Here is a 140,584-nt window from a genome sequence, read left to right on the forward strand (position 1 = left end):
AACCCCTGCTCTTGCCTACGCTGAGAAGAAGCCCTTAAAGCACCAGTACTTTTCTTAAGTGGTTGGTGAAAATCAGAGACAGGCAAGAAATCAGGAGGTGGGTTTTGCGGGCTGGAGAAGGAGGGACAGCACCATGTCCTTCATGAGGCATCTGCATTGGAGCCTGACCCCTTCCCCCGGGTGAGCTGGAATTGCTCCTGGGGAGCAGAAAAGCCTGGGTGCGGAGCAAGCGGACAGTTTTCCCTCTGTGGTAGGATGCCTTTCTAGGCTAGCAGCAAGCGCTGCCCAGGTGCTGCCAGTAATCTTTAAATTGAGATCTTGCACTAACTGGAGGTTTGTTTCCTCATCAGGGCTTGGCCGCGGTGTGAAAGCTGCAATTGCGGTCCCAAGGTAGTCAGCTGGGAGGTGTAACATATATATGTGTGCTATATGTTATACATACACATATACATTTATATAAACATAAATAAGCATGCATGCTTGTTTATGTATTTTATATATTATGGGCATTTTATATATTTTTATATATATTATTTATAGTCACACATATATATAGTTATACACACACACGCACAAAACACAGAGGGGAAAAAAGCAGCTTGGAGTGGGATCCATATCTGTAACGCGTAGGAGCGCATAACAAGCCAGAGTAGCTCAGAGAGGAGCAGCGCTGGTAAAGCCCATTTCTAAATAACTTTGTATAGCGCGGTACGAGTTGCCACTGTCTAACACAGTCAGGTTTGCGTAAAGGTTTTCTTGCAGGAGGAACATCTCTTACAGACCCCAGTGAGTTCTCACCAGTCCTTTCTTTCCCACTGTGCTCTAACAGTCTCTCCTCTTTATCCACTTCTATATTCCTGGAAATCTCCTGAATCTCAACATCTTTGAGAGTTCTGGGTATCTGCAAGATGCTGCTGTAAGGGAGACAGACAGACAGACACACATGCATGCACATACTCGGTTTTTTAAGTTTTTTGGCCCAGCCTCCAGATGAGACTGAAGTGCAGGAATCTGCAGATTCATTCTGACTGCTTGGATGCTGTTGGATTGGCAGAAAGGGACAGCTCTTACCTTTGGGGAGCTCCAAGCGGCTACTGAGGACCAGAGGTACCTCTGGACGGTTTCCTTTTGCCGACGCAGACCACTGTCGGTGCCGTAGGGGAAGCGCCGGCTGCCCTTTGGCAGCTTCATCCACGTCTGTGCTGGCTCCCGCGTTGACAAGGCTCTCCTGAAGAAGGGCTGTGACTTGTCCCTTCAGCAACTGCCACGGCGGGGCTACATGCTGGCCAAGGTGATTCCTGACACTGGCGAGCAACTTTGCAATGAAGATAAAGTGGCCCTGACTGGGGGAAATGAAATGACGTTGGGTCTTCCCCAGTTCCCATCAGTTACGCGTTGCTTTTGCCCTGGAGCAGGAAGATGTTAATCCTTGCTAAGCTCTGGGATTTATTGCCACATTAGGCTCTCAAGCGGGCTGAGAGTCTAATGGAGCAAAATCATATTAGGAACATAATAAATACATCACAGAAGATATGTGCGTTTATGAAAAAATGAACTGTGTTATAGGAAACCCTCTTGCTCATCATTCAGGCACTCTTTGACCTGCTTGTTTTGTATCCCACAGAAGGTATATTTAGACAGAACCCACAAATATTTTTTTTCCTTTAATTAGCTCTTGTTTTGCACATTCACTGCTTTCCCCCATCCACCCAGCCCGTCATTCAGTCACAGAAGGCACAGAGAGGGCTCGGGGACCCTGTCAGCCTCTCCAGCGTCTCTGCCATGGTGCGTTGCCACATGCAGTGTAGGAACCTGGATTGTGCTGAGGTGTCCAAATCATCCAAGAGGACTGAAACCTATTGGTAAGATCACAGGCTCATAGGTTCATTGGATAATTCAGGTTGGAGAGACTTCAGAAGATCTCTAGTCCAATGTCCTGCCCAAAGCAGGCTATGAGTTCAGACGAGGCCACTTGTGGTTTTATTCAGTTGGGTCTTGAAAATTTCCAAGGATGGAGATTGCACAACCTCTCTGGGCAACCTGCTCTGATGCTTGACACTCCTCATGGGGAAACATTTCTTATTATACTCAGTCCAAACCTCTCTTGTTTCAAGTTATACAGGTTGTCTCTCATTCTCCCATCACACACTGCTGTGAAGAGCCTGGCTCAGGCTTCTAGGTAGCCTCCCTTTAGGTAGGGGAAAGCTGCTGTTGGGTCCCTGCAAAGCCCTCTCTTCTCCAGGCTGAACAAGCCTCTTCCCTTGGTCTCTTATCCTGGGGCATTGCTCCAACCCCCATCCAGCTCAGTGGCCTTCTGCTGAACTCTCTAGTGTAGATATTTGCTAGATTTCTGTAAAGGCCTCACTCACCTCACACTCTTGATCCTTGTGTAGAAACCACACCATATCCCCTGTGTTCCTCACCTCTGATTTGGACACAGAGACTTTCCATGGACGCCTCCCCAGTGCTTCTTGTGCTTTGGCTTGCGTTTGCCTGTTATTAATGAAAGTCACGGGCAGCACACAGGTGGGGTTTTGCTCATTTATTTCCCTCCACCTGATAGTAAGGTAGATTATGAAATGAGCAACGACTTGGATGTGAGAACCACTGAAAATCCACCTTACCCTGATGGCCATCTCCTGAGCTGAGAGCAGTAGCGTCTACGTGCCTGATGCTCTCTTATATTTTGCATTTGTTTCGAATGTCGATTTCTTAACTGAGAAGTCAGAGTTAAACTTTCAGTGGTTAAACTGCTCACCGTTGATCTCCAGTTAGCATCAAAAAGAAACCAGCTGCTTAGCAGCTTAGTCTTGGTTAGGGTGAACGTAGAAAAAGCACTTGCTCACTTAGAACATCTCTACCTGTGGAATTTGGGGACAACTGCAAAATAGTAGCACTCACCAGGAAGGTTTTCGCTTTCATTTTAAGAAAAAAATGTTTTTCTTATTTTTTTTCTTTTTTTAAGAAAAAATGTTCATCCTTTTCATTCATTTTATACTTTAATGGATAAACAAGACTGTAGTCATATATGACATTATGGTATTTATAACCGTGTCCTAAACAGCATGGGGGCATTTGCACAGGTTGGTGGGGAGGTGGAGGGAGGTGGCACTTGTCATTACCTGGTTCCATATTCAGAGGAGAGTCCAACTACGTGGAGTTTCTGTTGTTGATTTGTTTTAGGTATAGGTTATGTGAGAGCTGAGCTGGGATGGAGCATGACTCACATACCACCTGGGAATTCAATGGCTCCTTCTATCAGCCTTCAGCTTTCCTCATGATGGGCATCCCGGGCCTGGAAGCCCTTCACCACTGGATCTCCATCCCTTTCTGTGCACTGTATCTTATTGCTCTCTTGGGAAACTGCATGATCTTATTCATCATAAAGAAGACCCAAAGTCTTCACGAACCAATGTACTACTTCCTCTCCATGCTGGCATTCACTGACCTGGGCTTGGTTTTATGTACACTGCCTACTACTCTGGGCATTTTTTGGTTTAATATGCAAAGGATTGGGTTTGATGCTTGCCTTACTCAGATGTACTTCATCCACATACTGTCCTTCATCGAATCTTCTGTGCTCCTGGCAATGGCATTTGACCGCTTCATTGCAATCTCCTGTCCATTGAGACACTCATCCATACTGACCAAGACGACTGTCATGAAAATAGGTCTGGTAATTATATTGAGAGGTATGGTCTCCCTCCTTCCCATACCCTTCTTGCTCAAGAGACTAAGCTATTGCAGGAAGACCGAGCTTTCTCATTCTTTTTGCTTCCATCCTGATATCATGAACCTAGCATGTGCAGATATAAAAGTCAATGTCTTCTACGGTATGATTATTCTTTTATCAACAGTGGGGATGGACTTCATCTTCATTGTGCTGTCCTACATCCTGATCATTAAAACTGTCATCGGCCTTGCAACCAAGGAGGAGTGTCTCAAGGCTTTGAATACATGTGTCTCCCACATCTGTGCTGTTCTAGTGTTCTTCATCCCAATGATCGGACTATCCATGATCCATCGCTTTGGAAAGAACGTTCCACCTCTGGTTAACACTTTGGTGGCCTACACCTACCTTATAATTCCCCCTGCTCTCAACCCCATTATCTACAGCATAAAATCCAGCCACATCCGTGAGGCTTTGTTCAGGGCACTGCGGAGGAAGACTGAATCTGACTGGTAGCTTCCTCCACCAGTTCTGCCAGAAAGCGCTAGTGGACTGGTTTCTTGGTCAGAGCTAGTGGACCGGTTTCTTGATACTCCATCCATGCGGGTCACTGCCAGATGAAAGAACTGCAGATCCACTCAGATGCTGTCCCTCAACCAAGAGCTGTGATCTTCCAAGTTTTATCCTAACACGATGCTTTCGTCCCTGCCAGCAGCCTGCGAACACCCCAAGCAGTAGTGCCAGTGATATATACAGATGGAAGCTCCAATTAGAGGGAGACAATTACAGAAAAATGGGTTGCGTGACTTTCTCTTTTCAAGTCACGCATTGGGGTGGATCAAGGAACCTCTGCACCGCATGTTGTGCAAACTCTAATAGCCAGATAATAGTGTGTAAGCTTCACTCAGACTCCTTTGCATGGGGTCATTGCTCCCTCACTGCCTGTTACAGCATAGCTAACCCCGGCAGCAAGCTCGACAGGACAGGGCTTGGACCAAGAGTTTGGAGTGACTCTGAATATCTCAGTCCTTAGTTGTTCAGATAGAAACACCCCACAAGATGGAGCTCAGCTCCAGAGGCTGAGCACAGACCATTTTCTGAAGATCAGGTCCTGTTAAGTGGGCCCACAGCACTCAGTCCTAAAAAAATGGTTCCGCTTTCGTCCTCATCTGTTTCTAAAGTGCCATACACATCTGCAGTAATGGAAACAGTGCTGCTTTTGCATCTATTTTTGCTGTCATCAAGACTTACCATCTTGCCAAGTCTAATGTTTTGCATTGAATGTAATGCACGTGTGCAATATCTTCAATAAAAGACATCTATTTGTTGTAAAAGGTCAAAAGATTTGATTAAGCCATTTTTATTTTGTTTATATGATGCAGAGATATTAGGTTGATGTTGCTAAAAATCTTCAGAATGTGTTATAGATGAGCATACAATTGTATGACGTAGGTATGCATCAGGATGGTGCTTGGGGTTCTGGTGCGGCTAGCTCGCTTGCTGAAAAAAAAAGGCATTCAAAAATATAATAAGAATGGCTAAACTTTCTGACATGATGGACCACATACGATAATCTTTCAGCTGAGATCTGCCTGGTACTGACGGCACCGCTCAGAGGGATGGGAGGAGGATATCTCCAGGGGCAGTTCACAGATGGGAGATGACAGTGTCTCCCAATGTCTTACTGCTCTGCCGTAGGTCTCAGTCAGGCATGCAGAGAGGTTTCATGATCCTCCTGGCTTGCTTCCTCCCACGGACAGAATAAAATGACCCAAAATCTTTCATGCCTCCAAATTGTGGAACTGTGTTTTCATTGGTTTTAAGCCATATTTTGGTCAGTTTGGACCATGGTGGAGAATAAGAAGAAATGATCAGTGTTGACCTTGGAAGGGTGAAGCAGCAGGAGGTATCGGGACAGGATTACGCAGCAGAACTGGCCAGTTTCTGCCTGCTGCCACTTCACCCTTCAGACTAACCCAGAATTAGTGTCTTTTTCTACACATAACAGTACCTGGAATAGAGAGAAAAGAATCATGAGGGGAGATCTCCATAAAAAAATGGAAAGGCAGAAGGGAAGATTCCCAAGGGGAGGATTCCCACACCACTGTTTGTTTTGTGTTGTGCTAGTTATTCTGCTGAGGATCCCGGTGGGCACAGGGTGAAATACCACTCAGCAGAGCACCCCCAGAACCTCTGCCTGAACGCTGGCACAACAGCGCTTGGGTTGGAGGTCCCGTATGCACTGATATAGCACCCAATGGGAGCACTCTTTGCTCAAAATATCTAAGATCTGTTGCTTGTAGCCAGCTATTATCAGAAGAAAGGTTAACATAAGGGAACAAACACAACTTCCAGCAGGAAAGCATAGAAAAGAGTTTTGCTGGAGAGATGCCGAGCTTGCAGGGTCCTCGCACTGCACTGCTCCCATTCTGAATAGTTCCAGAGTTTCTCCCTGGACGTCTGTGCTTCCTGACTACAGCCATTCCGCAAAACAGCAAAAGCCTGAGGAGCCTCTGCCACAGCAAGCAAACGTTTGGGGAGGACAGCCAGGGAGGAAATGTGTGGGGGAGGTTTATCAGCACAGCTGGAGACCACGGTGGAGTGAGGCTTGCAGTGCATTAGGTGCGTCTCCATCACCCCGTTCAGCAGAGCTTCATCTGCCACCGCGTTTGCTTCCCAACCTGTGTAGCTGGAGGGTAACAAGCAGACACTCGCGATTTGAGAATCTATATAAGGTACTGTCTTTTAGGAACACATGTTCAAAAACCTTTGTGGCTGCCTCTGGGAATGGAAAACTTAATTGTGGTTTAACATCTGTGTGTGAGAAAAAAGAGATAGATGAACCACTTAAAGCTGCTAATTCCTATTCTGTAATGCCCTGAGCTCTCCACTTTGCACGATGAGATCACTTACAGTACTTGCCAATGGGTTTATTCCTTATGAGGCACAGGAAGAGCAGTGTGAGACATATCAGAGGCATTTCTTAGAGGAGAGGAGAGGAGAGGAGAGGAGAGGAGAGGAGAGGAGAGGAGAGGAGAGGAGAGGAGAGGAGAGGAGAGGAGAGGAGAGGAGAGGAGAGGAGAGGAGAGGAGAGGAGAGGAGAGGAGAGGAGAGGAGAGGAGAGGAGAGGAGAGGAGAGGAGAGGAGAGGGAGAAGTGGGACAAGGAACAGGAGAAGGAGTGGGAGAGGAGCAGGAGAATGAGAATGAGAAAGAAGGAGGAGGAGGAGGAGGAGGAGGAGGAGGAGGAGGAGAAGGAGAAGGAGGAGGAGGAGGAGAAGGAGAAGGAGAAGGAGAAGGAGAAGGAGAAGGAGAAGGAGAAGGAGAAGGAGGAAAGGAGGAAGAGGAGAAGGGGAAGGGGAAGAAGACAGAAGGCCATTCCTGTCATCTCCATTTTGTTCCCCCTGCCAGTTCTTCCCATCCCAAGCCCTCTCTGAACCCTGCGCTGCGCATCCCCCCTGCCCTAGGAAAGTGTCCCGTTACCTCATTCATGCGGAGCCAGGCTGCAGTCCCTGCTGTGCTCTGTGGCTTTGTCCGCACTATAATTAAAAGAGGTATAAGGACAGTTCTCTGTCCTGCAAACACCTGGTGCTTCTTGGCCACATCTCCTTCTATCCTTTCCTTCTTCCCTAACTGGGCTGGCTTTACTCCACAGCCCAGTGGACATTATTCCCCGGCTGGTCCTACCCCTCACTCGTGCCTGGGTGCTGCCTGGGGCAGGAGTAGCTGGCAGCGGCCAGGGATGTCCTGGGAGGCGAGGAATGGGTTAACGGAGTGGGTGATGGTGGGATGAGGCTCCAGCCATGTCCTGCTCACTTTAGTACCAGCGTAGCTTGTACGACTCCAAACACAGCGAGTGCCTGCCCAGAACGACTGACTTAGGCAGGATCTGGGCATATTTATAAAATAGCAGCAGAGCGACAAGCAGGTACAGCTTTTCTGTTTACAACAGGTAGGGGGGGAAAAAAAGCAAACCACATTTGACCAAACCATCAAGATTAATTTTAATTTTGGCTATAAAATGCTTTGAATTTGAGTGATGCCTTATGTTTTTAATTTTTCTTTTCTCTTTTCCCTCTGAAGCAATATTTTGGCTTGATGGATACTTTTCTTTCTGGTGAGATGTTATGGAAAATGGCTACATATTCAAAATGGCTCAGAGGGCTTTTAGGGGGTATACATATATTCCCCTCTCACTGCCACATCACAGGAAGGAGCAGCGGAGAGAAGGATTCAGATGGCGAAGACAGCCCCATTGCCTGCTCCACCCTGTGCAGTTGATCTCAGATCAATTTTGGCTCTGCAGGACGAGTCTGGTCAATGTTAATGAGCATTTACTGAGATCGGCTGCTGTGGCTGCTGCTAGTGGTCCTCTGGCTTGGAAGTTTTTACTGTCTGAGAGTGCTTACCTCTTGTTAAATGCAGTTACTGGGGATTGCTGGTGGGAGGATCACCCTAAGAAAATAAATCTGCGTTTACTGGTGTTTTTAAAGACACAGATCCAGTTTTCATATCTGCAGAAAGTAAGCTCCTTACAGTACCTGGTCTTCATCCCACTAGCAATCCGAAATCATTAGTCACTTCTGAAAACGTTGGTGCGTTCATCCATGCCAAAGAACTCAAGATGAACTGAAACATCCAGGGATTATTTACTTTCTGTGTTTGTCTCACAGTCACATTCTCTCAAAAGAAATGGATAGGATGGCAGATATTTTACAATGAGGCTCACACTGTAATTACACCTCAGTGGCTGGCAGGTAAGTGGGCTCAGACACTTGTTGGCAATTACTGAAAGGCTTTGTTCATTCAGCTTGCATCTTAATGTAAGTGGTTTGCTGAAAATTCGATCACTAGAATAGCTTTTAGGCAACTTGACAGTAATAGTCCACCTACGCTGTTTGTAAATTGTGTATAAAAAGCTAGAATATGAGTCTTATTTGTTATAGATTGGAGATGGAAAACCCCCACATCAGGGAAATAAATCATGATTTCTATTTTAGGATAATGGCTTCACCACAGATGTGCATTAAAACCCCCACATTTTCACAACCAAATGTTACTTTTAAAACAGTTGTATTAATAGCCTGCACAGCTTGCCATAAAAAAATTTTGCATCCTTGTTTGACATGCATAGGGCTTGAAAGAAATAATCCATAATCAGAAATCTCAGCAATGTTGCGGATGGCAGTTATGTGCTTGACCTCATGCTGTCCACACAGCGCAGGGGAGATGGTGGGTTTGGTTCAGCGCCGGTACAGCCGGCCACTGACTTGCTGCCTGCTCCGTCGGGGAGGACGGATGAAGTCCCATATCCCCAGGGGGTCAGATACAGACACAGAATAAGGTGAACAACCATCAGAGTTTCTTTCTCTACAGATATTCTGGTATTTCCATAAGCCTTTTCAGGCAGAAAGGATGAAAATCCAATTTCTGTGTGCAAACAAATAAATATGCCTGTCTCAGAGTGCACGTCTGCAGTACTTGGGAGTGGCGGACCATGGGAGGCAGCACAGACAGTTTCACAGAGTGCGTTTCTGACAGAGCAGCACAGCACATATGGAAAAACTCAAGCAGAACTGAAGTTTAACAGGAAGCACTAAAAATCTGTTTTGTTTTGTTTTAATTTTGCCTTTAAAAAAATGAAAACAAGTTCAGCTGTTGGGTTTATAATTTAAAGTGTTGATTTTACAGTGGTCTGCATTTGAAAGGATTCAGGCAATTCCTGTTCAAATTCAAATGCCACCATTTTGTGGCTGTATATGTTGTTGTGTATATCCATGACGAGCTAAAGAAACAAGAGAGGAGCTCTCTGTATCGGTACGGCAACTATAAGATTCCCTTGCATTTCACAGGCACAGCCCCATGGGATTCACAGTCATGGGAAAGGATTTATAAAGCTCCTGTTTCTCTTTCCCTTGCAGCAGAGGATGTGCCATGGCATAGCATGACTGCTCTTTGCCCCACGTGCCATGCCCTCCCCCAACAGCTCTGACCTCAGCCCATCCTCCTTCATCTTGGCCAGCATCCCGGGGCTGGAGGCTGCCCATTTCTGGATGGCCATCCTTCTGTGCTCCATGTACATTGTGGCAGTCACAGGCAACTGTGTGGTGCTGTTCATCGTAAAGACAGAGCCCAGCCTCCATGCTCCCATGTACTTCTTCCTCTGCATGCTGGCTGCCATCGACCTGGCCTTGTCCACATCCACGGTGCCACGCATCCTCTCCTTCTACTGGTTCAACACCAGGGAGATCAGCTTCGGTGCCTGCCTTGTCCAGATGTTCCTCATCCACACTCTCTCAGCCATTGAGTCCACTGTCCTCCTGGCCATGGCTGTGGACCGGTATGTAGCCATCTGCCACCCACTGAGACATGCTGCTATCCTCACCAATGCTGCAACGGTGAAAATAGGGCTGGTAGCCATGGCCAGGGGAGTCCTCTTCTTCCTGCCTTTGCCTTTGCTCCTCCTGCCCCTTCCCTTCTGCAACTCCCGGCTGCTGTCACATGCCTTCTGCCTGCACCAGGATGTGATGAACCTGGCCTGCGCCAACACCACCCCCAGTGTGGTGTATGGCCTCACCGCCATCCTGCTGGTCATGGGGCTGGATGCCATCCTCATCTGCCTCTCCTACATCCTGATCCTCAAGGCTGTCTTGCGGCTGGCATCATGGAAGGAGAGGCTTAAGGTGTTCAGCACCTGCGTTGCCCATATCTGCGTAGTCCTGGCCTTCTACGTGCCCCTGATTGGGCTGTCTGTGGTGCACAGGTTTGGGAAGGGCCTGGCTCCACTGGTCCATATCATCATGGGGAACATCTACATCCTGGTGCCTTCTGTGCTCAACCCCATCATCTATGGGGTGAGGACCAAACAGATACAAAGGAGGATCCTGAATTTAATTCACATATACAACAACAGAACTGTCCAGTGACCTGAGCTGGGCTGTTGTCTCCAGTATCCTCACACCAGCTCATCTTGTTTTACACTTAGAGTCTTTGGTGTAGGACTGTCGTCTGCGTGGCACCTAGCACATGGTAGGAGACTCTGAGGTGCTATCACAAGGCAAAAAGCAAATAGCAATTATTAACTTCTTCCAATAGTGTTTATCCTCACCAAACTCGGAGTGAATCTACTACAATGATCCAAATCCAACCCTGATCCAGCAGGTAGCACAGTCGAAAGGAAAAGTGGCTCAGCAAACAAATAGAAATGCCTTGACATTGCAGTGTGTTCCCATCTCACCTGTAACAATGGCAGAGCTGAGTGAATGCTACAGTGGTTTTTCAAACAGTTTAATTAATTAATGGTTTCCACTTGTGGCACATTTTCTTTCCAGAAACATTTTAGCAAAAGTTTTGTCAGAAACCTTCGCTGTAGCAACAATCTCTAAGTAAAGTAATTACAGCAAGTGAGATTATAGATGCAGAAATGCACTTCACAAGACGCCCTCCACCTCTGTGGCCTTGTTCTGACCTATTGGGTCTTCAGTCAAGACAGCTCAGCCTCCTTGTAGCGTATGCTCTGGAAAAAGTTCAGACCCAGAGTTAGTGGTAGCAATTGTAACAATAATTTCAATTAATGATTATACTCAATAATATTCCTGAGAATATTATATATTGGAATTCCTGAGAAGTTATGAATTACGTTCAACATCTTCAGCTTTCAAGCTTTTTTTATAATTCCTAGGTATTCCCCATGAAACAGAGTACCTGACAGGCTTTCCTCTCTTTATTCTCGTTACTATTCTACCAGTGAGACACTGCTCAAAACTCTTTTAGTATGTTGGAAGACAACAAACCTTAGGGCCAATGAAGAAGTTCTGAAAGCAAAGTGCCTTTATTTTCACAACATCACAGAATCACAGAATAGTTGAGGTTGGAGGTACCTCTGAAGGTCATCTTGTCCAACCCTCCAGCTCCAGCGGGGCCACCTAGAGCCAGTTGCCCAGGACTGTGGCTAAACAGCTTTTGAATATCTCTAAGGATGGAGACACCACTTCATATTTTGGAAAAAGGTTAAAGATCCCAGGAAAGGATGTTGTATAGTAGGATTTTACAAAGAAACATACAGGTTTGAAGAGTGTCCGCTTCTAGGTTTTTTTCCTAATGTTTTTTCTCTTTTCAAAAACTAATCTGTTTCTTTAAAAATAGTAAGAAACAAGCAATCTCTTCTTTTTACTCTCAGTTTAAACTCTTACCTTGTTGTTGGTTATCATGAATTGTGGTCTTCATCCTTGAGGTGGCTGCATTGCCATGCACAGGGATGTGTTTCCTATTCCCACTGCAACAGTCCCTGGGATTCCTCCAGTGAGAGGTGCCAGGGGTATGAGATCTCTAATTTGAACACGCTGCCTTTCAGTACACAAGGGAGTAACAGAAGGTAAATTACTAGTGCACAAAACCTTGCACATCAGGAGCCTTCATAGATGACTAGAGCAGCACCAAGTACTATTAAGAAATCTGATCTACACTCCATCAGAAGGCCCAGGTGCTCTTGAACACTGATGTCTCCATCAGTAGATTATTATCACAGAATCACGGGGTAATTCAGGTTGGAAGTGACCTCAGTACATCCCCCATCCAACCTCCTGCTCAAAGCAGGGGCAGCTCCAGGGTCAGACAAGGTTGCTCAGGGCTTTATCCAGTTGGATGTTGAAAGCTTCCAAGGATGGATGTTGCACAACCTCTCTGGGTCACTATTACAGTGCTTGATTGTCCTTACTGTGAAAAAGCTTCTCTTTATATCCAATTTGAACCTCTCTTATTTCAACTTATGCTTGTTTTCTCTCGTCCTCCTGCATGCCACATTGTGAGGAGCTTGGCTCCATCTTCTTGATAAGGGTAGAGGAAGGCTGCTCTTCTGCTGTTGGGTCTTCCTGAAATCTTTTCTTTTCCTGGCTGAACAAGACCATTTTCCTAAGCCTCTCCTCATGGAGCATTGCCCCAACCCCAGCCACCCTGGGAGCCATCAGCTGAACTCACTCCACTTTGTTGATGCTTTTTTTGCACTGGGGCCCAAAACCAGACACAGGGTCTCGATGTGGTTTACCAAGTGTGATCAGACTGTGGAATAATCCTCTGGGGGCATGGCAGATCACTCTCTGGAAAGGTCAGCCCATAGCCCAAACCAACAAATATCAGGAGGAACTGCTAGAGATGGAGGAAAGAGAAAAACAAAAATTATAGAGCATGTGAATCGGCACTGATTCATACCATGCAAGTGGAAGCATGCTTGATGGTCTAAGATTTGCAGGGAGAAGATTCATTTAGTGTTAGGCCAGTTTGCTCAGGGTTTTATCCAGTTGGGTCCTAAAAACCTTCAAGGATGGAGGCAGCAGAACCCCTATGGGCAACCTTCCTCTGCTTGGTGGTGCTCCTGTTGCCTCCGTACACACCGGGGTAATATAATCAAGTTTAGCTGTGAGAAAGAAATAAATTATTTGAGAAAAACAGGGAAACATATGGAAAGCAGACAATGAACAATGAGTTCCATCAGAGAGGACAGAAGATAGGTCTAAGAGCTGCATTCAGGGGCTCTCACACATTGTCCATACCATCTAGTTGTGTTAAAAGAGGTATCTTACCAAAGACACCTGCTGTCTTGCACAAGGGCCTTCAAACGGCACCCATATTTGGTGAAGTTTGGTGCAGTTTCTTCCAATTGCCAGTTAACATTGAGAGTAAAATGGGTGTCCTTTTTGTAGTCTATATAGCTTCAGTCTCCATGAAACACATCTTGTTATAACCTTTTCTGCTAAACTGAAGCACATTTTATTTCAAAATATATACTTTCATTTAAGTGAGTTACAAATAGTCACCATATGGGACTTAAAAGCAATTTTGCCCCCTGTCATTTTTGTCATATTCTGTTTTATTAGAGTTTAGAAGGGTAAAAATTTTCATAAAAATGAAAACAATCTGTACCTGCCTAATGTGATTTGGGAAGTGTGAATGAATTTTTCAGAAGTGTGCTGTGGATCTAAACCCTTTTCAGATGGCATTGAGAAACAGCTCCTGCTCTTTCTCCATATGTTCCTTTTTTTTTTTTTCCTTTTGTGCTGAGACAAAAATTAATAAAGAAAAATGAATGAATCATACTGAAAAATGCTGTATTATATTTCTTAGCTATCTATTTATCAGAAAGGCAGTTAATAGAGCTTCAGAGCAGGGAGGCATGATGAATTTCTCCTGGGTACGAATGAAAACTGCATAGGATTCTCGCTTTCCATCTTGTTTTCCAAACTTTAGTTACAGAGTGTTGCTTTGCTGGGGAAGAGAGGGAACATGCCTTCTTCCTCAGTGTGTGTCTGTGCTGATGACTACGACAACCTCTTTCCATCTGAAACATCCATTGCTGAGGTCCCAGGTCACCCCTGCCCTGCAGCAGAAGGAAAACCCCAACCAGAGCATGGGGCATCTGAACCCACGTCTCTTCCATGAGCAGGGCCAAGATCCACAGATGGGGATGGATCGGCTTAGCTGGGGCCCAGCTGGCTCCGGGAAGGTGAGGAAAGAGCCGGGTTCACTTGCAAAAGGGACTGAAAAGGGCAGGGGTAGGAAAAGGAGAGGGAGGGAGGGGAGGACGGGATGGAAGTGTGGTTTGCCCCCAACCAGAGGTGGGGAGACGACAGGGAGTCACATGAGCCTGGAAGTGGCAATGGAGACAATGAGGAGTCACATTGGGCTGGAGCAGTTTTTTAAGAACTCCTGGAGGATCTTCAAGTGTTGTTCTCCTCTCCTCTCCTCTCCGCTCCTCTCCTCTCCTCTCCTCTCCTCAAATATTCCCAGGACTGGACCCGGGGACACAGCGTCTTTGCACACTCTGGTATTTCTGCTGTCCCAGACTCTTTCAGTAGGCTGTCTTGGGGTTTGACACGGTTCCCCAGTAATGGAAGAGGTTTTTATATGCACAGCTTGTTTTTTTAATTTAAATTGGCATTGCCAAAGGTTTGGCATACTGATGCCGTATTGCATGAACTCCACAAAAACAGCACAGGGAGGTGCAGTGTGCCACACAGCACTGACAGTTACTTGAGAAACATACAGAGGAGTCTGAGATCTGCCTCTTGTTATTTCACCATTCTCCATCTGTGTAGTGGGGATGATGTTACTGACTTCCTTCTGTAAGCCTGTATTAGAGCTATGGATGAAATGTAGCAGAGAAAGGATAGATTGCTGTTGTTTCGAAAGTACTTCATAATTTATGCTGCTGCAGTTTTAGTTACAAACCCAGTCATAGAATCATAAAATCATAGAATCACAGAATGCTTTGGGTGGGAAGACACCTTTAAAGGCCATCTAGTCCAACCCGCTGCTATGGGCAGGGGCATCTTCAACTAGAGCAGGTTGCTCAGAGCCATGTCCAACCTGGCCCAGAATGTTTCCAGGGATGGGGCATCCACCGCCTCTCTGGGCAGCCTGGGCCAGGGGCTCACTGCCCTCAGCGTAAAACATTTCTTCCTTAGATCTATTCTGAAATCGGTTCTGTGATTTAATGTTGAACTACCTCATTGCTCTTAAGTCTCCTCCAAACAAACACATTGCAAGAAAACAGATACAAAACTGGGCAAAATGCAGCTGTGTCTACGAGATTGTCAGCTTTGAGGGGGTTAAAAACTGTCTATTTGTCTCTCTCTAATTACATGTTAAGTAGCAGGGGAAGTGCAGAGCTCCCTGCTGGGATTTATCTGTCGGACAGATAAATATCTCCTGGTCTCTGCAGTGCATCGTCCCTGCCTGGAAACCTGCAGGAGGCAGGTGAGTATTTGGGGTTCGGGCAGCAATTTCTTGCTCTACAACAAGGCCTTTTATGCCACCGCTCCTCCTGGGCGGCAGCAGCAGCAAGCGTTGAACAGCCCCCAGTTGGTGGAGCTTGCAGGCACGCTCCTGTGTCTCCCACTGCCTTGGTCTGGGAATTTCATTCCCCGTCCTGGTGTTCTCCATGGAAGAATGAAGTTTTAGGCAAAGCAGCACCAACGGAGGCAGCTGGGAGGAAGGAGATGGCATGAAGAAAGGAAAATACCAGGAATTCCCATTCCTAGGATGTTACAGCCACATGGAAAGAAAAAAAAAACACAGGAAGCCTCTCCCAGAGTGCAGGTGACCCCGAGCCGTACGTCTTTGTAAGGTTTCAAGCAGATCCTCGACAGCCCGGCTCCAGCTGGTGACTGGTGGCTGTGCTGGACTGGGATGTGGTGCTCACGGTGAGAAATCTCACTGGGGATGCAGCAGGGGCAGCTGCAGGATGCAGCAGGGGCACCTCCCACCAGACCAGGTTGCTCCAAGCCCAGTCCAACCTGGCCTTGAACACCTCCAGGGATGGGGCAGCCACAGCTTCTTGGGGCAACCTGCGCCGGGGGCCCACCACCCTCACAGTCAAGAATTTCTTCCTAATATCTTACCTAAATCTCCCCTCTTACAGTGTAAAACCATTCCCCTGTCCTATAGCTCCCCTCCCTGATCAAGAGTCCCTCCCCAGCTTTCCTGTGGACCCCCCTGATAATGCTCATAAATTTAACAGGAGTTAATGCTGTGACTATTTGTTCAGGTAGGAACCCTTCCTCAATGCTTGGAGTTTAAGCAATGCATTCTTGCAGAAATCACTAGAGTGTCTCTTCTGGTATCACTGTCCAGGAGGTTTCATCCATTGTATGGTGAAACTTGGCATAAAGACATTCAGTCTGGCTTCTACACCAGGGGGAGATGGAGAGGTTAGATTCCTCACTGTTAAAATACTTTCACTATTAAAAAAATATCCTCTAATGATTAAAATATTTACACTGCAAGGCTGAGTATCTCCAAAAGACCTTCCTGCAGAGATTCTCATTATATGAAGAGTGGTCCCTGGACTGTGTGATGGAAAGGTGCTTGGATGGGAATGGTGACTATTCTTGTAGAAGGAAGTAGGTAGAATTCCATTTCAAGCATTATCCTTTTTTTTTTTTTGTAAAGAAGGCAAAACCTACAATAATCCTATGCTAGCAATTCCAAAAGTCCTGGATAAACATAAACCCTTTCAAAAATATCAGAAATCCTCACTGATGCAATTATTTGGGGTGATCTATCACAGGGAGATCATTGCTAACAGGATTGCACTATACTAATATAAGTCAACTATCCCAATTAATGGGCAGACATGTTTTACAAAATCACTGCTCTATATCTGAAAAAGGCAGGAAGCAGAATGGGGTGAAGGTCAGACGACCCAAATTCAAGTTACAAAACTCAAACACGTTACAGACCTTTGCTCTATTTTTAGCGCAAACTGAAGAGCACTGATGGATGGAGAGGAGATCTCTAACCTGGCCTGGCGTTTCGTGGAGCTCTCTATCTTCCTGAGCAGCCCTGGCTATCACAGCCGCCCACGAGGAGGCTCCGGGCTCTGCTGTCTCTCCGTGAGCTGGATACCAGTGGGGAAGCAGGAGGCGGGGGCCAGGAAGAAGAACGTGCACTTCTGCTGAAGCGAGGCAGATGTTAGGCTGCAGACAAAATGGGAAATGAATATTTTTGGCACCGTTTCAGTAGACTATTTAAATTTAAACTCAATTCATCTTTTTTCTTCAGATAAAACAGAAGTAGCATTTCACAGACCCCAGGCGAGAGGCAGGGGAAACCAAAGGAGGAGAGATACGATTGCAGTTTATCTAAGAGCCGGTCTCAGAGCACCCACTTCATAAAGCAGGGCTGCACCATATCTTGTGGACTGATGCTCACCCGCCACCACTCTGGTGAGGTAGAACCCCCAGTTTTCTGCAGGGTCCACAAAAAATGTTGTTTTCATTTTCGTTAAGAACATGGAGCTGCCCTCGTGACCAATGTCTACCCACTCCACCACACTGCCTTCTGCAGTGGCAATGAGAGAGGTCTTCTAAGAGAGGTCTTAAGTAAGAAATGACAGCAGGGGATCATTGCTGGTCAGATATGTGCACAGGTGACCGGCTGACTCATACAGCTCCTTGTGACCTGTGAGATGTGTGCATACAAGCCATCACCACCACGTAAGATCTGATATTCAGCACCAACAGCTTAGGATCTTCCTCTAGGTTTCCCTTCTCTGTGATGTCTGGATCACTCCACAGTATGGATGGGGGGGTTGCTGGGGTGTGGAGGGGGTCAGCAGTGCCCTCCAGTCAATGCTAACACTGCATGTGAGCTGCCTGCAGAAAGTGGTGGGAGAGCCGAGGGGGTCTGTGCCCAAACCAGAGACACAAGCACACTTTCATGGGGCGGGTGTACAACTTTAGGGTGGTGCTTTGAAATCCAAAGGCAAAAAATGGTCCCACTGCTGAAAAAGGCCAAACCTGAACATTTTGATGGGGAGCCCAGTAATTTCAGGGGTGTCATCTCCTGACAGTGGTGCCTGAGGCCACAGCTTCCAGGAAAGGGAGATCTTGCCACTTTCGCTCTCTCCTCTCGTTAGGTTCACATCTCTCCTTCTGACCCCTGCAGAGGGAAAGTTTCCTCCTCTCTGATGTCTCCTCATTGAAGCCAGAAGCCAACACCACATTCAAGTCCTGCTTTGACTTCACAGAGTTTCTAGTCCTACTTAGCTCCTGGTGCTGACCAAAGGCAGTTCCACAGTAGCCCCCCACTTGACACTGGCATTCACGGTTAGCAGTACGTTTTCATCCTTTCCTTTGAAACAGCGGATCAACCGAAAAAAGAAAAATTAAAAGGAGAAGTTGCCAGTGAGCCTGGGTGTCTTGGGGGATTCTGTGGAGTGGCGATACAAAGATGTGTTCACTGGCAGCCTGGAGACAAGATGCTCAGGCAGCTTATATTTGGGTATTGCTCTGTATTTAAGGCAAAGTGATTTGCTTTTTCTGGGCTGCTTTTCACGTGTCAGCTGTTCCATAATTTCCGATAACTTTGTCAGTAGTACTGTTGCATTAGTGTTAAAGTGTTTATTAGTTTTAAAGGGAGGATGTGTATGGATTTGTTGAAGCAGATCCAGAGGAGGCCATGAAGATGCTGGGAGGGCTGGAGCCCCTCTGCTGGGAGGACAGGCTGGGAGAGGTGGGGGGGTCAGCCTGGAGAAGAGAAGGCTCCGGGGAGACCTTATTGCGACCTTCCAGTACCTAAAGGGGCTACAGGAGAGCTGTGGAGGAACTTTTTCCAAGGGCATGTAGCAATAGGATGAGGGGCAATGTACCTAAAGGGGCTGCAGGAGAGCTGTGGAGGAACTTTTTCCAAGGGCATGTAGCAATAGGATGAGGGGGAATGGCTTCAAACTGGAAGAGAGTAGATTTAGATTAGATTTCAGGAAGAAATTTTTCCCCATGAGGGTGGTGAGCCCCTGGCGCAGGTTGCCCCGGGAAGCTGTGGCTGCCCCATCCCTGGAGGTGTTCAAGGCCGGGTTGGTCGGGGCTTGGAGCAACCTGGGCTGGGGGGAGGTGTCCCTGCCTGTGGGGACTGAGGCAAAAGAAGGGTTAAGTGTGGCAGAACTAATAGGGACGAATAAGCAGCTGCAGCACTGTTCTGGCAGATGATGAAGTTGTGTGAAGCTACTCCCTAGATAAGGAGGTGCTGCTCACACAGAAGAGAGATTCCCTTTTCGGTGGGAACATGATCTTTTAGAGCACATGATGGTGTAAACAAGTAAAGTAGAAAATTACTGGCCTTGGTAGAAAAGTATATAAAACACACGCTTGCTTAATAAAGCTGATTTCGATCCTGCATATCGGAGTCCGTGCCCCTTCATCTCCGACACCTGCCCAGGGCAGGGGGTTGGAACTAGATGGTCTTCAAGGTCCCTTCCAACCCAAACCATTCTATGACTCTATGTAATGAAAAGCTCATTATCCTCAGACCCTGTTCTTGTCAATGAGGGCTGTACACACCCTTTATCTGACCGGGGCAGACATCAGGGTGAGACAACCTGCCTTCTGCCAGTGTCTGTTCCCCAGAGTGACTGGTGGGGTCCACACAACCAGTTGAGATGCTGATACCTACGCAGCAGGTACCTGCACCCAGGTGAGGGGACAGTCACTCTGTGTTATTGCCTGGCAAAGTGCGTAAATAGGACTGAAATCTCTCCTCAGCACACAGAAGTGGTTCCTGTAAACCACAGCAAGTTGCCAGAGCTCTCCTTCCTGCGAGAAGGTGATTTGGTTATTGTTTGCTTCATTTATACTGGAAAACAGCACTTGCACTTGTACATATGAGACTATCCGAGTCCAAAATCTTTCACTCTTGGGCTAGCAGATGTTCACAATGCTGCTTTTTGGCAGCACGGTGGTGAATGCTTGTTGGCTGGATCCCGCAAGATGTTGCTGCACTCTGCAGGTCCTCAGCTGTGCACAGCTCTTGAAGATGCAGAAAGCACTCAGTGCAAAGGCACTTACACCGGGTCTTTGCTGCCAAGGTTATTTTTAGGGAAAAGAAAGATCACCAAGTCTGATACTCAGTCACAGAAAGAAAGAAAATGAAGATACAAAGAATTAAAAAAAAAAATAATCTAAAATGAGGATGAAGCTGACAGCCAGCAGAGAAGAGGTGCTCTGTGGCATCCACACAGCCGCGATACGGGAATCTCATTCATAAAGCACTAGAAACCACACTCAGATATCGGGTGGGGGAGTCACCTGGCAATGTCAGAGCACATCTAGATATCTGCAGGGTGCTCCTTCTCTTGCTTTTCTGCAGAAGGACAAGGAAAAGCCAGAGCAAGGACCGGTGAACTCCCTCCATGACTCCCACGTCCCATGGTAGGCTTTCTGCATGAGATACAAGCCTGCATTCACCCTTCATCCAGGGTGCCACCCCTCAAGCCTTTTTGCACTCTGGTGTCAATACAGTACCACATCTGTCAATCTAGTAAACAGCTCTCTGTCTCCTGGCGTAGAGAAGCCCATAATTCAACCATCAACTAGGTACTGCGTCCCTCCATCTCCATAAGCTTTCTGACTTCTGGGAGCTGTGGTTCTCCGTGCCAAGAACTGATCACAAAGGTAAATCGTCCTCTTGCTGTCAGAGCAAACGCAGAATTCTGGATCCCCATCACTGCAGTGAGAGAGACATGAAGAAAACTTTGCCTTATGGCGTGATTACTCTTTTATGATTTCTGTGAATTCTTTTGTAGCATGAGTGGGATCTGATGCTTGATCTTTGACAAGGATGATGTTGCAGTAGGAAAATGACCAGCAGCAGCTTCCTTGGACGTTCTGCCTTCCTTCTAACAGGAATCCCAGGAATGGAAAGTGGGAACATGTGGCTTGCTGTCCCTTTCTGCTGCACGTATGTTATTTCCGTCCTGGGAAACAGTGCAATCCTCTTTGTCATAAAGGCAGAGTGGAGCCTACATGAGCCCATGTGCCTCTGCCTGTGCCTGCTGGCTATCACAGACCTTGGCTTGTCTCTGCCTACGCTCCCCACAGTGCTGAATGTGCTGCTCTTTGATTCACGGGAGGTCAGGTTTGATGCCTGCCTCGCCCAGATGTTCTTCATTCACTGCTTCTCCATCCTGGACTCTGGGGTGCTGTGGGCCATGGCCTTTGACTGCTTCGTGGCCATCTACAGCTCCTCGCAGTACGCATCTGTCCTAACCAACCCCAGGTATGTGTCACTGGGCTGGGGCTCATGGTGAGGAGCATTAGCCTCTTGCTCCCCTTGCCGATACTTCTGAAGAAGTCATCGTTCTGCAGGTCCCACGTGGTGGCTCACTCCTTCTGTGTCCATCCCAACTTACCCCAGCTGCCCCGTGCAGATGTCAAGGTGAATATCATGTGTGGCTTATTTGTCGTCCTGGCCACCTTTGAGCAAGACTCGCTGCCTATCATCCCATCCTACGTCCTGATCATTAGGACTGTGCTGAGTATGGCATCCAAGGAAGAGTGTCTCAAGGCCCCGAACACCTGCGTCTCTCATATCTGTGCTATTTTGGTTTATTATGTCCCAATGATTGGCTTGTCCATGGTGTACAGGTTTGGCAAACATGCTTCTCCTCTGATTCATGTTCTCATGACCAATATCTATCTCCTTGTCCCCCCTGTGCTAAACCCCATTATTTACAGTATAAAAACCAAATGGATCTGCAAAGGTATACACAAACTTCTCAATGCAAGAAGGTGCTGATGTAGGATGCGGAAGACCCAAAAGGTTATGCATGTTAGAACAGGTGGTAAATAAAAAATTAGATACTCTCTGCTCCATCCTGTCATCCATTTGACTGCTGAGGATCCTGAACCCTTTAAGCTCTTTTAGTGCAGCAGATGAAGTATACCATGTTTCTATGCCCACAGCATTTTCTTTGCTGTATAAAGGAGTGTTGCGGTATCTACAGTCTTCTATACATGCCTGGTCAATACTGCAGGAGCTGTAACTGCCTGAGCTTCCTAAGCTAATAGTTCTTCTTTTTAGATGAGGAGAGCACATCAATGAAGGTGTGGGGGTAAGTGTTCCCACCTTCACCATGGCACTGGGTCAGCTGGACCCAGAGCTCCTGTCAGAACGAGGGAGTTGGTCCTCCTGTCCAGCGCTGCCTGGGCATATGCCAGCTGGTGTCCTGAAGCACACACAGGGAAAAGCTAATGCTCCCCAGACATGCTCAGCCATCTAGCCTCTAGTGCATCAGCGTAGATCTACATATGTGCGACAGCGGTTTGTTCAAGCTTTTCACTCCTGCAGTCAGACTTGCTAAGACTGCAAAGTGCCTAAGGACCTGGGCGTATGGCAAAGCCCTCTCCTTCCAGCCAGGTGACATTTCCAGCAGGAACCAGGCATGTCCAAAAGCTGTGATTCGTGCTGCTGGAGCTGAAAGTCACCATATGTTTCCCTTCCCGGGGACTGTAACCAGCCCACTCCGGGGTGCTGCGGACTCACAGCGGCTGGGAGGGTTCATCTGCTCTGCCTGGACCGACCACGTAATGCCTCAGTGCAGACCCCCGATGGAAACGGAGCCTGTGCGGTATCACTGCAGCAGCACTGGTCTCACGGCACCATCAGGTTGTAGTGGGAGCAGAATTACACCCAAAAGGGGTTCAGGTCAGACCCCTGTCTGGTGCGAGTGGGTCCAGCTCAGGCACTGCACTGCAGCTGCGTCCTCCTGTGTGTATTACATCAACAGGAGATCCAACTCCCACCAGGCACTCCTGAAACGAGGTGCCTCCATGCGCACTGGGCGCTTAACTCCTACTACACAGGAAGACATTGAGACGGAGCCTGGAGAAGAGTGACTCAGATCACCCTACAGCAGATGGTTGGGATGGGGTTGGAATATCCTGCCTGCTTCCCATACCTCCTTCTGCTTTGATTTCCATTAATTTGAATAGGATCGCTTTGGCGTAAGGTTAGAAAGCAGAGAGGCAAAGCAGTGCTATGAACTTAAGCCAAAATCATCGGTGGCAGTGCCGATCGCAGCCCTGCTGTGCACAAGGTCTGCCTCCACATGGAAGGCCAGCTCCTTCTTCGCAGGAGCAGCAGCATCCACCACCCCAGGAGGGGCTAAGAAGGCCGAAATAAATCCTGTCTTCTTTTTTCCCTTACATAAAGCTGTGATTACTGAGAACAACCAAGGAAGCCTAAATGGACATATGAATACCCAAGGGGAATTACAGAAAAATAACAAAAATACCCTATGTATTCCAAGTCAGACTGAGAACTGAATGGTCATCAGTGCTTTACAGGTTACCAGCTGAGATTTTGGTGATGTGACCCAAACAACATGAAGCGCCCTTTCTCAGGCTGAACCCCCTTCTTAGGGTAGTCAGGGTTGAGCACTGGGTTTGACAAACCTTCATGGGGCTTCCTTTTCTCTCATGGCAGCCCAGAAGAAACATCAACAGATCTATGATGTATACCTACCAGCATGCAACAAAGAGTTTAGTCAAAATCCTTGCTTTGAGACCCACTTCAGTCAGATTTGTGACCCAAATAATAGTTTATAACATTCAGGTGTTACCAAGTCTCGTGGTGTTTCTGTGTGTTGGGGCTGTGGTACACTCTTGCTTGTAACAGCAAAAGGAAGCACACCTTCTATGTGGAACCAAGAATTTATTGTTATTGTAATTAAAGTTTTAACAACCTTGTAAAACCACAGAAAACAGTTGCTATCAGTCCAGCGGCTGATCTACTGTCACCTGCAAGCTCTGAGAGTACACTGTGCACTCCCTCATCCAGTCACTGATGAAAATGCAGAATAACATGAGTCCCAGCAGAGATCCCTTGGGAAGGCCACTGCTAACTTCTCTGGACTGAAAATGATCTACCCTTGCTTTAACCAACTGCCCATCCCTAGAAGAGGGTTTCTTCCGATCCTCTTACAAAGTAATTTCATTAAAAGCTTTTGGGCCTCCATGTGTATTATGTCCACGGGATCCCTCCGTCCAGAGCCACCCTCACAGAAGTCCAGCAGACCACCGTGGCAGGATTCCCTCTTGCAGTAGCTTGGCTGACTCTGCAAGAGATTTACCCTTATGTGTTTACCCATATGCTTACTGACCGTATTCTTTATCACCACCTTGACCGTCCCACCAGGGATGGAAATCAAGCCCACTGGTCAGTAGGTCTCAGGAACCCCATGGAATCCCTTTTGCAGGTGGAATTCTGCTATGGCCTTGTCACCCATGAGCATGCCTCTCACCCTCGGTCACCAAGTGGTCCGCTTGTTTCCTGCCTTTGATGCATTTAAAGAGCATTTGCCTGTCAGTTAGAGAGATTTTTTAGCTCTCAAACTCCTGCTTATGTTCAACCAACTTTTTGTGGGCATTTCATGAGGGCAAGCTTCCCACTTCTCAATGACTCTTGGGCTACTGGCCATGGCCAGGCCAGGTCACTCTTTGACACAGGACCCTGAGGAGCCCTTTGCAAATGGGCTTGTTTTTCATGCTGTAGATGATGGGGTTCAACACAGGCAGGACAAAAAGGTAGATGTTGGGCGTGAGAACATTGCTGAAGGGTGCAGCATTCTTCCCATACCAGTGTATAATGGATAGGCCAACCATGGGGATGTAGAAGATGGGGACAGTGCAGAAGCAAGAGACATGAGTGTTCAGGACTTTGGTCTGCTCCTCTCTGGAGGTAATGCCCACCACGGCCTTCATGATCATGGTGTAGGACAAGGTGATGAGCACTGAGTCTAGGATCACAAACTGCACCAGGGTTAGGCTGTACAGGCTGTTCAGGGTGGAGTCTGTGCATGCCAGCCATATCATGTCCTGGTGCAGGCAATAGGGGTGGGACAGCACGCGGGACCTGCAGAATGGCAGTCACATGAGCAGGCAGATGAGTGGGACCAGCATCAGAGAGCGGCAGAGATCCCCAGCCCAATCTTTGCAATCCTGGCACTGGTGAGGATGGAGGAGTACCTCAGCGGGTAGCAGATAGCCATGTAGCAATCAAAGGCCATGGCCAGAGGCACCAAGGACTCCGTTAAGGAGAAGGCATGGATGAAGAACATCTGGGTGAGGCAGACCTGGAAGGTGATCTCTCCGGTGCAGAACCAAAAGACACGTGGCACCATGGGCAGGGTGGACAAAGTCAGGCCCAGGTCCATGGTAGCCAGCATGGAAAGGAAGTAGTACGTGGCCTGGTGGAGCCTTCGATTCGCTCTCACGATGAGCAGGATGGTGCCATTTCCCAGCATTGTGATGAGATACATCAGACAGCAAGGGATGAAAACCTAGCGGTGGGAACGAGCCATCCTGGGAATGCCCATCAGCAGGAAAGCCAGGGCATGGCTGCTGTTCCCCGGGGACATGTTTGCTCCAAGCTGGCACCCTGCCTGAGTTAGGCGCCCCTTTTTCATAAACAATTCAAAGGTAATGCAGAATTAGATTTCACAGGGCAATGAAAACGAACAGTCTGGTGTCTTGGTGTGAAGATTTAATTTCTTTTCTCCTCCTTGAAGATGCGCCAGAGCAGAGACGAGCACTTTGCAGTGCTGGTTCGATCCTCTTTACTGCTTTATTTCCCCCAGACTCTTCCCCTGGCAAGTCAGTAATAACATCATTTATCGCACCAGGGCTACATCCCTCCCGTGACATTGCTGCAGCCTCCTCTCTCAGCTGCTGTAAGCAACATCTCCATCCTGCCCTGGCGCTCAAGCCCTGGTCTCTACTTCCATGTGGGTCCTTCTCCATCTCTCTACATCAGCTTTGCAGACTGCCTGCAGCCTTTCCCCGTGGTGCCCAGCCTTCTCCACATCTCTGCGCTCAGTCCCTGGTGCACACAGCCTCACCCCATGCTCTTCCATGCAGGACATTGCAGAAGGACAGTGGTCCCTCTCACCATCCTCGCTACTCTGGGCAGCCCTCCCCTTGCCCATGGGCTGCTGCAGCAGATGACAGATGTCGGTTTCCCCTCCCAGGCTGTGCCTACAGCCCGTTGTCTGCCCTTGCTTGCAGGTACCATCTTACCCAGCCAGCTCCCACAGTTTTCTTGCTGGATTTTCAGATTTTTGTCTTTCACCCCATGCAGGATGCCCTGTCTGGAGCTCCGCAAACCACCAGCACTGCCCCCTGCCTGGCTGCTGAGCTTGGACCACGACTTGGCTTTGGCAGATATGGTCCTGATCGTCCTCCTGTCCTCCACCTGCACCCCTTGCTGTCGCTAAACCGACCCTTCAGGGGAAGGGAAAGGGTGAAAGGCTGCAGTTTTCTCTCTGTTTTGTGTCTGTGCAGCAGCCGGCACCGTGGAATTGTGCTCCTTGACAAGGGTGCTCAGGAGCTGCAGAAACCAGTAATTACTGACATTTATCTGTCACCCACTCTGACCCCTGTGAGGACACAGTCATGCCTGTGGCTGTAAATTTGGTAAGGCATTGGCAAATTTAGAACATTATCGTTTCCCTTCACTTCAGAGATTATTTACTATTCTAATTGTTGTTGCCATTACTATAGTCCTTACTGACAGCCCATCAAGCTATTCAAAGTGACAAGTATTTCAGTTGATATGTGTGTTATACACAGAAACTATCATTCTTAAGCAGGAATGTTGTTATTACAGCTAACAGTTACGGGTAAAATTAAGCAATGTGTACACAAACCCAGCTCTCATTTCTTCTACAGAACTGTCAACCACGGGCTTCCAATCCACAGCCCACAGATACCTCAGGGAAATACAGTGCTATGTGAAATACAAATCATAAAAGAAAAGCTGTGCTTAAAGGGCTTAAACTTTGAATTCAGGGAGGGTACCTTTTGGGGTTGTAAGTAAAAAAAAAAAAAAAGTTATAAAAGTTATAAAACTCTCCTCTAGCCTATGCTAATTATTTGCCTGGCTTGTCTGCTGCTCTTTTCAGGGGCTGCAGTGGCTGATGGGGAAGAAATTAAACTTTTCCAGCCCTCAGCACTTAAGGAATTCACACTCCATCTGTCTATGTAAACAGGGAACATGGTATTGTTTAATTGGAGGGCATGTGGCTAAACTCATTAGTGTGCCACGAAAAATGGAATTAGTCTATTTCCAACTGCCCCACTTCTCAGACAAAGCTCCAGACATCTGTGCCTCAACTCTTTACTTGGCCAGCTAAATAATTAGCTTGATAAGTTAAATTAGCAGACAGCTTTCCTGAGTGCTCCAATTATCTTCAACATGAAAATATAGATTTAAGTATTTGAATCTGAGTGTACGGACTTGAACGTGTACCTCATCCTCATCATCTGTAAGTGTGCTTTGGTTGTCCCGCAAAAATAGAAAGATTGCTTTGTTCGTTCTGTGCATCATTGACTGTTCTGGACTGGTTAACTATTCATTGAAGTGGGAAAAGTCCCGTCCTCCACCCGTGGGGCTGCCCCAGAGGCGGGGCGTCCTGCAACCCCGGTGCCCCGCCATGGAGCTGTTCACCTTGATTGCCCCACAGTGGGGCTGAAGAAGGAACGTTCCTCACCTGCTCCTTCCATCCTCTTATTTTCATCCTTGTTGAAACACATAAGCGATGTGTCTGCACACAGGGAAAGGATGGATTTCCACAGCCCCGCTGGGTGCTGTGCCATGGGGGAGGAGTGGGCGCTCTGGCTCCAGTGGATGCTCAGCTTCTGCCCGAGAGGACGAACATGGAGCCCGTAGAAAGAGCGTAATCCTTGCTGGGTCGTGCTTCATAGCACCATCTGTCAGGCTCTCAGTGAGTAAGGACCAGAGGAACCGGTTCAACATCTCCAAGTGTGCTCAGCACCAGCCACTTCAGAGACAGAAGAAAAACATTGTCCCATCAGCAGATGGGGCATAATCTGTGTTTCGTGAAAGATCCCATGAAAAAAAACATTTTTTAAAGCTTGCCTTCAAGGCTTTTAAATCCTGTCTGAAATATGCTGTTGTAACACTGAATGTTGCTCTCTATAGAAATGTCCGCTCCCCCCTCCGAATATCAGCAGTCGCATCCCTGCAGTGTCCCTGTGTTGCAGCAAGAGGCACCCGGGCTGTGGAAAACACTGAGAAAAGACTGAGCAGTGGGGAAGAAACAGGGATAGATGATGCAGATGTATGAACATGTACGATAGACGATGAAGACCTATGTGGATAGATGGACAGATAAACAGGCAGCCAAGGGGTGTGCTGGCAATAGCTGCCTGCCTGGTGAGGTGATGGGTTTGGAGGGTGTACTGATTTTGGCTGGGATAGAGTTAATTTTCTTCATAGTAGCTCATACAGTGCTGTTTTGGATTTGCGACAAAAACAGTGCTGACAATACACTGATGGTTTATTCCTTTCTCAGCGGTGCTTACACAGCATCAAGGCCTTTTCTATTTCTCACCCTGAGCCACCAGTGAGCAGGCTGGGGGTGCACAAGGACTTGGGAAGGGACACAACCAGGACCCCAGCTGACCAAAGGGATACTCCATACCATATGACATCAGGCTCAGCAATAAAAACTGGGGGAAGGAGGAAGGGGGGAGCATTCACTGAACATCTGTGGGGTTGAACCACAGCAGAGGGAGATGGATGGATGGATGGATGGGGGGATGGATGGGGGGATGGATGGGGGGATGGATGGATGGAGGGATGGATGGATGGAGGGATGGATGGATGGAGGGATGGATGGATGGGGGGATGGATGGGTGGGTGGGGGGATGGATGGATGGGGGGATGGGTGGATGGATGGTGGATGGATGGGTGGGTGGGGGGATGGATGGATGGGGGGATGGGGGGATGGATGGTGGATGGATGGGTGGATGGATGGGTGGATAGATGGGTGGATAGATGGGTGGATGGATGGGTGGATGGATGGGTGGATGGATGGGTGGATGGATGGGTGGGTGGATGGATGGGTGGGTGGAGAGTGTGAAACAGCTGCAGGAATGCACAATGATAGGTAAGCAAGCTGGTTGTGAACCAAAGTTACCTTTTATCACAAAATCTGAATGGAAAACCACCCACCCAAAATTAAAACATCAATAATGAAGCAAGGCTGACATGGAAATGCATTGACCCTTCAGATGCCCTTACCTCTGTTCTGCTGAAGTCCTTAGGCAAAAGATGCAGAGGGACAGGGAACTGCCTGAGTGCTCCACATGCAGAGGAAGCTGTTTTTATAATGCCTGTGTGAAATCTCAGCAGCAATGACAGTCACCTGGGACCTGCTGTGGGGGCTGAGGCCATGAAATGCAAACCAGCTAGACAGCCCAGGGAGGTGACAGTACCCCCTTCTGTACCTTGAGCTGCTGCCACCCTGGCAGCAGCACAAGGGTAAGTGCTGCAAGAGCAAACACAAGGACCGTAAATGTTTAGGAAATGCTGGTCAGAGCAGCAGTGAAAAAAAATGTTTTCACTAGATTTTTCTTCCTTTTAAAAATAGAACTGTGAATTTTTAAAATGGTAAACATTGAATAAAGTCAATTACTTGCTCCTAGTGTAGGTGTTGGCTCCAGGGTGAAACTGCACTTGCCAGCTAGATCTAAAGGTAAGACAGAGATGCAGCTCCCTGGAAACACTGCTTAGATTTCATCACTGAATTTTGGGTAAAATAGAGTGCGTCTTTAGGTCCTTGCACCCCTAGAAAAATGCACACATCCCCACCAAACCTTTTAGTGCAAAAGCGGTGCCTCACTCTTCTTTCTCTGTATGCTCGGGAAGATGTAAGTTCTTCCACGGAAAAACTTCGGGGAGAGAGGGTTGGGAAAGGGACGGAGGGAGGGAGGCGCAGGGCCTATGGGCTCAGCATGTGCCAGCACAGGAGGAGGTTGAGCTGCTTTTTGGCCATGGAAAAGCACTCATTCATGGTGACACAGACATCGTTTTTCAAACATCAGCAGTCGAATCCAAATAAACCCTTTTAAAGATACATGCATTTTATTCTCCCCATGTTATGGGTAGGGCAACTAAAAGAGGCAAAACAGAAAAAGCTAAGGCCAGGGCTAGTGTTTATGGAGTACTTTGCTGGAATATTGTCCCAAGGTGCCAAGAGAAAATGATCCAGCGGCGATTCAAGTACAGACCGTGCCTGACAGTACCTGTGTTTCAGCTCGTTATCTGGGACAGACTCAAACATGCAGAAAGAGCCAAGACAAACTCTCTTGCCTTTCTTTCCCACTGACAGGGGTTCCTTCTCTCCAGTGTTGCCAAACACTGAAAAGTTCATGTACGTAAAATAAAAATTATTAATTAAGCAAACAGAAACTTCCCAAACAAATGTGTCCCAAAGTGAAGAACTCCCCTTCATGGAAAGGGGTTTTTCCCTGGAAGATGTGGGACAGAGGGAGGACAAAGCAGGAACAAAGCTGTTTGCCTGATCGTTTGAGACATGACCAGGCATGGAGAAACTGGCAGGAGCGCCAAGTAGGACAGGGTGAGCATATTTGCAGAATGTCTCCATCCGAGCAGCTCCGAGCACTGCTGCAGAAGCAGTGGGACAGCTCTGAAGCGTGTCTCAGTGATTTGCTCCACGTCTGTCCTGGAGGACCACCAGAGCCACCTGCTGCCAAAAGGCTGCTGTGGCCACAGTGACATGTGGCTGAGCACCAAACCGTGGCAGGCTTTGGGCAATCTGCATCATCTCTCTGCAGCCCTGCAGTGAAGCTGGGCAGTCTCCATGAGGTGGCTCTGCCACTTGTGGCCTCTTAGGTCAGGACGGACTATGCCCTGTGGTGAGATGGTGCTCCACTTTCCGGGGACCGGCATGTCCTCCCTGTCATTCTCACATCTCTGCTGTATGGACAAGGGTGGTGCTTCTCCAGCCCCCGTCAGCTGCTGGAGTTTGACAGTGTGGATTTATCTAAATCACATTTTCTACCTTTGTGTTTGTTACTGCACAGTGAATATGTGGGTCTCTAGTGCAGGAATTCTTAATTTCTGTGGGGTGGAGCATGGGGACCTGTCTGCACAGCAGCAGCCATTTAGCTGGGACAAAGAAAGATTGAGGGAGAGACACGATAAAAGGTTGCCCACAAAAACAACAAAAAAGAATAATTTGGTTTCTGAGTTCACCTTGTGCCAGACAGTGAGAACTCCTGCAGTTCTGTCCAGATGAGTCTTTTGGATATGAAAAATAAACTCATCATCATATCAGAAACATTACCCTTGCCACTTCTGGTTTGGGATGGAAAATGAGCATGTGACTGGTTCTCTTATTGGAGAGAATTTGGGCTGGAAGGGCACTAAACAGAGGTGGGAGGAGGTGAGGGGGCAGGAAAAAGGAAAGATGAGGCAGATCAGCTATGATATGTCATTCTGGGGTTTCAAACCTTCATTTCTCCGAAGTTACCAAGGGGGGTGGATCAAAAATCTCTTAATATCCGAATGATTTTTCCCAAGGTTTTTGCAGCAGTTGCCATGACATCAGATTTTGCTAGTGATACGGGAGAAAAGTCGCGGTCCCGTTCCCAGCCAGTCCTTGCACAAGATGACTCATGGAAAGCAGCCAACAGAGCTATCCCCACCCCTCCAGGCTCACCCGTGGGATTGCGTGTGGACCTATAGATTACAGCCCTCTGCTACGGGCTAGGCAAGCTGAAAAGGATCCCCCTGCATTTTCTGTCCAAATATCTCTGCAACGTAAAGTGCAGTGTGAAAAACTACCAGAAACGGTTGCTGCAGGCACACAGAGGCATTAGGCAGCTTGGTTATTTCCGTTCTGTTTCTTAGAGAAAACATCATCTTTATTTACTTCTCAAAAGCAATAAAGCATCTTTTGCAAAATCAGAACGAGTACATTACCATTCATCCTCATTTCAAGTAGAGTGGGAAAACACAACAAACATATCACACGGATGGCTGAATTTTGTTATGATTATATTCCAATCCCACCAGCTGTAAGACCTGTCTTCTGAAACGCTCTATTATGCTGACGTTCCTGACAGAGAATTCCCTCTAGAGGCATAAAATCGTGCCTTACACTATATATAACCCCAGCAGGGGCAGCACAGAGCCAGTTAAAGAGTATTTTTGGCTTATGCTAAAAAAGTGAACCCGGTTTTGGTTGGTTTTATTTTTTTTACTCCTGTTATTGTGGTAAGTGTGGGGATCAGGACAGATAAAAATGATTATACCTGATGGTCCTGTGGTTAGCCTGCTTCTTAGACTGACATTAAACTCCGAGTAAGAATTCCGTAAAGGGCTCTAGGGTTTGATTAATTCATTATGTTTTTAAGCAGGAGTTTTTAAGGTTTCATTCCCAGGCAATATGCCACAGCAGTGGTTGCACTGTAGAGAAAACACAAATGCCTCTTTCATAAGCACGGAACACACCACCACATTTTTCATTGCACAGAATCCATTAATTATCCTAGCACAGACATTCAACTAGTTATTTTTCTTAGCACCTGTAAAAACTGCAGACAATATGTATTAGGAGATAAATGAGAAGTTTTGTTTTCCATCCCACCACTCATAAACATGGGGCCTCCATTTTCATGGTGGATGTGCAGGAGGGCAGGCTGCAGGAGGAGAGGTGACACCTCCTGATGGCTGAGGAAGAGCAGGTATTGCAATCACAGATCACAACTGTTTTCTAATTTATACAGTATAACACTGTTTCCTAATGCCATTTCCTACCAATTTTCACAAGAAGTAATCCTCCTTTCATGCAATCTATTCAGTTATTAGTCTGTGCTGCTGTTGTGGAAATTCCTTTCCTTTCTTTCCAAAGCAACAGAGGGTGCTCATTCATCAAAGGTTTGCAGTGCTGTCTCAGGTTTGAGAGAAGCTGCTGTGAAAGAGAAGAGCAATCCATCAACCTGCTCGTGAGAGTTTCCCATCGTTTCAAGGCTGCATGATGCAATTCATAGGGATTCAGGGATTTTCTATCGTTTCTACACTAGACCGGAACCAAATCCTGGCTGTGCAGATTGCAATACCTAAGAAGTGAGAGGACATCAAGAGCACCTGGTGGGGGTGAGCACTGTACCGGCCTCATCGTCACAGCCTTTCTGCTAACCACATTCCACGAGGGTGAAGCATCTTACCCCAGCTTTCCACCTCAGTTTGTTCTGTTCATGTCACTACGAGCATTGGAAATGGTGTTATTCTGTATGCTAGAAAAACAGAACAAAGCCTCTACCAACCCTGCATCGCGTCCTCTCCATGCTGGCCCTCACTGACTTTGGGCTGTGTCTCTCCACCATGCCAGGAGCGCTGTGGTCCTTGCTCACGGTGATTGGCCTGTACCCCCATGTGTCTCAGCTCTTCCTTATCTGCTCCCTCATCTTCCTGGAGCCAGTAGTGCTTTCTGGCATGCCCCTTGACAGGCTGATACCTCTCTGTCCCCCACGAGCTGCATGACCATGCCAACAGGCTTGAGGGCAGCCAAAATAGGGCTGATGCACCCACAGACGATTAGACTACACCCTTGTCCTCCATCTCCAGGTTGAACAACCTGGTCCAGTGGGAAGTGTCCCTGCCCAGGGCAGGGGGGTTGGAACTAGATGATCTTTAAGGTCCCGTCCAACCTGAACAAGTCTATGATTCTATGATTCTATGATCTCTTCTGTCTGGTGGCTGAGGAGTGCCTTGTCCCATTCCCTTTGTCTCCATGACCTGGCTGCCCTCCAGAGAGGTGGCGTTCACCAGCATCTGTGACCCAGACTTCATTTTCTTCACCATGGGTTCAGATCTCCTCTTCATTTTGTTGTCCTCCATTGTGGTCCTCATGACAGCTCTCAGCATTGCCTCCTCAGAGAAGGGTCTGAAGGTTGAGTGGTCTCAGTCTTCTACATCCCAGCACTTGGTTAGTCCATCCTGCATGGATTTGGGAAAGAGTCATCCCCATCTTCCACACTGTGATGGGCAACATCTGTGCCCTCCTCCACCCCTCTTCAATCCTGTCTTCTACAACATCCAAAGTAGATTTATAAAGGCACCTTCAACTTGTTTCTCTAGGGACCCCTTCAAAACGAGCCATATCTGAGAAAAGCGTCTTGCAAACTCAGAGTGCAGAACCACAGGATAATTCTGCTGGGAAGGGTGCTCCAGGGGTCTCTAGTCTGGTGCTCTACTTGAAGCAGGGTCAGTGCGTGGGCTGCGCTGCTGCTGGCTGAACAGCATTTCCGGGACCTGCACTATTCTCTGTACAAAAACCTGCAGATTTGGTGCAGAGGAGAAGCCTGCTGAACCCAGGTGAGGTGAAAGATTGTGACCCAAAACAACCGTGTCCTCCCTGGTAACTCCAGAAAATCCTATCACAGCCAGGACACTGCTGTGCCAGACGCTGTAAACAGCACTGACTGTCAGCCCCCTTGTGCAAGGAATTTCCAGTCTTGGTTTGAGACAAGATTTAAGAGTAAGATAAACACAGTCCTGACCATTTTTATGTTTTTCTCCTATTTTGTATAATAAAATAGCTAACAAAAATTTAACTTGCCATCCTTGTCCCAGTGAATGAATAACCAAGCCTGACTCACAGCTTGCCTCCATCCACCACAAAGGACCCTTGGATGGCAGAAGGAGACCCAGGCACAGCAAAGCCCAGATACCAGTTAGCATGGTGGGTTTTGTTTGCTGGGTGGCATTGGGAACTGAATGTCCTCAGTCTGGAGAGAGGGAGACTTTGGGACTGTGGGCACCTGGGGATGAGGCTCTGCCGTGTGCATCAGCATGATAAATCCCCCTTGGGGAAGCAGTATCTCCTTTTAGGCCAGCTGATACAGCTAGTAGAAGTGAACATCTCCTGAACCTCCCAAAAGTCAGAGTTCAAAGGTTTTCTGCTGTATCAGCTGCTCTAAGAGGTGACTGTGCATCCCCAGCCCCAGAGCAGGGCAAGGCAGGCACCGGCTCCCGGGCTGCAGCAACGGCTTGGCTGGGAACTCTGTGCTCCGGATCGCGCTGGCTTCAACTTATCTCATGTTAATGTAGAGCTGGGAGAACAAATGTGGATGCTTTGCAATCCCTCATTATTCCTATGACCCTCTCTGAAACACTCCCGGGTGTCAATTCCCTTTGCATGGGTTTTCTCTTCACAGACCCCCGTGTGTGCACTGGCAGGGAGCGCACATGAGAGAGCACTCCAGAGTTAAGGAAACTCTGTCTGCAACATCCCTTAGAAACAAGAAATACACCCACGCGCGGATGGCATTGCATTCGACCACACAAACTCCCCTGCTCCCCCCCTCCTTCCCCAGCACAGAGACAGGCAGACTCTGCAGACGTGGTGCTGGGAGGCGTTTATTTGGTGGTTACAGCCTGTCAGAACCCAAAGGGCATCTCCTTCTGCTCAGGCGCTCTTCCTCGCGCGGACAGTCCCAGGATGCTCAGTGGTACTTGCGGGCCAGAGCGTGAGCCACCACACTGACCAGCTTTTGCCAGGCAAACTGGCAAGCGGGGGTGAAATCCCTGGCAAAGTGGGAAGCCAGGACGATGATTAGGATGTCTCCAAGGAGCTGGAGGAGAAAGAGGAACACAGACAGTGTCAGTGCTGCTTGAACTGCTGTGCGGCAGCAGACCACGGAGCAGGGAGAGGACATCCTCGAGCTGGGGCTGAGTTGTTGGACCCACAGCCTCTCAAGGAGGGCTCTCTGCTCTTACGGCACACAACCCCACCAACCCCACCATGTCCTGCCATCCCTTTAGCTCTAAACACCTTCTTCATTTATGCAAGCTCTCTATCTCCCCAGTTTTCCTGTGGCAGACTTCCCTCCAGCCCCCCCCAAGATACCACCCTGCAACCCACAGGCTGCGTTTCCTTCCTCCTGACTTCTCCCTGTGGCTGGATTCCCCTCCTGAAAGGACTCGCACATGCTGCACAGTCCTCCTCTTCCTCCGCAGCCCCCCTGCCCCGCTGGAGCAGCCGTCGGGCTGCAGGCTGGGTACGGGGACTGGCTCGCTCCCCATTCCCTGGGACGGCTATGACGGGGTCCTCAGTCTTTCCATGGAAAACTCTGGCGTTGGGGGAAAAAAATATCTGCTTCATTCTTTAAAAAAAGATGCAAGAAAGAACCTTGAAACTACTTCTCCCTATTTTGGGGATGCTAAAGCAATTTGGCTGAGACCCACCCTGAAAAATGCTGGTTGTTTTTCTTTGTTTTGTTCTTCGTCTCTTTAGATGTAAATGAAGAAAATGATCTATTTTTATTTAAAACTGTTGAAGGAGGAGGGAGTGTCCCATCCAGACAGGCAGCCCACGCTGGACAAGGCAGAAACCTGCCCTGAGGTTTTCAAGCGCACTAGCTGCTTATCTTGCTATAGGATTTCCTTCAACACTCTGCTCAGCTTCCCTCTGCCCCTGACTCCGCCAGCCCATGCTGCACCTTCCCCTGGGTTTGTTCCTTTTTTCCCCAACCAGATCTCCTTCAGGCAACAAACTCCCAATACCTTCTCCTCCTCATTGCTGTGCTGGTACGAAAAATGGGACTTTTTAGTGTGAAAGTCACCCACATGCTTGCAAACAGTCCTGCACAAGCTATCATCTTGCTTGGGTACGACACAGGGACTCTGCCTCCACCAGCCAAAGACAGTACTCCTAGACAGCATTGTTGGAGGCAACACCAACAGTTTCAAAGCAAAACCTGACTTTCCCCCAAATCTGATGACATAGGGAAGGGGCTGGGACTGCAAACATGGCTCACCCTGAAGTTCTCGGGGTCCACGTGCAGCTTCTCACAGTGCAGCTCGGACAGCTTGGAGTAGGTTGCCTTAATGTTGTCCAGGTTCTTGACGGCTTCCCCAAAGGAGGTGAGCACTTTCTTGCCGTGGGCACGGACCTTGGGGTTGCCGATGATGGCGGTGGGGCTGGAGAGGTTCCCGAAGGAAGCAAAGAACCTCTGGGTCCAGGGGTAGACGATCAGCAGCCTGGGGAGAGACGGAGGGACACAAGCAGACACACAGACACGTTAACGCTCACAAACGCAATTGCCATGGTTTCTCTGTCCAGGGTGCAGCTGAGCAGATGCCTGGGAGTTGGGAGCTGGACCTACCTGGCCAGGGCCTCGGCGCCACATTCCTCCACGTTGACCTTGCTCCAGACGCTGGCGATGAGCTGCTTCTCTTCGGCTGACCAGTGCACCATGGTGGCAGGCGGCTTTGCTGGGAGCTGCAGGAGGACACAGACCCCGTAGCGGAGCTGCAGACCCCGGGGAGGCTTTTATCCCCCACCGGCAGCTCCTCCCCATCCTGCACTGTGGGGCCATTGGTTGGGGCCGGGGTGGGGGTCCGGGCCGGCCGGGCAGCAGAAGGGGATGGCCAGGGTGTGGCAAGCTGAGAAGGGGCCCCTGGTTATCCCCAGCTCAAGAGCTTTGTCCCTTCCCCTCCATGCAGGCTCTTCTCCATTTCACCCACCAGACATGGGCCCCTTTGAGGAGAAAGGGCTGCACAAGCCTCGTGCGATAGTCCATCGCGATCAAACACGCCTGCATGGGGCTCCGTGGGGTGCGAGCCTCGTGCCTCGGCCCTCCCAAATGCTGAGACAAGACTCAGCCTTGTCTTTGCCTCTCTCAGAGAAACGATGAATGCCCCTGCCAAAACGCAGCCCGTGGCAGAGCAACCCAGAGGGGTTTGCCACCAGAAAACGGTGCAGATACCTGTGCTGCCAGAGGGCTCCAGTGTCGTTGCACCACCAGGAGCTGTGGGCCGTGCTGGAGTTGTCCAGAGGGTGCTCAGGCTCTGCAGCTGAAATCTGCATTAACCCCATTGTCCTCCTCCTGTGAGAGAACTTGACATGCTCGGTTTACTTGTCTCTTTTGGAGCAGGAAGAATCTCACCCAAATGTTCTCCCCTCAGATGTAAAAGGACCGGCCAGATGCAGTGCTGCTGGACAGGGAGCAAGTATCAAAGGATCACCCTTATCAAGTACCAAACAGGATCACCCTTTTCATCCCATTTCTGCTTTCATCCACGTCCATAAGGGGCAGGAGAACTGGGCTTTGAACACAAGGTGTTGCCACTGCAGGTTCTGCTGTGGGCTCAAAAAGCAGCAAAAACTCAGCTCAGGGGTGTCCAGCCCAGGGGGAGCCCGGGGCCTTTCCCTTCTGAACCTGCCCTGAAAAGGCTGCCGTATTTCACACTTTCCCCCCACATTCAGCCGGGCTGTGCTCAGTCTCCTTTGGCAGGAGGAGATTTTTGGGCTTCATGTTAATCGCTCCCCTGGGACACCCCGAGCGCACTGGGGGTGATGCACCCTCCCCAGGAGCAACGCCCCTGCATGGAGGGGGCTCTCCTTTTATTTTCTGGATGAAACCCCAAGAAACACAGCCTTGCTGAAAGCACAGGGGCTGTGAGCTTTATCCCAAGGCACCTGGGGCAATTCGCTGTCCCCCGTTGTTTTCCATAGGATCTGGATTGGGCTAAGAGGCACTGGGTCTTGTTGGACTAGTGAGCGGGTAAGAGGTGGGGGGTTTGGATGGCCAGGCTGCAGCAGAGCCAAAGAGCTGACCAAGCTCCTCTGCAGACATCGGGGCTTGTCTTTCTCCACAGACCACCTCCTGCTAAGTCTCTTGGACTTTTACTGAAAATACAGGAATGCGAGGAAAATCAACTAAAAGAATGAAAATAGAATCATAGGATCATAGAATTGTGGAATAGTTTGGGTTGGAAGGAACCTTTAAAGGCCATCTTCAACTAGACCAGGTTGCTCCAAGCCCCGTCCAACCTGGCCTTGAACACCTCCAGGGATGGGGCAGCCACAGCTTCTCGGGGCAACCTGCGCCAGGGGCTCATCTCTCTCACAGGCAACAATTTCTTCCTCATCTCTCATCTCAATCTCCCCTCTGTCAGTGTCAAACCATTCCCCCTCATCCCATCACTCCCCTCCCTGATCCAGAGTCCCTCCCCAGCTCTCCTGGAGCCCCTTTAGGCACTGGGAAGGGGCTCTGAGGTCTCCCTGGAGTCTTCTCTTCTCCAGGCTGAACCTCCCCAACTCTCCCAGCCTGTCCTCCCAGCAGAAGGGCTCCAGCCCTTGCAGCATCTCTGGGGTCTCCTCTGGCCCCGCTCCACCAGCTCCATGTCCTTCTGATGTTGGGGTTCCCAGAGCTGGATGTTGGTACTGAGGGAGATTTTTCATCCTGATAATATCTCTTTCCCCCTTTAGTTGTAGGCTTTTTTTCAATGGAATAGAGATCAATAATCTTCATTAGAGTTGCCCACATCTGCCTTTTCTCAAGAAAATCTAGTGCATGTGGGCTGGTGTGCGGAAGTATGGTGATAAATCCAGTCGAGCGCTGCCTGGGTGTGTCCATGGGGGTAAGAACACCCAGGCAAAATGCTGCCAGGCGGCCACTGGTGCCCACCCTCCTGCACCACCTTATCAGCCCCTCCAGGACATGCGATGCTGCCAGCGCCGTGCTGCACCAGGCATTGCCCGGGGGGGTTGTCTGCTCCCACAGTGGTGTTCTGCCACCACGCAGGAGACAAAATGGGAGCAGGCAAAGCAGCACGGGGAGAGGACCTCCCGCAGGACCTGTTTGCTGGGTGGACAGGGACCAGGGTGTCATTCCCCAGCTAGGGATGGGGAGCGAAGCCACGGGCATCACGAGGGGAATGGTCCCCATCCTGCCATGCTGCTGGGTGCAGGGGATGGAAACCCTCATCCCTGGTCCCGGGGAGGGGTACCCCAGCAGGAACGCCAAGAGTGGGAAGAGCCCAGCCCTCCCCTGCTGTCCCGACCTGGAGGGTCTAACCGGCTCGGCTCACTTCTACCCCTAGACACCTTGCTTGCAGGAGGAGACCTACTTGTTCAAATAATTCCCTCATTTCTGCCTGAAGTCTGTGAACAATATGTTCATATGAAAGTCTACGAATGTCTACCATGAAACCTGTGAAAAGTCACATAAGAATCTGGGTTTTTTGTGACCCTGGACACCTGACCGAGACACTGCACTCTGCGCCTGCCCAGACTTGCTGCGGGGAGGACAGCACTTTGGGACTTGGTACGAAACACCTTCTCACCTTCTCAGGGTCTGCCTTGACACCATAAACAAAACACCTCTTCCTTTGAGTAACATGTGTGAGAAGGGGCATTTATGGGTCACGGGGGGCTTTTAATACCATCCAGTGGGTCAGGAAAGAGAGTAGGATGCCCACAAATGTGGATGAAGCAGGGGGAGGACAGTGCAAACAGGGTGTCAGAGACACTGGGATATATAGCTTTGCCCTCTTTTCTCCCTTGGAAAAATGAGTACGTCCTTTCGGCTAACCATTGCTTTTACTGCGTCACGCTCAGCCCAGACCAGGCAGACGGTGCTTCCCATGCCAAGAACAAACTCTACCCGAGAGAGTCCTGCTCTGCAGATGCTTAAACACCCAAATTGCTCTGCGTGCACACAGCATTGATTGATACATCCAGAAAATTATTAATATTTACCACTATTAGCAGGATTGCCCTCCCCTCCTCCTCCCCAACTGCAGATTGGGCGGCACAGGGTGAAAAAGAAGTGCATAAACAAAGTCTGGACAGGTCTTGATAGCAAAATGTTTATCTAAAAGCTACCCCCACCCAGTTGGCTGCTTGGCCAGTGTGAGTCAGCTAATTTCTTGTAGGCTTTATGCCAGGGATGAGCCAGGGTAGATTAAAGTCTTCACTTTGTTTATCCTCCCTAAAAAATATGAATCCTTTGAGTTACCCTTGCCTTCAAGAACACACGCATATTTCACAGTGAAACACCAACTAGTTCCTCAATGCAAACTCCCCTGTGCGTGACCGCAGAAGTAGCGGGGCTGTATCTACCCAATGCTCCGTAAGTATGATTTCCAGATACAAGACCCACACAACCCCCCCAAAACCACACAGAACAAAGAGACACCGTGTTTTCTGGGAGCAAAATGCCCACCCTGCTCAAGCCTACACCCCCAGTCCACCTGCAGGTGCCCCAGGTCGCTGTACCACCAACCCCTCCAGCCTCTCAGGGACACACGGACTCAGTGGAGACTTCACAGGATGAGCTTTATTTGGCTGTTACGAGCTGTCGGCTCCAAAGCAACATGTCAGCTAGTGCACAACATGCAGCTGGAGGATGCTGCCGGGGCTTTCCTGCTGGCTCTTTAGTGGTACTTGCGGGCCAGGGCATGGGCCACCACACGGACCAGCTTTTGCCAGGCAGCCTGGCAGTCAGGAGTGAAATCCTTGGCGAAGTGGGCGGCCAGGACGATGATCAGGATGTCACCCAGGAGCTGGGGGGACAAGAGCACCTCAGGTTAGCAATGCCCAGGAGCCTGCAGATCCCCACACAAGCATTCACGTTAGACCCAGGGAAGCCTATGGGCATTTTGCTTAAAAGTCTCCCTGGAGTCCTTTTTAAGATGAACCTTAAACTCGTTCTCTGCTCTTACTCTAAAGATTCAGGTTCTGATACTCCTGTGGGAAGAGCAACGAAAAATTCTCAAGAAATTTTGTGGATTAATTTTTTCTTTCTTCCTTCTGGCTTCGTTTGGGAGTTTCTCCCGAGCAAAAGACACAGCTGAGCGTCTGCTGCGCGGCAGGGAGCCGGCACTCGGTGCTGCAAAGCGCCCTGGCTCATGCTGGCGCGGGGGGGAAATCGCTGCCAGCCCCGGTGACGAATGTGGGGGTTACTTCCCCACTGGGAAACTCTCAGCTGCAAAGACACAGGAGCCAAAGTTTTCTCTCCCTCGAGGTCCCATTCCCCTTCTGCTTTTGGCACCTAGCCGCCATGTCCTGCTCCTCGCTCATCTTTCTCCTCCGTGCCAAGCTCTTCTCTCGCTCCTTCACTTTCCCCTTGGCTCAAACCTCTTCCTGCTCAACAACTGCTTTTGCTTTACTCTCCCCCTCCCTTTCCGCACCAAAACCACCGCCTTGCTGCCTTCCCGTCTCCCATGCACCCTCGCTTGCACCTTCCAAACAGCCTCTCCGTAACCATCACCTCTCAGCCCCTTTGGTGCTTCCTTGCTAAGCCACAGCTTGATTCCTTCCCTCTCTGTCCCTCTCCTGCATCTCCCCCTCACCCCAACCACCAGCCCCTCTTCCTCCTGCACTGGCTTGCCTAGGGTAAATCCCCCACATGGGGCAACTCAGGGTTGAGAGAGAAACTGCCCACAGAGACGGGGTGCAAGGACACATGGTGGTGAGGAGCACAGCTCACCCTGAAATTCTCGGGGTCCACGTGCAGCTTGTCGCAGTGCAGCTCGGACAGCTGGGCAAAGGTGTTCTTGATGTTGTCGAGGTTCTTGACGGCTTCCCCAAAGGAGGTGAGCACTTTCTTGCCGTGGGCACGGACCATGGGGTTGCCGATGATGGCAGTGGGGCTGGAGAGGTTGCCAAAGGAAGCAAAGAACCTCTGGGTCCAGGGGTAGACGATCAGCAGCCTGGGGAGAGACAGAGGGACATGAGACACAAGCAGACACAGACATGTTATTGCTCCCGTGGTTGGAATGGTTTCTCTGTCCAGGGTGCAGCTGAGCCGATGCCCGGGAGCTGGACCTACCTGGCCAGGGCCTCGGCACCGCAGTCGGCCACATTGACCTTGCCCCAGAGGCCGGTGATGAGCTGCTTCTCTTCAGCTGACCAGTGCACCATGGTGTCGGGTGGAGGGTAGCGTGTGGCTGCCGGCAGGTACGGAGGAAGTCTTGGCTCTTGCTCCCAAGGGGATCGCACGCTGGCAAGCGGCTCTCCCCGTCCTCACTTTTATACGCTCCTCCGGGCCCCTCCTTCTCCTGGTGCACCCCTCCATTGGTTGGGCCCCCGGGGGGGCCCGCGGCCCTGGCACCCCAAGGGAGGGGACGTGGTGTCAGGGTGGGGCCCCAGGGCAAGATGCCCAGATCGACCACGGGACGGGCTGGCCAGCCACCCTCCCCCTCTCTTTGATTTCCAGCTCCGCTGAAGGGTGGCATTTATCTCCACACCAAGTCTGAACACAGCACCGCGCGCGTCCTGCATGAGCCCTGGGAGGAAGGTGCGTGCAAGGCTTGGTGCCCCTTGGATGGTGCAAACCACGGTGGACTGCACGGCTGCAAGGCAGAAGTCTTGGACTCGGGGCTGTTGGTTCCTCCCTCTGGATGCACCAGTAATGTGCAAGCGGTTTCTCTTTGTCCTCTTTCTGCAGCACCTGTCAGGCTTTGGGTTCTCCTTGTTCTTCCCTACCAGCAATTCAACAGTTTCCTAGAATCATAGAATGGTTTGGGTTGGAAGGGACCTTAAAGGTCATCTCGTTCCACCCCCCCTGACATGAGCAGGGACACCTTCCACTAGACAAGGTTTGCTCACTTTAGGGTAACACTAAGAAAACCATGAGCAGTGGCTTGCAGTCAGAGAGACATCCTGTCTCAAAGAGCCTGTTTGCAAAGGTCCAGCAAGGCTGGAAGGGAATCATTCCAACTCAGGCCACACCAACTGTGTGCAGGCTGTTATCTCGCAGGGTGCCCAGGAGAGGTAGGGACGACTGGGTATGTGGGGGTCTCTGCAGATGCACAGCAGGATTTGGCAACCGGGAGAGCGGTGGTCCTCCCAAGTGGTGGGAGAGGCAGCTGGGTCTCCTGGGGCTGCACATCTGCTCCTGCTACCAGCAGAGTGGGCTGGAGGCAGTGTGGCGGGATGCAGGCGCTGGGGCCAGGGATGGAGCTTATGGGGCTGGACCCAGACAGTGCAGAGGAACGCCAGATGGTCCAACAGGGTCTGGATGACCATGGGGCAACGTGCTGACATTGGCCATGGGCTGTGGGCTGCCACTGTTTGTGATGGCTGCTCCGTTCTCTGCCTGCTCACTTCAGGTCTTGGCCAAAGGACCTCGGGGCCAGGCCTGGGGGGGGGGGGGGTGACCCTGTTTGCCAGCCCTCCATGCTGAGCAGCGCAGATCTGCTCTGGAGCTATTCGCTCTGCCTTCTCCCTGATAAAGGGGCGGGAGGAATTCACCACCCAGAAACCCCAAACACGTCCCAGAGCTGCTCTCGGTGCTGTGGGGATGCTGCCAGTCTGCAAGGAGGACAGGAGGCTGGTGAGGGCTGTGGTCCTCTGTGTGGCATGGAGACTATTCAGGGAATTTAATTTTGTTTCTGGAAAGTTAGATGCAAGGGCCAGTGAAACCGGGTACTCTGCCCTTCCTATACATGAAATTACTGTTCTTGGCATATTTTGTGCCATAATAGACAGTTGTGTCTATTACAATCTGGTTTTAATAATCTGACAATTATAATATTTTAGACAAAAAACCCAAACAAACAAACAAAAAAAACAAACCAACAAAAAAAGGCATTTTTTCTTCCATGAAGGAACTTAAAGATGATGGACCCAATCTCACTGCCACTCCTCCCACTGCACACTGTTGTACAAAGTTTTGTTCTACTTAATCTGTGAAAGACTTAAAACATTAAACTCAAAGATGTTACCTGATGTCTCGAAAAAGCATCGGAGTATTCCTGTTTGTATTTTGTAGCGTGTTCATTTGTTTTTTGTCTTGAATGTTCCCCTGGATTCTCTGTCTTAGATGAATCTCACTTGCACAAATTCATAGACGAGACCGTGGCTCGTGTTGCCCTGTCTGTGTGAGCATTCCCCCCCATTCCCCAGCACCCCGGGGTGGCCCCCACCCCATTCCCACAGAGAGGCAGACACCTCTTCATGGCTGAAGCAGTTGGTGTTTATTTGGCAATTAGAGACCAGCAGAACCAGAAGATGTTTCGCTGTGAGATGGAGGCATCTCTGGGCACGAATGCTTGAGGGAGGCTCAGTGGTACTCATGGGCCAGAGCGTGGGCCACCACACGGACCATCTTCTGCCAGGCTGACTGGCAGGCGGGGGTGAAGTCCTTGCTGAAGTGGGCGGCCAGGACGATGATGAGGATATCACCCAGCAGCTGGCATTAGAGGAAGGAGAAGTCGTCAGCCCGGTGCTGCTCCCCACCTCCCTCCCCACCATCGCACCATCCAGGTGTTCGTGTGTGGACACCGGTTATTGGGGAATTCATCACATAGCAAGGAATAGATTTATCACAACCCCATGCAGAACACCAGGCTCCTTGCACAGCTTGCATCGCTGGCTCTCACCAGGATGCCTGGGTATGCTGGATCCTCCTCCCCGAACACCTTCCTTTGCCTGCTGTGCAGCATCCTCCCTCTGCTTCAACTGGGTTTATCCTTTCCTTTCATATCCCTCCTCGCCCTTGCTTTCCCTTGGCTCAGATTCCCTCCTTCTGCTGAAGTGGCTGTGTTTATTTTCTCTCCTAGTTTAACCGCTCCATCATAGCCAAGCTCAGCTCTTCCCTCCAAACCCTGTCCCGGTTTCTTCCCTTCTGGTCTCTCGCTGTTCCAAGCCAACGTTGCTTCCTGCCAGCACGTATTCGACTCTGTGTTTCATCCCCATCCACCTCGCCTGCCTGCATCCCTCCTCTCACAGCTCTCAACCCCATAACTCTTCTCTATTCTCCCCAAATATTCCCATTCACTCCCCCTTCCCCTCCACCGCCTCTGCCCTCAGCAGGTTCCCGGGCTCAGGCAGCCTCGGGGTTTGTCTCTAGGTCTCATTGACTGTCAGACACCTCAGAGACCCCTAAAGCCCTCTCCAGAGAACAAAAACCTCTGCCCAGCTGGGGCGGGAGCCTGAGCACAGCTCACCCTGAAGTTCTCGGGGTCCACGTGCAGCTTGTCGCAGTGGAGCTTGCTCAGCTGAGCAAAACATTTCTTGATGTTGTCAAGGTTCTTGACGGCTTCCCCAAAGGAGGTGAGCACTTTCTTGCCGTGGGCACGGACCATTGGGTTGCCGATGATGGCGGTGGGGCTGGAGAGGTTGCCAAAGGAAGCAAAGAACCTCTGGGTCCAGGGGTAGACGATCAGCAGCCTGGGGAGAGACAGAGGGACATGAGACACAAGCAGACACAGACATGTTATTGCTCCCGTGGTTGGAATGGTTTCTCTGTCCAGGGTGCAGCTGAGCCGATGCCCGGGAGCTGGACCTACCTGGCCAGGGCCTCGGCACCACATTCGGCCACATTGACCTTGCTCCAGATGCTCGTGATGAGCTGCTTCTCTTCTGCTGACCAGTGCACCATGGTGGCGAGCAAGTGGGTTTTCCTGGGGCTTCCCTAAACAATGACGAGGAAGTGGAGCCAAAGTCTGCCCCAGGGATTTTTATACACTAGTAACGGCTTGTTCTAATCTCAGTTCACGTAGCTATTGGTTGGGGCTGGGGAGGGAGCTGGGCTGCAGAAGGAAAGATAGCAATTTTGGATGCTGTCCAAGGGGAAAAGAGGCCCTTTCCCCCCTCTGCCTTTGAGTGGACAAGCATCATCTCATACCCATGCACTTGTATTTGCAGCCCCGAGCGCAGGTGGAGCTGCCGGCACAGCTCCTCCTTGGCTGTGAGTTTTCCAGTATTGCAGAGGCAGATAGAGGCTGGGGGCTGAACACGCGGTGCAGACCCAAGAAGACAGGCAGTGATGTTCAAAGAGTTTGCACTTTCTGCCTTGGCGGTGTTTTCAGACTCTTAACAGTGCATTGGTCCCCTGCGCTCCAGGAATTCATCCTGAACAGCTCTAGGCATCACCCACCCCAGCCTGAAGGACCAGAGGCGTACTGGGAAACACGGATTGGATGATCACTCCCAAATTGAGGCCCCCTCCTTTCTTGTCTGCCCTAGCAAAGAGCTTCAGAATTGTTGTCCATCATCGTTGTCCATGGTTGTTGTCGATGCTGTTCTGAGTCTCAGCTCTTCTATTTTGCATCTCTAGTGCAATTCCCTCTCATCAGGGAAAGTGGATCCACCTCCAAGGCATGACTCTGACTTATGGTTCTCAAGAGCATGGTGTTACCCTGTAGTCCTTAGTCTTAGTCCCACGAGGACTACAAGCCAGACACATTACCCATGTTGACAGCCAGTCCCACCTGATGCCAACAGGACTCTAGGACCAGGCTATACTGTGCAAAACCAGTCCAACGTTAATTTTATCTGCTGGCCTTCCAGGAAGAGGACAACACAGCATTCATTTTATTTTAGATTTTGAATGCCTTGTTACTGTATGGGGCTGATGATTGTCCCTTACTCTAATAACTGGGTGGCTTTGGGGAACAGTTCTGAGCCTGACCAAATCAGAAATGGGGTGTACACCAAATAAAAGGCAGAACCAAATAGGGAACCATGCTTATTTTTTCAGACTGCTAGCAGACACATGCAATAAAACCTTGTCTGCATGGCACAAGTTGGATGTTTTTGCTATATCAGGCACTAGCACTGACAAACTCTTCCGTGCCAACACCACTTATACCAGAAAAAAGAGTTCTTTTGGTATATAGCATACCTCATACACCAGCAGAAATAAGCTGACCTGGAAAAGCAGCATTTCTACTGTTGGTAGAGCTATCTTGATCAGATTGCTTGTTCACATGAAATAATTCAGCCCTAAGAAACAGCCTTGCAGGGATGATCTCTCACTGTGGGCAGGATGAAGTCTGTCCTCTTGTCTTCTTGGCAACTGTCTGTACAAATCTGAAGAGCACTATCTTGTCTCTTATCTGCCTGCTCCAAACAAAACTGTCAATAACTTCTTCCAGCCTTACCTCTGGTCAATACCATTACTCCTGGCAATTACTACAAATTTGGAAGTTGCGACTTTTTCCACCCTCCTTCTTGGCAGGGCATCTCAATCCAAGGTGTTTCCTATTAACAGGGGAGGCTGTCAAAGATTAAAAGTATTCTTACCAGTATAACTTTGCAAACAGGGTCCTGGTGCACTGTAGGATGCATTGATGCACTTAAAGTCATGCAAGAAGTCTGTGGTACAGGCAGGTACCAAGCTCTGCCTTCAGCTGTAACTGCTGACCTGATCTCAAACTAAATTCTCTAATTGAAACTCTGGTTCTGCTATGTGTGCAAATTGGTTCGTGCACGTGCTCTCTTAGTTAATACAGACGTAAGAAATGAGGGAGGCTGTAACGTCAGCAAATTGCTCTGCGGACACAGCTTCCAGATTCTTTATTAGCAGAGTGGACTGGTGAACTGGTGGCATCAGTCCTGCGGTACCTCGGATGCACCAGCCCACCAGGGCAGTTTCAAGTGCCCTTCCCAGGCGTGAGGCGAGATACCAAACCAAGAGAAGCAGCAATGGATGAACAACTCCTGGGGATTGCTGAGCTTTGCCTTATCTTTCCTTCCTTCTCTCTCAGCCCTGTTCCTCCCCAGCCTACGCGTCTCCTCCTCGCTCTCTGCTGTGGGCAGCAGCATCTCCCGCGCTGGTGGTGTCCCTGCCGGAGAACATCGTCCCATCCTGGCAAGTGTTTCCTTCAAAATGCTTTTCACATCATCCCCAGCAATTGTGCTAGTGCCACGAGGCAGTCATCAGCTGACAGGAGGAAAATGCATAAGCTTAAATTCGCTGCGAAAGACTTCCAAGGGCTTTTTAGTTTTAAGATTAGTCAGCCACAAAGACATTTTAAGGAAACCTGCTATGTTGGGCAGGCCCAGAGGCTGTTTACAACAGTCGGGCAGTGGTCCATAGCGCTGTCAGAGGCATGAGCTCGCAGTCAGGCGGATGCAGCCCCAAAGGTGCCAGCAGGGATGGCAGGGTGATCTCGTCCAGGACCCCACGAGCATTTGCTGTAAGCATCCCTGTACGCTGTGAGACGGCAGAGAGACACGTGGCAGAACACAACGGCACGACAGTCCCAGTCCTGTGCTCTGCTCGGGGCTTCTCCAGGGGATACATCCATCTCATCTATTTTTCATAGAATCATAGAATCATGGAATGGTTTAGGTTGGAAAGGACCTTGAAGATCATCAAGTTCCAACCCCTCTGCCATAGGCAGGGACACCTCCCACTAGACCAGGTTGCCCACTGTAGAGAGGTTGGTGCTGGTCTCTACTCACAGGTAATTAATGACAGAACAAGAGGGAATAGCTTCAAGCTCCAACAGGGTAGATTTAGACAGAACATTAGGAAAGAATTTTTCACAGAAAGAGTGGTCGGGCATTGGAATAGACTACCCAGGGAGGTGGTTGAGTCACCATCCCTGGATGTGTTTAAGAGACGTTTAGATGTGGTGATGGGGGATATGTTGTAGGGGAGAACTTTGTAGAGTAGGGTAGATGGTTGGACTCGATGATCCCAAGGGTCTCTTCCAACCTAGACAATTCTATGATTCTATGATTCTATGATTTTAAGGCCACGTCCAGCCTGGCCTTGAACACCTCCTGGGATGAGGCCTCAACAAGCTCTCTGGGCAACCTGTTCCAGTGCCGCACCACCCTCACAGGGAAAAACTTCTTCCTAATGTTCAAGCTGAACCTGCCCTCTTCCACTTTAAAGCCATTCCCCCTCATCCTATCGCTACATGCCCCAGTAAAAAGCCCTTCCCCAGCTCTCCTGTAGGCCCCCTTTAGGGACTGGAAGGCCGCAAACAGATCTCCCCAGAGCCTTCTCTTCTCCAGGCTGAACAGCCTCAACTCTTTCAGCATCTCCTCACAGGAGAGGTGCTCCAGCCCTCGCATCATCCTTGTGGCTCTCTTCTGGACACACTCCAGTAGGTCCATGTCCTTCTTATGTTGGGGACTCCAGAGCTGGATGCAGTACTCCAGGTGGGGTCTCACGAGAGTGGAGTAGAGGGGCAGAATCACCTCCTTTGACCTGCTGGCCACACTTCTTCGGATGCAGCCCAGGATACGGTTGGCCTTCTGGGCTGCGATCGCACGCTGCTGGCTCCTGTTGAGCTTCTCGTCAATCAGCACCCCCAGGTCCTTCTCCTCAGGGCTGATCTCCAGCTATTCCCCGCCCAGCTTGGATTTGTGCTTGGGATTGACCAGACCCAGATGTAAGACCTTGCACTTGGCCTTGTTGAACTGCATGAGGTTGGCTTGGGCCCACCTCTCCAGCCTGTCCAGGTCCCTCTGGATGCCATCCCTCCCCTCCAGCATGTCTACCTTGCCAAAGAGCTTGGTATCATCGGCAAACTTGCTGAGGGTGCACTCGACCCCACTGTCCAGGTCTCCAACAAAGATGTTGAACAGTACAGGCCCCAGTACTGACCCCTGAGGAACGCCACTCGTCACTGCTTTCCACTTGGACATCGAGCCGTTGACCGCAACTCTTTGAGTGCGACCGTCCAGCCAGTTCTTTATCCACCGAGTGGTCCATTTGTCGAATCCATGTCTCCTCAATTTAGAGACCAGGATATCGTGTGGGACAGTGTCAAATGCTTTGCACAAGTCCAAGTAGATGACATCAGTTGGTCTTCCCTTGCCCAGTGCTGCTGTAACCCCTTCATAGAAGGCCACCAAATTTGTTCAGGCAGGAGGTGCCCTTGGTGAAGCCATGCTGGCTGTCACCAATCCACTCCTTGTTTTCTATGTGCCTCAGCAGAGTTTCCAGGAGGATCTGCTCCATGATCTCTCCAGGCACAGAGGTGAGTGACTGGCCGGTAGTTCCCTGGGTCTTCCTTGTTTCCCTTTTTGAAAATCGGGGTTATGTTTCCCCTTGTCCAGTCAGCAGGAACCTCGCCAGACCTCCACGACTTCTCAAATATGATGGCTAGTGGCTTAGCAACTTGATCTGCCAGTTCCCTCAGGACCCGTGGATGTATCTCATCAGGTCCCATGGACTTGTGCATGTTTATAAGAAAGGGTTCATTTTAAGTACATTTTAAAATCACCTGCTTTATGGCCTCGGGCCAGAGGCCTGGCTGGCGACTTTTGGATGCTCAGAGCTCCCAGCGCAGGGGTTGTCTTTTGAGGGGGCTGCTTGGTGGCACAGGGTGGGAGGGAAAATGTTCATCACAACATACCAAGTAGAGGCGATTTCTGTAGCTTTGTTCCAGTTCACAGAGTCAAAGGGAGATCTCCTTTCCCCTAGTGCACCCATGGCAATAATTTGCAGCATCCTTATCCCAGCAGGAAATCTAGGCCCCTTTTGCTGTCTGCCTGGGATGGATTTCGCTATGCTCAGGACTCTTCCCTTGAGCATCCTTCCAGGCAGCTCTTCCCTTTGGTGTGGGTTAAAGATCCCCTAAGTCCCCCAGAATGGGCCATGTCCACTTCCATAGACAGGAACCTTCCCTTTTTTATAAATAAACCATCCCAACAATGGCAAAGGGCAGCTACAGTGACAGCCCTTCTGAAAGAAGCAGAATTTATTGGTCACTCTGATTGCAGCAGGCAGTGTCCCGCGCCAAGCTTTACCAGAGCCCTTATCAGCAGGAGTGGCAGCCGTACCCAGCCTCTGCCGCTCTGGATCCTGGCCAGCCTCTTCCCTCTCCTCCGAAACACGCGATTTCTTGTGTCTTAAGCCAGTAGGTCTTCAGGGTGGCTTTATTCTCTCTTTATTTGCTGTGATCTTTCTTTCCCCACTGAACAGCCCTGTCTAGGCTCATTCCATTCTGTGCCAGCATCTTGTGGTCTCCCAGCTGAGAGCAGGAGCTCCCTCCTTCTCCCTTGAGTGGAAGCAGCAGACAGCAAAATGGGAATGTGCATCTGCCTTGGTGAGGCCATGGAGGGCTGGAACCACTTCGAAGGGTCTCTGGACTCCAAAAGGCTGTTTGTACCATGCAGAGGGATCCTGGTGACCATCTGGTGCTCCCTGCAGCACTGCAGGGTGGTTTCACCAGAGCAGAGCAGAGTGGCAGAATCCCCTCCCTCACCCTGCTGGCCACGTGGCTGGGGATGGACCTCTCGGCACAGGAGAGACACGGAGCTGTTGGAGAGGGGCCAGAGGAGGCCCCGGAGATGCTGGGAGGGCTGGAGCCCCTCTGCTGAGAGGACAGGTGGGGAGAGGTGGGGGGGTTCAGCCTGGAGAAGAGAAGGCTCTGGGAAGACCTTCCAGTCCCTAAAGAGGCTCCAGGAAAGCTGGAGAGGGACTTTTGATCTGGAAATTCTCTCCTGTGTGGGCGGTGAGCCCCTGGCGCAGGTTGCCCAGAGAAGCTGTGGCTGCCCCATCCCTGGAGGTGTTCAAGGCCAGGTTGGATGGGGCTTGGGGCAACCTGGGCTGGGGGGAGGTGTCCCTGCCCAGGGCAGGGGGTGGCACTGAATGGTCTTTAAGGTCCCTTCCCACCCAGACCCTTCTAAGATTCTGTGATTTTATAACTTTGCTCTCGGTTCACACAAGAGAGGGGCAGCTCTCACTTGGAAAGCCTGGCACACTGGCTCTGCAACACCAGCGCCCATCCTGCCCCTTGCCTGTACCTCTAATTGCAGATTAAGGCCGACAGGACCATCCTGGCACTGGCCGTAGTGCATGGTCAGGGAGCAGGACACACTCTGCATCACCACTGGGATGTGTCCATGGCACAGGGTGGGAGAGGAGGAACAGACCAATTAAGACATTCACGGACACGGGGGCAAAAACATATTGCTGAGATCCACAGCCACTGTGCAAGCATTTGCTGGTTTGGGCCACAGAGGTATAAACACACGAACAGAGTGTGGGCTGCTGGATGCACCCATAGTCGCTTTATTAATGTCATGTCTGCCCGTGCCTCAGCTGCAGGAGACCTTTTCTGTTTGGTGGCAACTTCTAAGGTTTTGAACTGCACTTTTCTACTAACTGGAACAAGACACTGAGAACTGTCTTAACTCCTGAAATCATGAAATCATGCTGAAATGCCTATTTGCTCACTGAAAGGAGAGTGATGTGCTGCAGGAAACCTGGACTGGTTTCTGTTTTGTTTTTTGTTTTTGTTTTTGTTTTTTGTTGGTTTGTTTGTTTTGGGTTGGGTTGGGTTTTTTTTGTTGTTGTTTTTTTTTCCTCCACCCCAGGATGTTCTCGGCACTCCTTTGCCTGTGAGACAGGCTGTCTGTGTAGGATAGAGGGGTTGGAAGTGCAAATCCCTGCTTTATCAGGAGAAAGGCAGAAAATTTATTCCTAAATCATGCAAAACAAGGATTTCATCATTCTGAGACACCGACATGTCTGCCCTTGTCGCTTTTTAAGTTATTCCTGGAAAATATTGCTGAAACTGATGCACTTACACAGAATCCTTCCATTCCAGTGGAAAAAACATTCTTCCATTAAGCCAATCTGAGTTAAAAAAAAGCCCTGAACAGTCCTTTTTAAAACCTGCCCTCATCCCCTTCTCTTGGGATCATACACATTTTCTTTTAGGTATCGTATTCTGATCAAAATGCACAAGAGTGGTTCAGAAAATGCTCAAAATACATCAGTATGCTTACAAATACATCAGTACTACAACATGGAGGGCCAAATGTCTGCCTAATCTGAGCCGGCTTCATTGAATCTCTACAGATGTATACCCTTGCATGCATGACAGGTTGAGAGGTTCAGGGCCAGGGGACCCCTTGCTTGCCCTGCAGCTTGACCGTCTGCACAGAATAGATCGGAAATCCCCCCACCCGCAAGCTCAGAGGTACCAGGTGGGCTGGGACGTGCCCATCGCTGGTTCAGAGGCCAGTGTCCCTAGGTGTCCCACTGGAGCTCCATATGCCAGGAGCACCCCAGCATCGCTTTGTGTGTGGCGGTCCAGGACAGGCAGGGAAGGGCAGCAGTGAGCAGGCTGATGCCTTTCGGAGAGAGCCCAAATAGCCAGGAGAAGTAGCCTCCCCTTTGGCCAGCCTGACTGCCTCCGGACCGTGATGCTCCCAGCAGCCCAGAGACCGTCTTCCCCCATTCATGCACCCTGCTCCCTCCCTCCCACACCACAGGCAGCCGCAGACACACAGGAGCACACTAAGAAGTCCAGGAAATGTGGGGGTTTTTATTGACTGTTACAGACACATCTGCCTCCGGAGGGTTTAATGGTACTTGTAGGCCAGAGCATGGGCCACCACACTGACCAGCTTCTGCCAAGTGGCCTGGCAGGCAGGGGTGAAGTCCTTGGTGAAGTGTGTGGCCAGCACAATGATGAGGATGTCTCCCAGGAGCTGGAGAGGAGAAGGAAGCAAATCGGGTCAGCATGGTGCTGAACATCCCTTTGCCCTGCGCAGGACCTGGGGACCAGGGGCTGCGGGGAACTCAGCTCTCTGCTGGGTCCCGGTCACTGCGACCCAGGGAAGCTCTGAATTCTGTGTGGGAAAATAGTCCTGTGCTGACCATATGCACCACTATCCACTTGCTCTGACTCTGCTTCTTCTCACAGTGGCTTTTTCCAGCCTCTGGGTTCTGTTTCCAGACATTTTCTGTCTTTTTTCTTTTTTTTTTTTTTCTTTCTGCTGTGAAACCCCATGCCTACTTGAGCAGAGGGTTAGTATGAGGTCTACCTGCTACATCCCCAAAGTCAGGCTTAAACAGAGACTGAAACAGACCATCAGCCGCACTCAGCCCTCTCAATCCCTTCCCCCCTAAACAGCTCCCTCTTTTCACCCACAGGGACGTCTCAGCCCCCTGCACCCTGATGCCTTTTGCTTCATTCCCCTCCTTCTCCCCTCCCTCCTCTGCTGACCTTGTCCCCATGCTCAGACCTGTCCTCTCTGTCTCTGATCCCAGTCTGTGTCTCTTCCCACCCGTGGCCAGCCCCTGACCACCCCACACTTGCTTTTCCCTCTCCTCCCATGTCTGCCAGCCTTGCAAAAAGCAGACATGACGTGGTGCCCATCCTCGGGGCCAAGAGGTGCCAGGGAGAGGCTTCTGGCAGCACCAACACACCGGGACTTCCCTCCATGCGCTCCGCACTCAGCCCCACTTGGCCTCCTGGCATCCTTCTCCAGTTTTTCTCAAGCCGTGCCTGCACGAGCCTCCAGGCTTTCAGATCGCCTTCCTGTATTTGTCCCCAAACCCCTCACAGCCTGGAGCCCAGCATTTCCTTGCTATTATCAAATGCCCAACCTTCCCCTCTCCTCCAGTTCACCCCCAACACAGCCCCTCTCTGTTTCATAACTAAAATATGTTATTTTTGCTTGTTTGAAACCCTCCAGGCACTGAGCTACTCTGCAGGAGGGAGGGAAAGCAGGTCAAGCCCCAAGCACATCTCACCCTGAAGTTCTCAGGGTCCACGTGCAGCTTCTCGCAGTGCAGATCGGACAGCTTGGCGTAGGTCGCCTTGAGGTTTTCCAGGTTCTTGACAGCTTCCCCAAAGGAGGTGAGCACTTTCTTGCCGTGGGCACGGACCTTGGGGTTGCCAATGATGGCGGTGGGGCTGGAGAGGTTCCCGAAGTTATCAAAGAACCTCTGGGTCCAGGGGTAGACGATCAGCAGCCTGGGGAGAGACGGAGGGACACAAGCAGACACACAGACACGTTAACGCTCACAAAAGCAATTGCCACGGTTTCTCTGTCCAGGGTGCAGCTGAGCAGATGCCTGGGAGCTGGGAGCTGGACCTACCTGGCCAGGGCCTCGGCGCCACATTCCTCCACGTTGACCTTGCTCCAGACGCTGGTGATGAGCTGCTTCTCTTCGGCTGACCAGTGCACCATGGTGGCAGGTGGCTTTGCTGGGAGCTGCAGGAGGACACAGACCCCGTAGCAGAGCTGCAGACCCCGGGGAGGCTTTTATCCCCCACCAGCGGCTCCTCCCCATCCTGCGCCGTGGGGCCATTGGCTGGGGCTGGGGTGGGGGTCTGCGCCGGTGGTGGGTCGGTCTGTCCATGGAGTGGTCAGTCTGCAGTGAGGTGTGGTTTTCAAGGAAAAAGCCCTGTGACTTGCTTAACAGGCTGGCTCAGGACACAACACCCACTTATCTCCCCCTCTGTCCCCCCATGGCTGCCTGCTCACCACCGGCATGCCCATGTCACCCCATGACCTGCAGTGGGCACTGACCCATGTGAAAGGTGCTTTACAACACCTTCACACCGCCAGCACCCAACTTCTGAGTCCTCTGTAGGACTTATGGGCTCTCTAAACTTGAGGAGTATTTCTCTGATGGGGTAGATGACCTCATTTATGAACTTTAGCACTTCTGCACGGGAGCACACTCTTGGGAATGCTGAGTGCTGTTGCCCTTGGCCACAGCTCTGCAGCTCTGGACACACAGACCCGCGGAGAAGCCCCTGTCCATTCTAAGCAGGTATCTTTCATCAGGCAGAAGTGTGGAAAATATCAGCCCCCCAGTCCAGTCCCTCCACACCTGAACCCTGTGCTGGAGGTCTGTGGACATGCAGCCACAGTTGGTGTTAACGAATAAGAGGTGACCTCCCCGTGCTCCAGGTTTCGCAGCATACCTGTGTGGGATGCTGGTGCCGGCTGTGACTGGGGCCAGGCTCCCGTGCTCTTTAATGTGTGTACAGTATTAGTAAGGCAGGCACTTCACTGGCCATTCCCCTGTTTGGGCATTAAATGTCTTGCACAAGGACAGCAGGACCCACCATGTTACAACCAGACCAGCAATATCCATTCCCACCAGTTCAGGGTCTGACCAAAGGTTTGACTCTGGGTGTCACCTGCCGTTGAACTACGCAGGTGTTTTTCCCGTTTTCAGCCTTCAGGTGAAGCTGTGCTCCCACGCTCAGAAAGGCAAAGACAGGATGTATGAGGTCTAGGGAATCCAGGCAAGACCGTGGACTTTGGATCTGTCTGCAGGCAGCCCAGGAGGCTTCATCCAGACCTCTGGCCCATTCCAGTTACAGATCGATACTGGTTTATTGATCCCGCCGGAGCCACACCACGCAGTGGCACAAGCCCATCACCATGACCCAGCTGGGGTGGTTCACATCTGTAGTCACCTTTCGGCTCTTTGCCCCAGGGTCCTAGGAGGCATCATTCATTTTTTTAAATTTCTGAATCCCAGGCAGGGCCCACGGGCCCCTTTCAGCAGCAAGCGAGTCGCCGGAGTGGTCTGATAACACAATGTGGAGTGGAGGCTGCTCGGTGCAGATAAAGGTATCGTGCAGGTGGCCAGTGCCGGCTTTAGTTCCTCACCTAAAGAGCAGCCACGCGATCACACGCCCTCGGTTCTTGAGGAGATCTGAAGACTTCAGAAGCTGTCAGTTTTCAATGAGCCAGGACTCAAAGAGTGAAATCAAATATGTGCAACCCTAAATTCGCAGGCAGATATCCGCATCATGTGAACCAGCCAGCCCATACAGCTGGGCACAGAGCTGACCAAAACAGCTGTACGCTCAGCTGGGGGACGACAATAAACGACCTAGCACGGCCTCTTCATTTATTACTTCTCTCGTCCTGGAGTCCGCATTTCCTGGCAGACCCACATTGAAAATAAAATCCAAGCTACATCTGGGTCTATTATTAGCAGTGCATTTGCCTTGTCTGTGATAGGAGTCTCAATTTCAGCTCTGCAGAGCTGAACTTTAAAAGAGAAAAGATAATGATACTTTTCTTCTGCATTTGAAGCAGCAGCATGAAAAAGCTGAGGGAGGGGTGGCAGAGAGCAGGAGGAGTGTGAAGCGGGGACAAGCAGGACAACATCAAACACAGAGGCTTGGAGGAGAGTATTAACTGCAGGATTAACATTAAAAAAATGTGGCTAATAAAATGTTTTTTCTCTGGACTCTGCAGAAAAGCAGGCAGAGACACGGCTTGTAGGGAGAAACCTCAGGTCCTGGTCCCACACTTGGGCTCATTCGGGGTCTGGTTTTGCTGGTGCCATTGCGGGAGCAGGATCACGTCTTCACGGGATGGTTAACGATGGATGGTCACAAAGAGCTGGGGGAAAGGGGAAGGGGGGAAAGCAGAGGAAAAGAGAGGAGGAAGAGAGGCTGAAGTCATTCCAGCTCACTTGGTGCTACTTTTCTGTATTGATTCCTTTTAATGGCTTCTTTTATACCCACAGTAATACTTTAAACTCTTTAAATCCCGCAGGGAGGGCACTCATAGAAAAGGAATAATAGCAGGTGAATCAGCCAGCTAATCGGGTTAGGGTCATATCGGAGACTTGTACGCCTCTGGAGGTGGAGAGTCCATAATAACAATCATCTTTTACAGCCACCCTGGGCTGTAAATTCATATATGACCGTCAGCCTACTCCTACCCCGCTGGACATTTTGGCTGTGTCCAGTACAGCACTGGTGCCTTGATGTAACTTGAAGCCTGGAGATAACTTCCCACCACCGCACCACCAGTGCAGGTGCCCTGTAAAGGGTTGCTCCAGAAACAGTGCTTGGGGCAAAAAGAGACTTCAGGCTACTGTCCAAGTGAACCCCAAATTCAGGACCGGAGCAAAGCCTTACCAAATGCTCACAGACCATATGGAAACCGGCGCAGCGGCTGCTCTAAACCCATTCAGGATGTGGTCAATGACGAATTCAGGGAAATGCAGAGCAGCAGCAGGCTGGTCTGAATCACAGTAATTCATGCAGCTTTCCCTGGCTGGGACCGTTTGGTCACTAGCTGGAACATGAAAGCCAAGGAAAATTTCTGAAAATGCAATTTTTTTCCTTAGGAGGGAAAGGGAGAACAGGAAAGACCACAAACAGAAGAGTTACGGGTGCACCACGGTGGAGATTGGGAGCAGATTGGAGTTTCACAGCAAGCAGGCAGAGAGCTTGATGTTATTACTGCAAGGAGAGTTATCTAATTTAGCTGTGGCTCGTCGCCCAAGGCACTCTGCTTTCAACACAAAGACATTTCAAATTGTTTCTGTGCCGTAACGATAAACTAAGGGGAAATATAACTGCAGGTTAAATGAATGCCTCTCTGCCCCTAACGTGGATCTCTAATTTCAGGATCCGGGTTTAACCCTTTGTAGCTGGACCCCAAGAGATGCAGAGCACCCCTTGCTCTGACTGCTCTGGCCTGAATTTCACGCCACATAATGACTTACTTATTGTGCAAGCATGGGCCTCGGTGTTTTAATTGACTTAGAGCCTTTTACTCTATCGCTTTAATTTTGTACGAAAACTCCTGGGTCTGAAATTTGGGTCTTGGTGATGCTTTCTGGAGGCTGGGGGCTGGTTGCAAGAGAAATGCGCAGAGGAGCTCCAGGGCATGGCAGGACCATTCATACACCCCTCAGCCCGTATCCCTGTAACGGGGTTCACCAGGACATACCCAGCCCTAAAACCAGTCCAGTGTCACAGGCTATGGGGGTTCAGAGCTGAGTGAGGTTGAGGGGGTGAGGGGCACATGGTCAGGCGTAGGAGCCGGGATATTCAGGGAAAAGCTAAAGAATTAATTAAACAGCTTCTGAGTTATCCCTCAACAGAAGAACTCACGCAAAAGCAATCCAGAAATAGTCAAAAGCACCTTTTTTATTCATGATGAGCTGTCTCCAAGACAGTCTCATTTAAGGCAGTGTTTTTCCTGCCTATAACCGAGCCGATGGTTTGCTCTCACCCCTCACCCTCGTTGGGGTTTCCGTTTGCTGAGCACAAGAAGGACACAGGCTCCTGGCAGGAGGGTCCCGCCTGTGGCTTCCCACCAGAACCTCTGCCCTGGGCTGCCAAACGAGCCCACGCGAGCTTGGGGCTGGAGGGGACACCCAAATGGGACAGCTCGAGTGGGGGACACGGTGCAGCACTTCCCGGGGTGCAGAGGGAAAGGACAACAGGGAGGAGGCACAGGACCCAGGTGGGGTTTTCCAGCTGTGGCCAGGTGTGTGCTGAGTCTCCATCACCGCAGGGTGCACGCTTTGCTGCTGGACCACGCTGCGCCTGGGGCGGGTGTAGCATCCCCAGCCGCAGCACCGCACCACGACAGCCGGCTATCGGCCTGACAGCGGCTGGCTGGGACCCCGCCGCCCTCCCCCTGCCCAGCTCCCCCTCTATCACCCGCCGCCCACACCCTGCGAGCCCCGCGCCAGATAGCTCCTCGCCACCCTCACTGCAACCTGAGATAAAAGCCAGCGCCCGGCTGTCACCCTCCAGATGCGACAGCCTGTTTTCTGACCCTGGATTTTAGCAGAAATAGCCTGAATAATTAGTGGGGCTGGGGTCCGGCTCTGCTGCCTGCTGGCACGCGGAGAGCCATACAGGCATACCTCCATCCACACATCAGCTGCCGCCATTTGAGTGTGCAGCCCTGGTTTCTGTGGGGTAAATTGAGTTTTCCTATCATTTTTCTCTTATGGCAGTGAGAGGTGTTACAGGGCAGGATTTCAGGATCTCCTCCATCACTGCCCAGTGCCCAAAGGCAGCATTCACACCGGTGCGAGGTGTGTACCATCTCATGAGGATGGGAGCTGACATTTGGTCACCCAGTCTTCCTCTCTGCTCCTCTAGCTATGTGGGGGTCCCTAAATGTGTGTTCCCTGGGAGTGCCCCTGGGCACTGCCGGAGCGGGAGGTGAGCAGAGGAGAGAGAAAGGGATGGAAAATCAGCCCCGCAGAAAAGATGCCTTCTGTGGCCTCCTGCCCACACAGATGAAATAAGTGATTATAATACCATGGGATGACACAGTGCCATGAATTGTAGTGCCCTGGTCATAAAACCTACAAAGCAGAAACCCCTCAGGCTTTACCACAGCCCTGCGCGTGACACTGCATCTCTCTGCTCGCTAAAGCCCTGCAGTGCTGCCGCAATCCCGCCTCGTGCTGGCAATTCAGCTGAACTGTGGCTAATCCAGAAGTCCTGGTCCGTGGTGGTTTGCAGTGCGCCCGCGGTCCCGCAGGCACAAACAGTGTCTGGAGTTGGGGGCTGTTCTGATGCCTTCGCCCTCCAGCATCACCGCACTCTGGCATGTCAGCGGGTGGGGGCGTCCCCTCGACCCCACTTTTTTGCAAACGCAGCTCTGCTGAGGCACAGCCCAAACTCTCAGTTGTCAGTTCAGGAGAGCAGAAAGTGGCCAGAAGGACCCATTGTCCTGGGCTGGCCCCTGGGTGCTTTGCCGGCCCGGGAAGGAAAGAGCTGCAGAGGTGCTGGCATGGGCAACCAGGACCAGCTTGTGGAGCAGAGGGGGTTTGGGCAGGGAAACCCCTGTGGGAGGGAGCCCAGCCGTGCCAGGCAGGTTGGAGACCATCCTTAGGACCTTAGACAAGAGGCATGAAACCTCTGCCTCTGAAAACCGTGGGGCTTTTGCAGTGCTCTCAAGGAGCACATGGCTCCAAATCTCAAGAGCGAGCACCAGCTCGGCTGCTAGTGGTGTCCAACGCTGCCTTCCTGCACCGCTTCCCCCAGCCCTTGCCCGTGCTCGTGCCTTGGGGAGCACTCCCACAGCTGGAAGGTGAGGCTTCTCTCCTCTCCGCCCCACATCTTTCCTCACCTGTGGTCGCTGAGGGAGCCCAGTGCTCCTTGGACAAACTGAGCCGAGCCTTGCTGCAGGGAGAGCGGAGGAGCCCGCTGCTCTGGGAAGATGCTTGGTTGTACCCGTGCTGGGCAGAAGTACGGTGTGGAGAGCAGGTAACCCTCCACACATTTAAACCCCAGAGAATTCAGAGTAAGGGCAAACAGCCTCGCTTTCCCCCTGACAAATCTCCAGCACCCTTTTTTCTAAGGACCAACTCCAAGGGACGTAGCCAGTCCTCCCAGAGCTGCGCCTGCTGCAGGTCTAGCTGTCTCTGCCTGTCATTGTTTTGCAGAAGGCTCCCTTAACAACAGACTCCCCCCCCCAAAAAAAAAAGCACCCAGCACTGGATTGGAACCATGAGAGCTGTGTCCCAGACCTTACAGTCCCGGGGCACTTGCTAATGAAAGATGTTGCTGTGAGCAAGGAAGGCTCCTATGGGATCAACAAGTGAATTGCTGAGCTCAGGCAAGGACTTAGAATCATGGAATCATGTAATGCTTTGGGTTGGAAGGGATATTAAAGATCATCTCGTTCCACCCCCCTGCCCCAGGCAGGGACACCTCCCCCCAGCCCAGGTTGCTCCCAGCCCTGTCCAACCTGGCCTTGAACACCTCCAGGGATGGGGCAGCCACAGCTTCTCGGGGCACCCTGCGCCAGGGGCTCACTGCCCCCACAGCCAAGAGTTGCTTCCTGATGTCTGATCCAAATGTCCCCTCTTTCAGTTTAAAACTGTTCCCCCTCGTCCCACAGCTCCCCTCCCTGACCCAGAGTCCCCCCCCAGCTCTCCTGGAGCCCCTTTAGGCACTCGAAGGGGCTCGGAGGTCTCCCCGGAGCCTTCTCTTCTCCAGGCTGACCCCCCCACCTCTCCCAGCCTCTCCTCCCAGCAGAGGGGCTCCAGCCCTCCCAGCAGCTCCGGGGCCTCCTTTGGCCCTGCTCCAACAGCTCTGTGTCCTTCTGCTGTGGGGACACCCCGAGCTGGAAGCAGCACTGCAGGTGGGTTTCCCCAGAGCAGAGTGCAGCAGAGGGGCATAGTCCCCCCCTCGCCCTGCTGGCCACGCTGCGGGGGATGCAGCCCGGGATGCTGGGGGCTCGCTGGGCTGCCAGCACATGTTGACGGCTCATATTGAATTTCTCTCCTCCTGTTTGTGGCATAGGACCAGCTGGGTCAGGAACACATTTTCAGTACATGTAACATTCCCCTGATGACTTTCAAGCAGTTATTGCTGGCAATGAACAAAGCCAGACCTGGTTCTGTCTTGGGACTTGGTTTTAGGAAGACAGAAAGAGAGACCTGACTCCAACCTGGCACCCGCTACTTTATTCAAGTAGCAAAAGTGGTTCTGGTAACGGGGTGGCACGTGGGGCAATCCCTTTGCAGCCCTTTGAGGGCTGCCTGCACCGCCTGCCCCTCACAGGGGAGAGCAGCCCCCTGCCCTGAGTGACGCCCCAGCGCCCTGCCTGTGGGGCAGCCCCGGGCAGAACCTCTCTCCAGCTGCCCCGCCAGAGGCCCCGGTGTTCAGCGGCTCACCCCACCACCTCTGTGGTCCTGGGACTTGTGGGTAGACCAGGGACTGGCCTGAAGGTCATTACTAACTTTGCCCAGGTCCCCACAGCACCAAGCCATCATCCCAGCATCGTGCGCCAGGCAAAGCCCCTTTCTCCCAGCGAGTCCCAAACAACAGCATCTCTGTGGGGCCGAGCCGAGACCGAGGTCAGGGAACGTCCCGCAGACCCTCTTCCACCCCAGCCCAGAGGGACACTTTATTTTGAGGCTGCTCTTCAAACATCCAGGCAGAAAGGCAGCTATGGCACCAGCATCGCCTGCCCGGCAGAGTCAGACGGGGCTCTCACTCCCATGCCCAGGTCCCAAGCCCGTTTTCTGCAGCGGGATGTTTTAGCTATTTCTGCCGCATTGCTCCCATCATAAATTGAGCAGGATGAGTTTGCACCGGCACCGTGCACGGGCGGCGGGGTGCTGAGTCACGGCAGCCTCTCCCAGCCCAGCGGCGGTGCGGGGCTGCGGTGGGGCGATAACTCGGGCGGCACAAACAGGAGCCCAGCTGTGTGGAGATAAGGCAGCCCTCTGCCGCGGAGCAGCATTCCCCTTTATGCTGTGTCAGACTTCTGACGCAGCAGAAAATATTTCTGCTGAGGCAGTGTAGCAACCAGCTGAAAAATATTTAGCTTTTTTTTATTTTGTGTTTTTTTTTTTATTTTTTATTTTTTCTTAGCAGAACCATAAGAGAGAGGGTGGCCCTGGATTACCCAGGCAAGCACGGGCTGCTGACCCCTGCGGTCATCACTGCCCCCTGCAGCTGGGGCAAAGCCTGTGGCAGCCTCAGGTGACTCATATTCCCAAAGGGTCGGTGGGACGTGTCCTGATCACCAGCCCCTCCCCTCCATCTTCCCCTCTTGCCCTGTTGCACATCCAACATTTGATGGTTGGACTCGATGATCTTAAAGGTCTCTTCCAACCTAGATGATTCCATGATTCTATGATCTGTGTTGGCAGGAGGGGGGTGAAATGTGCTGGCTGCTTTTGAAACTTTTCCTATTTCCATAGGAGGGGGAAGCCCAGCACCTGGCTCCCCCTCCCAGAGAAAAGCTCTCCAGGGATCAGAGGGCTCCCCAGATCGCCCTGCGCTGGCCGGCAGGCAGAGCTCCTTTGCAGGGAAACTGAGGCACGGACCAGCATGGCTGCTCGCCCAACGTGCCATGAAATGCTCGTGGCAGGGTAGCATCCCCCTGAGGAAAGGGGGACGTTTGCTGCCCCGTGTCCTCCCCCTACCCCAGGGACACAATGAGGTACCAACTTCCACAGCCAGGCTGTCGTGGGCACTGATGCCAGGCCCGATCGGTGTGTGTGCAATGCCCTCTCGACGCTGCGCAGGTGGGCACTGAGCCTGGGGGGCTCCGGGAAAGTTTTCGCGTGTGCAGTGAAGCTGGCCTCTTTCACTGGGATTGAGGGGGTTTCGGGTTTAGGGTGATCTGTCGCACAAAACATTTGTGTCCGGCAGCATGAAGCTGCCCAGACTGCGCTACCGTGTATCATACAGCACAAAAGTCACCTGGGATCTCCTGTCATCTGAGGAGCTGGTGTTTCGCATGAGCCCCTTCCAAACACACAGGATTTGAAGCCACCATCACTGCCCCGGGAAGTGCCTTTGTCTTCGTGTTTGAGATGGGGCAACCCCAGTGCCGGTTCAATCGGAAAAGGTGCAACAGACCTTCGGGCAAACCCACTTTTTCCAGGCAGGGAAACTGAGGCACAGATTTTAGGAAGGGATGGGGAAAGAAAAGCAAGGCTGGCCAAGCTGCCCTGCATGAGTCGCTGAGGCAGACTCGGCTTATTCTCCCCGGGACCCCCCAACTCCCTGTGATCCCGTGTGAGTTGTGCGTGTGGCTTTGCCCAGGGAACGCCTCACAGCAGCACCGCACAGCACCGGACCCGCCACGCCAGACCCCTGTGTGGGTCCATGGGCAGGTGCGGCGTCGGAGAGTGGCAAACCCACCGCCGTGGGTGGGTTCCTGCTCCCTCTGCTGTTGGTGAAACCCCACAGCATGACGAGGCCGAACCAGGGCAGGATGGGGTGAGAGGGGAAACTGAGGCACAGCCCTGGACACCCATTGTGCTGCCACTGCAGGGCAGGGGGATGCCCAGCAGTACCGGGGCTCTCTCCAGACTGTGCTGCCATCAGTGACTGGGGTTTCCAGAGGAGGTGCTGGGATTCGGACGCCCCAAGCTCTGCCCCAGTTTGGGTGCTGATTTTCCAGCTGGACTGCATTTGGTGCTAACCACGGTTAACCTGGGGCTTAACCCAAAACCACTCTCAGAAGTACAACCCCGGTTTGGTTCCCCATGTGACGGAGGGCAGAGGAGCCCAGAGCAGAGCTGGGGACAATGAGCTGCCCCCCCGGCTCCCCCAAGGCTCCATTTACCCCACTCATTTCCAGAGGTGTCACCAACAGGCAGTCAGAGCAGCAGCACGGCTGCTCCTCAGTGCTTTGCACTCTCATTTGCACACCAGCGAGGCGCGTGAAAATGCCTTGCGCCCACCACCCCACGTCGCCCACCGCAGGTCTCCAGCCCACGGGGTCAGTCCTGCTCTCACGGTGACACAGCAGCGTCAAACTGCCGGCGGGGTCCGGGGAGGGAAGGCAGAGCCTGGCGAGGGGCTCGCTCCTCCCTGCGCACACAGCGGGACACATGGATGGAGCTGAATGCCAGTGTTACATGGCCACCACCGAGCAAAGGCGTGAGGACAGTGTCCCCCTGCCCCGATAAATGCCTTATTCTGTGCTATTGCCGGCACAGCATGAAGCTGTGCTGCTCTAGCGAACCCCCTCCCCAATTTAGCAAATCTCTCTGATAGCAAAACCCAGTTTCGACTTCTCAGCAGCCAACACCCAGGAGGAGGATCTCCATCAAGAGCAAGGGATCTGGCTGCTGCGTTTTTTGGCTTTTCTGGCCAGCAGGCGGGGACCAAGTCCCTTCCCACACCCTTCTGGGTATAAGGAGATGTGCAATGGGTGGGTGAATTTCCTCATTTCAACCTTTTCCTCCTCCTACCCATGTCATCCTTTGTTCTGACCCTATAGCAGCGCTCAGGTACTCTCACACACCCCTCTTTTCGATGGGAATTAGCCACATGCACAAGCGTTTGAGAGGCTGGTGCTTTCTCATTGCACATTTGGGCATCCCTTTGGAGCTGGTCTGGACTGGGAAGGCTCAAACATCACCTCCAGGTGCCTGGGTTTACAGAAACCATCTCCGCTGTGGGAAAACCCCAGTTTCTCCCCTGGTGCAGGTGGGGTTGTGCCTGCAGAGGGTTTATCTGCCACCCATAACCCTGCATCTCAACTGGGGGAACTGGGAGCGAGGTCCACACACTGGGATGAGATCCTGGCTCTGTGAGTTACCTGCTGGAGAGGTTAGCAGTGCCGCAGCGAGTCTGCAGTCATAATGCATGGGCTGTGCCCCTCCGTCAGGGCAGAGGGAAAGGGCTGTGCTGTCCCCCGAGGTGTGCGGGGAGACATGAGCTAGTGAGGAGCAAAATTCCCGCCTGATGGTCCATGTGGACAGCAGGTTTTGCGTGTAGCTGTGTGGAAGTTACATCCAGCTATCCAGCATGGCAATATGGTCTGCTTATCGGGGCAATCCCAAGCACAAATACAGGCTCGGCATGGAATGGCTGGAGAGCAGCCCTGAGGAGAAGGACCTGGGGGTGCTGATCGACGAGAAGCTCAACAGGAGCCAGCAGTGTGCGATCGCAGCCCAGAAGGCCAACCGTATCCTGGGCTGCATCAGAAGAAGTGTGGCCAGCAGGTCACAGGAGGGGATTCTGCCCCTCTACTCCACTCTCGTGAGACCCCACAGTACTGCATCCAGCTCGGGAGTCCCCAACATAAGAAGGACATGGACCTGCTGGAGTGTGTCCAGAAGAGAGCCACGAGGATGATCCGAGGGCTGGAGCACCTCTCCTATGAGGAGAGGCTGAAAGAGTTGGGGCTGTTCAGCCTGGAGAAGAGAAGGCTCAGAGGAGATCTTTTTGCGGCCTTCCAGTCCCTAAAGGGGGCCTACAGGAGAGCTGGGGAAGGGCTTTTTACTGGGGCATGTAGCGATAGGATGAGGGGGAATGGCTTTAAAGTGGAAGAGGGCAGGTTCAGCTTGAACATTAGGAAGAAGTTTTTCACCGTGAGGGTGGTGAGGCACTGGAACAGGTTGCCCAGAGAGGTTGTTGAGGCCCCATCCCAGGAGGTGTTCAAGGCCAGGCTGGACGTGGCCTTGGGGAACCTGGTCTAGTGGGAGGTGTCCCTGCCTATGGCGGGGGGGTTGGAACTGGATGATCTTCAAGGTCCTTTCCAACCTAAACCATTCCACGATTCTATGATTCACTCCGAAAATAAGTCACCTACTGCCACTCCTGGGCTGCTGTTCCAGGCGGGACTCGTGGTGGTCGCTGTCGTGGTCTCAGAGAGCTCAAGCCCAGTGCTCAGCAGCAGTGGTTTGTGCTCAGCGTTTTGCGATGGCTGTGGTAACAAACTTCCATCAAAATGACTGCATAAACGCAAACGTTTTAGATATTTAAGTTAACATTCCCCTAATGCAATTCCTCCTGGCAATAAAAATGCATTCACCATATCCCTGTGCACCGTATTTCTTCATCAGTGCTTTACCGGTGGGGGAAGACAGGCCCCAGAGGATACAGTAATAAATATAACTTTAGACGCTGAAATCTGACCATCTTCATCCACTCTGAGGCTCTTGAGCTACAATGTTCAGCAATAAATATTCCATTTCTCCCCCTCACCAACAACAGCCATTTAAAGCATTTTGTTCTTATCATTTTCTCTAGTTGGATGAAACCCCCCTGGGGCGTTTATTTTATTATCATGTTGTTTTCAAAATGTTTCATCCATCAGTGCACCAAGTGCTGCGGTAAAATCCATTCCAAGATTTAGGAAGACCCCCATGAACCTTCTGCCTCTCACAAGAACCTTCCTGAGGGCTGAGAGGAGATTTAAATCACACCTAGAAATGCTTCTGACCTTCTGATTTAAAGTATAATTGCAACACTGGAAGAGTGTCTGCCGTCACATGATAAAGGCATAGCAAGCCATCTGTTCAGGGAAGACCCACAAAGAGCCGATGGGGATGGAGGTGGATGTCCTGGAGCACCTCTTCTGGTCCAGCTGAACTCAACGTGTCACCCAGGCGTGTGCTTGTGCCCTGACCCTCTGCGGACCATCTCACAGCGCTCCCTCAAATCCCTTTTCTCTCCCACCAGTCCAGTGGCTGCACTCAGGGCTCATGATGCTCCGCACCCCAAAGCACCCCAACGGGAGGAGTAAAAGCTGAGTGGGTTATTGCAGGAGCTTGGAATGACCCAGGGCAGCTGTAGGGAGCTGGGATGCTCAGGGAGGCATTTTGGGGAGAGCTGGGGGAAAGCTTCTGAGTCCAGGCTCATCCAGCCTCACCTGCCAGACTTGCTGGGCTCCAGGCTCACTGCTTCTAACAGAGCAAGCCAGACACCCATGCCCACATCTCCTTGGTCTTCATCCCATACCCAATGATGCTTATGGTCTGGGTGGTCCAGGCTGGCCAGGAGCACATGGACAGGATAGCAGACAGTGGTGCTGAAACAGTGGTTGAATAAGAAGAAAGCTGGAAGGTAGAAGAAGGTGGAGATGCAGATGTGGGCCCCACAGGCATCGAGAAGCTGGAGACAGGTGTTCCTGACAACATCTTGGAGAACCAGGACGTATGACCGGACATTGAATACAGCATGCAACACTGGTCAGAAAGGCAGCTATCACACCATGGACACTGCTTTTGGCTGTGTCAGCTGAAGCCACCTTTGAATGGCTCTAAGATGGGCAGCAGGGGTCAAGTGTACACTCTCTCTTCCAATATATGAATTAGGAGCCCTCCAAAGAAGTATGTTCAGTACAAGTGTAAAGTGGTGGCTCCAGATCTCAACATTGTGTGTTGCAGTCACCAACATTCAAATTCAAATGAACCTTTAGTGGAAGGAAAACGTCCTTCCTGGGCTAGTATGTATATATGAACCAATTCTGGCTCAGGAATCCCCTAGAACACAAATTGCTGGAGGCTGCAAAGGTGCTTGAGGAATTGCTAAGCCCACTCGCCCTGTTCTTACATTCTTCTCTTGGCATCCAAGGCCACTTTTGGGGACAGGACACAAGCCCACATAGCTCGCTCTGGTGTGCTCCAGAGAGCATGGACTTGTTCCAGGGTTTCCTTCCATGTCCACAGAGCTGAAGCGGGGCTGGGAACAACCTTTAAGGTTTGTCTGTCCATCGCCCTGCCACAGAGGCGTGTCTGGAAGGGGTCTCCAGTGTGCATCCCCTGCTGTCATCAGCAAGCCGCAGCTCTGCATCGCATGCCAGGGTGGACCTGGTGCTGTGGGGGTTAATGCATCCGCTCTGAGAAAGCAAGAGCCCTCCTGCTCCCCAGCCAGCCCTCTCCCACGGCAAGGATCTATAAATCCGCTGCTGTGAGCCCTGACGGTCAGGAGCCGGCTGCTTCCTTGCAGCGGAGCTGGTGGGAAGCTCAGGGCAGTCGTGAGCGAGGCAGGTGAGTGGGGTCTTTGCTGTGTGGTGGAAGATCGCACTGTGCCACTGAGGAGGGCTCGGCTGGGTCCCCACTCCTCCCAGATGTGGACAGGCTCCGTGATTCTTGCACCGGCAAACAGCCCTGCCACCCTTCTACGGGCCATCTCATTTGGGCTACCCGAGGTGGGTGTAGCTCCAGGGACCTGTGCTTTGTCCCCTCTCCCGAGGGCTGGCAGGGAGATGGCAGAACTCTCACAGACCCCAAACCCTGATGTTTTCCTGCTTGCACAGGGGAACAGGCAGCCCTGCATCCATTCCCAGAATCGCTCCTCACACTAGAGCAGGGTGAAGCCCCTTTTCCACCCACAGCTTCCTGAGGACACACGGTCTCAGGGAAATCCTGGGGTGCATCTGTGGAATTTGTCATTTTCGGGAGTACATCAGACTCAAAATGTTAAAATGAGTCATCACTTAGAAAAGCAACCAAAAGTATTCACCCTTCTTTTCTGCTCCTCCTGACAGGCTGTGACATGTGAGAGCTTGGTGTGGACCTGATCTCAAATTTGGGAGGGTGTCGCACTCCGCCAGCCCAGTCCCAGCTCACGCTGTGCCTGTTCGAGGCATCGATGCTCCCTTGCTCCAGTGCGTGCTGCGCCGGGTAGGGGGGGGGGGGGGGGGGGGGGCGCAATTTGTGGCACAAACTGTGTCTGAGACAAGGAGGTTCCCCAGTTCTTTGTGCACGCAAGTGATGCAGCATCCATCTAGCACAGTGTGTGTAAAACACATACCAGAAAATTAGGGCAATTAAAGACAACCTCTGACAGTTCCTGCACTCTCAGGGTGGAGACTGACCAGGGAATTATGGCTGCTTTAACTGGTGCTGCCAGATGTTTGTGCCTGAAGATAACTTTCTCCCATAACTCCTCCTCCTCCTTCCCCTCCCCCCTGCCTTGCACAAATGTTCTTCATTCACTCCTTCACAGATATTGAATCTGCTGTCATTCTGGCAATGGCCTTCAATCGCTCTGTGGCGATCCGCCACCCCCTATGATATTCCTCCACCCTCACCAACTCAGTGACCACCAAGATATGTATGGCAATCATCGTGAGGACCGCCCTAGTGCAGTTCCCACTTCCAATCCTGCTGACTCGGCTGTGTTTCACCAGGGTCAGCAAGCTCTCCCATCCCTACTGTTTGCATCCAGACATCATCAAACATGCAGTCTTGGATATGAGGATCAACAGTACTTATGGGCTTTTTGCGCTATTCTCCACACTGGGTTTGGACTTGCTCTTTTTCCTCCTGTCCTACCTACTCATCCTTAAGACCATCCTGAACATTACAACTTGGAGGGAGCATCTCAAAGCCCTCAACACCTGCGTCTCACATATCTGTGCTGTCCTCCTCTTCTTTATCCCCATGATCTGCCTGTCCATGAGGCACCGGTTTGGCAAACACGTGTCCCCCCAGGCCTACGTTTTCACAGCCAACTTCCATTTCCTTGCCCCACCCATCCTGAATCCTATCGTTTACAGCGTGAAAACCAAACCAATCCAGAGACAGATACTGAGGATGCTCTGCCAAAGAGGGGTCAGCAAGTCCAGGGTTGCCATTTGCCAGTAAAGCCAATATGATGGTCATTGCCAACTGTCTTATGCAAGGTTCAACCCCCAAGAAGACCAGCCAAGGGGACGTGCCAGACCTGCCAATGTAAGGATACGTGGCAAGTAAGGATCTAAGGAAGGTAAAAGGTATATGGGAGGTAAAGGATGTGTTGATACCTGCAGTGTAAGAACCATGGTTTGTAAGAGTATCTGGTTAATGGCTCTTCAACTTATAAACAGAGGCAAAGACAGGAAAAATAACAAATGATACCTAGATACACAAACCCAAGACTCCAGGAGATGACAGAGACAAAAACGCAGACCACGATCATCAGGTCAGGGATTGAGATGTGGCTGGAAGAGCAGGGAGGAAAGAGGTTCAAGCAGAACTGCAGAGAAGGGAGAAATAAAATTACCATGGCTCCCCTGGGAAAGAGAAGACTTAGTGCTGGATATTCGATGGGGTTTGTGTAAAATTTTATATGGGATGATTTAAGGGGCTTGTGGAGATGTGCAAACTGTATAAGGGGATGTTTAGAAGAAGGACCAAAGGCAGGGGAAAGGAGGTATCCGGGTGTATTGGGAAGGAACCAGCACAGGAAAATGGAGGGGGGCTGGTAAAGGAGCTGGTCAATGCAGTCTCCAGGCCATGCACCTGATCACCACAGCCTGTCCTGTCTGCTCATTAAACTCACTTCTGGCTTTTTTCTGAGTGACCTTACTGTCTCTGTACGGGGGGTTACACGTGTGGGGTTTGTTGACAAATGTTAAGCTGTTGACAAATGTTAAGCTGATGAATGGGAGGAGACCAGAACCTGGAAAGACCCAAGGCTGGAGCTGGAGAGTGGACAAGCAGGGCTCAGGGTCTGGGCATGGATCTGTACTTTTGGTCTGCTCCAGGGCTCGAGGGACCCACAGATGCAAGAGTGACTGTGAACCAAGTGGGAGAGGGTCATGTCCTGTCCTGACCATCCACTGAGGAGGAATGGGGCTGGGTTGTGCTGGTCACGTCCACGTGAGCACTGCTGGTGGTGGTGTGGGTGCCAGGGCACACACTGCTCTCTGTGACTGTCCTTTTGGCCACCTAGGACTGTGTGTGGCCCCAGGGAGATCAGGCTGGTCACTGGCCATTCGAACCTGATCCATTATCTGTGAAGCAGAGGGTGGGGGTGATTAGGAGCAGAGGGGGTCGGGTCTGGCAAGGTCCACCCTCCACAGACAGCTGGGCTGGTGTCCCAGGCAGCGGGCTGATCATAGAAGCAGCCCCTGGGACTGCAAGGGGAGTCCTTTATATAAAGCAATGAATTTTGGACTCTTAGATATTAACCAAAAGTATTGTCTTCTCTTTAAAACACAGGTGCTTTCCTCCCTGCGTCTTTCTTTGTTTCACCTGGAGCATTTTGCCTGGGCAGGGCTACAGCACCAGATTTCTTGAAATAACTGTCATTCCTGAATTAGCATGCGCTAATTAGTATGCTGGAGTTTCCATAAGGCACTGCAGCACAACGCCTCCTCAGACTGGCTCATTTAGACTCAGAAGATTGATTTCTTCCCACTTGAGCTGATGGGGTAGTGCTGTTTCAAAAGGAGCTGTTCTCTTCCAGCTGACCCAGAGGTGCAGGCACTGTGTAAACTGTGCCCTTGGAAGGGCATTTTCAAACAGCTTAAACATTTAAGAACTGCTTTCTGCCAGCGTTTTTTACGGACTGTGCACCCAGCACTGTAACAAGTAGGATCAGCATGTTCTTGGGAGCACTGGTACTGGGAACTATAAATATTTTTAAAAGTGGTCCAGTGGATTCCCCTGCCCTTTCCAGGCTCAGTCCCCTTGGCACACATCTGTATAACACATCAAGACATATATGTGTGTCCTCCTATGTATAATGAAATTACAACTAAAGACACTGGAGACTAGTAATTCTGATTCTTCCAGTAATGAAGTTTTGGGTTGTTCTGGTGAAAGCTTCAATCAGACAGCCTTTGCCTGAGAGCTGCTTGGCAGAGCCTTGCTCACGGGTGAGACCCACTGTCCTCAACCTCAGAGCTGTCCTCAGACCCTTTCCCTTGGGGAAAAGCTCTGCCACACGTCGTGGATGGCAAAGACTTCTACAAGCTCAAAAAGCAGCAAGATAAATTCACGGGAGAGCAATCCTTTGACACCAAAATAACCTCTCTGGCTGAGGAGCCCCTGTGGTCTTCTCTGTTGAGGAGCACCACTGCATTGTTTGCCTTGTGCCTAAACTCTTCCCCAGGGATCTGCTGGTGGCCGGGCTGGGTTAGACGGCACTCGGATGAGCTCCTCGCAGCCCTCCCATGGTGGTGCAGGCTCCAGAGTCCTTCCACTGCAACCTGGGAGCGCAGAGGCAGCAGCGCGGCCGGAGCCGAACCCCCTCCCGCCACCCGAGAGCGTTGGCGGCAGCAGCAGCGGGGAGGTGTGAAGCCCGGACCCCGCGAACCCCCGATCCCCTTCCCCGGGGTGGGAGGGCTGCGGAGGCGCGGGGTACCCCTGGGGAGGGTCGGGCGGGCTGAGCGCGGCTCGCTGCTTCCCTCTGCTGGGGGATGCGGGATGCGGGATGGGGGATGAGGGATGTGGGATTCGGGATGGGGGATGCGGGATGGGGGATGTGGGATGGAGGGTGGGGGATGCAGGATGGGGGATGCGGGATGGGGGATGCAGGATGTGGAGTGGAGGATGAGGGATGTGGGATTTGGGATGGGGGGTGCGGGATGAGGGATGGGGATGCAGGATGCAGGACAGGGGATACGGGATGGGGGGGGATGCAGGATGGGGGATGCGGGATGGGGGATGCAGGATGTGGAATGGAGGACGAGGGATGTGGGATTTGGGATGGGGTATGCGGGATGAGGGATGGGGATGCGGGATGGGGGATGTGGGATTTGGGATGAGGGATGGGGATGCAGGATGCAGAATGCAGGAGGCAGGGTGGAGGGTGGGGTATGCAGGATGGAGGTTGCGGAATGGGGGATGCAGGATGTGAGATGTGGAATGGAGGATGAGGGATGTGGGATTCGGGATGTGGAATGCGGGACGGGGGATGCAGGACACGGGACATGGGATGCGGGATGGGGGATGCAGGACACGGGACATGGGATGCGGGATGCTCCTGGTCCCTGCCGCCCACTGACCCAGATGGCTTCAGTCCAGGGTGGAGAGCTCCTCATGGAAACAAGGAGCGGGGACATATCTCCGCTTTGGAGACCACAAATGAGAAGGTAAATCCATGGGGTCACACGGGGTTGCTTCATGCCAGACGCACCCCATAGGTTCTTTGTCCCATGTCAGGACCTTCACAGAAAGGTTGTTTCTCCTTTTCTTCTTCCTTTTCTCATTTTCCTCCTTTTTTCTGAAGCAGAAAGACAGTCCAGAAGTGATGTCTCCATGAGTGGGTCCTCACCTGAGTGGCTTACTGCAGAGGAACCCCAATGAAGCCTCTGTCAGAGAAAGGATGTATGTGCACAGAGACCTGCACACCACAACCTCCCCTGAATACAGCTGCCACATACAAAAGGTGGTTGTGTGATTATGAGAATTTTCTGTTAAAACCCCACAAGCTGAGGAACTTAAATTCTATTCTGTTTTTCAGACCTGAGCCGTAGCTTGGCACCAGTGTGGGACAGGAGAGACGAATCCCTGAAAGCTGCTGGGCAATGCCAAAACGTGCTGTCCTCAGGACTGCTCTGTGTCCTGGTCCCTGGGAACAGGGTGAGAGGCAGAAATTAGGTGAGCTCAGTCCCCCACCCTGAGACCCTGTGAAAGCTATGTGCCACTGACTCACCCACAGGGAAGGATAACCAAATTAGGTCTGTGACATAGATAATTCCAGCTTTAACAATATAAAATTGATTTTCAGGCATTAGAAAGCATTAGTCTGCCTAAGCCACAGATATGTCAAGTGGGTCACTGAGGATGGAGGACCTTACTTAGTTAAACCCATGAATTCTTACACTGGAGTCAATCTGCCCCGGAGGTTATGTGCTACAACATCTGTGCTGGGGCTGAACAGCCATAAGGTATGCATGTGCCAACAGCTGGTAACAATGACTTTGTGCAGATATCCTAATTTGAGGGGCTTGAAAATCCAGTCTTGAAATGTTAATGCCCAAGACGTCAGGTCACAATTTTCCCGAGAAAGAAAAGGAAAAAGAAAGAAAGGAAGAAGAAAGGGAAAAGGAAATATCTGGCTGAAAAAGAAAATATCTGGCTAAGTCAATTTCTTCTTTTATTTCAGTAACTAAGTCTAGATTTAGTGCTCAATTTAAGGTACACAGGTTTGACTTTTTTCATACTTTTATTAGTTTCCGTTCCCCCACAACCTCTTTCTGCTCACCCACTTGTTGACCATTCCCATTCTTTGTTAATATTGGATTTTCTTTTTATGCCCCCAAAGAGAGTCCTCACAGAGTGCAAGCACTCAGACCGGGAATGGTGATGAGAGCCTGCTGCAGAGAGCAGCCACTTTTGATGTATTAATCACCCCAGTGCTTGAATCATAGAACTGTGGAATGGTTTAGGTTGGAAAGGACCTTGAAGATCATCCAGTTCCAACCCCCCTGCCATAGGCAGGGACACCTCCCACTAGACCAGGTTGCCCAAGGCCACGTCCAGCCTGGCCTTGAACACCTCCTGGGATGGGGCCTCAACAACCTCTCTGGGCAACCTGTTCCAGTGCCTCACCACCCTCACAGGGAAATACTTCTTCCTAATGTTCAAGCTGAACCTGCCCTCTTCCACTTTAAAGCCATTACTCCTCGTCCTATCGCTACATGCCCCAATAAAAAGCCCTTCCCCAGCTCTCCTGTAGGCCCCCTTTAGGGACTAGAAGGCCGCAAACAGATCTCCTCTGAGCCTTCTCTTCTCCAAGCCGAACAGCCCCAACTCTTTCAGCCTCTCCTCATAGGAGAGGTGCTCCAGCCCTCGCATCATCCTCGTGGCTCTAAGCAGCAGCTCTTGGACAGCCACAGAGGCAGGCAGAGTAAGGCTTAGGGGCCATGATGGCAGCAGATCCTGTGACATGTCTGCAGGGTTGGCTGGAGGAGGTCAGCATCACTCATCTGTGTGTCCTCAGCCATCCCACCTCATCCCCATCCAGGTGTGAAGATGATGCAGCACTCTGAAGTCTTTGTGTGCTCCATCCCATGCCACAGTCTGCAGAGGCAATGGAAGGTAATCCCTCACCAGGCAGCTCACGTTAAAGGAGTTCCACTCAAAACCCCATTAATTTTGTATACTTTTCATCACATTTGTCCAAGCAGCACAGATCAGAGCTCTGCCGCTCCCAGCTGCCTGTGAGCCCCATGGGGACTCAGGGGGAGTGTATAAGTATCGCCACCTTCCTGCCCTCTCTGTGGGTGTCTCCTCAGGTTCAGAGGCAGATATCTGCATTCCTGCTGGTCATGGGAGCTGGTGAGTTGTTTGCAGTAGCTGTCATTTGGCAGGTTTCTGTAGCTGAGGTGCCTGATTTGAACTAGAAGGTAAAACTCTGCAGTTGGGAGAAACACACACACCCCCTCCCCAGACTACTCCAAGCTGCAGCTTTAGGCTCTGAGATGAGAAACACCATTTTCCAGGCAGGGTTTTTCATGTAAATGCTGCTACTTTGGGTCCAGAGTCCTCCTCTGACCTGAAGGGTGTGCTACCTGCAGGAGAGTTTCCCAGGCTCCACCTGAATCAACATTCATGAAGGAGATTGCAGCCTGGCTCTAAAAAGCTGATAGCCTGCATGATGACCTCATGCTGCCTTTCATGTATAATTCCCGATAGGGGGACTGGGATGTGCATTCAAAGAAGCAAAAGACTGTCAGCAAAGCCTTCTGCTATCCTCACCAGGCTATCGGTAGTCAAAGCAAGTTAGAGACCTAACCCTGACCACCCATTGTCTGAGAAGGGTTCATGGCTCTTCTTCACATTTCAACTAGGTTGGCTGATGCTGCCCTCGGGTGGCTTTGTTATTTCTCTGGAAATACTGCAAATCACCCTCTCGATAGGTGCTGAGGAACTTGCAGAGGAAGGGGAAGCACAGACAGAAGTCCCAAGGTAGCACCAAGGAGAAAAGCCGCAGCAGTCCCTGGCGTACGCAGAGAGGACTCTGCACGCTCAAACCCCATGTGCATCGGGTGACTGGAGGATTTGGGCTTGTTCGGTGCACATCTGGTGGCAGACGTGGCCAGGAAGATGTGACAGAGTGTGGGGCAGATGACACTAGGGCAGCACTGCTGCAGTGCAAATGGTATGTGTCCCCCCGCATTATGCAGCGGGACAATCCCTGGGCAAACTCTGAGGATCCCGAGCTCCTCTGTGCAAACTCTGTGCCCAGATTGCACGTCTTTCCTACCAACAGCTACGCTCTGCTTTAGACATTTGCTTCTGACTTTGCTTTAAAATTCAGCGGCTGCTCTGCCTCCCCGGCACACGGTTGTTCCCTGGGATCACATACTCTGTGGGGTGCTGACCTTCCACTCTACTTTGCTCTGCAGATCATCTTTTCACGTTGATGCAATGCAGCCATCAGTAACAGCCTTGTTGCTCTGGATGCCGTGCGAGCATTCCCTGCCGTGCCAGGATCCTACTCTGCTGTCAGGCAAAATGCGGTGTGAATGAGTGAGGAGAGAGGGGAGGTGGGTGCTGAAAGAAAGAGCATGTTGTATAAAATTAGCGTCCGTCAGTCCCAACTTGTCACCTGCCTCATATGCTTTTGGGGGCTACAGAACAAAACAAATAACATCACAATAAAAACAATAAAGAACAGCAGTTGGAGCTGGAGGGGATGGATTCCTGGGTCCTTTGCCAAGCTTTTGCGCTAGCTCGTGGACTTTGGTAAAACCCTTTGCTGGATTTCAATATCTGAGTCTATGAAATACACTTTAAAATTTAATTTATTACTGGATTTGGAGTCAGTATCTCAAGCACGCTTCCCTGATGTGTGGGGGAGTGATTTTTTAAAACATTGGGATGCAGAGAAATAACGTGCTCTAGGAAAACTCAGGTGGGTTTTTCTGTATCATGAACTGTGCTCCCCACCTCTTCCCCTATTTTCACTTACAGCAAAAGGAGCCCAGACTGATTCAGATATCCTCCCACCATGGCAGCTCTCAACCAAACCAGCTTGCAGCCTGCCTTCTTCCTTCTGCTGGGCATGGCAGGCCTGGAAGACCTACACACCTGGCTCTCCATCCCATTCTGCCTGATGTACATTGCGGCACTCCTTGGCAATTTCATCCTCTTGTTTGTCATTGTGATGGAGCGAAGCCTCCACAAGCCAATGTACTTCTTCCTGGCCATGTTAGCGGTGGCAGATCTCGTATTATCCTCCTCCACAGTGCCCAAAACCCTGAGCATTTTCTGGTCCCTTTCCAAGAAGATGTCTTTCCACGCCTGCCTTACCCAGATGTTCTTCACTCACCTGAGCTTCATTGCAGAGTCGACCATTCTGCTGGCCATGGCATTCGACAGGTACGTGGCCATCTGCAACCCCCTGCGATATGCCACTGTGTTCACACACTTGATGATAGCCAAGATAGGGCTGGCTGCAATAGCCAGGAGCTTTTGTGTGATGTTCCCAACAATATTCCTTCTTCAGAGGCTGCCGTACTGCGGGCACAGCACCATGCCACACAGCTACTGCGAGCACATGGGCATCGCCCGTCTGGCCTGCGCTGACATCTCCGTTAACATCTGGTATGGTTTTGCCACCACCCTTCTGTCCCCAGGTGTGGATGTTATACTCATTGGGGTATCATATGTCCTCATTCTCCGGGCTGTCTTCAGGCTCTCATCCAAGGATGCCCAGCTCAAGGCAGTTGGCACCTGCAGCTCTCATGCCTGTGTTATATTAATGTTCTACACGCCAGCATTTTTCTCATTTTTCACTCATCGGTTTGGCCACAATGTCCCCCACCACGTTCACATCCTGTTGGCCAATCTCTATGTGCTCCTGCCACCCATGCTAAACCCCATTGTCTACACTGTGAAAAACAAACTCATTCGAGAAAAGGTGTCCCAGGCACTTTTCAGGACTGGGCAAGTGCAGCAACAGAGATGCTGTTCCTTTGGAAGAAATATCTGGTCTGTCTGAGATCATTCACCCAGCAGGAATCCCACCTCGAGGACCTCCCTTGTCAGCTCCTCTGCAGACCCACAGACCTGGTTTTTAAAACTGCCTGTCTCATGATAACCTGCATTCGCTTTTTCTGGTTAATCTTTAACTCTCCTTTGTACCCACTGAGAATAACTGTTCTTACTGATAACCCCTTTCCAATCCTTGTGATTGTTGTGTTCCCTAATTAACTGATATAAATTGCTGATATTCCCAGCATAATATTGATGGATATGTCCAGTACTCTGCTGCAACATTTTAAACTTTGTTGAAGTATTTATTTCTTCCTTTTTTTTTTTTTTTTAATCAAAGAAAGTGGAGAGAACATCATTCTCTATTAGACATTATTGTAAGAGGAAAATCAGCAAAGAAAATTCCATTTGGTTAAAACATCTATGCAGTTAGATCACTCAGAGTTGTATGCATTTCTTCTAATTAATAGCATCTTATTCTGTGCAATGCAAGAAGCCACATCTGACCATAAAAATGGCACACCCTTCAACTGGAATTTTATTGCCCAAGTCTTAGCAGTTATTCAAGTTGGCACCCGGTAACGAGTTTGCCCTTAAACTTTTAACCTCATTTTCATTGTCTTTCTGAGCTGTGTGACTCCACCACTGCCTGCAAGGCGTTACCCACCCACCCATGCAATCATGGTCAGACCCCTCAGCTCCAATACAGCTCACACCATGACTGTGGACTCACATCTGGCTTCTTGCAGCTTTCTGGTGGTCCAGGTACGGATCCGTTTGGTTTTCACACTGTAAACAATCGTGTTCATCACAGTGGGACCAGCAAGCAGCTGTCGGCCATGAGGGTGTGAGCAATGGGAGAACCATTTTTTCCCAATATTGTGAATCATAGACAGACCAGTCACTGGTAGTTCAAAGATTAGGACAGCACAGATATGGGAGGCAGAAGTGTTCAAGGCCCTGGACCTCTCCTCCTTGGATGCAATGCTCAAGACAGTCATGAGGATTATGATGTGCAACAGAACAAGTAACAGTGAGTCTAAAGGCATTGAGGAAAGAGCAAACACTTAAGCCAATAACGCTGCTGTCTCATAAATGTTACGTAAATGTGACAGAGCCATACTGATGATATCCTGCTGTAGACAAGAAAGTGTGCGAGAGACCGTTTACTCAGGGATACTGCAGCATCTTCAGGAGAAAGGAGGCCAGAAACACCAGCAGTACTGCCTGCATGGTCAACCCTGTACCAGTCTTGGTGCCACAGAGTTTGTCAGGAGGGATGTATGCCTCGGGGGCTGCAGATCGTGACAAAGAGGTCAAAAGCTACAGCCACGAGCAGAGCAGATTTGATGGTGGAGGGGGTGTGGATGAAATACACCTAGGTGAGACATGAGTCAAAGTGGATGGCTTGGTAATAAAACCCACACAGCCCGGGCTCCAGCATCTCCAGCCTGTCACTGTCTGCTGTACTGGGACACCCAGGTGGGACCCAGCGCCTAGACATAGTCTCACCAGTGCAGAACTGGGGGGAGGGAACCACTGCCCTCCACAGCCTTTGTGCCCCAGCACCCTCACAGGGCCACCACCAGCCACCTTCACTGCAAGGTCTCCTGGTGATGTTGGGGTAACTGGTACCCATCAGCAGCCCAGGCCCTCTTCCACAGGTCTACTCCCTGGTCAGACAGTCCTCATCTAGAACAAAAGCACCAATTAAAATTAAATCTAAAACAAAATCTGTTGGACAAATCTATTCTGACCCAAGGCCATCCGCGGCAACAGCACACTATGTCCTCAAGCACTGTTTTTATTTGTGCTAATTATCGTTAATAACAACTGACTGTTATGACTCAGATGTATATTTGAACTCTGTGTGATCTACTTTCTAAGCAACCTCACATTTCATAATCCTTGAACCATCCTGATTTCAGTAAGATTATCAACCCACAACCACTTCTATTTACAATCCTACTATCTCCACTGTCCCAAATAGCTTTGATGCCCACTTACAGCCTCCTCTTCTGGAGCTGTGATTGGTGTAAGCCGCAGCTAGCAACCCTCTCATGGAAATACTTCCCCCACTTCAGTTGGGAGTCCCTCTGTTACATATAGCAAAGCGATTCTTTTTTTCTCTTTTCTGGAATTTCCCGTGGAACACAAAATAACCTGTCTCCTGCCAGGTTTGGTTCTCAATCAGTTTTGAAAGCCTTTTTTGTCAGAAGTGTGATATCCATCCTTCCAGAGAGACAGACACACAGATAACCATTCAGAAAACACATAGCATTTCTAGCAGCCCTCACAAAATTAATATAGCCGGCTGCTGGATTTTTCACCAAATCACACAGTTTATGCCTGAAGTGGAGCTGAAAGCTAAACACTCAGAGTTGATTTTATCTTATAATCCATGAGGAAGTAAAACTGGGCAGGCTCGGGAGGCCAAACCGGTCAGTGATCAGACCATGTCTCTCGCAGAGCAGTTGCATGTGTCTCACAGACTCTGTCTCTGGAAGCTCTGGATGCATCCCAGCGCGATGTCCCTCCTCCCAGGACCACATCACCGGTGACTGCTGCTCAGTTTATAAACACCATTATCACTTCTCCAATCTTTCCTGCTGTCTACCCATGTTTTTCCCATCCTGAATGTGAATTTTATTCTATTTGTGGGGTTTTTTTCAGACCATTCCTTCAATTTGTTAAAATTAGCCAGGCCACTAATCTTTTCTTTTTTTTTTTTTTTTTTTCCTCCCACGTTCTGGAGAAGTTGTGAATTTAATACGTATTTTCTTTACTTTGCCACCCAAGCTAGTATAAAGTCCAGAGTGCTCTGTCAGATTCTCACTTCATCTTTCTTTGCGGTAGCACAAGAAATGGGATTTGAAAGTTCCCCATAATGGTTCCAGCTCAGCAGTATTCTCTGACTCATTTATGAGAACACTATCTAATATGCATGCTAATTCATCTGAAAAATTGAGAGTTATTCTATTCCCCTATGTACAAACTTTGCTACCCTTCCATGCAAGAGAAATGATCTGATTGATATGATTTGTATTTGACAAACTCATAAAAGTTTCTGCTTGTCTTGTTATTTGCCAAAAAAACATTATTTGATCATTCATTCATGTGTAAATTTTCTGGGGATTGTGACTAAATTTTACCCTAGAGTCTAAACGCAAGAGCATGAACATCTCAGGGGGTCCCTAACTGGCGAACTGCTGGCAGGTTTTTGGGGAGCACCACAAAGCTCGGCGGTGGGAGGACCTGCGCCCCGTCCCTGGGGTGAGCAGCGCAGCCCAGACCCCTCCAGGCTGTCGCGCTGTGCACAACTCCAGAGGCAGTGACCACCACCGGCCCCTCCGGCCAAAGCTGCGCTGGGACGGTCCCCACCGTTTGCCATATGGACTTTGCTTCTGCCAACCCCCTTCCTATACTTTCTTACCCGCCACTACTGGAATGTTCAGACCTCCTTTTTCCCAATTTTAAAGACTTTTCTTTTTTTCTCTGCCTTGTTCCAGGCTTCTCCCCTTTTCTCCCTCCCTCCCCATGGTGTCTGAACAGCAGCAATGAGGTGAAATTGCTTTCTTTAGTAATACTTGAGGCTGAGATGAGACCAGTCATCAACCTCCGTATATTACTGTGAAATAGAAATGGACCGTTGCCTTTAACAGAGTTTCTCCAGATTCACCCGATCTCCACTGAACAATATCAGGGTCTAAATACAGACAAGGGAGGACAGGCTAAGCACGTCACTTCAGGCCCCGCCGTGCTCAATTGACAGGGTGCGCTCCAAACTCTCGGAGTAAATGGAAAATGCTTCAAGAGCAAGATGACAGCTAGTTTTCTGTTGATGACTAAGAGCAAAGTGAAGAATCTGAAAGATCAGACCCATCAATAGACTGAGTTTTAATCAAACATCTGGATAGATGGATACCCAAACAGATGTTTTCTTACGCGAATAAGGGAGCATCTGCTGTGGCCAGTGCAGCAGAATCAAAGCCGCCTGCTTCTCGTCATCTTTGCGTAGCACTACAAATCCCTTAAGTGTGTTTTATATGAGAGGTGTATGGGCTCCTGCAGGAGGATTTGTCATGTAGCCCTGCGAACCCTGCAGTGATTTACTCAGCTGGGAGTCTCATCTGATAATTGTCGCTTTAAACCACAGATTACCTTCAACATCCCACAGGTAGTGGAACACTCCTGTGTGTTTTTTCAGTCTAGAACACTCTTCACCTGTTTTAATTTCTGTCCTTAATTTCTTTTTAATCTCACTGGTTGCAAAAGACAGAAAAGGATGGATTCCCTCTACAACAGAGTGTCGGTGTCTTACAAGTATGCTGCAGCTGAAGGGGGGAGGTGGCAAGGCAAGCCAGGCGCTGGCCCTGTCTAAACAGAAGAGCAAACATCGTTATACACTCACACATCTTCCTGATGCAAACCTCCCATGTTAACAGTGTCAAAAACAGTAATAAATCCAAGGAAGGCAGACTTCAGATCTTCCAAGCCTTTTCTATACATATATGGAAATGCAGTACTCGGATCACCAGCTAAAATTCTGTTCTTCGTGGTATTTACAGACACAGCCTTTCTGCTGGACCTTGAACCGCCACCACACGGGCCAGGTTCTGCTTTTAGAGCCACAGATACAAACCAGCAGCTACGGCTCCTGCCCACAGCAGGCACACTGCTCCTGCCTGCACATCAGGAGGATGGATGCTCTGTGGCAAGCACAAGCTCTCCCCAACCCGGCTCCCTCCACCCCTGGGGTGGATTTTCTGCCTGCTCCCACCTCCTGTCTTTTGGGAAAACCAGCACTGGGCAGCAGATAGCCAAGTGCTGGGGTCTCTGCACGTTCTCTTCCCAAGTTAAGATCAAAGCAATCTTTAAATACAGGTTGAGAAGAGAAATGTTGAGAGGAGTGGCTGGGTCTGTTGCTCCCTTCCTGCCCGGGTGGGCTGTCAGCACCCCACGGGCTCTACACTTCACCCCAGAGAGGCCCCCGAGCCAGTCCCACAACCTGTCCCACCCTCCCAAGGTGCAGCTGGACCCCATCATGGTGTTCAGCATCAACAGCCTAAGTGGCCCACACTGACCGAGACGGGACAGAGTACAGCTTAAGATGCCTAAATGGGAGAGGGACAGGCACAGAGCTGCAGGCTTTGGCCAGGAAGGACCCAGAGGTTGCAGATCCAGCTGCCAGGCTTGGACCACTTGCTGCAACATCTGTATGGGGATTTGCACAGCTGTCCCATGGGCCAACAAGGTGTCAGGTGTGGGAGAATGGATCAGCCATGAGGTCACCCAGCTCCTCTGCTGGAGGAGCTCCCCACAGTCTGGTGGCACTGGAATGAGGATCAGAACTGGAAGGATCAGAGCTGCTGGTGTCACCACACTCCTCAACCTCCTGCTCTGCCAGTCTGACACTCGCCTCTGCCGTGCCGTGCCGACAGCTCACACTGGGAGCACCAGCCTGACCACAGCCATCCCCCACTCCTGCCTGTCTTTTTGCAGCCTGCACTGAGAAGAGCAAAAGTGGGGAACAGGGTGCTGCGCTTGTCCCCAGGGGGGTTGTGGTGGTGCAACGCCACACACACCTTTTGGGCACTGGGTACTTGGCACGATGTCCTCCCCACCTGGGCCACATAATAATACATTGGACTAGAATGTCCAATATATATAACGATTGTTATAAAGTAAAAGAACCAAATTTAGGCTGCTGGCATAATTTCACCTTTACCAAACCTGTGATTGCATTTTGCATTTGGGGCCATAAAACCACAGATCTACTATTTGGTTTTATTATCAACACGCATAATATATGGAACTCGTGCACAACAGGATGGCCATGGGTCCATGCTCATATAGGATATAATCGATGTGCACCCAACACTTACTTCCTTTGTTGATAGATGATCTTGCTTATAGCATAACCAATCGGCTCAACTTATGGGTACGCAACTTTTCCATGATTGTTGGTGGTGTTTTTAATTTCTCTGTACCAGTAACTACTCACGATGATTTCTCTTTTGATTACATGCTGTATCATGAGCTGCAACCCACACCTATCAGAATGAATCTAACTATAATCAAACAGTTCCCTCACCACCCTCCTACAACAAGCACGAGAGAACGGACAAAAGATTCTTATCACAGTCCACCAAGATGTTGAAGAAATACATCGAGTGACAAAAAGAGTCAAAGGAGATGAAGAACACTGACAGTGGGAAGTCCCATTTGGATGGTGTCCAACAGCAACTGGAATACTGAACCTGGTGTTACACCGTATTGTGACCTTGCTGATTGCCGTTACAACATGCTTGCTGTTAAACATTCTTTTATACGTTACAGTTTGGAGGATAGCTAAACAAGTTGCATTTCTGCAAAAATTTTCCTGCATATATAATGTCCCTTAACAACATTTAATGAAATGCTGAGAGACTAGCCCAACACAAAATTTCCCTCAAATTACAATTAGACTGCAGCATTCCCTGTTCATAGGCATGGAGGCGAGAGGCAACCACACTGCCACACTATGGACGAGATAAATTGACTTTAGTCACGGGGCAGGTTGTGGTGGTGTAACACCCCCTCACCCCTTTTGGCCACTTGGTACTTGGCATGATGTCCTTGCCACCTGGGCCACATAACAATACAATGGACCAGAACGTCACATAATGATCCAACGTGAAAGAAAGAGAAGGTGGAGAGCAACGGACCAGAACACAATAGTGTGCCTGGTCCCCATGGCTCCTACCATTTGAAGATAAGAACTATAATCCATCACTCCTGACAACATATGGATTGTGGCCACAGAGCGGCAGGGATACCAGAACCCCAAGTTCTAGCAAGTTCTGGGCTTGCGTAACCAGTGGGAAGTACCATAATTGTCCATTGTCCGAGCTGGGCCAGAGTAGATCTGACCAAAGTAAATTCTCTTGGATCCTATAAGTAGCAATTCTAGTAAAGCTCCTTGGAGCTCTTCTGGATCGCAGCAGGCTGCGGCCAGCATCTCCCCTGCGTTGGGACGCTGCTCAGGCTGACACCTCAAGGACTAGAAGGCCGGGGCGAGAGAATCCCTCTCGAGCCTCAACTACTGCCCATTGAGGAACGATGATGCATCGTGAGTATTTACCCTAAACACGGGAAAGGGAAATTTTGGCTATAGGCTAGCCTCTCTCCCATCTACTCCTCCACCTACATGTTTGTGAAAGACACATTAGCTTTATGGATGTGGATGTTCTGCCGTTTGTCCATGAACGCAGAGGAGTTAAAAGCGGTACCTGTCAGCTCATTAGAGTTGCCTGCTATTAAGAAATTCCTCATTCCAGCAATCAGAGACCTCTGTGTGTGTGCATGCGCACTTATATGCTTTGCTTATATGTAGATGTATTAATTTGAGATCTGTGCTTTTGCCCTTATCTATATGCATTGATTTGGCATACCTTATAGTAAGTTAGTGTGAATCTTGCCATCTTCAAATCTGTAATTAAGTTGCTGTTCAATTATTTTGTTCACTCACTTTGTAGACTTCTAAACTGATTAATGATTAAGGGCTGCTAAAATTCAACCTCTTGATCTACTTAAATCATTGATAAATTTTTAATCGCTGTTAAATCATAACTGTGTCAAGTATTTCCATCCACAACAGAGGTGGATGGGTCTTGCACCGCCGGAGACTTCCCCAGGCCCTGCTCATCCCTGCCGTCCGTTGATGATGGTCAGGGGTGGTGAGGTGGGTGGACATGCTCCTTTTGTGCATGTGGGGGTGTGGAGAGAAGATGAGGCAGAACCTGTCCAGGGAGGAAGGAACATTTCTGCCATTGCATTTCAGCAGGTCGTCACCTTGTGTTCAAAGCAAACGGACAGCCTCCAGCTCCAGTAGCTGATGGGCACAGACATCCACTGCAGTGGTTCTGTGCCTGCAAACCCAGCGTCTTCAGTGTGGAGAAGGAGCCCCGTCACGCGTGAGTGACAGACACCAAAGGGTCTGCTTGGTCACATCCCGCTGCCTGCGCCGCTCACTGGGACGCCGTGCTGAGCCAGGCTCTCGGCATGGGTGCTTGCTGATTTAGGTTGCTGATTTAGGTCGCTGCTGCACTAAAGATTTCTCCTACAGCTCCTGCCTTGGGGATGGCTATTAAAGACACAACATGCCTCCTGCACTGGCAACGCACATCCGTCCCTGAGGCTATGATCCCAGTGCTGGTCACCACCAACAGCCCCTCACACCACCACGGGTGAACAGTCAAAGGTTTACTGGGTTGGAGCTGGGGGCACCGGGGACGACACAGTGTGGCACCCTGGGAGGGCCCCTGGGATGTGGCCAGGGACCACAGGACAGCTGTGTCCTCCAGACCCTCTCACAAGTGTGGACCAGGCTCTGGAGGACAGAGAGCCCAGCTGCTGCCCAGAGATCCCCAGGAGTGGTGGTGGGCACACGTCTGCCCCGCGGCCCCAAAGGCAGCTGTCCTCAACAAACATGGGAAAGCATAGAATCATAGAATCATCTAGGTTGGAAGAGAACTTTAAGATCATCGAATCCAACCATTAACCTAACACTGCCATGTCCACTAACCCATGTCCCTCAGCACCACATCTGCCAGTCTTTTAAATCCCTCTGGGGATGGCAACTCCACCACTTCCCTGGGCAGCCTGTTCCAATGCTTGACAAACCTTTCAGTGAAGAAATTTTTCCTAATTTCCAATCTAAACCTCCCATGGCGCAACTTGAGGCCGTTCCCTCTTGTCCCATCGCCTGTTCCTTGGGAGCAGAGACCGACCCCCCCTCGCTACACCCTCCTTTCAGGGAGCTGTAGAGAGCGAGAAGGTCTCCCCTCAGCCTCCTTTTCTCCAGGCTGAACACCCCCAAGTCCCTCAGCCGCTCCTCACAAGACTTGTGCTCCAGACCCCTCACCAGCTCCACTGCCCTTCTCTGGACACGCTCCAGCACCTCAATGTCTGTCTTGTCATGAGGAACCCAAAACTGAACACAGTATTCGAGGTAGGAAACCTCACCTTACCTCAAAGATGTATTTCAAGTCAACCAGAAAAACACCATAAAAATGCAAACTCCTGATTCCACGGGATGCTAAAAATGGGCATTAAACAGAAATGTGAGGTGTGTTCCATAAATCTCAGACTTGTTCTTCTTAAGCTATATTTAGCTGTGAAGATTGCTACCTTTCAGACTGGGAGAACAGCTTGCAAGTTTGAAAGATTTTTATAGTTTTTCTGACTGTAAGTTCATCTAATAGAAGACAGCACCTCTCACCACAAATTATATTTGCCTGACATTTGCAGCTACATGCTTACAGTAGCTACGTATTTATAATGATATTTTTATCGCTACAACAAACACTACCTCTTCTAGCTCTACCCTTGGAGTTTCTGGAGCCGGACTGGTGCAGCGCCAGCCCTCCTTCCCGGGGTTTCCTCATGGCCCCAGAGTCTTTCTCAGGGACTTACATCCTGCACTGGCCGGTGCAGGATGCTTTGGTTGGCATTGAGGACAAAGTGTGTTGAGTGATGCTCAGAAGGAGTCAAGTGTGTTTCGCAGTCATTGCAGTTAAGGGCTGTTAGGGAGGGAAGGGACGTGTGTCATTTGTTTCCCAGCTTGGGATGCATGGCCTTCTTGTGAAACAGGGTTGGAAACCTGAGCAAAAGTGTAAACAGAGCTGGAGGAGGTGAGGTTTAAAATCTTGCTTTCAGTTCTGCCCGGAGATGCAGGGAGTTCATTTTGCTTTAAAGTCCTGTGCTGAAAAATACTATTAGTCAGTATACAAACTTTCCTTGGAGCATATGTTTTCTAACGTGGCTAAAAATGTCTAACATAACAGGTTAGAACCATTCAAAAAAGAAAAGTATTGGTGGAAAAAGGCAGTATGGCTGAAGGATAAGACCTGGGGATTGCAATCAGAGCACATGTGATGGTGAAAGCATTTCCAGCAGGCAGTGATGCTTTGCCCTCATGATTTTACCTGAGTGACTAATTTTTCAATAAAGCATGATGAAAAATCCATGTATTATTCAAAATGTTGTACTGCCATTTCAGTGAGGTTTTAATAAGTGAACAAAGAACGGCGATCGGGTATGTCTCCTTCTTCAGTGTGAGCTAGGGCGCACGGCACCATGCAGCAGCAAGGCAATGACCCCCTCCATGCTCATGGCCTACCCAGGACCATGGTTTCTGTCTCTGGTCTGTACCAAAGGACACAGGCTGGGAAATGGGGACCCTCCGAGTGCTGGCAGGGTGTCAAAGCCAGACGGGAGGCTCCTTGTCCCCGTGGGGCTACAGTTATTTCAAGGAAAGAAGAAATACAAATCTGCATCTGCAGGCATGAGTGAACTCCCCGTCGAGTTCCCACCAGCCGGGCGAGGGAGTGATGAAGCGTGAGCAGGGATTGCATAAGAAAATCAAGGCAGCCTTAAATCTGAGATTCCCTCCAGGATGAGCTGCAAGATGCAGGGGTGATACAGAAAGTGCTTTACGCAGCCCTGAACCACCATCAGCGTGGGAGAGGCAGAATGGACAATTAGAGCAAGCCACTCTCGGGAGCATTGTCCAACACACAGGTTTCCCTTGTGCATTAAACAGAGCAGGTCTGCTAAGTTTTCACACCAAAAGGCTGATGCACATTTGCCTGTAAGACGACATTTTAATGTTGCCTGTTGGCAAATCCAAAATGGCTTTAGGATTTACCTTTTAAGGTAAAAGCAGGTGTGGTTTTTAACCGTGACTGTAACTCACTGCTGGAACAGGTGACCACAGATGGTGGTGAACACTGTCCCTGAAGGTGTTTCATCCAGAGTTTTCCTAGAAGATCTCTGTGCCACAAAATAGTTTGTGTGGAGCGTAGAGTCTTTGGGGGAAACACTAGAGCTGAGGTAACAGATGACATCAAACCCATCATATCAGCTGTCTTTAAAAGCTGTGTCCTGAACATCAGAAAGAAAATGCATATCTAATACAGAGGAAAAGGATCAGAAGGAGGGGAAACTGCTGAAAAACGCCCATCCTGGGAACCCTCTCAGCCCCTCCACTCACACAGTTTTCCTGAACTTGGAGAAATCACTCTTTTGAGTTTAAAGTGGACACTTTATTGATAGGAAAACTTTCCTGGCTGCATTGGCTGAATTTTAGAGATCTCGATAGTGTTTTGCAGCTGACTGCACACAAGCTACGCAGTGTCTGCCACAGCTATGAAACACATATGATGATAAATATAGTTGTCTCTTTTACTCAGCAATTCGATATTTCTACAAGCCCTTTCTCGTGTTTTAACTCCAGTGGGCAGCTCAGCCCTCCGTCAGTGCGATGGGGAGAGAATCGGAAAGGTAGAAATGCAAAAACTCATGGGCTGAGATAAAGACAATTTAACAGGTAAATTAAAGCTATCCTTCTTCCCTCATCTTTTATTGCTCAGCATGACGTCCTATGGTCTGGAGTAGCCCAACGGTCAGCAGGGGTCTGCTGTCCCGGCTGTGTCCCCTCCCAGCGCCTTGTGCAGCCCAAGGCCACTCGCTGGTGGGGGGTGAGGAGCAGAAAAGGCCTTGATGCTGTGCAAGCACTGCTCAGCAGTAGCTAAAACGCCCTGTGCTATCAACGCGGTTTTCATCGCAATTCCAAAACATAGCCCCGTGCAAGCTAGGATGAAGGAAATTAACTCGATCTCAGACTAAACCAGTACATCCTCCCTTCTCGTTTCTATCTACATAAACAAAATTCCATAGGCAGGTGTTGTTTTGGCATGCAGTATTTTGCCAGAAATACCCTTATCAATGGGATAAGCGCTTAAGTCTGCGCTGTAAAACGAGCAGTAACACAAAATGTTCTACCACCTTGTTGTCCTTCGAACAACCACCCTTCTCCCGCCCCATTCTTTGTGTGTCCCTCCCTCCTGGACCACCAAAGTCTTCCACTGAGATGCCTCAATGACCATTCTCATTGTTCTCAATGTTGTCTTCAACCCCTTCCTCAACCACCTCAGCTTATTGCTCACTGTTTCCCCCATCTCTCCAAAGAGACTCCTACTCACCAGCTCAAGCCCAAGAAGAGCTCTTTCTTACCCTAAGTATATGCTGTTAATTCGGGACATGTCACTCACTATGAGCAGGAAATTTTCCTTTTGGTGTGTCCAGTTCCTTTGCTTGCCAGTGCTCTCAGGAGTTTCCACCACTTGTTTCTGTTCCCAGCCCTCTCAGCAGGCTAAAGAACTAAGAACTGCATTTTCCCAAGACAGAGCTGTCTTTGAACCACAGGCATTAAATAATTGTTTCATTCACTGGGTAACACATGGCTGGTCTGTACAAATCAAGATACAGACTACCATCGACGTGGCACACAAGTCCAGCACTGATATTTATTTATCTGAAATTTTGCAATCGAAAGTGTAATTTTTTATTGTTGTTGTTATTTAGCATTTTTGTTGTTATTTAACATCCCAGTCATGTAGCCCAGGAAGAGAAGCAACTGGTAGCAGTGGTAGTTAGTATCTGTATCTTTGCTATACGTTGAAGCACAGTTCAGATACTTCAATATAGTATTTGAGGCGTAGAATGAAAAGACAATCCCTGTTGCCAAGAGCTTCAAATATAAGGGGAAGAGGAGAAAGAACTGAGGGGAGAAAAAGAACAATAAACAGCATGGGTCATCATGAGAGGCTGCAGGAGCTGTGTGTGCCACTGTACGATACCAGACAAACAAGAGGATATATTGCAAATTATGGATTTCATGAACAGAATCAGCTGGAAAACAGAGGGGGTTGAGATTATTTAAATTTCCATTTTCATGTTGCTCCTCTTACCAAAATCATCTGGAACAGATGAAAATTCATATGCAGTAAAACAGCAAGATAAATATCCAATAATCATCCATGACTATTGCACTGTCACTGAAATTGGCTTGTGACTGATTGCGCAGCCCTTAGATGGAACAGAACATTATTCAGGTACTCAGTGAAAACATATGAAGGAGTGAGAGGACAGGGATAACTGCAAGAAACTGTGGACCTGGTGAAACTCCTGGCTGCCTCTCAGCAGGGGCAGGGGACAGCCCCGAGTGGTGGCTGAGACCCGCTCCACGCACTGTGAATTCTGATGAGTTGGTTTTAATGTATGGATATCAATAATAACTGTTAATACCTTAATTTAGTCAATGCCCTGTGTGATGCAAAGCAAATGCACTCTCCAAATGATGAACTGACATCTGGATCATTATGTTTATTGAGCGTTTCCCACAGCAGTGATCTCTGCCAGGGACATCTCTCAGGTCCCACAGTGACATAGGGAGAAGCTCCTTCTTGGCATGAGAACTCTGAAGACACCCCTACAGATCTGTTCACTTTTTATGCTGTAGGTGATGGGGTTCAGCATGGGGAGGACCAGCAGGTAGATGTTTGCCATGAAGACATGAACGAGAGAGGAAGCATGCTTGCCATACTGGTGAACCATGGACAAGCCAACCATGGGGAGGGCCAGGATCAGGTCTATCAGGATACAGGACAGGCAGTTGTTCAAAGCTTGAGACGCTCCCTCTGGGATGTGATGGTCAGAATGGCCCTAGTGATTGGCGTACATGACACAAAGATGAGGATGAGGACTAATGTCAGAAAGAGAATAGCTATAGCAAAGCCATACCAGTTATTGAATGTGATATCTGCACATCTGCTTGATCAGACAGCAGGCGGTGGCAGCACTCCTAAGAGGCATCTGCACAGAGCAGCCGGCCCAGTCCTGCCTATCCTGGCACTGGTGAGGATGGAGGAGTAACTCAGCAGGTAGCAGATGGCCATATAGTCACCAAAGGCCATGGCCAGAAGCACTGAGGGCTCCATGAAGGAGAAGGAAAGAATCAAGTAACCCTGAGCAAGACAGGCTCCAAAACCTTGTTGTTGACCAGAAAACACTTGTCACAGTTGAAGTTGTAGACAGGGACAAACCCAAATCAGTGATGGCCAGCAGGGAGAGGAAACAATACATGAGTCCATGGAGCCTCAGATCAGTCCTGATGACAAAGAGGATTGTGACGATGCCCACAAGTGGAGCAATGGAAATGCAAGTGAAGAGGATGGAGAGCAAGACGTGGGCAGCCTCCATCCCCGGGACACCTGTTGGGGTGAACAGCGTGAGAGGAATGAGAGGAATTGGTTCTGCTGCAAGATGACATGATGAGCTGAAGCACAAAAAGGTAAAGTAAACCTGTAATCAGTGAACCAAAGAAAAAAGCACAAACCAGAAATGATCCAATATCATAAATCTGCCAAATCTAAACAAACAGATTTATGTTATGCACACCGGCTCTCTCAGAGTGCTGCGGTACAAAGCCTTATTTAAATGAGAGTTTGATGGCACAGAAATATACCATTAAAGATGTAAACATCACACTTTGCTATGGCAAGAATAAACACCGCACACCTATGAGCCTGATAACTTCATAGAATCACAGCCCCACAGAATCCCAGGTTGGAAGAGACCTCAAGGATCACCTGGTCCAACTTTTCTTGGCAGAAGCCCGGTCTAGACAAGATGGCCCGGCACCCTGTCCAGATGGATCTTAAAAGTGTCCAATGACCTGTTACTGTGATAAATATCAACACGCAGTGCTACTGTTATTATAAACATCATTAAGGAAAAGGGAGGAAAGTTTGCAGTTGTTCCCCAGATAAACAATGACTAAACAAAAGTATTGGGTGAAGCAAAGAAGTTTGTGCCAACTTCACGCGCACCCGTGGCATTTTAGGGTTTCTGCTTTAAGGAGTCGAGAGACCCTTGCATCGTTGACATGTTTTTTTCACTCCAGAAATAAGCAGGAACCTCTCTTTACATGATGAATTTGGCAGTGCTGCCAAGATGTCTCGACTCCACCCTGGCTGCTTCCAGTCCGGCTGCCGGAGGAGATGCGGTTTCGCGCCAGCTGTGGCTCTGCTCTCCTCCCTCCTCCCTCACAACACACGTGCCGATGCCTTGGTTTCAAGGAGCCCAACTCAGCTGAGGAGCCTCTTCTCCAGGTGCCACTATATCACACACTCTTCACTCGCCTAAACGCAGCCAGGGAATATCCTCCAAGTCTTTACACCGATTGCCCATGCTTTACAACAGACTCTTGGAGAAACAGCTGACAGGAGAGCTGTACTGCTTTCATAAATATACAGTGCATCCACACTGAGCCACCACAGAAATTCTGCATGTTCATTTTATCCATGGAGAATTTCCTAAGTACCTGGCACGTACCCAAGATTTCTACTCCGAATATCTTTTAAACAGCAGTGAAGCATAACGAGACATAGCAATATAAATCTGAATAATTCATACTAGACAGCAGGTTCCTATTTTATGCTGAGCAGGTAAAACTGACTTAAGAGACGGAGGATTTGCCATTGTGGTTGTGAATGAGTTTTCTGAAAGCAGAGCACGCTTTGAAGGAGCAGGGGAGAGATGAGATGTTTTAGCTGCTGAAGCAGAAAGGTTGGGTAGCTCAATTAAAACCGGGAGCACCTTTTTAGTCATGATTTTGCATTATCCAGTGCCTGTTCCCAATGTACTAACGCAAGGCTCCAGCCCCAGGTCTCTCACCCAAGTTGCAGTCTGAGCTGGCTCTCTCGGTGCCCACGAAGGGCTGCGGAGCACAACGGCAGTTGGCAAAGCAGGGGCAGGGTTTGCAAGTCGAACCTTTTGTTTCACCCACTGCTCAGCAGCCCCACAGGTAGTGCTCAGAAGGATTTAAAAGAAAAAAAACCAGACTGAATGCTAACAGAGGTTAGGACAGTAATCAATAACAGGGAACAGTCCTTATTCTGCTGCACAAGCCTGACGTTCACTCAGATCTCGCACGCTTCTGGTTCCTTCACCTCGAAAGGGGCACAAGTACACAGGATGTCCCATGCTCTGGGTCTTACCAGTGATCCTGGGCACGTGGTGTGGCAGGGGCAGGCACCTCTGACTTCAGATGGTTGGTTTCTTCCCTGTTCCCTTAATTATTTACTTCCAAGTAGACACAGAACATAATAGCAACTGAAAACAGCACACCAGTTATCACAACGGTCAGAGCACAGTAGATACCAGGAGACACTTCACTTACTTTGGCCAACTCTATTTCTCCTATGGCTGGACACCAGCTCCTGCTTCTTGCTGACCATATGCTTCCCTTTCTTGATCAAACTCCCCCATTTTGCCACTAGCTGTTCAAGGCAAGGATGACTCCATCAGCCGAGATGCGAGGGACCATCGGCAGCAAGAGTGCCCCACTCACCCTGGATGCTGACCCACGGGACAGCACTGGTGTTGGTGGAGATGAGATAAACGCATATTGCTGCTCCTGTGGAAGGGTGCCCAAGAAGTTTTCATGTACCTCCATGCTCGCATGGTCTCATAATTGCAGTATCGTGTAATCATGCATAAAGTAGCTTTGCCCTGATATTACCTTGGCAGTTTTTCTGGCAACAGGTCACTTTTTCTGCAGACGTGGCAGTGAAAGACTGCTGCCGGTCTGGCCTTGGCAGAAGACTTATGAGACTGTGAAATATTGGGCTGAATGCACAGCAGTTCCTCACCCACAGTAAAACTACTTGAAACTAGTAGGAAAAGAGTTTGACACAGAGAAAAATTCTTCCTTTACAGAAAAGTTTCTGGAACTTGTTTTCACAATCAGTTATGAAGGAGGACAGCATCAGGGAGTTTAAAAGGGGATAATACAAATTAATGAGTAATGGGCCCATAAACTTATATTCTAGTGAGCAGTCAGGGACGTGACCTCTATTGTCACTGGTAAAACAATAATGGAAGTTGGGATGCTCTGAGGGGAATGGGCCGCAGACGTTGGCCAAAGTCACATACCCTCCCTGTTCAGCTCCTGCCTGCCGCCAATGTCTGCCCGCTGGGGCAGTGCTGGCTTGCCACCGCTCCCCTACACGAGGCTTTGGGGGTGAATACAGCAGAACACGAGGGTTTGGGGGCGAAAGCTGCCTCTGAGCAGACGAAATGCAGCAGAGCTGAGAGCAGTGTAAAAACAGAGACACACGCAGAGACAAAAGGAGGAGTTATATACTTCATTGCTGGTGTTCAGGGATGATCTTGGGGGACTAAAATCTCACTTGGCCAATTTAATCTCACTGCAGTGCTACAACATATTCCCGTGCAGGGGGGAAGCTCTCTCTGGGGTTGGTTTGTATGATAGACTGCGCAAGCACCGGGCCAAGACACAGGAACAAACCCCCTGCCATTCCTCACAGCACATCCAGAGAACATCCTCATGCTAACACAAATGTGCTGCAGAAGAGTCAAAATATAGAAGTTACCAGTTAGATGAGCTTAGCAGTTTTCTTCAGCTTTTCTTCTGAGCTGCCTTCGCCCTGCCTTTCCCCGGCACTCCTGTCGGCATGTGGGTTTATTTTCCCAACCCATGTGTTCAGAGGCCAATTTCCATCCTGTTTCATAGAATCATAGCATCATAGAATCATAGAATCATCTAGCAACCTTTAAGATCATCAAATCCAACCATCAACCTAACACTGCCAAACCCACCACTAACCCATGTCCCTCAGCACTACATCTGCCCGTCTTTTAAATACCTCCAGGGATGGCAACTCTACCACTTACTTCCCTGGAGGAGTGGCTCCTCTTTGGGAGCTTCGTGGCTCCCAAAGAGATTCTGCCCTTACCATGGGTCGGAGACAACCTGTCTGTAACCTCCATGGGAAGTGCCTGAGACTTTGAGATATTTCCTTGTCAGCTGGGAACTTTAATTTTTAAGAAAGATGAGTCTGTGGCTCTGTCTTCCTTCACATATTTCTCACTGTCCTTTCCCTTTTTTTTTTTCTTTTTACTCCTTCCTTGCTTTCTATTCTTATTTTTCTCTTTTCTCAGCTCACAGGTAACTTACTTCTGTATGTATAGCATCTTCATTCCGAGATATTAAAGTATTTTATCAAAAAGAGGCAGTTTCTCTTCCTAACCTTCCAGCAAGCAGAGCATGTGAGTGTGTTACCCAGTAAAATAAATAATTGGATTTTTTGTTGCAGAGCAGTAGCAGAACAAATTCGTTTTTGTAGCCTTTACCTGTATCTGCCGTCTCTCCACCATCACCTTCTCACCCCGAGGTACCTGAGTGCCCAGCATCCTTCTGAACAGAAAAGATAACTCCTTTTCTCATCTGAGCTATCCCCCTATACAGACCTGTATTGCTTATTCTCCACGATCAATGCCAGCAACGTTCACTGACCTGAACAGATCACCAAGCCATCTTGGGTGCAGGGGCCCAGAAAACATTTCATTCCCTGTTACAGCATGAGGGTGATCTAAGAGTTGGGTTGTATAATCTCCGATTTCAGTTTTAACAACCATCTTCAAATTTCCGAATTTTTTAGGCAACAAAAATTTTGATGGATGGAACAATCAAGTATTTGAAATGAAAAGTCTGAAGCAGCAATATCTGTCCAATGTAAATTATATCACCTTTTTCCCCTTTCATTCTATGTGCATAAAGAAATCCCCTGCTTAGACTCAATTTTAAAGTGCATTTTAACAATTTTTGGGGAGGAAAACATCAGATGTTCTCTGATGTACCCTGGAGTTAACTCTGATGTACTTGTAGTCAAATGCTGCTTCACTTCTGAAGGACTCCGGGAGTGAGCTGCAGCTCCAGTGTGAGGTGGTTAAAATAAATATGGGTGCCTCAGTGGAGGCATCTCCTGGTGCTGGTGGAGGGTGTCTCTCTGCAAGGGTTCCGATCCGCACGGGGCATCGCCAACCCCAGCAGCTGGTGGCGATCCAGGTTGTCCCCGCTTGATGCTGGGTCCCATTCGAGATGTCCTCAGCATCCACCTGGCCGGGCAGCTGTGACACAGGTCCTATACACTGACCCTGTAGCCCATTACCACGGCATGGCCACTGCTGGCCACAGGCTTTGTGCGGAGTTCGCAAGGACTCAGGACTGAGGCGTGCCAGGTTTGCTCATTTTGATCTTGTCCTGACACTAGGACAAGAGAAGACGACCACAAGTTGCACCAGGGGAGGTTTAGATTGGATATTATGAAAAATTTCTTCACCAAAAGGATCGTCAAACATTGGCACAGGCTGCTTAGGGCAGTGGTGGAGTCGCCATCCCTGGAAGTATTTAAAAGATGGGTAGATGTGGTGCTGAGGGACATGGTTTAGTGGCGTTTTTAGCAGTGTTGGATTGATGGTTGGACTCGATGATCTTTAAGGTCCCTTCCAATCTAGACAGTTCTATGTTTCTATGACCTGCCTGGAGTTTTATTTTCACCAGATTTAGCAATAATGGCAATTTATCCTGACTATGGCTATGGCTTTTTTGTTTACTGTTGCATGGTGCAACCAGAGTTTCATTTTTAAGCAGATGGTAGTAAAAAGTAGCTATTCTGTGCTGAATGAAATATTTATGACTTCAACATAATGGTGTAGTGCTGAGAAATACCGGTGTGGCAGGATGGCAGGGGCCTTGAGAAGTGGGGACAGAGCATGCGGCATACAGGAGTGCAGGCATGAGGTGATAAGAGTCGAGGCACAGGCTGGCATGGGAGACCTCATGGCTATAAACACCTTGGGAAAGGTTAGTTAAAGAAATGCAGGCTCAGAGCTGGACAAAAATGGTTTAGGGGTGACAGAGACAAAGAGAGCAAAGAACAAGTATCTAACATGCATAAAATGTGCCATATTTAGGAAATCTGCAGGTATCATAGACTTGCAGACCAGTGAAGAGAAAGCAAGGTGTTATCAAAACCATGTTATCAAACATAAAAGAGATGTAAAGTGGACTCTAGAGTGAGGAAGAAGAAGCCATGAACATCAATATTGTACTCCTCCCTGTGAAGGACTCCAGATTTTGATGACGATGTAACATCCACTACCACCACTAAACTGAAGTCACCAACCTTAGGACCCAGAGGAGCAGTGAAAGGGTGGGCATGACCCCAGGGAAGAGGCAGAAACTGGGAAGTGTATATATAACATCAGTACATCAGTAGTAGTAGTAGTAGTAGTAGTAGTAGTAGTAGTATTTCTGTAGAGAAATATTAATTTATTTCTTTTTTCTTTCTTTTTTTTTTTTTTTTGTAATAATTCTATCTGGACTAACAATGATTCTTGTATTAGACTTTTTTCAGTTACACTAACAATTCTTGGCTTTATTCATAAAGTGCGTTTGCTTTTTGCCCATACATGAGATTCTGATCACAACAACTCACGTGGCCTCTTGTAGCAGTGGCAGCGGGAAGCCACGTGGGACACCATCAGGCATCTCTGATGTGATCTCCAGTGGCACTAAGCAATGGTGCATAGGCAAGTGCATTGAGCTCCTGGATAATGCAGACCCTGGGGTGCCCGGAGGCATTCAGCACACCCTAAAACTATTACCCAGCGGCTGCTCGCCCAAATCTGACCCCAGGGAAGGAACATCCAAAACAACTCGATCCCATAACCTGGAGATAGGTTGCACAAGGCAAATCAGCTGGATGGAGCAAATGTGGATGCACCCAGCCACCCACTCATCCCATTAAGTACGAGGATATGGGCAGGACTACAATGCGAGGAGACAGTTTCCCCATTTTCTGCACTGTCACGTGTACAAGTACCCCCTGCAAGGACAAGGTATACACATTCACATGGGACATGATAAAAGGCTTTCTGGAGCGACTGCAGGATCTGCACAGCCATGAACATGGTACCTGTGTGGGAATAGGTTGATGAAAATTTAATAAAGGACTGAATCAATAGGCAGATGGATAAGTACGCCATATGGGGACAGGGTCACTATGGCTCTTCTAACACTCAGACAAGACCCCTAATATATTGCAAGTCCTCCAGGTGCTGGAAAGGATTCTGGCTGGGACAGATCCAGGTGATAGGGTCTACCTGGACTGCCAAGGGCTTTGAGCAAGGTCCCCATCGAAGGTCATCAAATAAGCAGCCATGAAATGAGAGTAAATTCCCATGCACCAGTGAATAATTGAATCATAAAATAAAGGTTCGTGCTATCCTTTACAATGAACCTCTACAGGAATCTGTACTGGGACTTCCACTTTTCAATGATTTTTTTCTGGGGAAGGGAGGGGAAAACAGCAAGGCAATGAAGTTTCTGGTGATATTAAATTACTCCTGGAACAGGAGGACCAGCTGCGAAAATCTGCAGAAGACCCTGGTAAGCCTGAGTCACTGAACAATAAAACAATAGATAAAAAACCCACAGTTGAGATAAACACACAGTGATGCACTCGGGGGAAAAACAGAACACTTCAGATAGAAAATGACAGGCTGGTGGCTGACAATTATCTCTCAGGAACAAGCTGTCACGTTATGATAGTGTTACGACAACACAGTTCAGTGATCAGCAGTTCCAAAACCAAACCAGATATTAGAAATTCCTCAGCAAGGACCAGCAAACAAGGCCAGGACAGCGCTCTGCACCCGAAATACTGCTGCAGTCCCGGCGCCTCGGGGAGCAAAACACTTGTCACAGGAAGCGAGTGAGCAGACCCGGGCTTCGGTTGGAAGGAAGCGACGGAGGGGAGATGTGACGGAGGTGGCAAAGGCTCAAAGATGAGTGGGGGAAGATCTGCTCCTTGTCACTTCCAATACGAAAGCAAGAAAGAGGAGAAATGAGAACAGCACGCATCTGGTTCAGAACGGACACACAGGTCATTACTCATGCAGCGTGTCGTTAGACTGTGGAAATCATTAAAGCAGGGTCTCCTAGAGCCTAAAGCGTTCATGCATTGAATGTAGGAAGATCAGCTCCTTAGGCAAGTGGGCTCGTCACCAAAACGTCAGTGGTGTGATTGAAGAAAAGAGCAAAACAGCCCCAAAACCCTTGCTGTTCCAGGGAGAAGGCTCTGCCCCTTTGCTGAGGGCAAGGGCTTTCCAAGGGGTCTGGTGATCTGGTGAGCAACCGCTAGCTTTAACTTCAGTTACTGTTGTTGGGTTTGTGCAATAAGGTCCACTGCTTCCCCTCATCAGCTAGCACTTTATTTTTTGTGTTGGGAGTTATTATTCTTCCTTCAGAGCCAATAGCACTTATTCCTACCTGTGGGGTTTTTTTGGTGTTTTTTTTTTTTTTTTTTGCTATGAGCATTACCCCTTTTGTATTTATTCTTGGTGCATGGCAGAATCCTGCATCTGTCCCTCCTTGACTTTGTTGTCTCATGCAACGGTGCAAATCAGAACTGCCTGGTCTAAGGCGAGTAGAGGAAAAAGGGCTTGTTATGAATGACCGAGGCTGATAAGAGACCTGCCTTTTGTAGAAAAAACACCAGATCGTTTCCCAGGCCAGAGGGTGCTGCGCGCAAAAGAGGCTGGGCAAGCTGGTTGTCACCAAAACAACTGCTCCTAAGGTAACAAATGCTGGCAGAAGTTAAACCTCGTTAACCATATTAAGAAGGTACTTTCAAGTGCCAGCACCTGTGTTAGAAGGCTTTCCTATTAAAGCTGACCCCAGGAAGTTGCTGTGCTGAGTGTTTTTAAGGTGTAACAGAAGGTTTAGAAGCTGTCTGGGCTGGTAAGGTTAGTATCTGTGGGGTTTTTGTTGGTTGTATATAGTTATGATGCAAGTTAGTTAATTCCTAGTCCTCAGATTTGTGTGTCTGCTTCCTTAGTTCTGTAATTGCTGATTTCTGTGTTGTTTTATGCTATTTTAATGCTGTAAATGGTTTGCCTTACTTCTGTGTTTTACAAAATGCTACTTAAAGGGTGACTGTTTTAGACTCTCATGCTGTATGACAAGGAATGTGAGGGAACACTGCACTGTGTGCGTTTGTTTGGGGGGGCTTTATTGGTGTGTTTGTTTGGGTCTTTTAGGAAGTTACTATAAAAGTCCTATCAGCCTCTAGGTGGGCAGAGGAGACTAAACCATGATTACGTGAAATATCTTTTACTGCTCAAGTCAGGTCTTCTTTGGAGACTTGAGGTGTGGGTCTCCAAAGGCCCAGATGCAGATAAACCAAAGAAAATACTGCCTTCTCTTAACATGCTCCTCAGAATGCGCCTCTTCTTAATATGCTCCTCAGAATAAGGTGGGCCTCCTGCAGCCTGTGGTCCACACAAGATGTCTATGTGCTAGTGCATTAACTGTCTCCTCTGAACCACTGGCTAAAGAGACCCTTCAAGTAACAACGTCTAGTTGCACAAGGTGGAGCTAAAAGCTCTGCCTTGAGACAGTGGGGTGGCTTAATGCAACAGGACCCCATGTGAATGGGTCTCCCACAGTTTGGATCAGGGATGTCTGAGGTTAACTGTTGAACAGTCCAAGCACTAAAATGGCCATGTGTCTCTGATTGTCCAGAGGATAACCTGTAGCTGACCTTGCAGCCTTACCTGGGGGAACTACACTTTTCTCCTTGGTGCTGTGATCTGCTGATGGTCTGTTGATGTGTCCTCAGGAGAGCCTGGCTCCCACAGCACCTTGCTTACTGCTGTTTGTGCCCTTTTCTGTACAGCTCTGTCACCTCTCAGTTCCCCAATCTGACTGGGCTGGCTATGGGGATGGGAGTGGGGCAGGCGCTGCTTGTGCTGTTGGCTGCCTGGGTGGTGATGCCTGTGAAAGACCCGTTGCTGAACATCTGTATGGATGCCAAGCACCACAAAACCAAGCCTGGCCCAGAGGGAAAGCTACACGACCAGGTATGACTGCTGGTGGGTTGGGTGGGACTGTCAGGGTCCCCTGTCCCTGCCGCCCCAGGTGATACTGTCTGGTGTGTGCTCAGCGACCATTTGCCCGAGGAAGAAAGCCTGTGCTCGGTATGAGGCCTGTTTACTGTTGTCTTCTAGCAGATGGCTAGGGTGGGGGCAGTGGTGTGAGGATTTCTGTCAGGTCAGTGCCACCCCTCTTTAACCAGGAGGCCTCCCCTTCCCAAAGCTTAGGTACCCCAGATCAGAACAAGGTAAACGATGGCAAGCAAAGACACTTTTATTTGCTCCCTCTTTAATAAAGACTCTTCTTGGTAATTGAAGAACTCTGCCCCCAGGTCCTTGGTGGAGATAGGGCTAAGACCAAGCCAGAGTGCAAGAGGAGGGAGTTTGTTTCTCTTCCTCAGGCTGGTGCTAATTCCTGGTGAGGATGTAACCTCCTGCTCTTCCAACTCCACATTGCTGCAGCCATGAGCTCTGCAGTCCAAAGAGCCCAAGGGTTTGCTGGAGTAGATGTTCTTGCTGCTGAACACTTCTTGTTGTAGGCTGTGTGGGAACCTGGCACCTGCAGCATCCCCTGACTCCCTCGAGCTGCTGCCTGTCCTCCCTCACCAGCCTGTCTCTTGCTCTGCTGCAGTGTGCTCCCTGGAAGGACAATGCCTGCTGCACAGCCAACACCAGTTCAGAAGCTCACAAGGACCAATCCAACCTGTACAACTTCAACTGGAACCACTGTGGGGTGATGCCACCCAAGTGCAAGCGCCACTTCATCCAGGACACATGCTTGTATGAGTGCTCACCCAACCTGGGGCCCTGGATTGATCAGGTAGGATCAGATCTGCTGTGATTAACACAACAGGACTTGTGCTGGCCACATGATATGTTTTACGCTGGTCCCCCTTACAGCGTACCCCTGGCACATACAGCAGTGTGCTTTCCTAAACTGCAAACTTTCCTACTGGGTGGGAAAATTCAAATGGCTTTGCTAGCCTCTGCTTAGGTAGTCAGACAGGCTGACGGAAGAATTGCTTCTTGTCAAGGCATGTCTCTGCTGGGGCTGAAACTTCTGAGATCATCTCTGGAGCTCAATGGAAGGGGCTGTGGGGGAGTTTGGGATGTGGCAGATCCTGCCCCTTAGCTTTGAAGGGCCACCACCAGTGTGCATGGCCCTGTTCCCTTGCAGGTTGACAGCAGCTGGCGTCGGGAGAGGATTCTTCATGTGCCCCTCTGCAAAGAGGACTGTGAGGAGTGGTGGGAGGATTGCAAGGACTATCTCACGTGCAAAGAGAACTGGCACAAGGGCTGGAACTGGGCAACAGGTTGGTGGGCTGTGTGGCGCAAGTGTCTCCTCACCCCTGCAGGCAAAGCCCTGGCAGTGTCACTGCTGGCTGCCCAGTGGCTGGAGCCAAGACCCCTAACTGCTCTCACCTTCCTGTGGGGTTGCCAACTAGAAGGTGGCCAAGCCACCATCTGTCAGCTAAGATGCAGTGATGGGCTGTGGGCAGGTGGCCTGCTCCTCCCAGGTGAAAGGACACGAGTGAAGTGTTCTAGCTCATGTTGTTGTCTTCTTTTCTGGTGCTGTCTGTCCTCAGGAACAAACCGCTGTCCTTGGGGCTCCATGTGCAGACCCTTCAGTGATGTCTTCCCCCGACCAAAAGACCTGTGTGAGAAAATCTGGTCCAATTCCTACAAATACACCACAGAGCACCGGGGCAGTGGGCGCTGCATCCAGATGTGGTTTGACCCTGCCCAGGGAAACCCCAATGTGGTTGTGGCAAAGTACTATGCTTGGAAAAAGAGAACCTCACCTGCTTCAATGAAGAATATGACTCTTGAGACTGACAAAGCGGTGTGTGCTCTCCCATGGTCTGTCCTGGTCCTGCTGCCTCTGGCCCTTGTGATGCTCCCTGAGGGAGCCAGGGGCTGTGGATCCCATGGATGGGGGTCCCTGTGATGGCTCCCTGAAGGGACCTGGGTTGCACTGTTCCAGCTGCCCTACAGGAGCTGCTGGCATAGGTAACTTGGTCTCTCTGTGGGGTCACACATCCCAGTAAGTGCTCTGCATGGGTTATGTTGTTGGACTGTGATATCTGCCTCTACTTTCACCTGCTGGCAGAGGCTATTTCCCTACTGTCCCAGGAAGGGCAATACTGTGTGTCTTTGCTCTGATGTAGGAGCTCCTTCAATCTGTTCTCATCACGTAGTTGTGAGCTGGGTTGGCAGTGCTTGCTCAAAGTCCTTGGCTGAGCTCTGGTGTCTGGTGTTTCAGGCCACTCTCACCTCCCTGAAGGGTGGGCGCGATAATAAAATTATTCCTCTGAATCAACTTTGTGGTACTGAAGTTAAGTACTACTGAGGAGGGAGAAGTGATCGGGGGGGGGGGGGGGAACAAGGCTGCTAGTCTGGACTGGGAGGTGGTGGGATCTGTAAACGTAGGAGTTTGCCTGGGGGTGTGAAGGATGTAGATCTCATGGGTGCTGATAGCTCCTTAGCTGCTGTGCTCTGCTCTGCGCTACTGGAGGAGGTGCAGAGTTGCCCACGTCTGCTCTGGGACTTCTGCAGCAGATAACAGCTGGCCATGAGAGAGAAGCACCTGTAACATCTCCTCCCTTGTCACAGGCACTCTTCCATGCTGCCTCTGCTTCCCTCTGAGCCAGGCCTCCCAATGGGTGCGGGAGCAGTCTGACCTTCTGTGCATGCATTGCTGCTGCAGCCTGGTGCAAGTGGCATCTGCATCCCCAGCCCAGCAAAGACCTCCAAGGGGCATCTTGGCAGAATGGTCCTTGACCTGCAGCTCTCCAGAGACTGTATGTGGGAAAACTCCCCCTCCTTACCTACAGCTGTGCAGTTCAGGTGGACTGGTACAGCTTTCTTCCCCTGTCCATGACCTGGTTACCTGGTTTTGGCTGAATATCTGTATTGCCTCGAAACTTTCTCTTCCCCTGGGAGTAAGGGTTCACTGCCTCCCACGTGGGACTTGCAGAACTCAGCAGTAGCTGTGCGAAGCACAGCAGTGAGCCTTATCTCCCCCCCCCCCCCCCCCTTACTCTGAAGCAGAAACAAGCCTCTAACAAACTCTTAGCAACTTTTGAAAGTAATAACAAAGGGGAGTAATGGGGAAATGCACAGAGCTGCTTAGATTAGGCAAAGTCCACAGCTGTGCCGTCTGCAGAGCTTTATAGTACTTAAAATACTTTAAGGAGTCTTTAGATTAAAGCAGCTACTCCCCAAAGTTTTTCTGATTTACTAGTGTTTTTTAAAATGTTCCTAATGATACAGCCTCTATTGTAGCTGGCTACTTGTTCCTTGCCTCTATATGAAACACAGAAGCACACTTTTTTTTTTTCTCCTCTCTAATGTCAGCATTTTGTCTGCAAAAGCTGAAACTACCCTAAAACTGACCCTGGCTCAAAGTCAAAAATGTCTTCTAGCCCATGTGTGGGGTATGAGGTTTGCCCTGCCTGACCCACTTAGTGATGGGGAAGAGGAAACACCTGGAGATGACTCCTGTGACAGTGATCTCTGCAAAGGACAAAAAGAAAGCAACTCTAAAAGTGAAGCTGCTCAAGGCTAAGAAAAATCCCATCCAGGCAGCTCCCACTGTCCATGGACTTGTTATCTGTGCAGGTTCTGGTCCGCTGTGTCTAAACAGTACTTGAGTACTTGTCTCTTAGAAGCATATTGGGATCTGCTTCAGGGCTGGTGTTAAGTCCTGCTATCGCACAGCAATGTGGAAACCCTGCCCACGGGCCTGTGTCTGGAGGACGATCTGACCTCACTGTTTCCAACCGCTTATAGTTTTATCCTTTGAAAGTTCCTTTGGGATTAGCTGCAAGTGATGGTACAGCCAACAACTCTTCTTTATGAGAAAAGTCTAGTCATAGACACTGGCTCCCTGGACACTTCTCCAGTTCTGTTGGTACCGTTCCCATGCTTGGCTATGGTAAGATAACTGCTGGGATCATTCACCACATACTATAGAAAAGTTTTGTTTTGTGAAGGTGTTCTAGAAAAAGGCATCCTTGAGGAGAAGAGGCTGATTAGATCAGCTGTCCATCTCTTATCATAGTCTAAGTTCATCTGCTCAGCCCTGAGTTGAGTTAAAAGGTCAAATATTTCACCTGTGCTGATCTTTGTACTTGAGTCTTTCTTGTGATGGACTTTGACTCCGCAATCATTTGTGCATTAATCCTAGCATGCTAAATATCATCATTCACTCATTGTCTCAATGATACTGTTTTCAAAGAAAATCTCTTGAAGTCTGGAAATGGAGAGAACAGAAGAGAATTTTACAAATAGCACAAACATCCAGCTTACAAACGTTTAGCTCCTTAACTATTGGAACAGTCACTGCCTCTATCTGCAAGTCCTCCTCTATGCAGCAAACCCTGGCTGCTGAGTCCGCAATTGGAAAATGCTGACCTTACAGTGCTCATAATATATTGAAACTTCTGCCTGTCAGACTGGCCCAGCATTGCCTCGCTGTTTTTGTTCACCTGCATCTGCTGATTACTATCCCACTGGGGTGAACCAGGCTGAGGAGCGACCTAAAGGTGTCTGCTAGAGCAGCTGTACCAGTGAGGACTGCCTGTTAGGAGCTGTGTTGCAGGAGGGCTGAGGGATGTTCGTCTCCTTTTGCTCTCCAGTCAACAAAGGTAATCAGTAGAGTTGACAAGATACTGCTGTAGCTCTAGCTGTGATGGTCTGCTGCAAGTTCATATCATCTCTTTTTGTCTTCCTAATATAGAATAGAATGTTTCATTTGGAAGGGGCCTACAACAATCATCTAGTCCAATTTCTATTTGCAGAAGAAAGCCACGCTTTGGGACACACAAAACTTTCTGTACGTCTCATAGAGAAGCCAGATGCTTGAGCTGGGGAGTGGAGGCAGAACAAGGCTTGGACGACACCAATGCAGAGTGAGACCCCACAGAGTTGTAAATGAGGAGCTGGAGCACAGCAGAACATCATCCTGTGGGTCAGCACTTGCATGCCAGGTTGCTGGCAGTGCCCTCTCCACTGCAAGGGCAGCTTGGGCATCAGGAACGCCACCAGCTTTACATGTGGACATTTGCCAGTAGGACTCCTGGTCAGAGAGATTGCTGGGGAGGCTGGCTTCTGACCACAGGGGCCCTCTTCTCACAGCCTGCAGGCAAGGCATGGGGGGAAATAACTCTCCTGTGAGCCCTCTGCCAGAGGACCTTACCCAGCACCCCGGGCAGCCGGCGCAGGGATGCCTGTTGCTCTGCCCGGTTCTGCAGCAAGTGCTGGCCAAAGCAGGGGATGAAGGGATGAAGGAAGGGTCAGCGGTGCTGGTAGGAAGCTCTGCGGGTGCTGGCGGTGCTCCCCAGGGACTCCAAGGGCTGCTCTGGGACATTGGACCAATGTGTGAAAGGGAACTTTTCTCGCCCAACTGTAGACCTACTGCCAAGATCACAGTCTTTGTCCAAATGTTTAGAGCAAGAAAACTGCAAGATCTCTTTGGTGCAGGTCACTGAATTAAGTTTTTTGTAAATTAGTGATATGACACAGGTACACTTCTCAAATCTGCCGCATTCAGTATGAGCAGCATACTCTTTCTGAAAACTACCTTACAATGCTGCAGCTCAACGGATGCAGAGACGAAGCAGCCCAAAATGCGCTGCTTTATAGATGTCTTCCGTGTATGACCTTACCTTAAGATAACTGAACACCCATCTACTGGGCTCTCCAGGACCCAAAGTTTGTGGCATCTGGTCTATGTCCCTATTTGACATCTATGTCTGTTCAGCTTTGGTTTCACATCTGTCACATTTACATGTATTTGCATAGATTTGTTGCCTTGATTTCTCTGATATTTCTTTTTTACTGCAGGCCATCTCCAGCACATCATGTCTCTCAAGAAGACCACCTCCACACCCATCACATTTTTCCTTTCGGGCATCCCAGGGCTGGAAACTCTCAGCATCTGTCTCTCTTCCCTTCACCTTCATTTGTGTTGTGTCACTTCAGGGGAACATCACAGTCCTGTTTGTTACTAGCACTGATCCAAGCCTCCATGAGCCCATGTACCAATTCCTCTCCGCGCTGGCCACCACCAGTTTGGGTTTGTCTCTGTCTGCAATGCCAGCTGTGACAAGTGTATTCTGGTTTGATGCCAGGCAGGCTAGTCTTGATATTTGGTTTGATCAATCTTTAACTCAATCATCCTCATTCTTGGAGTCCTCAGTGCCTCTGGCCATGGCCTTTGATTGTTATGTGGCTATGTGCTACCTGCAGGAATGATCCTCCATCCTCACCAGTGCCAGGACAGCCAAGATCACGTTGGCTGCTCTGTGTGGATGTGCTTTACCAACTGTGCCCCCATTCATGGTATTAAAAGGATTGCCTTTCTGCCAGTCCCATGTGCCCTCTCATGCCTCCTGGCTGCATCAGGACCTGGTCAAGCTGGTGTGTGCAGACATCACATTCAGTAACTGGTATAGCTTTGCTGTAGCCATCCTCTTTCTGACATCAGTCCTCATCTTTGGGTCATGTATACTGATCGCTAGGGTCATTCTGATCATTGCATCCCAGAGTGAGCATTTCAAGGCTTTGAACAGCTTCCTGTCTCGTACCCTGGCAGTCCTGATCCTGGGCATCCCCGATCCTGGGCATCCCCATGGTTGGCTTGTCCATGGTTCACCAGTGTGGCAAGCATGCTTCCCCTCTCGTTCACATCTTCATGGCCAACATCTACCTGCTGGTCCTCCCCATGCTGAACCCATCACCTACAGCATAAAAACTAAACATATCTGCAAGGGCATCCTCAGGGTCCTCTCGCCTGGGTGTCCCTGTATGAGGCAGGGACAGGTCACAGCTGTGGGATGAGACCTGGGGTGACGTGCCTGTGCCATGTGCCAAGTCAATATCTCAAATGCACACATTTTCCCATTGAGCATCTTCTGGGTGAAAATGTTTCCTGTGTTAACAATACCCTGTGATTCATTAGGGGCTCTGCTGACTGAGTCCATGTGCAAGGATGGCTGACAACGTCTGCTCAAATGAACACAAAGGCCAGATAGGGATCATGGGGGCAGTGACAAGGTGGTGAAAACCAGCCAGGCTCATTCTTCTGCATCTACTGCTCCTAAGACCATCAGAGGTGAATGGTTCAGCCATTGTTCCTGTTTGGAAACTAGAGCAATTCATCAGAAGAAATTGTCTCTGGGACACTATGCAAATGCCTGGATTATTGCCTAAATGGATATAGGATTTTTGTGGGGTACATGCAGGTGAACTTGAGATTTGAGCAAAAGAATTATAGGACTGTACAGGGTTTATCACAGATTGTTTAGAGGATGGGCTGACAGCAAGAATTATTGGGAATTGTTAAGGAATTATTAAAGGAATGTGTGTGTTTGTGAGTGTGTGCAATTCACCAGCAAAATTCTGGCCAAAGCAGGGAGCAAAGAGGGGAGAGGGGTCTGGGGTCTGGATCGGAGGGACCGGGGGTCTGGGAGATGGGTAGAGGAGAGACTGAGGGCTGGCAGCAGCTTCTAGAGACCCACAGTACTGAGGTCCCTGAGCGGCTGTCCGTACAGACAAGCCTGAGCAATTCATGCTGTCAGTGTGGATCTACCCCGGTCCACCATGTTGGGGCATCCTGAACACAGGCAACAAACAGGGACTGAAAATCCCAGCCTGGAACATCCCTGAGCCAGCCGTCAGGCTTGAGTTGGGCAGTGTTTTGACAGTGAGCTCAGATGAAAAGTAAAAACAAACAAACAAAAAGTGACATTTGAGGCAATAAAAACATGTCTCGGGAGGGCAGCCAGGCAGCCAGCGGACATCGGGACGAGACGGACGTGGTGTTGGGAAAATGGGGGCTCCTTTTGTACACTGACTCCTTTGGAAATGTCAAGATATTCAGGGAAATGCCAGTGCAGTGGAGATGTCAAAGAAAGGTTTGCCAAGGGCGAGGGGAAGACAAAAGGGCGGCGAGCACGTCCGCAGCAGTGTGGGTGGGTCTCCCGGGGGCTGGCACTGCTGGTGCACCCTGGGCATCCTCCTGCAGTGGTGCTGTGCGGCCAGAAGTGTGCCAAGCTGGGGCAGGTTTGTAAAAAGCTGTCTCTGAAGGTGATTTTCTGGGCTGTGGAAGGAGAGGGTCAGTGAATCTGGCTGTGTTGGAGGTTGTGCTTTGGTTTGTGCAGCTTTCTAAAAGAATGGGATGATCACTGGAGAACTTGCAAGACAAGGAGGGCCCCGGAGATGCTGGGAGGGCTGGAGCCCCTCTGCTGGGAGGACAGGCTGGGACAGTTGAGGGGGTCAGCCTGGAGAAGAGAAGGCTCTGCGGAGACCTCAGAGCCCCTTCCAGTGCCTAAAGGAGCTCCATGAGAGCTGGAGAGGGACTCTTGATCAGGGAAGGGAGCAATGGGACGAGGGGGAACAGTTTGACACTGAACGAGGGGAGATTGAGATGAGATCAGAGGAAGAAATTGTTGCCTGTGAGAGAGATGAGCCCCTGGCGCAGGTTGCCCAGAGACGCTGTGGCTGCCCCATCCCTGGAGGTGTTCAAGGCCAGGTTGGACAGGGCTTGGAGCAACCTGGTCTAGTGCCTCCCCATGGCAGGGGGTTTGGAAGTAGATGATCTTTAAGGTCCCTTCCAACCCAAACTATTCTATGATTCTAAGAAATTCTAAAGGTTGAGTATTTTCAGCAATTTCTCCCAGATCTGATTGGTTTTCATCCCAGAAATGGTGGGTTTAGTTCAAGTGGAATCTGCTCACACAGGTTGTCCAGGAAAACGTGAACAGGCTGAGGAATGTTGTGCCCGAACAGATGTGATGCAAAGGAGAGGGCAGCTGGTCTGCAAAAGGCTGCTTTGACCCAGATGGTTGGATGAGCAATGTTTTGGGGATGTTGCTGGAGCTGAGAATGAGACCAGCAGCTTGGAGGGGATGATACGCAGAGTCCTGGGCGGGCTGTGTCCCACAGGGGTCAGCAGGAGCGAAGCCACGGTGGCAGCCAAGACTGTGGCATGCCAGAGCAGGAGGGGATGGAGAGCCCGAAGTGGGCAGCTGCAACTACAGAGGGAGAATTTGGTAGCAAGGTAAAGAGAAGCTGTTTGGTCTCAGCTCTGTCCCAAAATACCTTTCACTCTCCTGTGATATTTGACTTTTGTCCAGGGCTTATGGCTTTACCCAAACAAGAGCTCTATAGGCATGTGCAGGAATATTAAATTTCCCATGGTGTCCATGGTAATTATTTCAAGGAAAGATGCAGTGCCACTGAACAGAACTACAACTTTTTAAAGATCTTTATTCTGTAGGGTGTTCATTTGTTTGGTTTTTTTTTTTTGGTTGGTTGGTTGTTTTTTGCAGTTGAAAGCCCTAAACTTCAGCAAAGTGGACTTGGTAAAACTGAGATACCGATATCTCTTAAGGAAAACATCTAGAAGAATATATTTCAGGAAGTTATGCAGTTCATTAAAGATGCAATAAAAGGAGCATTTTTTTTTTCAAACCCCATCAGTAGAATGAATAAGCAAGAAGGGCACTAAAAATCATCATGCATAAATCACCACCTTTGCAGTGATCCCTAGCATGAGGGAAAAACATGAGCTATTGAGCTTGGTCAAACCAGATTACTGGTTTGCAGAAAGAAATAGCGAGAGCATATAAAGCAAAAACAGAAAGGAGGGGGAAGGCAAAAAGCAATTTGCATTTAGTTAGACACATAGATTAATGTAAGAATTGCTTTGTTATTCAAATGCTAGGGAAGCATATTGAATGATGAATGATATGAACACGCATGACATTTATTATTTTTTTAAATTACAAATTATTTTTCCCTGAAATAGTCTGACATCAGCAGCAAATTAAGAAATCGAGGGAAACGGGGCAAAATTGTTAAAAAGTTAAGAAAACAGATGGCTTTAAATTACAAGGGCAGTGTAAGGGCAGGGTGAGGCTCCCCGTAGAGTACTCAGAGAGCAGGCAAGAGCACAGAATCACAGAATCACAGAATTATCAGAGTTGGAAGGGACCTCTAGAGATCATCTAGTCCAACTCCCCTGCTAAAGCAGGATTGCCTAGAGCACATTACTCAGGACTGCATCCAGGCGGGTCTTGAAAATCTCCAGGGAAGGGGACTCCCCCCCCTCCCTGGGCAGCCCGTGCCAGTGCTCTGTCACCCTCACCGTAAAGAACTGTTTCCGTGTATTTGAACGGAACTTCCTGTGTTCTAACTTGTGCCCATTGCCCCTCGTCCTGTTACTTGGAACCATTGAAAAGAGCCTGGCTCCATCCTCCTTCAACCCACCCTTTAGATACTTGTAAGCATTAATAAGGTCTCCCCTCAGCCTTCTCTTCTCCAGGCTAAAGAGTCCCAGCTCTCTCAGCCTTTCCTCATAAGGGAGAAGCTCCAATCCCTCAATCATCTTAGTTGCCCTTGGCTGGACTCGCTCCAGCAGTTCCCTGTCCCTCTTGAACTGGGGAGCCCAAAACTGGACACAGTATTCCAGTTGTGGCCTCACCAGTGCAGAGTAGAGGGGGAGAATGACCTCCCTCGACCTACTGGCCAAAGCAGTCCAAAGGTTGTTAGCAGATATCTTTGAGAATGATGAATGAGAAAGAAAACCAGACTGCAAGAAGGTAACCCTAGGGTCTGACTTCAGAAAGGTGCAAAAGGGTAGAGAAGTGGTAGGGAATTAGAAACCGGTCGGATTAACATTTATTTCCTGAAAAAATACTGAAACAGACAAACCAAATATTTATGGAGCATGCATGGCATATAAAGGAAATAAGTAGCAGTGACCATGAATTTCTTAGGAACAAATTGTGACAAAGCAACCTAATTTTTCCTTTAGACGGAGTAACATGCCTTGCTGACAGGGAAAAAACAGAAAATTAAATCTCCCTTGACTGTAATTATGCTTTGGACACATTTCACATAACGTATTCAGAAACAAGAAAGGGAAAAATGATCTAAACGAAACTACCACAAAGTGAAGGCAAAACTCATTGGAAAGAAGCCTTTTTCAGAGAAAAGTTATCAATTATTCATTGTCAAAGATGAAGCAAACAGGAATTTGAAGGAAGCTGTCTTATTTCTGCAGTTATTCACTTTTTTCATTAACGAGCTTTTAAGAAAATAGAGGTTTCTTTGGGTCTGAATGTAGTCGTTGTCATGTCATTTGGGTCATCTTTCTTAAAAGATCTGGCCTTTAATTAGTGTATTCCATATGAATGTACCAGACTGACATCTTCTTTATTATTCTGCCTATTTAAAATTTTTGGTGTAATTCCAGCATCCTTCTGGTGGTAAGAGAGGGAGACTGCTTATTAATTCGTCAGTGAGAACAAGGCAGAAAGACTGAAAGTACAACGGGGAGAATGTTGAAATTCAGAACTGTCCTGACACGCTGGATGTGAAACTAGAAATGCAATTCACACCGTTGGGCTGGTAGGAATGGGAGGATTTATGTCAGTAAACATTGGTATCAAACAGGTTAGTCTGGCAGTAATATTAATCTATAGGGGGGGTTATATTATTTTTTCAAAATAGAAATAGGGTAGGCAGAACCTTTACAAGAAAGCTCTGGGAAGTACCAGAGATGACAAGGCAAACATTAGTCTACAATGTCACAGTTTGCTAAAATAAACAAAAAAATAAAGCCCGAAGTGAAGACTATGTCAGAAAGTATGAGTGTTGTACCCAGGGCACGTGGAGTAACCTTCCCGTTCTTCTCTTCACCAACCCCACAGGTGGGGGCACCTTCTGTAAAGGAATACAAAGACCCGTTAGCAAAAGGAGAGCAACAAAGTGATTAAAAATCCACAGAATATGAAGTATGAGGACTCCTTTCATGCATGAGATTTTTTTGACATATGAAGGTGTCATCCAGGAATGTTAGAACAGATTTACTAAGTACCTTTCTGGGTTGGTTTGGGTAAGCTGTTGTATTTTAGGGTGGCAGATGGATGACAAGATGTCTTGAGCTACTTCTCACGTTTCCATCAAAAATTTCACATTAGAGGTATATTTTCTACCACTGTCCTATGCACCTCATTTGTTGTATGCGTATTTTGATATTCCTTATCTACATATAGGATAGCATCTTCTGCCTGGTGATACGTTGATCTTCTCTAAGCAGTGATATGGGGGGTTGAACTCCTTGGTATTAATTCAGTAATAATAAATACTTGTGTCTTGGTAGAGATCCGCCATCCCTCTTGGCCTTCCTGTATTTTCGTCAGCAAACGGCATAGGCAGATTGGATTTCTCAGCTATTAAACATAAAGGTGTAGTTGTTTGTTTTTCTTGAACACCCCGGATTTAAGACAGACTTTGTGCCCCGTGAGTCACTCACCCAGGCTGACTTTGAGCAGAAACGTTATTACAGTAATATTGTGTGTTATTACTGGATGCACGGAGAGTCTCCTGTCAGAAACCCCCGCGCAGACAAGGTTTTCCCTCCTGACCCCCCCTCTGTGTGAAGCCATGAGGACCCCTAAAAGCACAAACGATAAAGCAGAGGGGGTAGTAGCTAGGTGCGATCAGAGGCTGTTATTTACATCAGTGCCTTTTATAGAAAGAAGGCTCTTCTGCAAGCTTCATCTTCCAACTACATCCTTTGGGCTAATGAAAGAAATTATCTCTCTTCTGAAACAAAATGCAGGGTCAGCCAGCTAACATCTGATAAAACCACATTTTTCAGAAAAATGCGTCACTAACGATTGTTGTTTGCTGGAGGTAAAAATGGCCCAGCATTAAAGGGATTAGCTTTTCAAAAAAATATACACGAGCATTTTCTAATACTGAATACATTGCTCCCAACAGCAAAACTGTGTCCTTCTGATGAATGAAGATTAAATAATTACTGTGTGGAAGCCATCCTTTTCTAATGGGTGAGTCACCTTGATCTGATGACTGTCAGTGTCAGGGGCACTGCAGAGGTCAGCAATAAATGTCATTGGGGCCCCATAAGGCTTTATTTCCTAGAATTTGGGATAAATACGAGATAAGTTGGATAATAAAATCCCACATCATGCTGACCACTTGGACACAGATCATCCTTCAGCTGGATATGTCATTGCACCCGGAATGAGGGCAAAACCAGCAGTTATGCATTTAATTTAAAAGTGGTCAAAAGCAGGTTTTCTATACCCAAGGAAGTGCTTCAGAAAACTCACCCCACTATCTTAGACATGATCTTGCTATGCGATATCTATTCTATTTTCTTGTCAGATCAGTTTGCTTCAGCACTGCCCATTTCTTGACAGATATAACACGTAGCGGGGAAACTTCTCCCTTGGTTCTGTCAGCTAGCACCAGCAGCCCCCGCTCTGGCTGTCACAGCAAATTACACCAAGCACTCAAGTTGTTGAATATGGACCAAACCTTTGTATCCCGTATGCAAAACAGCTGGCATTCATTGCTCTAGGAGAAGCAATACGCTCTGTGACTGCCCGGTTCAGTTTGGGTCACAGCACAACCTTGGAGGGTATGAATTCCAGCCCAGCAAAAGTGAAGGTCTTGATTTCCAAAATGGGAATGTGGTTAAAAAGAAAAACCTGGGAACAATGTGAATGTGCCCTGTTTTCGAGATTTTTTTTTTTTTTTTGCCCTTGTGCCAGGTGCCACCTGGGCTTTTTCTGGAGGTTTCCCTAGTCCTGGACACTGAGAGTCCAACTCTGCTGTGCTCTGCTTCCCGGCTTCTGATTTTTAGAGTGGCTCTTCCCCTGGGATACACCGGGGAGCTATTTATCCAGTCACAGCTGAATGCACCTTGGGCAGATTGTGAAAGTCACCAGTTTGAATAAACAGGATGAAAACAGGAACAAACACATTCATGGTGCATAGATCCACCGACGTCTATTAACTGTGCTTGGGATCAAAGAGGCAGCTTGTGAGGTTTCTGCATCACAGTGCGGCAGGTGCTGTACTCTCATTTTCCCGTCCATAAATTATGCTAGAAATAACAATCAGAGCACAAAATGGGAAAAATGGGTTTGGGGAAAAACTCACTTGTTCAGGACCAAATGCCACAAGCCTCTAAAAGGTGTCCGTCTAGTTGTGTATAATCACCTTCCTTATCCAGGGGAGAGTCAGGCACTGCCAGGAGCTTGGTGCAAGCTCTGCATCTTAGGATGGGACAAACAATCCCTCAGCAACACTTGTTTCTCCCCCATAACTATAAAGGAGGCAGCTAGCCCCATGCCAGAAGAGTGATGCAGTTGATGCTGTGTTTTTCATAGAGAGATATCACCTATGCTAAAAGAATGCATATAAGATGCTAATATCCTTCCTGCCTTCGTGAGATAACAGTTTAAGGTGAAAAAGTTCCTAAGTATAATAGCTACCCAAAAGAGCGACTCTGGACTGAGACATCCAGGTCACAAACTGCCCCATCTCTGCCCAAGAAATGGCAGCAGCAGGCACAGACCTACCTGGCGTCTCACCTGCTCAATGTGCTTCACATGCTCAAAGGGACATCCAGCAGAGGCCCCGCTCTGACCAGCGGCAGCCTCAAAGCCACCTTGTCTACCTCTGCTCCTTCAGCTTGAGGATGTGTCTGTCACTGTGTCTGCATGTCCATGCCGCCTGGAAAGCACCTCAGCTCAGCCAAAATCCCGGGTCTCTGGGGAGCCGAGCTGCTGTCCGGGCACTAATGCCTCTGTGAATCTCCGCTAGACCTCCTCCAGCTGTAGCTTAGGCACCCAGGGCACTTAGTTCAGCCTGGAGAAGAGAAGGCTCCGTGGAGACCTCAGAGCAGCCTTCCAGTATCTGAAGGGCGCCTACAAGAAAGCTGGAGAGGGACTTTTTACAGGGGCATGTAGTGATAGGACGAGGCGTAATGGCTTCAAACTGGAAGAGGGGAGATTTAGAATAGATATTAGGAAGAAATTCTTGACTGTGAGGGTGGTGAGACACTGGCACAGGGTTCCCAGGGAAGTTGTGGAGGTCCCATCCCTGGAGGTGTTCAAGGCCAGGTTGGACAGGGCTTGGAGCAACCTGGGCTGGTGAGAGGTGTCCCTGCCCAGGGCAGGGGGGTTGGAACTCGATGATTTTCAAGTTCTCTTCCAACCCAATCCATTCTATGATTCGATGATTCTCGGTCACCACATATAGGTTTCTGTAATCTGCAGGTGTACCTACACCCAGTGACAGGGAGCCAGATGGGGCTCAGCATCTGACCTGCCCCCAGCCTCCTGCTGCGTGCCAGCACCGAGGGCAGCCTGGGGAAACAAAGGGACGGTCTGCACAGCTGCTCACAGCTCCCTGCGGTGCCACGGATGTTGCACAAGCGTGTGCGCAGGGCATCAGCAACACGGGACATGTGCCTGCGGGGAGCGGGGTCTGCAGGTGTGTTTACAGCACTGTCGCGGCTGTCACTGCAGCTTAGCACGAGGATGGCTGAACAGCTTTCCAGCCAGCATCTGGCATTTTGTGACAGCACAGCACTCGCGGTAGGCAGAGTGTCTCCCGAGAAGCTGGGAGCACTCAAGCAGTCAGCTCTGGTGAGCTGGGTCTTGTGGAGGCTGGACTCGCCATGGCACCCAAGCTGTCTAATTTCCTCCGTCTGTGCTGTGCAGAAGTTGCTTTCAGGCAGAAAGACGCATGAACCAAGGATGAGAGGGCTCAGGGGAGTGGGAATCTGATTTTTTCATAAGGTTCATAAGTCATATGGTTCACTCATTCCTCTGCACGAGGGACAAGATTGTTTTTCATGCAAAGCATCACGCGAAACCCAAATGCTTCTCTTGTTCCCATCGCCATCACTCCCGAACTCCAGCAGCCACATTAATTTCACTCTGTATTTATACCCACGTTGCGGAGATCGGCACAATAGCTCGCTACCTTCTCTGCAGAGTTCAAAAGTGACCCCACTGGGGAGGCATTTCGCTAGGTGAGTTTGCTTTCCACCCATTTCCAGCATAATGAAAGAGTCCCAGGCGAATGTCAAAAAGGAGTTTTCTTCAGAAATCACATAAGCAGGTGCACGTTCTGCATTGGTGATATTTAACCACTGGAAAAAGAGAGTGGAAGCATTAGGAACGTGCTGAATTCTCCAGCTTTTGAGTTTTTTAGAATTTGAATAACTTTTTGAAAGATGCTTTGGAGAAAAACAAGCTGCTGGGTTCAATATAGTGTACGTTAATGGACAGAGAGAGCATATGGGGCAATGAGCAGTATAGAAAGGTTTCTGGCATACACAAAATGTAGTTCCCGCCTGTTTCACTATATGATTGTAAGCCAATGTCCACTGCAAAACAGTCTTTAAAGTGTCTTTGCGTGGGGGCCCAGGACTTACATGTGGCTTTTAACAACAAAGGGAATGATCAAGGAAATATTTCAGGGATGGTATGCTAAGGGTACATTAACAGTACTTTCAGAAGTAGCATTTTAAGCATTCTCAGCAATTTCTCCCAGATCTGATTGGTTTTCATCCCAGAAATGGTGGGTTTAGTACAGGTGGAAGCTGCATGCACAGGTTGTCCAGGAAAATGTGAACAGGCTGAAGAGCCTCGTGCCCAAACCAGGACTGGAGACCAGCAGCATGGAGGGGACGGTGTAGGTGAAACAGCTTATCCTCTCAACATGCTGGAACAGAAAACAGTGAGCTTGTAGCACTCTTGCTCTGACCCATAGCTCACTTTCTGTGGTCCTGTGTAGCCTTCAATAAACTCCGTTGCCCACCGCAGGGAGTCAGTGACGCCTGTGGGTGCCGGTCAACTGCTGAACGGGTCTCAGGTGCCACCGAGCTGTGACCACTGCTGTCGGACTGTTGAAACATGGGTCAGGCTGGATCCTGCACTCTGCTCTGGTGTTTGACCTCTGTGTGGCTTATTCATCCCCTTTGTACCCCTTCTCTTTGATTCGCCCCCACCCCTGTGCCCCCCAAGCCCCTTTCCCACCTTTGACCCTTCTCCTGAAGGTTCCTTTGTCAGCTTTGCATAGTCCCACAGGACCCTCAGACATCCCGAATCCTCACCTCCATCATTTCCCACTTCTTGTCAACTACAAAGGCAGGATGACCTTCTCCAAAGCTGAGCGTGGAGTTTCCTAATGGCCTGTCAACTAATGGCTGAAGAGTTTTGGCCTCCGCTATTGCCTCCACTATCTATCAGGTTTGTTCCTCCACGTGTTTTGTGTCTTTTCCTGTTGCTTACTCTTCCCTTTGAGCTGCAAAGGTCTGACAACCTCAGTGAAGCAGACGGTCTCACCTTCCACATACCCTTGCAGGGACTAGAAGGGTTTGGGGAAGAGGCAACAAAAACAACCAAAGGCCTAAAATAACTTCTGTGCAAGGAAGAGCTGGGAGGACCAGGAGTCTCCAGTCTGGAAGAAGGATGACTGAAAGGGTGGAGAAGGTCTCTGTAAAATCTTGAGTGACTTGAAGAGAACATTCAGGTGTAATTGCTCCCTGTCTCTTTTAATACAAGAACTAAGGTGCATTAAATAAAATAGCAGGTGGCAAATTTAAAACCAATTACAGGAGATGTTTTTCACTCAACAGGATTAAGCTTTGGAACATTTTGTCAGAGTGAACTGCAAGCGCTTAAAGTCTGCAGGGGTTCAACCGAGCAGTAAGACAGGAAAAAAAAAAAATCCATTAAGGAATATCCAACACAAAACACTGCTCTTGGTTCAGGAAGTGCCAGAGCCTCAGATCGATAGACATTAGCAGAGAAATGATCCCCCTGTGCTTGCCATGCGCTTATGCTTTTCCTGAACACTGCCCAGGTCCCAGCATCATCTGGCTGGACCTTCACACTCTCCCCAACAAGCACAGAGCTCCCTCAGGGGCTGTTCACCTCCCCGAGGAGCAGTAGACCATTCTGCAACCACACCACCTCCCATCTCAAAACGAGGACAGAGAGAGAAGCTGCCTGGACCCCAGAGTGGGGTCCAGCCCCATGGAGCATCACTGAGCATGTGCTAAGGAGACAGGACATTGGTCCATGGCATTTGGAAGGTGGGAGACCTTCGCTGTCATCTCACCATGGACAACCATGGTGGAACAACCTCCATCCCACTGTGCCCTCCCACCTTGCAGGGAGGAGCTTTGCACCAGGAGCTGCTGATATTGGTGATCCCAGTGCCAGAAAGGCACTCAGACCCTGTAAAGTATCATTTAAAATGCTATTTATTAGTGCTAACACTGTAAAGAAAGAGAGGACAGCAAGATAATCTTATGTCCTTTCCAATGCTGGGAACCCCAAGTTGTGCAGGGTGGAATGAGTCTCTGGTTGGCATCAGCATGGCACACAGACCTCATCCAGGAAAGGGTTACCACATTTCAGTCATTTGAGCTATTATAAGAAAATCTGTTCCCATAACCAGAGCTTCTGCAAAGAGACCTTGACACAGGAGGAAGAAAGGACAAGCAAGGTGGTAGGGTAGAGGAACTTCTTTCCTTTGAGGGTGGCAGAGCACTGGCACAGGCTGCCCAGAGAGGGGGGCGGGTATCCCACTCTGGAGACATTCCAAACCCGTTTGCACACCATCCTGTACAATTTGCTGTAGGTGACCCTGCTCTGTCAGGGAGGTTGGACGAGATGATCTCCAGAGGTCCTTCCAACCTCTGTCATTCTGTTTTTCTGTGACTGTGGGGCCACAGAAGACAACGCTGCATTTCCTATCCATCCCACTCTAAATCATAGAATAATATAATAACAGAATTATAGAATGGTTTAGGTTGGAAAGGACCTTGAAGATCATCGAGTTCCAACCCCCCCGCCATAGGCAGGGACACCTCCCACTAGACCAGGTTGCCCAAGACCACGTCCAGCCTGACCTTGAACACCTCCTGGGATGGGGCCTCAACAACCTCTCTGGGCAACTTGTTCCAGTGCCTCACCACCCTCACAGGGAAAAACTTCTTCCTAATGTTCAAGCTGAACCTGCCCTCTTCCACTTTAAAGCCATTCCCCCTCGTCCTATCGCTACATGCCCCAGTAAAAAGTCCCTCCCCAGCTCTCCTGTAGGCCCCCTTTAGGGACTAGAAGGCCGCAATAAGGTCTCCCTTCTCCTCTCCAGGCTGAACAGCCCCAACTCTTTCAGCCTCTCCTCATAGGAGAGGTGCTCCAGCCCTCGCATCATCCTTGTGGCTCTCCTCTGGACACGCTCCAGCAGGTCCATGTCCTACTTCAGTTGGGGACTCCAGAGCTGGATGCAGTACTCTGGGTGGGGTCTCACAAGAGTGGAGTAGAGGGGCAGAATCCCCTCCTTTGACCTGCTGGCCACACTTCTTTGGATACAGCCCAGGATACGGTTGGCCTTCTGGGCTGCGATTGCGCATTGCTGGCTCATGTTGAGCTTCTCGTCAATCAGCACCCCCAGGTCCTTCTCCTCAGGGCTGCTCTCCAGCCATTCCCTGCCCAGCCTGTATTTGTGCTTGGGATTGACCCGACCCAGATGTAAGAACTTGCACTTGGCCTTGTTGAACTGCATGAGGTTGGCTTGGGCCCACCTCTCCAGCCTGTCCACGTCCCTCTGGATGCAATCCCTCCCCTCCAGCATGTCTACCTTGCCAAAGAGCTTGGTATCATCGGCAAACTTGCTGAGGGTGCACTCAACCCCACTGTCCATGTTGCCGACCAAGATGTTGAGCAGTACAGGCCCCAGTACTGACCCCTGAGGAACGCCAGTCATCACTGCTCTCCACTTGGACATTGAGCCGTTGACGGTAATTCTTTGAGTGCGACCATCCAGCCAGTTCTTTATCCACCGAGTGGTCCATTTGTCAAATCCATGTCTCCTCAATTTCGAGACCAGGATATCTTGTGGGACAGTGTCAAACGCTTTGCACAAATCCAAGTAGATGACATCAGTTGGTCTTCCCTTGTCCACTGAACACTGACCCTGTCCACTCTAACACTTAGTGAATGCACTGGAGGAAGAACCTTTGTAATAAGAAACAAAAAAAGCAGGACCTATGTGCAAGCTTGTGACAGCCTGTGATATGACCAGCTAGGATCTGGATTACATTTCACAGCGCATTTTGCAGACACTTTGCCCATTATCTGTTCCGGCAGAGTTAGGACCAGGTGCTGGGTCGCTGTACGTGTGAACACAGGGTGATTGCTGTCCTTGGAGGGTCCAACCGCCACCATGTAAAACCAGTGTGGGCATGGGCTTCTTTCAAATGAGCAATGGACAGATGCTGCAGAGTGGGTAATACACAAAATGGGGGAAACAGATTGAGGGGGGATTGCATTACTGTTACCCACACCACAGCCTAGATAGAAGAGAGGACACGTAACACATTTGTGTGCAGCAGTACCACCAACACAGCTGGCTTGCAGGTGATCATATCCGTTAAATACACCAGTTTCATCTGGCCACAACATATGGATGAACTTTAAATTCCATGAAAATCCAAGAGCTGGTGGGTCTACTCATAGCTCTGCCCACCCCAGGCTTCAGGTCCCGACCCTCGGCAGGGTCCTGACCATCACCCAGCAGCCTGCAGCCCTCCTTCCGTGCATGCACAGGCCAAGCCAGGGCTCAAGAGACTTATTTAGACCCAACGCTGCCTGTAGTGCGACACAGAGAAGGAACTTTCTCTGATGTGTGTCTGTACAGCTCCTTGCACAGAGGGGATGGGATCCCCAGTGCTTGTGAACTGAAGGCATATTTGACTCAGGTTCCCCACTGTTTCTGTCTGTTCCCCCGAGTCCCTTTATTCAATGTCCCTGGGGGTTTCTGAGACCTCATGAGCATCTGTTTGTGGGCTGGGTGACTCTGGCTCAGGCATTCTCACTGTAGTCAAAACTGAGCCTCAGCAGCAGCAGAATTTGATGTTTCTCAAATGAAAAGGCAGGAGTGTTGCCATGAGGTTTCATACCTCAGATGGCACTTGCAGAGCCTGACCTTGATACTTAGAGGTTTTGCTGTACGGTGCTCAAGGGCAAAGCAAGGAAATAGTGTTTAATCCCTTCTCTTTGTTCTAATTAATATGTTAATTCATGTGGGGTTTTTTCCTGGTTACAGGAGAGTTAGAAAATATTAGATCAAGAAAGGATCACTGTGGTGATTTGTTCTGACATCCTGCATCACACTTCCAGAAGAATTTCATAACCAATTTACTCATCAAGCCCATCGTATGGGCTTCAGGCAAAGCACACATCCCAGAAGAATTTCTGTTCTTAGCTTTATGGTTCCAACCGATGAAGAATTTGTCATCTGCCCTTTTTTATTTTCAGATTTGCAAACTAGCAGTGCCTCATTTCATTCAATTTCTGTGTAACTTCAGTTTCCAGTCACTGGGTCACGATGTGCTTGTGGGTTATATTGAAGAGTCATTCTTGTCAACCACGCACCGACTGGTGGACAATTTCTAGATCAATTCAGCTTTTCTTTTGCCAATCACGTAGTCTAATAAGTCATTCAGTGAGAGACTTTCTTCCCCAGAGAATAAGAAAAGAAATAATCTCTCCTATGATATGGACTAGATGATCATTGTAGGTACCTTCCAACTGAAATAGTCTATTCAATTCTATATCACTCCACAACCTTTGATCTTATATATTGTCAGCACTCCTCCTGATGTTTCTGGACCTCCGTTTCCCCAGAAAGATCTCTCATTTGTAGCAGTGATGGTTGTCATGCAGGCATTCCAGGGTTTCCATTCAGGAGAGATTAAGCAGCAAGCATCGCGCCTCTGGTTGCCTCTCCCACACACAAGCACCAGCTGCTTTGTCCGGGCTATTCCACGTGCCATACACAGAGGACTCGGCATTGCCACTAGATTTATTCCTGCAGACCTCTTTCTCTGAAAGCTTGCTCTCTCTGCTGAAACCTCAGGTGAAACTTGCATTGCATTTGTATTTTAATTTTTTTCAAGACATTATTTGTTTCTTATTTATTGGATGAACAATTACAGGTTTTGTTGGATAACAAGTCATATTTACTGTGAAAAAAATTAAAACATCCTCAGTACTGTAATCCACCTCCCAAGACAACATCTGGAGGACAATAGGGGCTAGAAAAGTCTAACTTACTGCTGAATGGACACATGAATTAATCATGATTTATGACTTTAAACCAGTAGTTTTTTTTTTTTTAATTGCTCTCGGGAGCTTCTAATGTATTGAGGTAGCTGATTAATTTCAAAACTCCTTGATACTTTTGTCTAGATTTTTCTCTCATTAATGAATATTTTATCCATAGTCACCAATGAAATGGGAAAAATAATCAGCAACACATTCATTAACCACTGCTATAAACCTGGGTAATTTATGACATTTGTATCACCTGCATATATAATTATGCATATGTCTGTTTTCTGGTTTATGGGCAGCACACTTATTTTTTTTTTATTTCAATGTAGATGTTCCCTGGTCCGTCATGTGGTTGTCCAACAGCTCCAACTCCTCCTGTTATATGTTCATCCTGGACAGGTGTCCCGGGGCTGGAGGCTGCCCACCTCTGACTCTCCATCCCTTTTACTTCCATTTATATTGCATCCCTCACAGGGTACTTCACCATCCTCTTTGTCATCAGGAGCAATCAAAGCCTCCACAAGCTGGTGTCCGTGCTGGCCATCACTGATTTGGGTTTGTCTCTGTCTACACCACTAACTGTGATGAGTGTTTTCTGGGTCAACGACAGGGAATTCAGTTTTGATGCCTGTTTTGCTCAGCTTTATTTTGTTCATTCCTTCTCTTTCACGGAGTCCTCAGTGCCTCTGGCCGTGGCCTTTGATTATTATGTGGCCATCGGCTAACTGCTGAAATACTCCTCCATCCTCACCAGTGCCAGGATAGCCAAGATTGGGCTGGCTGCTCTGTGCAGATGCCACTTATGAGTGCCACCATCACTCTTGTTGCAGAAAAGGCTGCCCCTCTGCCAGTCCCATGTGCTCTACCATGCCTACTGCCTTCACCAGGACCTGATCAAGCTGGTATGTGCAGACATCATGTCCAATAGCACATATGGGTTAGCTGTAGTCATCCTCATACTGGTTCATTGTTTTCTCATATATTATGACCTGTAAGACAATTGCGAGCATCAAATCCCAGAGAGAGCATCTCAAGGCTTTGAAGAACTGCCTGTCCCATATCCTGGCAGTCCTGATCCTGGACATCCCTGTGGTTGGCTTGTCCATGGTTCACCGTTTTGGCAAACATGCTTCCCATCTTGTACACATAGAATCATGGGATGGTTTAGGTTGGAAAGGATCTTGAAGATCATCGAGTTCCAACCCCCCCGCCATAGGCAGGGACACCTCCCACTAGACCAGGTTGCCCAAGACCACGTCCAGCCTGGCCTTGAACACCTCCTGGGATGGGGCCTCAACAACCTCTCTGGGCAACCTGTTCCAGTGCCTCACCACCCTCGCAGGGAAAAACTTCTTCCTAATGTTCAAGCTGAACCTGCCCTCTTCCACTTTAAAGCCATTCCCCCTCGTCCTATCGCTACATGCCCCAGTAAAAAGTCCCTCCCCAGCTCTCCTGTAGGCCCCCTTTAGGGACTAGAAGGCCGCAATAAGGTCTCCCTGGAGCCTTCTCCTCTCCAGGCTGAACAGCCCCAACTCTTTCAGCCTCTCCTCATAGGAGAGGTGCTCCAGCCCTTGCATCGTCCTTGTGGCTCTCCTCTGGACACGCTCCAGCGGGTCCATGTCCTTCTTCAGTTGGGGACTCCAGAGCTGGATGCAGTACTCCGGGTGGGGTCTCACGAGAGTGGAGTAGAGGGGCAGAATCACCTCCTTTGACCTGCTGGCCACACTTCTTCGGATGCAGCCCAGGGTACGGTTGGCCTTCTGGGCTGCGATTGCACACTGCTGACTCATGTTGAGCTTCTCGTCGATCAGCACCCCCAGGTCCTTCTCCTCAGGGCTGCTCTCCAGCTATTCCCTGCCCAGCCTGTATTTGTGCTTGGGATTGACCCGACCCAGATGTAAGAACTTGCACTTGGCCTTGTTGAACTGCATGAGGTTGGCTTGGGCCCACCTCTCCAGCCTGTCCACGTCCCTCTGGATGCCATCCCTCCCCTCCAGCATGTCTACCTTGCCAAAGAGCTTGGTATCATCGGCAAACTTGCTGAGGGTGCACTCAACCCCACTGTCCATGTCACTGACAAAGATGTTGAACAGTACAGGCCCCAGTACTGACCCCTGAGGAATGCCAGTCATCACTGCTCTCCACTTGGACATCAAGCTGTTGACCGCAATTCTTTGAGTGCGACCGTCCAGGCAGTTCTTTATCCACCGAGTGGTCCATTTGTCGAATCCTTTTCTCTTCAATTTAGAGACCAGGATATTGTGTGGGACATTGTCAAACACTTTGCACAAATCCAAGTAGATGACATCAGTTGGTCTTCCCTTGTCCACTGCCACTGCAACCCCTTCGTAGAAGGCCACCAAATTTTTCAGGCATGACTTGCCCTTGGTGAAACCATGCTGGCTGTCACCAATCACCTCCTTGTTTTCTATTTGCCTCAACAGAGTTTCCAGGAGGATCTGCTCCATGATCTCGCCAGGCACAAAGGTGAGACTGACTGGCCTGTAGTTGGTGGATTGAGAGTTGGCTGCGGCACAGAACTCAGAGGGTTGTGATCAGCGGCACAGAGTCTAGTTGGAGGCCTGTAACCAGTGTTGTCTCCCAGGGGTCAATACTTGGTCCAATTTTGTTTAATATAGAATCATAGAATCATAGAGTTAGTGAGGTTGGAAGGGACCTTTAAGATCATTAAGTCCAACCATTAACCTACCCTGATAAAAACACCACCACTTCTAAACCATGTCCCTAAGCACCTCATCTACCCTTTTCTTAAACACCTCCAGGGATGGCGAATCTACCACCTCTCTGGGCAGCCTATTCCAATGTTTAATAACCCTTTCAGTGAAAAAATGTTTCCTAACATCCAATCTAAACCTTCCCTGACATAACTTGAACCCGTTTCCTCTTGTCCTATCACTTGTCACAAGGGAGAAGAGGTCAGCTCCCATCTCTCTAAAACCTCCCTTCAGGTAGTTGTAGAGGGTGATAAGGTCTCCCCTCAGCCTCCTCTTCTCCAGGCTAAACAACCCCAGATCCCTCAGTCGTTCCTCATAAGGTTTGTCCTCCAGACCCTTCACTAGCTTTGTAGCCCTTCTCTGGACACACTCCAACACCTCAATGTCCTTCTTGTAGTGAGGGGCCCAAAACTGAACACAGTACTCAAGGTGAGGCCTCACCAGTGCCGAGTACAGGGGGATGATTACTTCCCTAGTCCGGCTCACCACACTATTCCTGATGCAGGCCAGGATGGTGTTGGCCTTCTTGGCTGCCTGGGCACACTGCTGGCTCATACTCAGCCGGCTGTCCACCAACACCCCCAGGTCCTTTTCTGCCAGGCAGCTTTCGAGCCACTCCGCCCCCAGTCTGTAGCGCTGCATGGGGTTGTTGTGACCCAAGTGCAGGACCCGACACTTGGCCTTGTTGAACCTCATACCATTGGCCTCGGCTCATCGGTCCAGCCTGTCCAGATCCCTCTGCAGAGCCAATCTACCCTTAAGCAGATCAACATGCCCGCCTAGTTTAGTGTCATCTGCGAACTTACTGAGGGTGCATTCGATCCCCTCATCCAGATCATTGATAAAGATATTAAAGAGAACTGGCCCCAGCACCGATCCCTGGGGGACACCACTTGTGACCAGACACCAACTGAATTTAACTCCATTCACCACCACTCTCTGGGCACAGCCATCCAGACAGTTTTTTACCCAGCCAAGACTACACCCGTCCAGGCCATGAGCAGCCAGTTTCTCCAGGGGAATGCTATGGGGAACGGTGTCAAAAGCCTTGCAAAAATCCAGGTAGATAACATCCACAGCTTTTCCCTCGTCCACTAAGTGGGTCACCTTGTCATAGAAGGAGATCAGGTTTGTCAGGCATGACCTGCCTTTCACAAACCCATGCTGACTGGGCCTGATCACCCTGTTCTCTTGCATGTGCCGTGTGATTATATTCATTAATGACCTGGATGAGGAGACAGAGTGTATCCTCAGCAAGTTCGCTGATGATACCAAACTGGGTGGGGTGGCTGACACCCCAGACGGCCATGCTGCCATCCAGCGTGACCTGGACAGGCTGGAGAGCTGGGCAGAGAAGAACCTAATGAGGTTCAACAAAACCAAGTGCAAGGTCCTGCACCTGGGGAGGAAGAATGCAAAGCACCAGTATAGGTTAGGGGGGACCTGCTGGGAAGTAGCTCGGAGGAGAAGGATCTGGGGGTTGTGGTAGACAGTAAATTATCCATGACCCAGCAATGTGCCCTTGTTGCCAAAAAGGCCAATGGAATCCTGGGCTGCATAGGGAAGAGTGTGGCCAGTCGGTCAAGGGAGGTCATTCTCCCCCTCTACTCTGCACTGGTGAGGCCACAACTGGAATACTGTGTCCAGTTTTGGGCTCCCCAGTTCAAGAGGGACAGGGAACTGCTGGAGCAAGTCCAGCGAAGGGCAACTAAGATGGTTAAGGGCTTGGAGCATCTCCCTTATGAGGAAAGGCTGAGAGAGCTGGGACTCTTTACCCTGGAGAAGAGAAGGCTGAGGGGAGACCTTATGATGGCATACAAGTATCGAAAGCGTGGGTTGAAGGAGGATGGAGCCAGGCTCTTTTCAATGGTTCCAAGTAACAGGACGAGGGGCAATGGGCACAAGTTAGAACATAGGAAGTTCCATTCAAATACACGGAAAAACTTCTTTACGGTGAGGGTGACAGAGCACTGGCACAGGCTGCCCAGGGAGGGGGGGGAGTCCCCTTCTCTGGAAATTTTCAAGACCCGCCTGCATGCAGTCCTGAGTAATGTGCTCTAGGCAATCAGCTTTAGCAGGGGAGTTGGACTAGATGATCTCTAGAGGTCCCTTCCAACTCTGAAAACTCCATGATTCCGTGATTCTGTGATTCCCTGGGTCATCCTTTTTTCCCTTTTTGAAAATAGGGGTTATGTTTCCCCTTTTCCAGTCAGCAGGAACCTTGCTAGATAGCCACTTCTCAAATATATCTAGTGGCTTAGTGACCTCATCTGCTAGATCCCTCAGGACCCACAGATGTATCTCATTGGGTCCCATGGACTTCTGCACCTTCAGCTTCCTGAGGTGGTCTCGTACTTGATCTTCACCTACACTGGGCTGTTCTCCATTTTCCCAGTCCTCATCTTTGCACTCTGCGTCATGGCCATCCTCCTGGCCATCATCTAACTGCTGCTTCCCCCTGTGCTGAACCCCATCATCTACAGCATAAAAAAGAAACAGATCTATAGGGGCATCCACAGAGTTTTCATGCCAAGGAAGAGCTTCTCCCCGTGGCACCACAGTACATAAAGTACTTCTGCTAACTGCTCACCATAAACTAGTGGGATGAACTCATTATGCTGTGTATGCCATTGTCACTAATTGAGTGTATACTTTCAGGTGAAGATAGAAGCAATTAATATTCATATTAATTTAAATCATCATCCATGCTCTTTTATTCTGTGATTTAACACATAATTTACTCTGTGAAGTGTGTTGTATTTCCACTCCTCACTGAAGGAGTTCATGCTCCAGAAAATCTTAAATATGCAAGATTTTTTTTCTCTTGGCCGCTGAGGTTGTACCACATCTTGCTCAAGTATTTTTAATGAGTACTGTAACAAAAAATTAACCCCCAGTCTAGGAAATAATTCAACCTCTGATTAAACCTGTGTGATTAGTCACATTGTTTGCATTTACCAAGTAAGAAGCCATTTGGTCACCAGTTATGAAGCCATCAGGCGGGGGAGTGGCCCTGTATGTCAGGGAGTGTTATGAATGTCTTGAACTAAATGATGGTGACAATAGGGTTGAGTGTTTACGGGTAAGAATCAGGGGGAGGGCCAACAAGGCATACATCGCAGTAGGAGTCTGTTATAGACAGCCCAACCAGGATGACGAGGCAGATGAAATACTCTATAAATGGCTGGGAGAAGTCTCAACACCGCGAGCTCTTGTCCTTGTGGGGGACTTCAACTGCCCGGACACCTGCTGGGAATACAATACAGCAGGGAGGGAACAGTCTAGAAGGTTCCTGGAGTGTACCGAGGATAACTTCCTGATGCAGCTGGTGAGAGAGCCAACTAGGGAAGTTGCCCTGCTGGACCTGCTGTTTGTAAACAGGGAAGGGCTTGTGGGGGATGTGATGGCTGGAGGCTGTCTCAGGAACAGTGATCATGAAATGATAGAGTTTTCGATTCTGGGAGGAGCAAGGAGGGGGGTCAGCAGAACTGCTACCTTGGACTTCTGGAGGGCGGACTTAGGGTTTTTCAGGAGCCTGGTTGACAAAGTCCCCTGGGAGGCAGTCCTCCAGAGCAAAGGAGCGCAGGAAGCCTGGATGTTTTTCAAGAAGGAAGTCTTAAAGGCACAGGAGCAGGCTGTCCCCTTGTGCTGAAAGACAAGCCATTGGGGAAAAAGAGCGGCCTGGCTGAACAGGGAGCTAGGGTTGCAACTTAGGGAAAAAAAGAGGATTTATGGCCTTTGGAAGGAAGGGCAGGCCACTCGTGAGGACTACAAAGAGGTAGTGAGGCTATGTAGGGAAAAAATCGAGGGCCAAAGCCCAGCTAGAACTAAACCTGGCTTCTGCTGTCAAGGACAACAAAAAAAGTTTCAATAAATATATTAGCAATAAAAAGAGGACCAAGGATAACCTCTGTCCTCTAGTAGATGGGGCCAGTAACATAGTGACCAAGGATGAGGAAAAGGCTGAGGTACTTAACGCTGCCTTTGCCTCAGTCTTCAGCAGTAGGACCAGTTCTTCCCCGAGTTCCCCAACCCCTGAGCTGGAAGACAGGGATGGGGAGCAGAATGAAGCCCCTGTAATCCAAGGGAAAATGGTGAGGGAACTGCTCCAGCACCTGGAGGTGCACAAATCTATGAGGCCGGATGGGATCCACCTGAGGGTACTGAGGAAGCTGGCGGAAGTGCTCACCAGGCCACTTTGCATCATTTATGAGCAGTCCTGGATAACTGGGAAGGTCCCAGATGACTGGAGGTTGGCAAATGTGACACCCATACACAAGAAGGGCCGGAAGGAGCATCGAGGGAACTACAGGCCAGTCAGTCTGACCACGGTGCCTGGGAAGGTCATGGAACAGATCATCCTCAGTGCCATTACATGGCACATGCAGGAGAACAGGGTGATCAGGCCCAGTCAGCATGGATTTGTGAAAGGCAGGTCATGCCTGACAAACCTGATCCCCTTCTATGACAAGGTGACCTGCTTAGTGGATGAGGGAAAAGCTGTGGATGTTATCTACCTGGATTTTTGCAAAGCTTCTGACACCATTTCCCACAGCATTCCCCTGGAGAAACTGGCTGCTCATGGCCTGGACGGGTGTAGTCTTGGCTGGGTGAAAAACGGGCTGGATGGCTGTGCCCAGAGAGTGGTGGTGAATGGAGTTAAATTCAGTTGGTGTCCAGTCACAAGTGGTGTCCCCCAGGGATCGGTGCTGGGGCCAGTTCTCTTTAATATCTTTATCAATGACCTGGATGAGGGGATCGAATGCACCCTCAGTAAGTTCGCAGATGACACTAAGCTAGGCGGGCGTGTTGATCTGCTTGAGGGTAGATTGGCTCTGCAGAGGGATCTGGACAGGCTGGACCGATGAGCCGAGGCCAATGGTATGAGGTTCAACAAGGCCAAGTGCCAGGTCCCGCACATGGGTCACAACAACCCCATGCAGTGCTACAGGATTGGGGCGGAGTGGCTCGAAAGCTGCCTGGCAGAAAAGGACCTGGGGGTGTTGGTGGACAGCCGACTGAATATAAGCCAGCAGTGTGCCCAGGTGGCCAAGAAGGCCAACAGTATCCTGACCTGTATCAGAAATAGTGTGGTGAGCAGGACTGGGGAAGTGACCATCCCCCTGTACTCGGCACTGGTGAGACCCCACCTCAGGTAGTGTTCAGTTTTGGGCACCTCACTACAAGAAGGACATTGAGGGGCTGGAGTGTGTCCAGAGAAGGGCTACAAAGCTGGTGAGGGGTCTGGAGGACAAACCTTATGAGGAACAACTGAGAGAACTCGGGGTGTTTAGCCTGGAGAAGAGGAGGCTGAGGGGAGACCTTATCACCCTCTATAACTACCTAAAAGGAGAGTGTAGAGAGGTGGGGGCTGACCTCTTCTCCCTGCTGACAAGTGATAAGACGAAAGGATATGGGTTCAAGTTAAGTCAGACAAGGTTTAGATTAGATATTAGGAAAAAATTTTTCACTGAAAGGGTTATTAAACATTGGAACAGGCTGCCCAGGGAGGTGGTGGATTCGCCATCCCTGGAAGTGTTTAAAAAAAGGGTAGATGTGGTACTTGGGGATATGGTTTAGAAGTGGTTTTGTCAGGGTAGGTTAATGGTTGGACTTGATGATCTTAAAGGTCCTTTCCAACCTCAGCAATTCTATGATTGTATGATTCTATGATCAGGAACTGAATAAAGCAGTCTTAAATTCTTTTGTATCCTACCTAAATGCGGCTGATTGCAACAACCTTGGATGAATATTTGCCCAGTTGTTTTTTTGTGAATGCTCAAGTCTGCCTTGGGGAGTACATTCTTACCAGGCAAGCCATACCTAGGTAACCTCATCAGTAATACCACGTAAGGTCAGGATGACTTAGGTTATCATTATCAGAAATAACAAATTTCGACAGTGTTGCAGCAGAACTGGGGCCAATGGAGAATAAAGTAATAAGAGGCAACTTGTTTACCTGGGAGAAGATTGAAATTGAGAAAGGGAATGTCAAAGGCACTTAAAAGGAGGGTCAAGAAATGTTAAGAGATAATAAGGCATGAGAGTGATGTGTTTGGGGCTGTCCGGGGTAACAGCTGGGCCACCCTGCACTTGACCTCTATATCTGGAGGAGAACAAAGAGCCCAAAGCCGTGCCACAAGTGTCAAAGCTGTTCCTGTGCTCAGGAAGTCTAGGGGAGGCAGTCTGCACTCCCTGGCTGATGGAGAAAACCTGGGTGAATGGATCAGGCATCCAGTATCACCTTGTCACCCAACACTTCCAAACTGAGTGGTTGCTAAATGGTTTGCTTCAATGGTACACCATAAATACTCCCAGATCATGACGCTATGATGGCCATGTTATAAAGCCACACAGATGTGCGCTCACTCTCCCCATGTAAGGAGCACACCGTCCATCGCTCTTGCCCCCACGTGTCTGATATGCACTTTAGCAGGAAGAAATATTGTGGAGCAGATTTTGGGTGGCTGATTCTCCAAAGAATCCCCTGTCTAGTTAAAAAAAAAAGGAAAAGGCACATATGTTCCTGCTTTGAAATTATTTTACTGACATATCTAATACTTTTGTATACTTTAAGCAAAAAAATCAGAAAATCAGTCACTTGAGAGATTAAGTGCCTCTGAGAACTCCTGACAGTGCAGATATATGAGAAAGTTTGTACTGAAGCAGTTACCAATCTCAATTGCCAAGGATAAGAAGTTAAAATGGAAAACAAGTTTTTATAGTTGAAACCTATAATGTCCTTAAGAGAAAACATGCTTCCTGTCTGAAGAACGAGCACCAGGTGTATCCGGGATCCTGTTACTGAAGGACGTAACAGCACAAATTTATTTTAGACTTTTAATCTAATAAATTAGCTTCTTTTGGAAATCTGTGCATACTCATTAATACAGCTGGGAATTGGGATGGTGTTACTGTGGGTTCCCTGAAGCAGACAGACTCCCTGATGTCTGTGGCATTATGTGGGGGCACATCTGTGAGGGTCTGGATGAGGGGTTGACTCCATACATGTTCTGTTGGAGAACTGTCTGCCTTTATTTATTCTCCCCCGGCAGGTTAAATGTGCCAGCTCGAAATTAATATAAGCAGCTCGGTTGACTGGCTCAGACCCTTAATGTCTACTTAGATCAGGTTTCTCCGGCCCTTGTTCCATGGAGGTTTTAATTTCCAAGGACTGAAGTCCCACCCCCATGAGGAAGAATTTTTCCTTTATTGTCCAACTGAATTTTCCCCTATTGCAACTTTTGTACTCATCCTCTTGTCTTTTCATCTCTAATAAGCCTGACTCCATTTTATCTGTAATCTCTTTCAGGTCTTGGAAGACTTTAATTAGAAACCTCTTTGACACCTTTTCCCTTCTCCTTGTATGTTGTGAGTTGCAGCCACCCGACCGTCTTAGAATCACAGAATTGTAGAATCACAGAATGGTTTAGGTTGGAAAGGACCTTGAAGATCAACAAGTTCCAACCCCCCTGCCATAGGCAGGGACACGTCCCACTAGACCAGGTTGCCCAAGGCCATGTCCAGCCTGGCCTTGAACACCTCCAGGGATGGGGCCTCAACAACCTCTCTGTAGATGACATCAGTTGGTCTTCCCTTGTCCACTGCCATCTTAGTGGTCTCACCTGGACTTGTTCCAGTTTATCAACATTACTTTTGGTTATGAGGAAGAATCCACAGCTGGACAAGGTACTCCAGATGCAGTCACGCACTTGGTGATTAAAGGGAAAAACCTCTTCACTTGACCTGGTGGTTGCACTCTCACAAATGCAGTCCAGACTGCAGTTGGTCTTCATTGCTGCAAGGGCACACTGAGGACTCATGGCCAACCTGCTGTCCACCAGGCCCTTTCTGAAGAGCTGCTCTTCAGCCAGACAAGACCAATGCAGGGGCTGTTCTGCCGCAGGTGCAGGAATTTGTGGGGTTTGCATCGTGGGACGCAGCTGAGAATTTCCAGGTGGAATTCCTCACTGTTCAGACAGGGCTCAACCCTGCAAAGTGCTGGGTGCCCAGACCTGACTCAGGGGCTTATGAATGCCCACCAGAGTTAGATGAGTGCCTATGCACTTTAAGCAGCCCATGTCCCCAGCCCACACCTCTTTCCACACTTCACACGTCCAGTTAATTAGGTCTCTCCAAACTGGAGCAACGTCAAGTCCTGTGAGCCTCAGTGTGCCCCTGGCTGGGGAGATGCTGAGACTGGCCGTGACTCTAGCAGCTCCTCTGTAAGGAGCACATTATTTCAGGCATCTCTTAGGCACACAGACATGTGTATATGGCTTAGTCATGATGACTCACACTTGATACAGAATCAAAAATGAACAAATCTTAATTCTGGAAGAAATGATTCATTAGCATAAGACCATTATTTATTGCTGTCGTGATGTTGCCTAAAAGGAACGCAACAGGCTCTATTCCAATGTGTATTTGCCCTCTACTTGCACCTGGACTGGGGAGATTTAATAAGGTCTATTGACTAGCCGCCAGTGGAATGAAATGCTTGACACCTAAAGTCCATTAAACACCTCTGAAAATCTCTGTCTAAAATGTGAAAGCCACAACATTGTTAATTGGTAAGCTTCAGGCACAAAGGGGAAACCTCTCAAAGAATACTGCAAGCCGTTCTCCAGTTCTTCCATTTCAACTAAGCTGGCATTGAAATTAATAGGAGACATCTGTCTCCTTCCCTTGAACAGCCAAAGTGCAGTCCTCTTGAGTGGTCACAATTTAAGCTGTCTCAGGTAGACTACAACATCCTTGAGCTGAAGGTGGTAGATCAAACAAACAAAAAAAAAAAAAAAACAAAACACAAAAAAGCAGAATAGTAAAAGGTTTGTGAGCTGCACTCAGCCTCCCCATCCGTTTGCTGGGGATCTCCTTTGGGAACAAGCCCAGAGACCTGAGCTCACAGCCTGAAGATGTGGCTGGAGACTGACCCATCCCATTTGAATCCATTCCCCAGGAGCACTCGCCCTTTTTGCCCTGTGCTTTTCCAACAGTGATTCTGGGATTTTACACATCTTTTCTAACGACAGGCTGACCCGTCTACATGTTTTGTTTTCACGGAGAAGCTTTTGCAACCAACTGCTTACTGTGACAGCCCTCAGCATCCCCATCTCCCAGCCGGCCAAGCTGCACCTCTGAGGGATGGAGCAGTGTGTGACGATGGCAGCAGGGACCTGCCTCAGTCTGAACAGCATCTTCTTTTATAAGTGCCTAGGCTGAAGAACAGATGAGCTACATCTTCAAAGTGCAGAAATTCCTGGTGATTCAGGGTGTATTAATGTTATGGTACTCAAACTGAAACATTGCTCTCTGATCCAGTGCTGAAGGCAGACCCAAGTGCTTTTTCGGAAACCAGCTTATATGAAGAATTTTCAAGCTGAGTACCGAAACAATGAGATAGAAACATTTCTAGTCACTTTTGAACATTTAGGCCATTATATGACCACAGAGAACATTCAAACTCAGCAATAATAGCAAAATCTGGGGCTTCAAGAGATTAATTCTGTACCTTCTGTGCTTTGCCTGACACAGGGGCTGCTAAGTTCAAACACAAAGCTGCTGTATGCTCACGTATCTTCAGTTTTCCCACGCATAATATCACTGGAAATAAAGTCAGAATACACCAAGATAACAGACACAGACAACCTCCAGTTACTGCCGTGTCTGGAGACTGCGGTGCCTGTAGGGCAAACCTAGAGTCCAGCTCACAAAAGGATAGGTACACACGGGGAAGGACCCAGAGCGGGTTAACACTTACTCTGAGACTAGATCCCCGGTGGGGATTTTACACATGGGAACACCAGCATCTCCCAAAGTTCCCATTAGGCTCCAGTCCCCAAGGTCTTGTCTCAAGGATGTTATGAACACGAGAGTCACCAACCCGAGAGGTGTCTGCGCAGCCAGGTCAGCTGCTTACTTGGGTTTATTCCTTGCATAATGACTGCAACAGCCGAATCACCCTTGGTGGGTGAGACGAGGAGCTTGATTTATCAGCACTTCTAATTCTGGCTTCTACCAGTAGCTAGGAGCACTCCAGCTGTGAGATGAAGCTTAAATCTTATAATCAGGACATATTAAAAAGAGGGTTTACCTTTCACCAGGAAACTTTTTCCTAGGCCAAACTGCAGCTGGGTGCCTTGCCTTCACTTCTCTGGGAGGGTTTGTTTAAATCCACCTATCCTCCCCTCTGCTCAGCTTTTTAGTGTCTGCCAGGAGAGGGAATCTGCCATCCTGGGAAAATGCAGCACAGCCTTGCAAAGCCAGCGAGCATCTCCCGCCCTTTCAGACTGAAAAGCCAGAGCTCAGTTTGCAGGTGAGGCACAGTCTGCCCAGTACAACACTTCCTCGTCCGAGGCAGTAGAAGTCAGGTTATGCCCCAGTATCTTTTCCCCTCCCTGCTCTTGAGACCCACACTGCTGGACTGTTTCCACAGCCGCCAGACCATGAACCAGAATGAGGAAGGTTCAAGATAGCTCATTATCTTTCTTCTGTTTTTCTTTCAGGCTGGATGACTGCTGAAGCAGAGGAAGGTGAGTGATGGATAGTAGTAAGTGGATCATTCCCATATCATGGTGATGTGCCTGGTGGGAGCAGGGAAGGTTGGAGTCCCTACTGCCCTGAGGACAGGAGCTGCTCCAGGGAACAGCTCCAGGTCTGGAGACCACAGAGTGCAAGGAAGGAGCCAGGTGAAGCACAGTGGGAGCTGGGGCTTGTTCTGCAGGAGGGCAGGGACATGTGGTGCAGCAGAGTCCTCTCTCATCCCTACTGCACCCAGACATAATGAAACTGGCACGTAGACATTTCCCTCCATATCCCTCCCTCCCTCCCTTTGTGTGCTGCTATCCTAGACTTTGGAATAGACTCATCGCTCATTGTCATCTCCTGTGTTATGATTTGGACAACCACCATCACTGCCACATCTCAAGAGCAGCATCTCAAAGCGCTGTGGACCTGCATCTCCCATGTCTCTGCTGCGCTAGTATCCTGCATCCCAACGGTGGCTGTCTCCACCATACACCAGTTTGAGGGGGACCTTCCTCCTTTTGTCCTGTATTTACCTCTCTGTGCCTCCTCTTCTCAACTCACTCATTTGCACTGTGAGCAGCAGAGATATTTGAAAGGGCATCCTCAGAATCATCTCCAGGCAACAGACCTAAACTGCCTGTGGTTTAGGAGTGCAAGTTTGGAGGGATTCAGGTAATTCAGCCCAGAACCTTTCTGTCACAGACAACCACAGAGCACAATCCTTCTTATAATGAGATTGAATTCCACCTCAAACAATTGGGACTTTTGGCCCTGCTACTCCCCTGGGAAGCTGTCTGGCCAGCAGAGGAGAGAGATTTTGTAAGTCTCATTTATAATGCAGCCTAAAAAACCCCAGCATCCCGGGCTGCATCCCCAGCAGCGTGGCCAGCAGGGCGAGGGGGGGACTGTGCCCCTCTGCTGCGCTCTGCTCTGCTCTGGGGAGACCCCCCCGCAGTGCTGCCTCCAGCTCGGGGGCCTCAGTACAGGAGAGACATGGAGCTGGTGGAGCGGGGCCAGAGGAGGCCCCGGAGGTGCTGGGAGGGCTGGAGCCCCTCTGCTGGGAGGACAGGCTGGGAGAGGTGGGGGGGGTCAGTCTGGAGAAGAGAAGGCTCTGCGGGGACCTCCGAGCCCCTTCCAGTGCCTAAAGGGGCTCCAGGAGAGCTGGGGAGGGACTCTGGGTCAGGGAGGGCAGCCATGGGACGAGGGGGAACGGTTTGTTCTCTTCTGTGTGGGCGGTGAGCCCCTGGCGCAGGGTGCCCCGAGAAGCTGTGGCTGCCCCATCCCTGGAGGTGTTCAAGGCCGGGTTGGACGGGGCTTGGAGCAACCTGGGCTGGGGGGGGTGTCCCTGCCCAGGGCAGGGGGTGGCACTGGATGATCTTTAATGTCCCTTCCAACCTAAACCATTCAGTGATTCTATGATTCTATGTTTCCATAACAGTCTGTTCAGTCAATAAGGTTTTTTATAGTAAAAAACTTGTCTGGGTAGGTAAGTAGCAAGCAGATAAGGTCTATGCATCTTCATGCAGAGTTCACCTTACAAAGAAATAAAACCCGTTGTGCTGTCCTGAACTCAGCTGGCCAGCCATGGAAGGGGCAGGAGGTGCGTGGTGGAGCAGTGCAGGTCATCAGGCACAGACCAGTGTCAATCCAGCTGAGGAGCAGCCACCCAACATATTGCATAGCTTTAAGCAGCAGAATCAGAGGAGCCAGACAAATGCCCGTGGGTGTCACCTGCCCTTGAGACACTGATGACCTGTGCTCCCTGCCGCACTGCGGGCAGACGAGGCATGCGAGGAAGGGCATGAGCCAGGAGCCATGGGCACGCATCCTGCCAGGGGTTGCAGTGGCTGGGGGGGGGGGGAAGGGGGGGGAGGAGCAGCTCTCATTCCTCTCACCATCCCGCAGGAAGGAGATCGCGTCCCTAAGAGCAGCCACCCTCCGCACTTGGATGACTTCACTGCATTGCAATTTGCAATCATCCCTCTAATTGGGCTTTCAGTAAACCCATGTGTCTAACCAGCCCACAAAATTCTCTTGGTCTTCAGGCTCAGCCATTAGACAATAGCACTATCTGTATTTCTTTCTATATTGCAGAGATCATTTGTGGAGTTGTGGACTCTCCTTCTCTGGAGACATTCAAAACTTGCCTGGACGCCTTCCTGTGCAACCTCATCTAGGTGTTCCTGCTCCAACAGGGGGATTGGACTAGATGATCTTTTGAGGTCCCTTCCAATCCCTAGCATACTGTGATACTGTGATACTGTGATATGGTTTTAATGTGTATTTTATCACTGCTTTATACTCTTGAATACTGGGACATGTGAAATACTACAGCTGCCTTGTACACCAAATCAATGTAAACATAATGAGAACATGACAAGAGGAGATGAATGTGGGTAGTAAGTTATTAAACAATATTTCCTGTATGATTTCTAGAGCCAGAACCTATTTGTTTATTTATTTTTATTACATTACCTGAGAGGCTGCATTTAAAAACTGAGTGGCATGCTACCCAGGAAATTGATATCTGTTGCATACCATTTTTTCCTTCTCATGGAAGAAATTTCACATTTTATTGCCCAAGATGTTGACTCTGTGATGACGGGTTTTATGTCTTTTCTTTACACAGTGTGTGAGGTGTGTTAAACATACAACACATAAAATGTGTTTAAAAAGATAAAAGAAGAAAAAATGAAAAATATTGTTACACTGCCTGTTAGGTAGCAGATGTGAAGGAAAAATTGGCTTTTCATTTCACAGAGCAGAATTTTATAGTTTGACAAAATATAAATTAAAATAGTTTAACACAAACCTCGTTGGAACTTCTTTTTCTGAAAACCAGAACCTTGGAAACATTTAAAGCTGCCCAAAATATTTGATTTCACTTGCAATGATAAGAAAATGCAGCATCTTAAATAATGGAGACAGGAGAACTTCTTCAGGCAGTCTGTAGTAGATTATTTCAGTCGTCTTTAAAATTTCTTCACCAAAAAGGTTACCAAGCACTGGAACAGGCT

The 140,584-nt window shown here is 49.5% G+C and overlaps 10 protein-coding genes and 2 pseudogenes across 12 annotated transcripts; 7 read left to right on the forward strand and 5 right to left on the reverse strand.

The window, feature by feature from the left end:
* Positions 1 to 3,211: 3,211 nt before the first annotated feature.
* LOC309680574 (olfactory receptor 51G2-like) lies at positions 3,212 to 4,186 on the forward strand (the record flags this gene model as incomplete). The annotated part of the gene is made up of 1 exon (XM_082494227.1): positions 3,212 to 4,186. One exon carries the CDS (start codon positions 3,212 to 3,214, stop codon positions 4,184 to 4,186), a length of 975 nt encoding a protein of 324 aa, XP_082350353.1.
* Positions 4,187 to 9,637: 5,451 nt separating this feature from the next.
* On the forward strand, positions 9,638 to 10,594 carry LOC309680593 (olfactory receptor 51E2-like; the record flags this gene model as incomplete). The annotated part of the gene is made up of 1 exon (XM_082494250.1): positions 9,638 to 10,594. The coding sequence occupies one exon, from the start codon at positions 9,638 to 9,640 to the stop codon at positions 10,592 to 10,594; it is 957 nt and encodes a 318-aa protein (XP_082350376.1).
* Positions 10,595 to 20,796: 10,202 nt separating this feature from the next.
* LOC309684571 (olfactory receptor 51I2-like) lies at positions 20,797 to 21,734 on the forward strand (the record flags this gene model as incomplete). Its single annotated transcript, XM_082498220.1, is given in 2 exon segments — positions 20,797 to 21,214; positions 21,217 to 21,734. Coding segments are annotated over 2 exon segments (936 nt in total).
* Positions 21,735 to 24,406: 2,672 nt separating this feature from the next.
* Positions 24,407 to 25,356, reverse strand: LOC309684682 (olfactory receptor 51A4-like; annotated as a pseudogene). The gene has a single exon. The product of its transcript is annotated as an olfactory receptor 51A4-like (transcript).
* Positions 25,357 to 35,178: 9,822 nt separating this feature from the next.
* Positions 35,179 to 37,790, reverse strand: LOC309680648 (hemoglobin subunit epsilon). The gene is made up of 4 exons (XM_082494318.1): positions 37,541 to 37,790; positions 36,938 to 37,053; positions 36,590 to 36,812; positions 35,179 to 35,404 (listed from the first exon to the last, which is right to left on the reverse strand). Exons 2-4 carry the CDS (start codon positions 37,027 to 37,029, stop codon positions 35,276 to 35,278), a joined length of 444 nt encoding a protein of 147 aa, XP_082350444.1. The 5' UTR covers positions 37,030 to 37,053; positions 37,541 to 37,790; the 3' UTR covers positions 35,179 to 35,275.
* Positions 37,791 to 40,877: 3,087 nt separating this feature from the next.
* Positions 40,878 to 42,577, reverse strand: LOC309680633 (hemoglobin subunit beta). Its single transcript, XM_082494294.1, has 3 exons — positions 42,392 to 42,577; positions 42,050 to 42,272; positions 40,878 to 41,123 (listed from the first exon to the last, which is right to left on the reverse strand). The coding sequence occupies exons 1-3, from the start codon at positions 42,481 to 42,483 to the stop codon at positions 40,995 to 40,997; spliced, it is 444 nt and encodes a 147-aa protein (XP_082350420.1). The 5' UTR covers positions 42,484 to 42,577; the 3' UTR covers positions 40,878 to 40,994.
* Positions 42,578 to 44,527: 1,950 nt separating this feature from the next.
* Positions 44,528 to 45,979, reverse strand: LOC309680640 (hemoglobin subunit beta-like). Its single transcript, XM_082494306.1, has 3 exons — positions 45,855 to 45,979; positions 45,513 to 45,735; positions 44,528 to 44,755 (listed from the first exon to the last, which is right to left on the reverse strand). The coding sequence occupies exons 1-3, from the start codon at positions 45,944 to 45,946 to the stop codon at positions 44,627 to 44,629; spliced, it is 444 nt and encodes a 147-aa protein (XP_082350432.1). The 5' UTR covers positions 45,947 to 45,979; the 3' UTR covers positions 44,528 to 44,626.
* Positions 45,980 to 53,625: 7,646 nt separating this feature from the next.
* On the reverse strand, positions 53,626 to 55,242 carry LOC309680658 (hemoglobin subunit rho; the record flags this gene model as incomplete). Its single annotated transcript, XM_082494330.1, has 3 exons — positions 53,626 to 53,754; positions 54,803 to 55,025; positions 55,151 to 55,242. The coding sequence occupies 3 exons, from the start codon at positions 55,240 to 55,242 to the stop codon at positions 53,626 to 53,628; spliced, it is 444 nt and encodes a 147-aa protein (XP_082350456.1).
* Positions 55,243 to 69,976: 14,734 nt separating this feature from the next.
* On the forward strand, positions 69,977 to 70,642 carry LOC309684780 (olfactory receptor 51L1-like; annotated as a pseudogene). Its single transcript has one exon. The product of its transcript is annotated as an olfactory receptor 51L1-like (transcript).
* A 7,081-nt stretch (positions 70,643 to 77,723) lies between these two features.
* Positions 77,724 to 78,716, forward strand: LOC309684888 (olfactory receptor 52B2-like; the record flags this gene model as incomplete). The annotated part of the gene is made up of 1 exon (XM_082498255.1): positions 77,724 to 78,716. One exon carries the CDS (start codon positions 77,724 to 77,726, stop codon positions 78,714 to 78,716), a length of 993 nt encoding a protein of 330 aa, XP_082354381.1.
* Positions 78,717 to 102,187: 23,471 nt separating this feature from the next.
* LOC309680613 (folate receptor gamma-like) lies at positions 102,188 to 104,338 on the forward strand (the record flags this gene model as incomplete). The annotated part of the gene is made up of 4 exons (XM_082494272.1): positions 102,188 to 102,325; positions 102,969 to 103,157; positions 103,515 to 103,650; positions 103,924 to 104,338. 4 exons carry the CDS (start codon positions 102,188 to 102,190, stop codon positions 104,283 to 104,285), a joined length of 825 nt encoding a protein of 274 aa, XP_082350398.1. The 3' UTR covers positions 104,286 to 104,338.
* An 18,091-nt stretch (positions 104,339 to 122,429) lies between these two features.
* LOC309684994 (olfactory receptor 51Q1-like) lies at positions 122,430 to 129,482 on the forward strand (the record flags this gene model as incomplete). Its single annotated transcript, XM_082498268.1, is given in 6 exon segments — positions 122,430 to 122,469; positions 124,777 to 125,024; positions 125,028 to 125,105; positions 125,109 to 125,267; positions 125,269 to 125,422; positions 129,433 to 129,482. Coding segments are annotated over 6 exon segments (729 nt in total).
* Between the last annotated feature and the right edge of the window lie 11,102 nt (positions 129,483 to 140,584).

The sequence above is a fragment of the Vanellus vanellus genome, assembly GCF_965231255.1.
Source record: "Vanellus vanellus genome assembly, chromosome: 1".
NCBI classification, from domain to species: Eukaryota; Metazoa; Chordata; class Aves; order Charadriiformes; family Charadriidae; genus Vanellus; species Vanellus vanellus.

Excerpts from the sequence above, each read along its gene's own strand:
- LOC309680648 (XM_082494318.1), bottom strand. The coding sequence starts at position 37,029 with ATGGTGCACTGGTCAGCCGAAGAGAAGCAGCTCATCGCCAGCGTCTGG. Across the intron at positions 36,813-36,937 it reads GGCGCCGAGGCCCTGGCCAG|GCTGCTGATCGTCTACCCCT; the intron begins GTAGGTCCAGCT and ends GTCTCTCCCCAG. Across the intron at positions 35,405-36,589 it reads TGGACCCCGAGAACTTCAGG|CTCCTTGGAGACATCCTAAT; the intron begins GTGAGCCATGTT and ends TTTCTCCTCCAG.
- LOC309680633 (XM_082494294.1), bottom strand. The coding sequence starts at position 42,483 with ATGGTGCACTGGTCAGCTGAAGAGAAGCAGCTCATCACCGGCCTCTGG. Across the intron at positions 42,273-42,391 it reads GGTGCCGAGGCCCTGGCCAG|GCTGCTGATCGTCTACCCCT; the intron begins GTAGGTCCAGCT and ends GTCTCTCCCCAG. Across the intron at positions 41,124-42,049 it reads TGGACCCCGAGAATTTCAGG|CTCCTGGGTGACATCCTGAT; the intron begins GTGAGCTGTGCT and ends TTGTCCCCCCAG.
- LOC309680640 (XM_082494306.1), bottom strand. The coding sequence starts at position 45,946 with ATGGTGCACTGGTCAGCAGAAGAGAAGCAGCTCATCACGAGCATCTGG. Across the intron at positions 45,736-45,854 it reads GGTGCCGAGGCCCTGGCCAG|GCTGCTGATCGTCTACCCCT; the intron begins GTAGGTCCAGCT and ends GTCTCTCCCCAG. Across the intron at positions 44,756-45,512 it reads TGGACCCCGAGAACTTCAGG|CTGCTGGGTGATATCCTCAT; the intron begins GTGAGCTGTGCT and ends CTCTAATGCCAG.